The sequence below is a fragment of the Heterodontus francisci genome, chromosome 17, assembly GCF_036365525.1.
Source record: "Heterodontus francisci isolate sHetFra1 chromosome 17, sHetFra1.hap1, whole genome shotgun sequence".
NCBI classification, from domain to species: Eukaryota; Metazoa; Chordata; class Chondrichthyes; order Heterodontiformes; family Heterodontidae; genus Heterodontus; species Heterodontus francisci.
This window is the reverse complement of record NC_090387.1, coordinates 77,527,058-77,671,236: the sequence shown is the minus strand read 5'-3', so window position 1 is coordinate 77,671,236 and position 144,179 is coordinate 77,527,058. Positions and strand designations below refer to the sequence as shown.

General features: G+C 42.0%; 1 protein-coding gene and 1 long non-coding RNA gene across 14 annotated transcripts; one reads left to right on the top strand and one right to left on the bottom strand.

Annotated features, from left to right (window-relative positions):
- The first annotated feature begins 15,013 nt into the window (after positions 1-15,013).
- LOC137379087 (uncharacterized) lies at positions 15,014-31,811 on the top strand. 4 transcript variants are annotated; one of them, XR_010976732.1, is made up of 6 exons: positions 15,014-15,223; positions 15,792-15,986; positions 22,139-22,289; positions 23,889-24,039; positions 29,563-29,720; positions 31,392-31,811. It is a non-coding gene; the product is annotated as an uncharacterized lncRNA (long non-coding RNA). The 4 variants fall into 4 exon arrangements; XR_010976734.1 differs by having other exon boundaries at positions 15,015-15,223; positions 15,811-15,986; XR_010976733.1 differs by lacking the exon at positions 15,792-15,986 and having other exon boundaries at positions 15,019-15,223.
- Positions 31,812-43,188: 11,377 nt separating this feature from the next.
- LOC137379085 (anillin-like) lies at positions 43,189-137,257 on the bottom strand. Of its 10 annotated transcripts, none has more exons than XM_068049733.1 (25): positions 137,084-137,257; positions 127,511-127,661; positions 125,191-125,394; positions 124,367-124,476; positions 122,287-122,356; positions 102,670-102,848; positions 98,956-99,063; positions 93,639-93,750; positions 92,877-93,017; positions 91,504-91,778; positions 88,408-88,541; positions 82,478-82,619; positions 77,171-77,306; positions 76,148-76,330; positions 71,581-71,707; positions 71,059-71,107; positions 70,920-70,973; positions 65,280-65,315; positions 64,966-64,987; positions 63,670-63,779; positions 53,567-53,620; positions 52,667-52,753; positions 52,384-52,491; positions 46,328-46,500; positions 43,189-43,928 (listed from the first exon to the last, which is right to left on the bottom strand). In XM_068049733.1, the coding sequence occupies exons 2-25, from the start codon at positions 127,596-127,598 to the stop codon at positions 43,802-43,804; spliced, it is 2,829 nt and encodes a 942-aa protein (XP_067905834.1). In that variant the 5' UTR covers positions 127,599-127,661; positions 137,084-137,257; the 3' UTR covers positions 43,189-43,801. The 10 variants fall into 10 exon arrangements, with proteins under 10 accessions (XP_067905834.1, XP_067905831.1, XP_067905835.1 ...); XM_068049730.1 differs by having other exon boundaries at positions 127,511-127,643; XM_068049734.1 differs by having other exon boundaries at positions 137,088-137,257.
- Between the last annotated feature and the right edge of the window lie 6,922 nt (positions 137,258-144,179).

The following is a 144,179-nucleotide window of genomic DNA, read 5'->3' as shown; positions in this document are numbered from 1 at the left end:
TTCTGGTCAATATTTATCCCTCACCCAAAATCACTAAAACAGATTATCTAGTTATTTATCTCATCTGTTTGTGAGATCTTGTTGTGAACAAATTGGCTATTGTGTTTGTCTACATTACAGTAGTGAATACACTGTGAAAGTACTTCACTGGCTGTGCAGTGCTTTGGGACAGCTTAAAGCCATGAAAGGCGTGAAATAAATGCAAGTTTTTTCTTCTCCTCAGCAGCAGTCAGTGTAGCATTCTGGATCGTCTTTCCCTCTCCCTAGCCAGGGTGCTAAAGCCAATTGGCAGCACTACTACTGCTCAAGTAACTCAGCACAGACTAAGGATCAAGATAGGGAGCTTCCTAGCCTATATGGCTCTGTAACATTCAATCCTTTTATGCTCACGGTCAGTTCATTTACAGTAGCATGGAGGTTATCTTCATGGAGCAACCATCAAATTAATTTAGATTAAAAGGAAGCCCTGGGTTCCAGCATACTCAAGACATGTACAGAGTGTAACAGATCACCACAAAACAAGAAAATAGCCAATTAAAAAAAAACAGAAAACAAAGAACAGAAAGAACTCGGATAAAAGGTCATCAACTTGAAACGTTAACTCAGTTTCGCTCTCCACAGATGCTGCCTGAACTGCTGAGTATTTCCAGCATCTTCTGTTTTTATTTCAGATTTCCAGCATCCGTAGTATTTCACTTTAGGAAAAAAATCAGCCCCTTCCTCTTGTCTGCAACAGTTACAGCTCCTTTTATAAACCAAACTGCTTTCTCTCTTTAAAAAAAAAAAGAAAATGTCAGAAATACAAAACAGGTCAGTCTAATAAGAGAAAAATCAGGTTAATGTTTCTAAGAGAGACCCTTTGTTAGAAATCTGATGAATTGCAAACACTAATCTATCTTCTTTTTTCAGATGCTGATGGATCTGCTGTATGTTTTCAGCATTCCAGGTTTTTAATACTTCTCTATATAGAAATTACAGGAGGAGATTCAGTTCACCCAACCTCTGCTCTACAACTGTAGCTATCTACTCTAACTGTATTTTACTTCCCTTTCCCCATGTCCTTTTACATTCTTCCTTTTCAAATAATTAACAAATTCCGTTGATGTTACAGACACTCATCCCCATAGCCAGTTATTCCATCTTTTAATAACCCTTTAATGTGAAAATAAAATCATATAGCTTGCCCCTTTTGTCCATCCAGTGACAATCCAGGGTTGTTTCCAACCAGCAGAGTCAATCCTTCACTGATTACTTACCTTGCAAAAATTATTTTTAATCTTGAAATAAAGATTCGTCCCTTAACCTTCGCTGTTCCAGGGAGAAAAAAAAAGTCCTGATTTTTTTTTCTTTATAAACTATAATCTCTCCTTTTCCTGGTATCATTCCAGTGAATTTCTGCCATACCCTTTGCCTAGTTCCAAAATCCTGCCCATTCTCAGGTGCCAATAACTGTACATTGTACTCCAACTGCAAATTAAACAATATTGTAGCTCTATGTACCCCACCACCCCTTGACAGATAAAGGTTTAGTGTAAACTGAGCTGGCAGTATATCAAGTATTTATTAAAAGGTTTAGGAACAGTGCCAGAACAGGTTTTAATGTCCTGACACTATGCATGAAATGGAAGACCTCAGGAAAGGGTAGTTTCTTTCAAGGAGCTAATCAGACACTCGATCAGGGCTCTTTAGCATTTACTACCCTGTTCTAGAAGTGGAGACTCACATGCCAACAAGTCATATGCTAGCTGAAATATAGCTCAGAAAATGCTGGCCAAAATCTCATCAATAGCTTGCATCAGGACTTTGCCTGTACCAAAATTTGATTTGATAATTTCCCTTTGGGAGAAATCCCCATCCACTTTTACAAATATCCACTTGGGCAGGCAGGAGAAAGAGTGTTACCTACTCTCAGGGCTTTGTTAACTTCTGTTCTGGAACAGCTCAGGGACCCAAGTACCCTGATCAGTAAGAACCATGTGGACGATGCAGATCCTACCACTCTTTTCCTTGCAGGCTACTATCTAGCATGACCACAATCAATATACTTACCAATCCTACCTGCCAACTGCAGTATGGAGATGTGCATCAAACCCTCGGTACCAATCAGTACAGTGGGTATAGAGTCTTCTACATGATTCAAAAGCAAGATTGGGATCAAGCAGCAGAAAGCATGTCGATCATAACTTCCCCACTAACAGTCTGATGAAGGGAGGTCTATCAGAGCTGCACTTGAGTAGGTAGCTTCCAGTTGGGTGAGGAGCTGCTCTCTGAACTGCATCGATGTGGATACCTCCTCATTTGGAGGACATGATTCAAACGCAGCTTTTCTAGAAGGGTTTATCAGAAAGCAATTGACTTTTAAATTACTTTCCTCCTGTTACCCTCAGAGGTGATATTTTCTGTTAAAACATCAAGCTATTTTTAAACCAACCTGCAGCATACAAGTAAATGACCAAGCACTAGGTGTGCACAATACGCAACCAGCTTCTTCACCACATGCTGTGGTTTGTTCTAAAAAGCTAATATTTTTTAGCCCAGAGGTATTCTTTGAGTTACAGTACAATATTCTTCATTTATTGCTTTTGTAACATCCTCCCCCTTTTAAACCACCCTGGCTTTCACAGCATGCCAATTCCCACTAGGAAGATTACACACAACTAAAAGTTGCTACTAATACAAAGATACAGCAGCATGGTACCAATGAGAATGGCTTGCTAATAAAGACAAAGGTGAATTACAGCATAGCTCAGTGTGGATAACATGTTTACATCAACAGTGCAGCTAATGCCAAGACCTGCCAAGAGAAGACGAATAAAACTAACACATGTCTACCTCAAGGCGAGTCACTGCATTGTGCGAGATCTGAGGGTGAAAAAAGCATTCCGGCATGGTAGAAACTAACCCATTTGAATTCTCATGGTCTACAACATGGTCGGTGTTGAAACAGAAACAAATAAAGCCACCCATCAGGACATGATTCTACTAAAAAGCACAGAGAGCAACAGCAATGGTCTTACCCTCGAACAACCTCTTAGCTCTTATGTAGGCGACGCTCAGCAAGAGCACAGACAGCTTGTCCAGTTTGCCAATCACATCCTCAGGGAACGGTAACATTCTAGCCAACTGTTCCAGCTCATCATTAAGTCGGGCCCTGTGTCTCTTGGATGGATTGGACTTCACCCCTTCTGGGGTCACTGGTTTACTGGAGTAAAAGAAAGACTTGTATTTATATAGCATGTTCATGAAATCAAAACGTCCCAAAGCACTTTTCAGCCAATTAAATATTTCTGAAACGTAGTTAGTGTTATAAGCTAGGTTTACCATTTCATCTGAAAGCCGCACCTCTGACAGTGCAGCGCTCCCTCTGTACAGCACTGAGTGTCAACCTGAATTACGTTGTCAAGGCTCTGGAGTGGGACTTGTCTCGGAATCCGAAGGTTGTGGATTCAAGACTGGCACCACTGATCCAAAGCTGACACTTGAGAGCAATGCATAAAAGATGCCCTCTTGGGAGAATAACTAATTTTGTCAAACTCTTCATCTTAGGAAAATGATGAATTAAAATAGTTAGATTTGGCATAGTTAAGCACGTAACCAGATGGCCAGCCAAACCTTTCAATTATCTGTATCGCACTTTTGGCAGTTTCACTTCACCCAAACTGACCAAGCACTTGCCCTAGGTTCAGCCATGCTCCAAAAAGCTCCAGCCAGAGAGGTTGTTAAGAGTGTAGTATTTAAAAATTAATATTTATTTCATAACTATATACATGCCACACTAGCCCGTGTGGCTCCTTCAAAAGCCACACTGTATCTGTTCTCGAATCTCTCTCACATGATCTCTTACATCATCATGGTGGGCAGTATTCTTCACACTCTTGCAAGATGAACCCTTTCAGACCCCTATACTATGGAGAAGACAGTCTGTGGTCAGAAAGGATATCTCTCCTCATATTCAGCTTTCTAGTAACAGTACAGGAATGAACCCTTAAAGAGCACAACGGGACTTCTAATTCCTGCAGATCCAGGTGTGCCCACTGGAGAACAAAAGTCTCTGCACGATACAAGGTTAGATGCATTCGGTCCCCAAACCCGCAATGAAGTGCAACCTATTCAATAGCAAATGCATATAAAACAAGACAAGTGTCAGCCAGAAATGACAATGCCCAGATTCTGTCTGAAGATCTGGAAGTAGCAAGTAGTCTGCTGCCCTTTTATTTTCTGAAAGCCCACACAGGCTAGACTCTCCCCAACTTGGAAGATGGTCACAAGCTAACAAGGATTCACTTCCAGCTTGGAAGGACCTTAAAAACTTTCCAGGGCTCAGTCGTACATCATGTGGTGTAGAGGACTTACTGATCCACTCAGGAGGTTAACAACAGAAGAACTAGAAGTTTACAGCGCAAAATGAAGCAATTCAACCCACTATGAATGTGCTGGAACTGTCAAGTGGGGTCCCTCCTCCCTCTCTCTTTCTCCAGTCCACCTTACAAGCTTCAAACTTTGCCTTCTGGCCACAACCACCCAGACCTTTTCCTGCGGCAGAGACAGAGACCCAGTGAAGGAAATCATCTGCATCGTTGTTCTCCAGGAGAACCACTGAATTCGCTGTCCACATCTGCAATGCCAGAAGCCTCAGGATCATCAAGTTCAGCCGGAGGTCAGCCGAGTCACCAAACTCCACAGACTGTATACCCATTTTTATTGCTCTGGACTCTAATCCTACCAATCCATCCTTCCCCACTCTGTAACCTATTTGTGTGTGTGTGTGTTTATATAAGTTGGAGCGTAGTTTATTAATAATTGTACTTAGATCAGTTTAAGTACAATAAAGCTAACCTCTTTCTTTGGTAAACTCAAGAAAACCTGTCCGATTGGTTCTCGTCAGATTATAGCACATAAATAGTTAAACGCTCACTGAATTGGCAAGCATATTCACTTTAAAAAAAGAAAGAAACCTGTTGCAGTCAAACAAGGAGATGGACAAGAGGGGAGCTCTTCGACCCCCTCCTCACATGATCATAACAACATGCATTGGTTTATGCCTGTGGCAAAGCATTCCATGCTGCAACTGAGTAAAGAAGTTTCTCCTAACCTCTCCACTCACTGTGATAATTACAAATTGATGCACCCCCCCCCCCCCCCACCCCGTCACTGATTTCTCAATGAGATAAAATAGATTTTCCCTATTCACCTTTGTAATTTTTAAAAACTCACTTAGTTATCCTCTTAACCTTCATTGCCTCAGTGGAAATAGTCTTGGCCTCTCCTCATGGCTGCAGTTTCCCCATCCTTGCCATCATCCCAGTGAATCTACACTGTATGCTGTCTATGGCTTTCATGTCATCTCTACAATGATGTGTAAAAATCTGCACTTAGTACTTTAACTGTAGGCTAACCAATGCTTTGAATAAAATCATCAATACTATTTTGCTCTCTGCCCCAATTTATAATACCCCAAATGCTGCTGGCCTGTTTTATGGCTTTATCTATCTGCAATTACACCTTCAAGGAATTATGCATTAAACCGCTGGGTGTCTCTGTTCACACAATTCCTTCAGCATCTTTCCTTTGAGTAGATTCCTTATTTTGACTCCCAAACTGCATTTCCTCAGTCTGCTCCACATTAACTTGCTTCTGTCACCTGTCTATATCACCCTGAAATATTTTATAGTCCTCATGACTTTAAAATAGTCATTGGATTTAATTTTACTTTTTGCAATAACAAATGTTCCTTGAAAAGATGTGTATATTCACACATTTGGATTTCCATAAGAGAGCAGACTGAGGCAAGGATCATTCTCTGAAATTATAAAAATTTCACATTTCTGGCAGACAGTACCAAGGTAAAGATCAAATATGGTCTGTTGGTAAGATGTCAGCAAGTAAACACTGGTCTCCATTAACTATACCACTGCCCTTACATTTTCTGCATGGGTCTCTTCCTCTTCTGCATTGCGTAAAGACCCGAATTTAACATGATTCCAACCCAGATCACCGTGTTTACAGTTGGAAAGGAAGGTACGAGAATGTTAGTCAAGTTAGAATCTCCGACCATGGAGAGAATTAATTACCAACAGAATTTCAGCAAAGGCAGAATTTTTTCTCTGTCTTTCCTGGTGCTCCCCAATGAATTGCGTCAAGGTACATGCCCCAAGGGCGGACCTAACTGGCCAGTTGTACAACATACATGGTGTTGGACAGCTGGCTGCTCAATTGCAGGATGTGGGGGGGTGGGGGGTGGTAGTGCATCACAGCAGAGACCAATGCTGCCCTCAGTTGTCAGCCATGTGAATGCATGTTACAGAATGATGGCAACCAAGAGCAGAGATCCTGCCTCCTATGTTCCTCTGTAATGAAGCATCACTGAGGCCAGCTCAGCAGTACATCTGTTAAGGTCAGTTGACCACGGACCAAGGATTGAACTTGGAGTCCTATTGCTTTGTGTATTTATGGTTTATCCCAGGTTAAATTATCAAATTCCCCCACTAGAACATCGGAGTGGGAGGCAGAGCTGACTACAATAATTCCCTACTTAGACAGTAACGTCTAATTTGATGTACTACATTGAGCTCATCAGTTCCAGTAAGACACCAAGTCATTTGTCAAGGGATGCAAAGTCAACTCATTAGCAAATATCAGCTGGTGCTGCTCACAGTACACCAAAGGATGCTCTCTTTTACAAAGTCAAGAACATTAACGTATGTAGAACACAATGAATTATTTTGATGTAGTTCTACATTCCTTAAAGGTTTAAAACATCTAACTGATGTTAAGTAAAGGTATACACAAGACAATTAAGAGCCTGTAGATATTATGACTCTGACATTTCCTGTTGCTATAGAGTTTGTATATTCCAAATGACTGCCTTTCTTTTTAATTCCTTTTTCTTACTCATTCCTGCCAAAATGTTACACAGAAATCTGCAATAGGCACTGTGCTACATCTGAGATGTGATGGACTTAAGGTGCCTGCATGCCTAACTTTATAGAATGTTACAAATGACCCTCCTGTAGCGCTGCTTCTGACTATGTCAGAAGATGCATTGCTGCATAAAAAGGATAAAAACCTTATAGGATCACGGGATCATAAAATAATACAGCACAGGAGGCCCACCACCAGGCCTGATTTATGGAAAAGTCAATTAAGAGGTTATAAAATATTATATTCCTAGAGATTTTCTGTACATTACAAGTTACTGCTTCTGTTTCTTTATACTTAAAAAAATTAAAGTGTGAAGCAAAAATTTACATTAGGGACCAAAGTCTGCCATGTGATATGTACATATTACATGCTTATGTATGATTTTATGTTGGAAAGAAAGAACATGTCTTGTATTTATGTACTGCCTTTCATGATCTTGGGACATCCCAAAATGCTTCAGAGCTAATGATGTAATTTTGAAATGTAATCACTGTTGTAATTTGGAGAAACATGGCAGTTAATTTGCACACAGCAAGATTCCACAAACAACAATGAGATAAATGAGCAGGTAATCTATTTTATTGATGGTTGAGAGAAAGAAAAATGTTGGCCATGACACCAGCAGAACTCCCCTGCTCTTCTTTGAATACTGCTGCAGGGTCTTTTATGTCCACCTAGGAGGACAGATGGGACCTCAGTTTGAAGTCGCATCCAAAAGAAGGCACCTCCAACAATGCCACACTCTCAGAACGGTACTGGCGTGTCAGCCTAGATTACGTGCCCAAGTCTCTGAAGTAGGGGACTTGAACCAATGACTTTCTGACTCAGAGGAAAGACAGCTACCACTGAGCCACAGCTAATACCTTTAATAAGTAAAAGCAAAATACTGCAGATGCTGGAAATCTGAAATAAAAACAAGAAATGCTGGAAATATTCAGCAGGTCTGGCAGCATCTGTGGAGGGAGAAGCAGAGTTAATGTTTCAGGTTAGTGACCCTTCATCAGAACTGGCAAATATTAGAAATATAAAAGGTTTTAAGCAAGTAAAGCGGGGGTGGGGCAAGAGATAACAAAAGAGGTGGTGATAGGACAAGGTCACAGAGAATAACTGACCAGAAGGTCATGGAGCAAAGGCAAATGGTATGTTAATGGTGTGCTGAAAGACAAAGCGTTAGTACAGAAAGGGTGTTAATGGACAGAAAACTGAACAGCCTGGCCCCAAGCACAAACATGAAAAAAACAGTGGGTAGGCACAGTAGAAACAAACTAAACAAACTAAAATAAAAAAAACACAAAAAATAATAAAGAAAAAAATAACTAAAAATGAAAAGGGGGGTCCGTCATGCTTTGAAATTATTGAACTCAATGTTCAGTCCCGCAGGCTGTAGCGTGCCTAATCGGTAAACGAGATGCTGTTCCTCGAGCTTGCATTGATGTTCACTGGAACACTGCAGCAAACCCAGGGCAGAGATCTGGGCATGACAGCAGCAGGGGGTGGGGGGAATGGTGGGGGGTGGTGGTGGTGGTGGTGGTGGGGGAAAGAGTGTTGAAATGGCAAGCAACCGGAAGCTCGGGTCATGCTTTCGGACTGAGTGGAGGTGTTCAGCTAAGGGTTACCCAGTTTGCATTTGGTCTCCCCAATGTAGAGGAGACCACATTGTGAGCAGCGAATACAGTATACTAAATTGTAAGAAGTACAAGTAAATTGCTCCTTCACCTGAAAGGAATGTTTGGGGCGTTGGATAGCGAGGAGAGAGGAAGTAAATGGGCAGGTATTACACCTCCTGCGATTGCAGGGGAAGGTGCCATGGGAAGGGGACGAGGTGGTGGGGGTAATGGAGGAGTGGACCAGGGTGTCGCGGAGGGAATGATCCCTTAGGAATGCTGACAGGGGAAGGGAGGGGAAAATGCTTTTGGTAGTGGCATCACGCTGGAGGTGGCAGAAATGGCAGAGGATGATCCTTTGGATATGGAGGCTGGTGGGGTAGAAAGTGAGGACAAGGGGAACCCTATCACGGTTCTGAGAGGGAGGGGAAGGGGTGAGGGTAGAGGTACGGGAAATGGGCAGGACACGGTTGAGGGCCCTGTCAACAACAGTGGTGGGGTGGGGGGGGAATCCTCGGTTGAGGAAGACATATAAGCGCGGTCATGAAAGGTAGCATCATCAGCCCGGATAATAAAGAGATGAAGTAATGACCTTTAATAAATAGATGAAGTATAACATATTGAAAAAAACAGACCATTTAAAAATACATTGGTACCTTAAACATATAGATTGGTGCTCTGCATACCCAATACTCACTTATCTATTAACTCTGCAAAAATATTTCAGCATGCTCATCATGCCCAGTTTTGTTGGTGCATAAACATGCAATCAGAAATTAAATAACTCATTTATAGTCGCTGGAGACAAATTGAGTGAGTGGGGGTTTTGAGAAGAGAAAAACGATTTGACTCTGCAACCTGTCAGGAAAACCCTATATGCCAAATGGGCCATATTAATTTAATCGGTTGGAAACTTACCTTCGACTTTTAATGGGACAATCCAACAAGTTAGCAGCCAAGATGGCCCCTGCAATTGACATTTGAAACACCAGGAAATTGGACTGGAGACAAAGAGTCTAACAAGAAGCCCAACCAGAACACTGCTTTGGCTAACTGTGCAGATTGGCCAGATGATCCTGATTAGCAAGCTATTCAAAGTCATCCTGAGGCATTCATAAGCGGAGACATCTCTCCAGGTCGTATACACTGGCAACCCCATTTAAGAGGAGTTTTGCGTTTTAGACTTTGGACCTCATTAAAAACAAAGAGGATTGATAGAACCATGTGACTGCTTGTTCATCTCTGAAGAAACTGGAAGTTTTGTCACAGACAGCAGACAGGCAGTAACTGAGTATACAGCAATGAAGCATACAGCTCCCCTGTGTCACTCTCTCGCTCCAGAAAATATCCAAGAAAGAACTGGCCGTCTGCCTTCAGGCAAACTCTGAGTGAAGCAATCCAGCAAAGTGAACTTTGGCCAGCGAGTACCTCAAGACTACAGCTTCAGCCGAGGACTACTGGAATTACAGACTGTATTTAAGGTCCATTTATTCTGGACTTTAATCCAAACACCAAATCTGTTCCCTCTGTAACCTATTTGTGTGTGTGTGCGTGTGATTCTCGTGTGAATGTGTAGTGTATTTTTAGAATTTTTAAAATCAGGTTAGATTGTTAGGTAAAATAAATTTACCTCTTTCTTGTTTAAACTCAAGAAAACTACTCTGATTGCAAAAAAAACAATTACATTAGAGGAAAAAGGGTAACACACTCACTGGAGGTGGTAGGCACAACCATTGTTTGAAAAAGGAATAAATGCTGTTGTGGTCAAACAAGAGGAAGGTCGAAAGGGGAGCCTGAGACCCCCTCCCCACCTGGCCATAACAAACCACAAAAAACAATTACAATGGTTCTCACAGACAAGAGCAATATAAATGCAAGTGGGGTGTTCTCTTGTGACAGCGTTCCAAAACTTTGGTACAGCATTTGGAAGGCATGAATCTTCAGGATCTTATATTGGTGCCATTTGGCACTGCAAAGGCTATTTTTTTTTAAAAGCAAGATCAAGATCAATTTTATGCACTTAGGCAATAACTGATTTAAGCAACTGACAGCTGAGGCCAACACTTTTGGCATCCAATATGCACATGCACTGTTCAGAAGCAATCACCAGACAGCAATCACCAGACAGCAATCAGGAGCAGGGTTCCTGGCCAGTTTTTTTCTTGTTAAGCAAGAGGCATAGAGACCAATCCTTTATCTCCTGCCCAAATAGCAAACTCAACACAGATGTAGAACCAAACCACTCAGAGCTAGGAGAGGTGGGAAGTTTCCCTGAAACTTTTTATTTTTAAAGTGCACAACTGAAATTGAGCCAACACTTCCCATTTGTAATTGAAAAAATTCAGAGGGAGGTTTTACATCATTGCTAAGCTCCTCAATAGTGCTTCAGATTCCCAGGTTAATACAACTTCTCAGGACATTTAAAATCAATGCACTTACTCCTACCTCTATTTTGCATAGATAACCGTAAAACAAAACAAAGCTAAGTAGGAAAGCACATCACAACTACTCTCCAACTTTGCAGAATTTGGAGGTGGGGGGGGGGGGATATATAGCTAAGGCTATGCATATTTGTTTTAGTTCATAATCCTGTATTTTAATCCATTACCTCTCAAAAAGAAAGTTGTCATAAATATAAATAATTTAAGATAATTTCTGACACTTACACACCCTTCAAAGATTTTTGCAAATGAGCTCAAAGAGAATTATAATAATATTCTTTTTAAACATTACTATCTAATCTCCTGAGGCAATGCCCACAAATAGCCTGGAGCATGGCCATGATGTTTAGTTGCTAAAATAGATGGCTTTGTTAACCTATCCTGTTCCTTTAAGTAAATTAGACAATACTTGCTGAGGGAGGTTTCTGTAGATTTCTAGGGGCTTGTAAATCTCCAGTAAAGGCTAAGTTATCAAGGTCAGAAAAATCAGCAGGAAATGGTTGACTCTTGACGCCCTATATCTATTTTTAAACATAATTCAGTTAAAGCATGACATCCAAAGTGTGATGGATATGTGTTAGATGAGCATGGGGTGGGGGGAAAAGAAGAGAAGAGAAAGATAGACAATCACTGAGCAGCGCAATTATTGTCTTTCCAAATTTGGGTAAAGTCTGGAAAGAATATTCTGAGCAATACAATACTAAGTGAAATAATGGTGGTTACAGGTTCATCATAGATGGTAATTATAGGTTCCTCTCTAGATGGTGATGCAAGTGGATTTCCTCTATCCTTTTTACAGGAAGCCCAGGCAAACAGCTCAACTGTTGCCCTCAAGGGCATCATAAGCAAGCATGATCCTGCCATTCATACAGACATACTTCCACCAAAGATCAGCAATGGGAATTTCCAATTTCCACTCCATAGCCCAGGGCATTGTTACCATCTGCAAAACCTTTGCAAGATCAACTGACTGTAGAGAAAGACTGTGGTGGGGGTAGAATGGTACCTGCGAGACCAGGAAGGAGAGGGAGGGGACATGGGGCACTGAGGGGGAAAGACAGAGAGAAAGAAAAATGTCCTGCATTTATACTGTGCACTCCATGACTACAGGCCATCCCAAGGTGCTTTACAGCCAATGAAGTACTTTTGAAGCGTTTTCACTGTTGCAATGTAGAAATATGACAACAAATTTGCAGACAGCAAGCTCCCACAAACAGCAATGAGATAATGACCAGATAATCAGTTTTGGTGATGTTGATTGTGAGATAAATATTGACCAGGACATCGGGGATAACTCTACTGGTCTTCTTTGAAATAGTGCCATGGGATCTTTTATGTCCACCTGAGAGGGCAGACATGGCCTTGGTTTAATGTCTCATCTGAAAGACAGCACCTCCGGCAGCGCAGCATTCCGTCAGAACTGCACTAGAATGTCATGCTTGATTTTTGTGCTCAAGTCTTGGAATGGGATATGAACCCCCAACCTTCTACCTCAGGGGTGAAAGTGCTACCAACAGAGCCACAGCTGAAAGCAAGAGAGCAAGAGGAGGAGGAAAAAACAGACAGAGAGTGAGAGTGAACACAAATGACTATAAAGCAGGCATCTAAGTTACAATCTGTGGGGCATATTTGGTTCACAAGCCTTTACAAAACACCAGTGACTCATTGTTCTGCAGCACCACTGTCCACTCAGTTTCTAGAACTATTGTCTTACACTGCAGGGTTCAGTTTATCTGCTTCGATTTGACAGGACTGGCGATTTGGAAAGGTCTGTTCTCAGCACTGCTCCCTCATTGGTTCAGGATTTAGGACTTATCTGCCAATGGAGGTGTAACGCAAAGAGCAGCACTGCTCAAACTGCCAGTTCTGCCAAAGATGAACCCTATGGCATTAAAAGATAAATAAAATCACAGCAGCAAATTCAAGCTTTGCAACTTACTTTTGGCTGTCAGCTTTTATACATTCTTAGTTACAATGTTAATTTAAGTTTAATGTCAAGAAGTTGGGGAGAGGGAGGATATTTATGTTGACAATATTACACAAATAAAGTTTTAATTTAGCAAACGATGGTTAGCAGATTTAGATCGCAATCACAAGAACATGACAAATGAGGAAGATTATTCAGCCTGTCTTAGTTCATCCATGCAGAATAACCCTATTGCAGCCTCTATTTGTTTGCACAAATACTGTAGGCAGCTAAAACAAAACTAAACTCTAGACCACCTTGCAACAACAATCTACATTCATATTTTTTTAAAAAAGCATCATGTTAAATGGGGGAATAAAGGCACATAAAATGTTTACCCTACACAAAATAGTATGGCAAAACACAAGTATAATAACAATGATACATTTCCTAAGATATCCTCAAAAAGGTTACTTTTTCATGAAGCCAGACCTTTTTCAATACATCACTCCAGCTCTTCATTTTGTTTTGTAAATGCTAGGAAACACAAAAAAAACCATTAACCAGGGCAGGTGAATGTAATTCAGCAATGTTGAGTGTGCAGTCCCCAACCAGTGTATAAATTAGTATTAAAAACAGAAGCAAATGTGTTTCCCTACAAATACGCACATCAACTCCTCAGAAACAAATGAGATTTGTTTTTATTATAAAAGCATTTAACTTACCTGTTAAGAATTCAGTGCTAAAATTTTATTCTCAAGATAAGTACTGAATGAGAAAATTTGAACAATTTCACCTTTCAAGGCCATTTCAACACATAGTTGTAATTTTTGAGAGGTGAATACCACAAATACTTCAAACGAAGACCAAAGTTTAGTTTTATTCGCCAGAAAATTCTCAGACCGGTCCAACATACAACAACCCCCAGGCTCTGAGAGAAAATGCAACTTCAATACCATCTCATGCGGGCTGTCCACACCTGCTCAACACACCACAGTGGTTAGCACCGCAGCCTCACAGCTCCAGCGACCCGGGTTCAATTCCGGGTACTGCCTGTGTGGAGTTTGCAAGTTCTCCCTGTGTCTGCGTGGGTTTCCTCCGGGTGCTCCGGTTTCCTCCCATATGCCAAAGACTTGCAGGTTGATAGGTTAATTGGCCTTTATAAGTTGCCCCTAGTATAGGTAGGTGGTAGGGAAATATAGGGACAGGTGGGGATGTGGTAGGAATATGGGATTAGTATAAATGGGTGGTTGATGATCGGCACAGACTCGGTGGGCCGAAGAGCCTGTTTCAGTGCTGTATCTCTAAACCTTCTTCTTTGGCTTTCTTGTCTCAAGAGACAATGGGTAAGCGCCTGGAGGTGGTCAGTGGTTTGTGAAGCAGCACCTGGAGTGGCTATAAAGGCCAATATTACAGTGACAGACTCTTCCACAGGTGCTGCAGAAAAAATTGTTTGTTGGGGCTGTTACACAGTTGGCTCTCCCCTTGCACTTCTGTCTTTTTTCCTGCCAACTGCTAAGTCTCTTCGACTCACCACACTTTAGCAACACACCTGAACCAGATAAATTGTCAGATTCTCCCCAGACTAAAACATTAACTGTGATAAAGTTAAATCCGAAATATCTTCTCTGTATCTTTTTTCTTTTTCTTTCTTTTGGGCCTCCTTATCTCGAGAGACAATGGATACGCGCCTGGAGGTGGTCAGTGGTTTGTGAAGCAGCGCCTGGAGTGGCTATAAAGGCCAATTCTGGAGTGACAGGCTCTTCCACAGGTGCTGCAGAGAAATTTGTTTGTTGGGGCTGTTGCACAGTTGGCTCTCCCCTTGCGCCTCTGCCTCTGTATCACTGCATGCTTTTCTATCCTTTTCGCTTAAAGGAAGTCAACTTCCAAATCACCTCCCACCTGCCAAACATTGCAACGTGCACCTTTCCTGTCAGTCACGCAGCTCCGCGGATTCCGATTGGCTGCCCCGAGGGGAGGCTACGCCCCTCCCCCGCCCACCTGTACCGAGCCGCTCAGTCTCACAGACGCCGCGCTGCGGCCGTTCGGCGAATAGCAAGAGCGGCACGCAGAGCTTGCCGGGTCTTGTAGTTCCTAGCCCTCCATTTCTGGAAAGGCGGTGCCTCCCGCGGGACGACAACTCCCAGAGCGTATTGCGTCTTTTCGCGCCGTAAGGGATCCATGAGGGCGGAGGTTGGCGTCTCTTCAAGAGAATGGCCTGGAGACTGGGTAGGGAGAGAATGGTGGATGGATAGATGGCCGCAGTTGCGCTCAGCGGATTGTTTGGAGGGTGTAGCCGAGCTGGCTTCGTCTCTGGTGAATGGGAGCAGCTGTCGGGCTGGTGATATCAGGTAGGCCGCTCTCCTGCTCACTGTCCAGGGGTTGCTGTTAGAGGGCTGTCTGTGTGGACAGAGTGGGTGTTTGGGGAACCCAACTATAATGAGTCCGTGTCTTTACTGGAGGAGGAAATTATTTCAGAAAGAAAACCCACTGGCTCACTTTTCTGAAAGACTCTTCAAAGAGTTTTAAAGCTTCTCTTTGAGGGACGGAGAAACGTGATAACCAAACACATATAACATTCTCGGGCAAAATACTTTTTTAAAAACGTTTCATTTTATACCTAACGGAAGCATTTCTTAAATCTGAGGGTAAAATTATCTATTTCATTGAAGGCTGCTTCATCTCTTAGAAGTTTTTTTTCTTCGCTACTTCTGAGTAATTTTTTGGCGTGTAGCCAGTGAAGAGCATTAAAATGATTATTCTGAGAGTTTGGGACCTTCCCTTTCAGATTTTGTTGAATCTGTTCATAGGTGGTCCATCTGAACCTTAAGTCTTTAAGTGCTACCAATATATTCGTCTTACAGATGTTTTTGATAACCGAAAATTTCATAACACAAAACTTGCCTTTTATGACCTCAGCCAATGAAGTGCATTTCAGGTACACTCTCTGTGGAAAATATGGCAGCCAAGGTGCCTCAAACAGCAGTGTGAAAAATGACAAGAAAAAGCAAAATACTGCAGATGCTGGAAATCTGAAAACAAAACAAAAAATGCTGGGAATACTCGGCAGGTCTGGCAGCATCTGTGGAGAGAGAAGCAAAGTAAACGTTTTAGGTCAGTAACCTTTCATCGGGACTAACAAAGGTTAGAAAAGAATTGGGTTTTAAGCAAAGGGTGGGGGATAGAACAAAGGGGATGGTATTTGATAGGGCAGAGAGCAGGAGAGATTAAATAACAAAGCTGTCCTGGGATAAAGGCAAAGTGTGTGTTAATGCTTGTGAAAGACAAAGCATTAGTCCAGAGAGCCTGTTAATAGTGGAATAATGAGCAGCTCTGACTTCATGAAAAGCAGGCACATCATTAAAAAAGTAAAATATTTTTAAAAAGGCCAGTCATGCTCTGAAGTTATTGAATGTAATGTTCAGTCCGCAAGACAGTAGAGTGCCTAATCGAAAGATCAGGTGCTGCTCCTCGAGCTTGCGTTGATCACTGGAGCAGGCCAAAGACAGAAATGTTGGCATGAGAGCAGGGGTTGTGTTGAAATGCCAAGCAACCGGAAGCTCGGGTCATGGTTTCGGACTGAGCAGAGGTGTTCAGGAAAGTGGTCACCCAGTTTGCGTTTGGTATTCCCAATGTAGAGGAGACTGCTTTGTGAGTAGCGAGTACAGTATACTAAATTGAAAGATGTACAAGTAAATCGCTGCTTTACCTGGGGCCTTAGATAGTGAGAGAGGAGGTAAAAAGGCAGGTATTACACCTCCTGCGATTGCAAGGGAAGGTGCCATGGGAAGGGGATGAAGTGTCGGGGGTGATGGAGGAGTGGACCGGGGTGATGGAGGAGTGGACCAGGGTGATGCGTTTGGTAGTGGCATCATGCTGGATATGGTGGAAATGGTAGAGGATGATCCTTTGGATGTGGAGGCTGGTGGTGTGGAAAGTGAGGACAAGGGGAGCCCTGTTGCGGTTCTTGGAGGTGACGATAGAGGTGTGGGAAATGGGCGAGACACGGTTGAGGGGCCTTTCAACCACAGTGGGGAGAATTCTTGGTTAAGAAAAAAGGAAGACATATCAAGCGCTGTTGTGGAAGGTTGCAACATGAGAGCAGATGCATCAGAGACGGAGAAACTGGGAGAGTGGAGTCCTTACAGGAAACGGTTTGAAGAAGTGTAGTCTAGGTAGCCGTGGGAGTCAGTGGGCTTATAATGAATATTAGTGGACAGTCTACCCCCAGAGATGGAGGCAGAAGCCGAGGAAGGGAAGTGTGAGAGATGGATCATGTAAAGGTGATAGAAGGGTGGAAATTGGAAGCAAAGTTGATGACGTTTTCCAGTTCGGGGTGGGAGCAGGAAACAGCACCGATACAGTCATCAATGTACCAGAAAAAGAGTTGGAGGAGGGGGCCTGAGTAGGACTGGAACAAGGAATGTTCGACATATCCCACAAAAAGACAGGCATAACTAGGACCCATACGGGTACCCATTGCAACACTTTTTACTTGAAGGAAGCGAGTGGAGTTGAAGGAGAAGTTGTTCAATGTGAGAACAAGTTCAGCAAGGCGGAGGAGCGTGGTGGTGGATGGGGACTGGTTGGACCTCTGTTCAAGGAAAAAGCGGAGAGCCCTCAAACAGTCCTAGTGGGGCATGGAGATGTAGAGAGGTTTGACTTCCATAGTGAAGAGGAGGCAGTTAGGGCCAGGAAACTGGAAATTGTCAATGACATAGGGTGTCAGAAGAGTCATGGATGTAGGTGGGCAGAGACTGGACCGGGGAGAAAAGATAGTCAAGATAGGAAAAAATAAGTTCAGTGGGGCAGGAACAGGCTGAAAAGATGCGTCTGCCAGGACAGTCCTGTTTGTGGATTTTAGGAAGGAGGTAGAAGTGGGCTGTCCAGGATTGCGGGACTAAGGTTGGAAGCTGTAGAGGGAGGAGCACCGGAGGAGATGAGGTCAGTGACAGTCCTGTGGACAGTAGCTTGTTGTTTGGTGGTGGGGTCATGGTCCAGGGGGAGGTAGGAAGAAGTGTGTGAGAGTTGGCGCTCAGCCTCTGCAAGATCGAGATTGGTACGCCAGACAACAGCAGCACCACCCTTGTCAACAAGTTTGATCACAATGTCGGGGTTAGACCTGAGAGAACGAGTGCAGCAAGTTCAGAGGGAGACACGTTAGAGTGAGTGAGGGGAGTGGAGAAATTGAGATGGTCGGTGTCACACCGACAGTTCTCGATGAAAAGATCAAGAGTGGGTAACCAGCTAGAGGGAGGGATTCAGGTGGATGGCGAATGCTGGAGGCGGGTGAATGGGTCCGTGGGGGGGGGGAATCTCCTGCTCAAAGAAGTGAGCATGGAGGCAAATCCGATGGAAGAAGAGCTCAACGTCATGCCAAGCACGAAATTCATTGAGGTGGGGGCATAAGGGGATAAAACTGAATCCTTTGCTGAGAACAGAATGTTCAGCGTCCGAGAGGAGTAGGTCAGGGGGTATGGTGAATACACAGCAAGGGATCAGATCAGAAAGGAAGGGGTCAAGGGGAAGTGAAGGGGCATTAGTCCCCATCAGCTGCTGGAGCTTGCGTTCCTTAACACCTGAAAGGAGGAAGAAAAGTTTTTTGTTAATGCGCAGATAAGATGAAGGATGAAATGAAACTGCGGAGTAGAACAGCTTTGTGATCAGGTGAGGCGGTGCTTCTGGAGAGAGAGAGGTCCAGTGTGTGCATGCTTCGTACTTCACACCATTAACACACTTTGTCTTTGCTTTGCCCCATGACCTCTTTATCAGTTATTCTGTGACCCTCTGTCCTATCAATACCTTCCCATTTGTTCTTTTTTGCCCCAGCCCCACTTTATTTGCTTAAAACCTATTACATTTTTAACTTTTGCCAGTTCTGATGAAAGGTCACAGACCTGAAACCTTAACTTTGCATCTCCACAGATGCTGCCAGAGCTGCTGAGTATTTCCAGCACTTTGTTTTTGCATCAATTTTAAGTGTTGTTTGAGCGATAATTATTGGCCAGGACACTGAAGAGATCTGCCCTGCGCTTCAGAATAATATGGGGTATGGGTCCTTTTACATCCATCAGAGAGGGCCAATGAGACCTTGGTTTAACATTTCATCTGAAGGACAGTACCTCTGAGTACTGTACTGGAGTGTCAGTCTAGATTTGTGTGTTCATAGCTCTCTCGGAGCCTGAGCCTACTCTTTCTTTTCTTTTGGGCCTCCTTATCTCGAGAGACAATGGATACGCGCCTGGAGGTGGTCAGTGGTTTGTGAAGCAGCGCCTGGAGTGGCTATAAAGGCCAATTCTGGAGTGACAGGCTCTTCCACAGGTGCTGCAGAGAAATTTGTTTGTCGGGGCTGTTGCACAGTTGGCTCTCCCCTTGCGCCTCTGTCTTTTTTCCTGCCAACTACTAAGTCTCTTCGACTCGCCACAATTTAGCCCTGTCTTTATGGCTGCCCGCCAGCTCTGGCGAATGCTGGCAACTGACTCCCACGACTTGTGATCAATGTCACACGATTTCATGTCGCGTTTGCAGATGTCTTTATAGCGGAGACATGGATGGCCGGTGGGTCTGATACCAGTGGCGAGCTCGCTGTACAATGTGTCTTTGGGGATCCTGCCATCTTCCATGCGGCTCACATGGCCAAGCCATCTCAAGCGCCGCTGACTCAGTAGTGTGTATAAGCTGGGGGTGTTGGCCGCTTCAAGGACTTCTGTGTTGGAGATATAGTCCTGCCACCTGATGCCAAGTATTCTCCGAAGGCAGCGAAGATGGAATGAATTGAGACGTCGCTCTTGGCTGGCATACGTTGTCCAGGCCTCGCTGCCATGGAGCAAGGTACTGAGGACACAGGCCTGATACACTCGGACTTTTGTGTTCCGTGTCAGTGCGCCATTTTCCCACACTCTCTTGGCCAGTCTGGACATAGCAGTGGAAGCCTTACCCATGCGCTTGTTGATTTCTGCATCTGGAGACAGGTTACTGGTGATAGTTGAGCCTAGGTAGGTGAACTCTTGAACCACTTCCAGAGCATGGTCGCCAATATTGATGGATGGAGCATTTCTGACGTCCTGCCCCATGATGTTCGTTTTCTTGAGGCTGATGGTTAGGCCAAATTCATTGCAGGCAGCCGCAAACATGTCGATGAGACTCTGCAGGCACTCTTCAGTGTGAGATGTTAAAGCAGCATCGTCAGCAAAGAGGAGTTCTCTGATGAGGACTTTCCGTACTTTGGACTTCGCTCTTAGACGGGCAAGGTTGAACAACCTGCCCCCTGATCTTGTGTGGAGGAAAATTCCTTCTTCAGAGGATTTGAACGCATGTGAAAGCAGCAGGGAGAAGAAAATCCCAAAAAGTGTGGGTGCGAGAACACAGCCCTGTTTCACACCACTCAGGATAGGAAAGGGCTCTGATGAGGAGCCACCATGTTGAATTGTGCCTTTCATATTGTCATGGAATGAGGTGATGATACTTAGTAGCTTTGGTGGACATCCAATCTTTTCTAGTAGTCTGAAGAGACCACGTCTGCTGACGAGGTCAAAGGCTTTGGTGAGATCAATGAAAGCAATGTAGAGGAGCATCTGTTGTTCACGGCATTTCTCCTGTTCACGGCATTTCTCCTGTATCTGACGAAGGGAGAAGAGCATGTCAATGGTCGATCTCTCTGCACGAAAGCCACACTGTGCCTCAGGGTAGACGCGCTCGGCCAGCTTCTGGAGCCTGTTCAGAGCGACTCGAGCAAAGACTTTCCCCACTATGCTGAGCAGGGAGATTCCACGGTAGTTGTTGCAGTCACCGCGGTCACCTTTGTTTTTGTAGAGGGTGATGATATTGGCATCGCGCATGTCCTGGGGTACTGCTCCCTCGTCCCAGCACAGGCATAGCAGTTCATGTAGTGCTGAGAGTATAGCAGGCTTGGCACTCTTGATTATTTCAGGGGTAATGCTGTCCTTCCCAGGGGCTTTTCCGCTGGCTAGAGAATCAATGGCATCACTGAGTTCCGATTTGGTTGGCTGTATGTCCAGCTCATCCATGACTGGTAGAGGCTGGGCTGCATTGAGGGCAGTCTCAGTGACCGCATTCTCCCTGGAGTACAGTTCTAGGTAGTGCTCAACCCAGCAGTCCATCTGTTTGCGTTGGTCAGTGATTATGTCCCCCGATTTAGATTTGAGGGGGGCGATCTTCTTGATGGTTGGCCCAAGAGCTCTCTTCATGCCATCATACATTCCTCTGATGTTTCCGGTGTCTGAGGCCAGCTGAATATGACTGCATAGGTGTTGCCAGTAGTCGTTTGCGCAACGCCTAGCTGTTCTTTGTGCAGTACTTTTGGCTGCTTTAAGTGCTGCGGATGTTAAATTGCTGGGGGCTTTCTTGTAGTTCAAACTACTACCTTCAAACTAAAGCAACAGTGCTGCCAACTGAAACACGGCTGGTACTGCAGAAAGAGGCCATTCCTTCCACTGTTGGCTTTTCCCCCATACCCTTTTAAATTTTCCTTTTCCATATATTTATCCAGTTGCTATTTAAAAGTGATTATGGATTCGATACCACTCTTTCTGGTAGAGCATGTCTAATGTTCTGCCTGAAGAAATTGTACTCATCTCTCCCTTTTGATGGCGATCTTGAATTTATGCTGTCTAGTTACTGACTCACCAGTGGAAACTTTATCAAAACTCCTCATAATTATATGTTGTCTATTTTATTAACTTAAGAAGGAAATAAAAGCGTACAAAATGTAGTTATGGTTTTTCTTAATTGTTACCCAGTTGAATATACGGGGCTTTGTCGGATTGAGTGCATTAAATACAATGATCCATTTAAAGGGGGATTGCCAATCAGTCACTCAGATCCCATGACAGTACTGAAAAGAGCAGGGTGTTGCCAATCATTGTCAACAGGTACCATCAAAACATTTCAACTAGCCATTCACCTCACTGAGGTAAGATATTTCTGTCTAAAAATGGCAGCCTTATTCGCCTTCATAACAAGTCATTGCTCTTCAAAGCATTTGATTGTATGTCGAGTGCTTGGAGGCATCTGAGATATGTGGTGTGTGAATGTGAGTCATGCAGCAAGTCAACATCCTACTATTTATGACATGAAGACTGTCATTGTGTTGATACATAGATGGATCAAAACCTTTCCCAGTAAATTTCCTTGGGTGTTTGATGTAGAAAAAAAGTTTCACTTTCAATACCCTTCTAGCCCAAACATTGGCATGATCCATAGATGTCTCACAAACCTTTAATATCCTTTTCTTTGTCTCTGAACAGTGCATCATGTTGACCTCGTGAGACTGGTTGGGAGGAATAGTCCCACCATGTGAATGTGGTAAAGATGCTTGTTTGAAATGAAGAATTCATGGACAATCATTTGACCTGTTGATGTCTCGGGAGTGGAGAGAGGCACACACAGTGACTTAAGGTACGATACTGTCTGTATCCTTGGAGCTTATGTTGAGGAACAGTTTGCAGTCCTAAAGCAGTACCTTATCAGAATAAATAATCATAGTTATCTTGTACACAACATAACAAAACCTAATGGCTGTGATACATTGGTTAACTGCTTCAAAATACCTGTTAAAATGCTCTTGACAGGTAAATTACTGCATTAAAATACTGCAGTATTAAGGATATTAATTTTTTGAATTTTGATTTTTGTTTTCTACTATGAAACTCAGTTTTGAAATCTGATCCCTGGAATCGGTCTTTCTACCCCCCTGCTTCAGTGGTGTGATATTTGGCATGTATTAACTAAACAGCAGTAATGACCATTCAACTGATTTATTGAGTTTAGAATATTTCCTTCCAGTTTGTTGAATTTGTTCATAGGTCTTATAAATATTTTTACTGTCCAGGATAATAAGGTTGCAAGCACAAATGTCTTATAATCCAGTAAGGGGGCAGTTTTAAATATGTCTACTGTCCATTTTGTTAATTTACTAAAAACTGGCACTCATTAGTATGGGTTTCTGTTCCCCTTAACCTTCTCTCCTGATATTTGTGGCTTCGTTGAAATTAGGAACAGTAAATATTGTGTCCTTTAAAGAGGATATTCAATTTAGAGCAGGATAGGGCCCAATGTCATGAGTCCAAAGGATTTTTGGGTTTCAGCTCCTCTCCAGGAATGAAGCTCATAATGTAGACTAACACTTTCGTGCAGCACTCAGGACTGATCTGTGTTTGACCAACACTGGTCTCTTAAATGGATGCTGTTTGGATGCAATCTTCCTGTGTCAAAATGGCTGCTCTATTTGCCCACATACAATTATGCTGAAAAGCAGTGATTGTTATGTCTAGTGCCTGGAGATATCCAACATAAGGTGTTATGTGAAGGTGCTTCATGCACCATATAAGCATATTATTTGACAGGCAGCTGGGTGGCACAGTGCATTTAAGCACTGTTCTTGCCATTCTGGGGCCTGCATTCAATCCAGTTCAGACAGATGGGTACAAAGGGCCTGTAAGAATAGCGAGTTTGGGCAGTCCCCATTCAGTGGCTAATGGGCTTGGACCTAAAAAAAAAATTGGCTCTCATTTGATACCTTTTGGGAGTGCCACTTGGTCAAGCCACACTCGTGCAAAAGTGAGTGCTTTATGTTATTGAAGGGAATTAACAAATGAAGCACAGGTGACATGATGGGGGAAAATTGTATGCAGCAAGTTGTTACAATCTGGAATGTAATGCCTATGATAATGTTGGAAGCAGATTCAATAATATGGGAATTGGATCACTATTTGGGGAAAATTTGCAGGGCTGTGGTGAAAGATTGGGGGATGAGTCTAATTGGATAGCTTTCAAAGACAATACAGATGTGATGGGCTGAATGGGTTTACTCTGTGCTGCAACATTCTATAATTCTGTGATGTGAAGGCTGTTATTGTATTGATGCACAAATGGATCAAAACCTTTCCCAATAGCGTTCCATGCGAGTTTGATGTTGAAAGAAGGGATTTCACGAACAGTACTCTTCCAGCTCAGACATTCCACTAATCCTTAATGTCCTTTTCTTCCACTGAACAGTGCACCATATCAACCTCATTGAGACTGGTCGGGAGGAGTTACTTAGTCCCGCCGTGTGAGGATGCTTGTTTGAAGTAAAGAATTGATGGACGATGATGGAACCTGTTCATATCTAAGGAGCGAATGTGAGACGCAGACACAGTGACTTGAGGTACAGTATTGTCTGCTTTCCTATAGCCTGAATTATTTAATATAGACAACTTCATAGCATTTCATTTCTTCTGTTTAGCATACTGGTTAATGCATTCAGAAGTTATCTAGTTAACAGGTTAACCACCCTAAACAACAAGTTAATGACTATTGAAATACTATACAGAGGATTTAATGTGATTGCTCCTTTTAGAATATGACTATATCTATTTATATATAACATGCTCTTTGTGTAAAACTAGATTTCTAAATCTACCCTGGGAAGTGCCCTCTTGTCTCTTCCTCTTCCCCTGTGCCCAGGTTCAGTGATGAGTAATTTTTGCATGTATTATCTGAACAGCCAGTGATGAGCATTAAAAGTATTACTCTGAGAGCTTGGGTTCTTCCTCTGTTTTGCCGATTCTATATACATGTCGTTTTGTCGTGGCATTGATGGTGTTTATAATGCTCTTTTAGCAGTTCTTGCATATCTGCACCACACCATTTTCTCAGTTTACTTGACCATGTAATCATAAAGTCCTATAGGTCTCAGCTTTCAACTTACAGTCTACTGAATATATATAAAACTCTCCTAGGGTTGAGCAGTATTGGTGGCTCTTTTGTGGAGCTGATTGGTGCAGTGGGTGAACAGGCTATATATTCATCAGACCTCAGTATGAAAGACAGAAACATAGAAAATAGGAGCAGGAGTTGGCCCTTTGGCCCTTCGAGCCTGCTCTGCCATTCATTATGATCATGGCTGATCATCCAACTCAGTAACCTGTTCCCGCTTTCGCTCCATACCCTTTGATCCCTTTAGACCCAAGACCTATATCTAACTCCTTCTTGAAAACATTGTGTTTTGGCCTTAACTGTTGTTTTGTGGTAGCGAATTCCACAGGCTCACCGCTCTCTGGGTGAAGAAATTTCTCCTCATCTCAGTGCTGAAAGGTTTACCCCGTATCCTTAGACTATGACCTCTGGTTCTGGACTTCCCCACCATCGGGAACATCCTTCCTGCATCTACCCTGTCAAGTCCTGTTAGAATTTTATAGGTTTCTATGAGATCCCCCCTCACTCTTCTGAACTTCAGTGAATATAATCCTAACCGACTCAATCTCTCCTCATATGTCAGTCCCGCCATCCCAGGAATCAGTCTAGTAAACCTTCACTGCACTCCCTGTATAGCAAGAACATCCTTCCTCAGATAAGGAGACCAAAACTGCACACAATATTCCAGGTGTGGCCTCACCAAGGCCCTGTATAATTGCAGCAAGACATCCCTGCTTCTATACTCGAATCCTCTCGCTATGAAGACCAACATTCCATTTGCTTTTTTTTTTTACCGCCTGTTGCACCTGCATGCTTATCTTCAGCGACTGGTGTACGAGAACACCCAGGTCTCGCTGCATATTCCCCTCTCTGTTTATAGCCATTCAGATAATCTGCCTTCCTGTTTTTGCTACCAAAGTGGATAACCTCACATTTATCCACATTATACTGCATCTGCCATGCATTAGCCCACTCGTTTAACTTGTCCAAATCACCCTGAAGCTTCTCTGCATCATCCTCACAACTCACCCTCTCACCCAGTTTTGTGTCCTCTGCAAATTTGGAGATATTACATTTAGTTCACTCATCCTAAATCATTAATGTATATTGTGAATAGATGGGGTCCTAGCACCGATCCCTGCGGTACCCCTCTAGTCACTGCCTGCCATTCGGAAAAAGACCCATTTATCCCGACTCTTTGTTTCCTGTCCACCAACCAATTTTCTATCCATCGCAGTACACTATCCCCAATCCCATGCGCTTTAGTTTTACATGCTAGTCTCTTAAGTGGGACTTTGTCAAAAGTCTTCTGAAAGTCCAAATAAACCACATCCACTAGCTCCCCCTCATCAACTCTGCTAGTTACATCCTCGAAGAATTCTGGTAGATTTGTCAAGCATGATTTCCCTTTCGTAATTCTATACTGACTCTTCCCGATTCTACCACTGTTCTCTAAGTGCTCTGCTATAAAATCTTTGATAATGGACTCTAGAATTTTCCCCACTACCGACGTCAGGCTGACTGGTCTATAATTCCCTGCTTTCTCTCTACCTCCCTTTATAAATAGTGGGGTTACATTAGCTACCCTCCAACCTGTAGGAACTGTTCCAGAGTCTATAGAATCTTGGAAGATGACCACCAATGCATCTCGGGCCACTTCCTTAAGCACTCTGGGATGCATACCATCAGGCCCTGGGGATTTATCGGCCTTCAATCCCATCAATTTCCCCAACACCATTTCTCTACTCCATACTGATTTCTTTCAGTTGCTCTCTCACTAAGTCCTGTGTTCTCCAACATTTCTGGTATGATATTTGTGTCCTCCTTTGTGAAGACAGAACCAAAATATGGATTTAGTTGGTCAGCCATTTCTTTGTTCCCCATAATAAATTCCCCTGTTTCTGACTGTAAGGGATCTACATTTATCTTCACCAATCTTTTTCTGTTCACATACCTATAGAAACTTTTACAGTCAGTTTTTATGTTCCCTGTAAGCTTGCTCTCGTACTCTATTTTCCCCTTCTTACTCAATCCCTTGGTCCTCCTTTACTGAATTCTAAACTGCTCCCAATCCTCAGGTCTGTTGTTTTTCCTGGCAAATTTATATGCCTCTTCCTTGGATGTAATGCTATCTCTAATTTCCCTTGTAATCCATGGTTTGGCTACCTTTCCAGTTTTACTTTTGCACCAGACAGGGATAAACAATTGTTGCAGTTCATCCATGCGCTCTTTAAATGTTTGCCATTGCCTATCCACTGTCATCCCTTTAAGTAACGTTTCCCAATCCGTCATGGCCAACTCGCGCCTCATACCTTCGTAGTTTCCTTTACTAAGAGTCCAGACCCTTGTCTCAGAATCAACTATGTCACTCTCCATCTTGATGAAGAATTCTATCATGTGGTCGCTCGTCCCCAAGGGGTCTCGCATCAGTAGTTTGTCAATTATTCCTCTCTCATTACACATTACCTTGGCCTGTTCTCTAGTTGGTTCCTCAACGTATTGGTCCAGAAAACCATCCCGTATACACTCCAAGAATTCCTCTACTGTATTGTGACTAATTTGATTTGCCCAATCTATATGCAGATTAAGGTCATCCATAATTACAGATTTTTTTTTTTTTAGATTAGAGATACAGCACTGAAACAGGCCCTTCGGCCCACCGAGTCTGTGCCGAACATCAACCACCCATTTATACTAATCCTGCACTAATCCCATATTCCCACCAAACATCCCCACCTGTCCCTATATTTCCCTACCACCTACCTATACTAGTGACAATTTATAATGGCCAATTTACCTATCAATCTGCAAGTCTTTTGGCTTGTGGGAGGAAACCGGAGCACCCGGAGAAAACCCACGCAGACACAGGGACAACTTGCAAACTCCACACAGGCAGTACCCGGAATCGAACCCGGGTCCCTGGAGCTGTGAGGCTGCGGTGCTAACCACTGCGCCACTGTGCCGCCCTTTATCGATGTTCCTTTATCGCATGCATCTCTACTTTCCTGTTTAATGCCACTCCCAACATCACCACTACAGTTTGGGGGCCTATATACAACTCCCACTAACGTTTTTTGCCCCTTAGTATTTCTCAGCTCTACCCATACAGATTCCACATAGTCAGAGCTAATATCTTTCCTCACTATTGCGTTAATTTCCTCTTTAACCAGCAATGCAACTCCACCGCCTTTTGCTTTTTGTCTGTCCTTCCTAAATACTGAATATCTCTGGATGTTCGTTTCCCATCCCTGGTCACATTGCAGCCATGTCTCCGTAATTCCGACTATATCGTACCCGTTTACGTCTATTTGTGTGATTAATTCATCCACTTTATTGCGAATGCTCCACGCGTTAAGGCCTGTCTTTTGAACATTACTTGTCCTCTTCCCAATATTTTTCACTATGTCCCTGTTTGATTCTGGCCCTTGATTTCTCTGCCTACCACTTTTCTTATTCCCCTTACTGTCTTTTGTTCTTGTCTTTGATCCCTCCTCCTCTGACTCCTTGCAAAGGTTCCCATCCCCCTGCCATTTTAGTTTAAACCCTCCCCAACCACTCTAGCAAATACTCCCCTTAGGACATCATTCCCGGTCCTGCCCAGTTGTAACCCGTCCAGTTTGAACTGGTCCCAATGCCCCAAGAATCTAAAACCCTCCCCCTCACACCATCTTTTCAGCCACATATTCATGTGATATATTCTGCTATTTCTACTCTGACTAGCACGTGGCACTGGTAGTAAGCCTGAGATCACTACCTTTCAGGTCCTACTATTCAAGTTACTTCCTAGCTCCCTATATTCTGCTTTTAGGACCTCATCCTTTTTTTTAACCTATGCCGTTTGTACCAATGTGTACCACGACCACTGGCTGTTCACCCTCCCTCTTCAGAATGTCCTGTAACCACTCTGAGACATCCTTGACCCTAGCACCAGGGAGGCATCCTGGAGTCTCTCTTGCGGCCACAGAAGTGCCTATCTATTCCCCTTACAATTGAATCCCCTATAACTATTGCCTTCCCACATTTTTTACTCCTCCCCTGTGCAGCAGAGCCAACCGTGGTGCAACGAATTGGGCTGTTGCTGCTTTCCCTTGAGAGGCCATTCACCCCAACAGTATCCAAAGCAGTATATCTGTTTTGCAGGGGAATAGCCACAGGAGATTCCTGCACTGCCTGCCTAGACCTCTTATTCTGCCTGGTGGTCACCCATTCCCCTCCTACCTGTGGGGTGTGAGCCTACGGTGTGACCACCTCTCCTATACATGCTATCCACGATACTCTTAGCGTTAACTGCATTTATATTCCAACAGTAGTGTCAGCACAATGTGACTTGGCTTTGCACTGCTCAGATGTTGTAATGTAAACCAGGAGTCTGTAGGATGGAAGCTCACTGCACTTCTCTGCGATGAGATGAGATTGGGCCCTAAATCCTCTTAGTGCGAGTGTGAAGTAAAGCCATTTGGCACTCGTGCTACAGTTGCTGTAAACAATGCCACTAATAGAGGAAAGTTTTCCTCCTGGTTCTCTGATTTTAGGGGCCCAAGTGAAATAAGTTTGGGAAATCTTAAATCAAGTCTTATACACACAATGTAAACCCACAATAAAACCCCTCTCTTGCCACTTTCCCCTTCTCCATCTTTGACCAGCTTTGATTTTACAAGATGGTGCCACAAGGCATAACTTTTGTTTGCATTAGTTCATCTTTTCTTGGTGCATAAATAACAACAATGTTTTATAATTATAAAAGCAAAATACTGCGGATGCTGGAAATACTCCACAGCATCTTCCGAAGAAGTGTCACTGACCCAAAATGTTAACTTTGCGCCTCTCTCCACAGATGCTGCCAGACCTGCTGAATATTTTATAATTGTTTGGGTGTGTCTGTGGTTGCAGGGGGGGTGGGTGGGGGGGGGGGGGGGGTTTGAGTGCCCTTCCAGTACAAGCATCTAATCCATTGATGTCTTACTAACCTTTTAATGTGTTCATTTTTGAACAGTGTATCATGCTGACTACATTAAGAGGCTGGTGAGAGGAGTTGCTTAGTCCTGCCGTCAGAAGTTGGTGAAGGTGCTTATTTGAAATGAATTAATGTATGATGATGGAATCCCTTGAAACCTAAGGAGTCAATGCGAGATGCAGGCACAGTGACTTGAGGTACATTACTGTTTGTATTCTTGGAACTTTGAGCAACAGTTGGTAGTCTTGTCACAGCAGTAACCTGGCAGAATAAATATCAGGAATTATTTTGTCTGGATAACAACCTGCAGTTACATGTACCTTTTAGTGTAGCAAAATGTCCCAAGGTGCTTAACAGGAGCATTATCAATAAAACATTCTTTTGACACCGAGCCACAGAAAGAGATATCAGACAGATGACCAAATATTTGGTCAGAGAGGTAGGTTATGAGGTATGTTTAAAGAGGAGGAGAAAGAGGCAGAGAAGTTTAGGGAGGGAATTAGAGTTTTGGACCTTGGTTGCTAAAGTCACAGCCACGAACAGAGGAATGATTTAAAATCGGGACTGCTCAAGAGGCCAGAATTAGAGGAGCACAGATATCTGAGAGTTGTGGGACTGGAGGAGGTTCTACAGATAGGAAGAAACAAGGCCATAGAGGGGTTTGCAAACAAGGATGATCAAATTCAAGCCATGTTGACCAGGAGTCGGTGTAGGTCAGTGTGCACAGGGGTGATGCGTGAACGAGATTTGGCGCGAGTTAAGTTACGAGCAGCAGAATTTTGGATGAGCACAAGTTTGTGTAGGGAAATTTGGTCGAAATAAGATTGTAGGACCAGAAGGTGGGTCTCATGGAAAAGGTGAGCTTGGAGAGAGCAAGGCAGGAGAAGGGATAAAAGCTAGAGAAAGATTTGAGTTTGGGGTTTAATTCACAACATTATAGGGTTTCATTTCTTCTGTTAGTGCACTGATTTATGCATTTAAGGAGTTAACGCCTATATTAAAATATTGTATAAAGGATTTAATATGGCTGCTGCTTTCAGAAAATAATTATATTTACTTGGATATAATTGCTGTTTGTGTGACTAAAACTAGATTTCTAGAGTCTACCCTGGGAAGTGTACCCTTGGCCATGTAACAATGTCCTCGAGGTCTCAGTTTTCAACCTACAGGCTGCTGAATATATAAAACACTCCTGGGGTCAAACAGTGTTGCTGTTGCTCTTTTGTGAAGCTGATTGGTGCAGTGGGTGAGCAGTGTATATTTTCATCTTTGGACCAAAGACAGTTAGCATTAACTGCATTTACATTCCAGCAGTAGCGTCAGCACAATGTGGCTTGGCTTTGCACTGCTCGGATATTGTAATGTAAACCAGTAATTTGCAAGAGGGAAGCTCGTTGCACTTCCCTGCAGTGAGATGAGTTTGTGTGTAAGACAAATTTGCTGTCTCAATTATCCGCCATTTTACGTTGCCCACTTGTGGGGATGGTGCTTGGTATAGCAGATAATGGATGTTCAGTCATCTTCCAACACTATACAATCTCATCTTCACTGAATGATGGTTTCACCATCAGAAGGTATCCAGCTTGTCTCTAGTACATTTGGCAGGATATGTACAAACAAACTTCAGACAAATCTGGTGCTATTTCATTGGATAACTGCTGTGTGATTTGGTACCAAGCGATTGGGATTGAGTCTTGGATGATCAGAATCTGGTTGGACAAATAACTTGTTCCCCTGGCAGCTTGATAAAGAACAATACAGCCGTTTCACAATTTGGTACATAAATGTTACTGCCTGTTTTCTGGGAGGAGAGAAAGATGATTTGAAAAAAATTTTGACTGGTGTATTCATTGTGAAATTTGTTTTAGATGGTCAGAATCGTGGAACCTACCATTCGCAAGCGAGACTGTCACTCACTGACTTCAGGTGCAACATTCTATCCTAAATCCATCGTCTTCTAGTCCTATTCTGGAGCAGGAGCCTGTTAAGTTATCTATGTGCTGATTCACTTGAAGATAATGCTTCTGACTTTGATGCTTAGTCGGCTGCCGACAGGAATGATCTGAAAAAGAAGCCCTGTGTTGGTTCTGAGGGATTTGTCTGACCTGAAACCCTTGAAGTAAAAATGTATTTTGGATGCTAACATCCACCCATCTTCTGGCCTTCCCAATTCTTTCAGTGTCCCACTCTAGACTCTTACATTACATTTGGGCAATATGAGAATGTAATTATGTAAGTAAATAAATAAATTTAAATATGTTAAACCCACTTTGAGTTGAAGATGTAGTATTGGAGTCTGACTGACTTTTGCCATCTCTTCCTTTGAAAGGAATCATGCCACAAGATTGCAACTTCAGAAAACAGCTTCTGGTTTACTGTGGATTAAAGATTACAAACCATGCAATTTGAATTGTTGGCAGACCAGCTTTTTGTGTCAGTCCCAGAAGAGTTTTTGAATCTCTAGTACACTTAATTACACTAATTTTGAAGCGGCAGAACAGAGAGTTAGCTGTTAAATTTGAAATGTAATGCTACACGGAGTGGTCACTGTGTCAAAACGCCTTTAGTATTTGAATTTGACTAATTAGCATGAATTCAGCTCAGGAGTAGCACACTGGCCTCTGAGTGAGATGGTCCTAGATTCAAGCCCCATCCCAGAAGCTTGAGTACATTATCTAAGCTGACACTCCCATGTAGTTCTGAAGGAGTGCTGCACTGTCAGATATCCTCTTTCAGATGAGACATTAGAATAAGGCCCTGTCTGCGCTCTTTGGTGGCCATAAAAGATCCCATGGCACTATTTTGAAAAGCCAAGGATTTCTCAGTCCTGTAGCCAATGTTTATTTCTCAATCTATTACAAAAAGAGATCATCTGAGCATTCTCACTGCTGTTTGTGGGACCTTGCTTTGTGGAAATTGACATGCATTTCCCTACATTACAACAATGACTGCATTTCAAAAGTACTACTTTATCAAGAGTTTTGGGACATCCTATGGTAGTGGAAGGTGCAAGATCAACACAAGTCTTTTTCTTTCTTTCCTCTCCATCCCACCCCTTTCCCCAACAGTCTGTTAATTGTCAGTGAGTGGAATTCAACTTTTCTTTTAAACTTGCATGCAGGAGAGTCCAGAATAAGCTGCTTTGTTACCAACAGTTCCATGGGATAATTCAGTGAATACTGCGATTATCTTACTTACATCGGTTGTAGTTAAACAAAGATAGTCTCTGACTCAATCCGTTATTCAAAAAGAAACAATGAATAGTTGGAAGAAAATTGTAGGGATTGGGGTGGGGGGGTGGGGGGGGGGAAAACTAGATTTCTCTTCAAAGGAGTTGGCATAGACTGGCTGTACTATGACTATAATACCAATCCTCCAGTTGGTAATTAAATATAACCAGTCTACGCAATGCATGATAGATTTTGTGGAGGATTTTCAATTAATTTAACAGCATATGTTAAATGCATTTGGCCAAGTTTGCAGACTCACTAATTACTAAGTTTCCCATCTTGTATGCTAGTTGTGAAGCTTTGGAAAATGCTCCTTAATTATCTGAGGGCTCGATACATCCAACCAATGTAGGACAGGCATTAGCAAAGCTGATAAACTTGGAAGTATTGTGAGCTGGATGCAGGATAGAAATAGACTTCAAGAGGACATATGACAGATAAAATTTAATGCTGAGAAATGTGAAGTAATATATTTTGGTATGGAGATGAGGCAATATCAACTAAGTTACAATTCTAAAGGGGGTGCAGGGAGAGGGATACCTGGGGGTATATGTGCACAAATGTTGAAGGTGACAGAGCCAGTTGAGAAAGTGGTTTAAAAAAAAAAGCATAGAGGATCCTGGGCTTTATAAATTGGGGCAGAGAGTACAAAACCGACAAAGTTATGATAAAGATTTATGAAACACTGGTTTGGCCTCAGCTGGAGTGTTGTGTCCAATTCTGGGCACTGCACTTTTAGAAAGGATGTGAAAGCTTTAGCGACGGTGCAGAAAGGATTTACAAGAATGGTTCCAGGGATGAAGATCAGACATGAAAACAGATTGGGGAAGCCGGGGTTGTTATCCTTACAGAAGAGGAGGTTAAGATGAAATTTGATAAAGGTGTTCAAAACCATGAGTAGTCTAGACAAGCGTAGATAGAAATTTTCCATTGGCAGAGGGTTGAGAACCTGGGGACACCGATTTGTGATTGGCAAAATAACCAAAGGTGACATGAGAAAACATTTTTATGCATTGAGTGTTAGGATCTGGAATGCACTGCCTGAGAGGATGGTGGAGGCACTCAAAAGGAAATTGGATTTGCACCCGAAGAGAAAAAAATGTGCAGGGTTATGGGGAATGGGAGTGGGACTAGCTGAATTACCCTTGCAGAAGGCTGGCGTAGACTCAACAGGCCAAATGGCCACCTCCAGTGTTGTAACCATTCTATGATTCTATAATATTGAGCTACATAACTCAAAAGTGTTCTGAAACAGACTGCAGTTTTAACACTGTCCCCAGTTCTGGGCATCTATGAAGAATTTGTATTTATGTAGCACCTTACACAACCTCAGGATGCCCAAAGCACATCACAGCTAATTAGTTACTTTCCAAGTGTCATATACAAATATCGAGTAGACTAGGCTCAAATTCCCTGAAGTTTAGAAGAATGAGAGATTATCTAATTGAAACATTTTTTTTTAAGGGGTTTGATGGTAGCTGCTGAGAAAAAGCTTTCCCTGGCTGGGGAATCTAGAACACTGTCACAATTTCAGAATAAGGAGTAAGCCATTTAGGACTAAGTTGGGAGAAATTTCTTCAATGAAAGGGTTGCAAATCTTTGGAATTCTCTACTTCAGGGAGCTGTGGATGCCCAGCTGTTGACAAGAGGTGAATAGATTGTTATATTAAGCTATATGTGGATAGTGTGGTAAGGTGGAGTTGAGGTAGAAAATCAGCCATGATCTTGCTAAATGGTGGTGCAGGGTCCAATGGCCTACTCCAGCTCTTATGGTGGTCTTCTAGTCTTTGGCAAATGCAACAACTTGCATTTAAATAGCTCCTTTAATGTAGAAAAGTGGCCCAAGGCACAATCAATGTCATGCCAAAGGAGGTGATATTAAGACAGGTGACCAAACGCTTGGTCAGAGAATTAAGTAGGAGTGGAGAAATGTAAGCTAGGAATTCCAGAAAGTGGGGTTTAGATGGTTGCTAATGGTGGTGATGGGAAGGGGAATGTACAAGAGGCCGGACTTGGAAGATTGTAGAGCTGGAGGCAGCTATAGAGACAGGGAGAGACTAGACCATGAAGGGATTTGTGGAGGACCAGGTTTGGGGGGTGGGGGGTGTTCCGGAACAAGATACAGGCTGTAGAATTTTGGATGAGCTGATGAACCAGGCCAGCAGCTAGAAGAGCATTGGAATAGTTGAATTTGTAGATGAAGTAAAAGCAAAATACTGCAGATGCTGGAAATCTGAAATAAAAACAGGAAATGCTGGAAATACTCAGCAGGTCTGGCAGCATCTGTGGAGAGAGAAGCAGAGTTAACGTTTCAGGTCAGTGACCCTTCATCTGAACTGTCAAAGGTTAGAAATGTAATAGGTGTTAAGCTAATAAAGTGGGGGTGGGGCAAGAGATAACAAAAGGAGTGTTGATAGGACAGGGTCACAGAATAACTGACGAGGTCATGGAACAAAGGCATGTTAATTGTGTGCTGAAAGACGAAGTGTTAGTGCAGAGAGGGTGTTAATGGACAGAAACATGGTTAAAAACAAAAATGAATGATGAAACAAACGAAAATAAAAATTTTAAAAATAACTACAAATAAAAAAGGGGTGGGTGCCTATCATGCTCTGAAATTATTGAACTCAATGTTCAGACTGTAGTGTACCTAATTGGTAAATGAGATGCTGTTCCTTGGGCTTGCATTGATGTTCACTGGAACACTGCAGCAATCCCAGGACAGAGATGTGGGCATGAGAGCAGAGGGTTTGTGTTGAAATGGCAAGCAACAGGAAGCTCGGGGTTATGCTTTCGGACTGAGCGGAAGTGTTCCGCAAAGCAGTCACCCAATCTGCGTTTGATCTCCCCAGTGTAGAGGAGATCACATTGTGAGCAGCGAATACAGTATACTAAATTGAAAGAAGTACAAGTGAATCACTGCTTCACCTGAAAGGAGTGTTTGGAGCCTTGGATAGTGAGGAGAGAGGAGGTAAAAGGGCAGGCATTACACCTCCTGGGATTGCGTGGGAAGGTGACGAGGTGTTGGGGGTAATGGAGGAGTGGACCAGGGTGTCGTGGAGGGAATGATCCCTTCGGAATGCTGACAGGGGAAGGGACGGGAAGATGCGTTTGGTAGTGGCATCAGACTGCAGGTGGCAGAAATGGCGGAGGATGATCCTTTAGATGTGGAGGCTGGTGGTGTGGAAAGTGAAGACAAGGGGAACCCTGTCATGATTCTGGGAGAGAGGGGAAGGGGGTGAGGGTAGAGGTGCGGGAAATGGGCCGGACACGGTTGAGGGCCCTGTCAACCACAGTGGGGGAGGGGGGGGAAAGAGTGCGGGGTGGGGGAGTCCACGGTTAAGGAAAAAGGAAGACATTTCAGAAGTGCTGTCGTGGAAGGTTGCATCATCAGAGCAGATGAGTCAGAGATGGAGAAACTGGGAGAATGGAATGGAGTCCTTACAGGAGGCAGGGTGTGAAGAAGTGTAGTCGAGGTAGCTGTGGGAATCAGTGGGCTTGTAATAAATGTTAGTAGACAACCTATCTCCAGAGATGGGGACAGAGAAGTCGAGGAACGGAAAGGAAGTGTCGGAGATGGACCATGTAAAAGTGAGAGAAGGGTGGAAATTGGAAGCAAAGTTGATAAAGCTTTCCATTTTAGGGTGGGAGCAGGAAGCGGCACCGATACAGTCATCAATATGCTGGAAAAAGAGTTGGGGGGAGGGGGCCTGAGTAGGACTGGAACAAGGAATGTTTGACATATCCCACCAAAAAACAGGCATAACTAGGACCCATGCGGGTACCCATAGCAACACCTTTTACTTGAAGGAAGTGAGTGGAGTTGAAGGAGAAGTTGTTCAATTTAAGCTAGGAATTCCAGGAAGTAAGGTTTAGATGGTTGCTAATGGTGTGGTAACAGGAGGGGGAAAGCATAAGAGGCCAGACATGGAAGATTGTAAAGCTGGAGGCAGCTATAGAGACAGGGAGGGACTAGACCATGAAGGAATGTAAACACAAGGATAAGAATTTTAATGTTAATGTTAAGTGTTCAATAAATAATAAAGATTCAGAATTTCAGCAGCAGAAAGGCTGGGTTGGCTCTTTCTTGAAAATGATTTGGCCTCAACTGCTTCCTGTGGTAGAGAATTCCACAGGTTCACCACTCTCTGGGTGAAGAAATCCCTCCTCATCTCAGTCTTAAATGGCTTACCCCTTACCTTTAGACTGTGACCCCTGGTCCTGGACACCCCGCCATACGGAACATCCTTCCTGCATCTAGTCTGTCCAGTCCTGTTAGAATTTTGTAGGTTTCTAAGAGATCCCCTCTCATTCTTCTAAACTCTAGCAAATACAAGCCTAATCGACCCAATCTCTCTTCGTACGTCAGTCCTGCCATCTCAGGAATCAGTCTGGTGAAGCTTTGCTGCACTCCCTCATAGCAAGAACATCCTTCCTCAGATAAGGAGACCAAAACTGCACACAATACTCCAGATATGGTCTCACCAAGGCCTTGTGTAATTGCAGCAAGACATCTTGCTCCTGTACTCAAATCCTCTCACTATGAAGGCCAACATACCATTTGCCTTCTTAACTGCCTGCTGCACCTGCATGCTTACTTTCAGCTACTAGTGCACAAGGACACTCAGGTCTCGCTGCACCTCCCCCTTTCCCAATCTATTGCCGTTCAGATAATAATCTGCCTCTGTTTTTGCCACCAAATTGGATTACCTCACATTTAGCCACATTATACTGCATCTGCCATGTATTTGCCCATTCACTCAACCTGTCCAAATCACACTGGAGCTTCTCTGCATCCTCCTCACAGCTCCCACTCCCACCCAGCTTTGTGTCATCTGCAAACTTGGATATATTACATTTAATACCCTCATCTATATTATTAATATACATCGTGAATAGCTGGAGTCCTAGCACTGATCCCTGCAGTACCCCAATAGTCACTGCCTGCCTCTCGGAAAAAGACCCATTTATTCCTACTCTGTTTCCTGTCTGCCAACCAGTTCTCTATCCATGTCAGTATCTTACCCCCAATCCCATGTGCTTTAATTTTGCATGCTAATCTCTTATGTGGGACCTTATCAAATGCCTTCTCAAAGTCCAAATACACCACATCCACTGGTTCTCCCTTATCTATTCTACCAGTTACATCCTCAAAAAATTCCAGTAATTTGTCAAGCATGGTTTCATAAATCCATGTTGACTTTGTCCGATCCAGTCATTGTTTTCCAAGTGCTCTGCTATTACATCTTTTATAATGGACTCGGTAGCATTTTCCCCACTACTGATCTGTAATTCCGTTTTCTCTCTATCTCCTTTTTTAAATAGTGGGGTTACATTAGCTACCCTCCAATCCATTGGAACAGTTCCAGAGTCTATAGAATTTTGAAAAATGTGACCAGCAATGCATTTACTATTTCAAGGGCCACTTCCTTAAGTACGCTGGGACGTAGATTATCAGGCCCTGGGGATTTATTGGCCTTCAATCCCATCAATTTCCCCAACACCATTTCCCTACTAATACTGATTTCATACAGTTCCTCCTTCTCACTAGACCCTATGTTTCCCAACATTTCTGGGAGGTAATTTGTGTCCTCCATTGTGAAGACAGAACCAAATTATGTATTTAATTGGTCTGCCATTTTTGTTTCCCATTATAAATTCCCCCATTTCTGACTGTAAGGGACCCACATTTGTCTTCACTAATCTTTTTCTCTTCACATGTCTATAGAAACTTTTACAGTCAGTTTTTATATTCTCTGCAAGCTTACTCTCATACTCTATTTTCCCCTTCTTAATCAATCCCTTTGTCCTCCTTTGCTGAATTCTAAACTGCTCCCAATCCTCAGGTTTGCTGCTTGTTCTGGCCATTTTATATTTCTCCTCCTTGAATCGAATACTATCCCTAATTTCTTTTGTAAGTCACGGTTGAGCCACCCTTTCTGTTTTATTTTTGTGCCAGACAGGAATGAACAATTGTTATAATTCATCCATGTGCTCTTTAAATGCTAGCTATTGCCTATCCACTGTCAACCCTATAAGTAACGTTTCCCAAACTATCATAGCCAACTCGCGCCTCATACCTTCATAGTTTCCTTTATTTAGATTCAGGTCCAGAGTCTTGGAATCAACTCTCTGACTCTCCATCTTAATGAAGAATTTTATCATGTTATGGTCACTCTTCCACAAGGGATCCCACCCAACAAGACTTTTAACTAATCCTTTCTGATTACACAATACACAGTCTAGGATGGCCTGTTCTTTAGTTGGTTCCTCAACGTATTGGTCCAAAAAACCATCACGTACACACTCCAGGAATTCCTCCTCTACAGTATTATTGCTAATTTGGTTTGCCCAATCTATATGTAGATGAAAGTCACCCATAATTACAGTTGCATCCTTTAATGCCATCCTTACATCACCACTGGTGTTTGAGGGTCTATGTACAACCCCCAATGTTTTCGACCCCTTGGTGTTTCTTAGCTCCACACATACAGATGCCACATGAGGATTCTTTGAGCTAATATCCTTCCTCACTATTGTATTGATTTCCTCTTTTATGAACAATGCTACTCCACCTCCTTTCCTTTTTTTGCCAGTCCTTCCTAAATATCGAATATCCCTGAATGTTCAGTTCCCATCCTTGGTCACCCTGCAGCCATGTCTCCGTAATCACAACTATATTGTATCCATTTACATCTATTTGTGTGGTTAACTTGCCTATCTTATTGCAAATACTCTGCGCATTGAGACACAATGGCTTTAGGCTTGTCTTAACATTCTTAGTCATCTTAGCATTATTTCGCACTATGGCCCTATTTGTTTCATGCCCTTGATTTCTATGCCTTCCACTTTTGCCTTTTTGTTTCCTGTCTTTCATTTCTATCCTTGTTTCCTCCTCCTCAGTCTCCCCGCTGAGGTTCCCATCCCCCTAGTTTAAATCCTCCCAACAGCACTAGCAAACGCAAGGACATTGGTCCCGGTCCTGCCTGGGTGTAACCCATCCCGCCTGTACAGGTCCCACCTTCCCCAGAACCGGTCCCGATATCCCACGAATCTAAATCCCTCCCTCCTGCACCATTTCTCCAGCCACGCATTCATCTGGTCTATTCTCCTGTTCCTATACTCGCTAACATGTGGCACAAGAAGTAATCCTGAGATTACTACCTTTGAGGTCCTGCTTTTTAAATTTAGCTCCTAACTCCTTAAATTCATCTTGCAGTAACTCATCCCTTTTTCTACCTATGTTGTCGGTACCGACACTACCACAACCACTGGCTGTTCACCCTCCCCCTTCAGAATGTCCTGAAGCTGCTCTGAGACATCCATGACCCTAGCACCAGGGAGGCAACATATCAGCCTGAAGTCTCATTTGCAGCCACAGAAACGCCTGCCTGTTCCCCTTACAATTGAATCTCCTATCACTATGGCTCTTCCAGTTTTTTTCCTCTCCTGTTGTGCAGTAGAGCCATCCATGGTGCCGCAAACTTGGCTGTTGCTGCTTTCCACTGGGAGGTCATTCCCCCCCCCACCCCTAACAGTATTCAAAGTGATATAACTGTTTGAGATGGGGATGGCCACAGGAGACTCCTGCACAACCTGCCTGCACCTACTACTCCGCCTGGTGGTCACCCATCCCTTTTCTGCCTATGCAGCCAATACCTTCGGTGTGACGACCTCGCGAAGCATACTATCCACAACGTCCTCAGCATCACAGATGCTCCACAGTGAATCCACCCACAGCTCCAGCTCTGTAATGCGGGTAGCCAGTAGCTGCAGATGGATACACATGGCAGTCAGGGACACTGGAAGCGTCCCTGATTTTCCACATGGCGCAGGAGGAGCACATCACGGGTGCGAACTCTCCTGCCATGACTTACCTTTAGATTACTTTGTTATCCCCTATAAAAAAAATACTAATTACAGTAGGGCCCTTGTTCTACTCCAAAACTACCCAATACAATCTAAAGTCCTTTAATAAATTTACACTAATTAAAAAAAAACGCACTTTAATCAAGAGAGGTAGAGCTGAGCATCACCAGTGTACTTCACCTCATGTCTTTGAATGATGTTTCCAAGACTGCACGCAGATGAGGAAATAGGGAGGACCGTGGAAGCTCTATACAAGCTGCAAGAACCTCAAACTTGTTGCTCAATTGCAAGGACTGAGGCTCCTCCACTCCCACCTTCTCCCTTTTTCCTCTCCTAAATGGAGATCAGTGAGCCAGGGTTTTAAAATGACAATCCAGTAGTTTCACAGTCACCAATACTGATACTAGCTTTTCATTAATAGGATAGGCTGTTCAGGTTTGTTCCAATTTTTGATTAGCCATTACATAGTCAGACAGTTCACTTTGCGAACTTGAGAAGCTTACATCAGTTTGTTCAGCTATTTGTGTTTATTTGCATGTGAGTACCACGATGGTGGAGCAATATGCATTTGTACTAAAAGCTCAAAAAGGACTTATTTTGTTGTCAGTTTTCAAAGAACTTGCAGATAATTCAATATTTCATTACTATTTTTTATCTGATTTGCTTCCTTTAAGTTTAATTGATGCTTTTAGTCTGAATATGATCGCCAGGCAGTGGAACATTTTCCACCAGTATGAGGTTATGTTATTTCCAGCAAAGTCATATGGTAGAAGAATTCACTGCTTGGCCTACAGCTATGATAATCCAGAAATTTTGCACTCAAAGCAGTTCTGGCTCACAGAAAATGCCAGCTGATCTATGCAGTCTGGGTTTTAGACTCTTTCTCCCCCACCCCCGAAATGCAACAGCAGAGTTCCCCAGCAACCTGGCCACAACCCACCTTGCTTTAAACATCACCAAAAATTGTTCAACTGATCAGCTACGTTATTTCTGTTTGAGATATTGCTGGATACAAAGTGACTAACTACCCTCTTCTAAAGGGCTGCTACCTGACAGGATCCGATGACACGAGTTGGGTTCGGGTCGCACGGCAGGGTCCAGCATTCGGGTCGGGTATCAGAAGACATGCTCTATCACAACCTCAGGTAAGTGACTTGTGTTAATTTACATTTTGGACTTTAAACAGTGGTTTTGCTAGTTATTTTAAGCTGGTGCAGGTAATGAACAAAGTGAAAAACGGAAGGCAAGTCAACTGATGGTCGGGCCGGGTTGGGCTCGGGTCTCGACCAGTCCTTTACCCTCTTCATCTACAGAAAGGTAACCGTACTTCAAAAAGCAATGCCCTGAATGTGAAGTGGTTGGGAGATTGACAAGTGATAGCACAATTGCAAAAGAATGAATATGGATTTATATGTATTGTGAAACCTCCAGCAATATCAGCCTCATCTTAAAGTTGTTGTGTAGTTTGTATTGCGATCAGAGCCAGGGGATTGACTCCAAATACCCACTGCTCTGGAGCTCAGCCACATTACCTTTTTCTGTCCTGTCAACTTCTGGGGTTCAAAATATGGGGCCATATTTTCTTTGAGTTAAGATATTCAAAGAATCTGTCACAAGTTGGAGGCTTCTGCCTGACTAACCAAACTACATTAAGTCACATGTGGAGCACTCCTGCCCTTGTTATAGTGGCTAGCCTTCACCTCAGTGCACAGCAGCAGGGTCAATCATATCAGCTTGGTTCAGGACACAGCACTCCTAGCCCTTGATGAGGTAAGAGTTTTAAGGCCTACCACCCAATCAGGGTAATACTCAAGGGAGTGCTGCAGTGTCTCTGACTGTTTAGGTGAACACTAAAGATCACATAGCATTATATGAAGAGTAGGGATCTGTTCAAGATCCCTCACTCACCCAGTATCAAGAACATTCACCTCATTGCTGGCTGACAGAAGTTACTACAGTAGATTACTTAGGCAAACAATGCAGTCAACCACTACACACAAACAATATTTGATTGTGAAGTGCCTTGGAAAGCAACGATTTACACTATAAATGCAAGTATGATTCTTGTTTTGGCATCAAGTAAAATTTTTTCCACTGAAGATTGCCTAAATGGCAGAATTGGATTGTGTCTGAACATCTGAATTTCAGCCAGTGTTGAGGTTTTTGAAATCTGGATTCATCAGTCTCAAAAAAAGTCATCAGCATCACCAATTATCACATGCTCCCAGAATGGATTTTCATGACCAAAAGCTCTTGACCCTGTGCTAGGCCAGCAGTAAATGCAAGAGTTTCTGAAAAATGCAAAGTGGAAGTTAAAACTAGGCTTTAAAAAGGGAAAACACACAAACAGAATTATCTAAATATTTATTCTTTACTTGAAGTAAAACTGTGAGTAGAAAAGGACAGTTAAAATGATGCAAGTTATAGTGACAGGGTAGAAATAGATCACAGGAGTTCATTACACAAAGACCATCAATATTTATAGTACTCTAGATAATGTGCAAGACTAGTCCTTTGTAATCTTACACTGAGAAAGGTGCAAAAAAATCTGCCTTAGTAAAGGGTGATTATATTGACATTGAACTCTTTTCTCCTTTCCCTTCTCCGACTCACGAAACCATGGCAGCAGTGGAGCAAGACCACTTTTTGGGCACTTGCAGCAAAATGCCAACACAAGTTCCAACTCCAATTGCAAGCCGTATCCTCAAAGAAGTCGTTCAGAGTTAATCAAAACAGTGACTAGATCAGTCCAGACTAGAGTGAACTTACCACCATAGAAACAAATGAGTTTCCCATTGTGGATACCAGGAATATCCTAGGATGGGACCCCAATTTGTATTAGCAGATTTTGGCTAGGACAGTGGGAGACAAAGACAGCCAGCTTCCCATTAAAAAGTAGAATATCATGGGCTGTGCAGTGGATACTGTAAACACAAGTCAACACTTTCAGGGAGGAGAGAAAATAGTGGGGTGAGGGAGAAGGAGAAAGGGAAGAATTAAGTTCACAAAATGCATTTGATCCCTCTTTACTTTATTCTTTGGATCAATCTTGGTTAGCAAGGGTTTTCTTAGCAGCAATTAAATAATTCAAAGTGGTTTATAATGTAGGCAAATTACTAGTGAGGCACTTAATGTGGTGAGAAGCTGCTCTGACAAGATGGACCACCACAAAGCCAGTTTCAGATTCCATCCTTGGACACAGAGGAGTGTTGTGTCAGTTGCCATGTTCCTAGATTGATCAGAACCTGGTTAAGTTTCTCCATCCACAGGTTTCTCTCTTCTTTTGTGTCAGCTGACAGCCAGTTCCTATAAAAGAATTCACAAGTATCAGATTAACAGTTGCGTTATTGCTACCTACTTCATCTATACTGAAATCTTAATTTTTCATTTGCAATTCTAGCCATGATAGAACTATTTAATTGTTCATACAAGTACCTGAGGCTCATGCTTCAATATAGATTTTACTGTCCATCAATGACACCCCACAACTTTGTGTTGTTTATTGCTATGTATCTTCAAATGGTACAGCAACAGCTGTCAACACTTGGCCACTGGAATTTTATTCAAGGATAAACAGGTTTTGTTTTTTACAATATGCATGCATTCACTTGGTAGGTGCTCAATTTGGATTAACTTGAGTGATACTTGGAATTTTGTGGCAACTTACCTGATCTACATTGGATTTTTAAAAAAGTATCAGGATATATCAAATGAATGTTAGAGAGACTAGAAGCTAGAATTGTTCTCCTCCGACCAGAAAAGGACAAGGAGAAATTTAGTGTTCAAAGTTAAGGTTTTGAGATGAAGTTGTTTCTGGTCACAAAAAAAGGTACTGAAGGTCAGTGAAACAAGTGGGGAAAATGGTGGTTTCACAAACTTTTGCTGTGGCTGCAATGTTAAAGTTATGAAGGGAAAGGTATGACTCCTGTCTGAACTATTTCTGCTCCTGGACAAAAGCATGCTTGGATATGAAAGGAAAATAAACTATTACTGTAAGCCTGCATAATACCCACAAACATTTATTTCATAGAATCATAACACAAAGAGGCCATTCAGTACATCATGCCTGTGCTGCCTCTTTGAATCTCTAAATAGTCCCACTCAATTTCTGCTTGCCCATAGTTTTGCAAATTTTTTCAAGTATTTATCCAATTCTCCATTGAAAATTACTGTTGAATCTGCTTCTGCTCCTCTCAGGTATTACATGCTAGCTCACCATAACGCACTGTACAAAAACATCTCATCTCTCCCCTAGTTCTTTTGCCAATTATTTAAATTTGAGTCCTCTGGTTACTGACTCACCCCCAGAAACAATTTCACCTCATTACTCTATCAAAACCTTAACTTTGAACACTAAATTTATCTTTGTTCCTTTCTAGGTCGGAGAACAATTCCAGCTTCTCTAGTCTCCCCAACATTCATTTGATGAAATATCCTGATGCATTAAAAAAATCCACAATAAATAAATGCACACGATGTACAAGATTAAGAAAAAGCAATAGTAAAGGGAGTCATCTGCAATTTTTGCTCCGTTTTGATTAAAGTTATCATTTCAGGTCAATGACCAATGTTGCTCCATCTACAACTGCTGCCGAGCCTGCTGAGTGTCAATGTTTTCTGTCTTATTTCTGATTTCCAGCATCTGCGCCATCTTGCTTTAGTAGAAGGGTCAGATTGGCTCAATTTGGCTTTGAAGGTTATGTATTGAAACCCTACTCCAGGACCAGAGCATAAAAGCTTGCGCAAAGTGCAAACGATCCTTCTGTCTCAGTCAAATGGACCGTCCCATAACCACCAAAAAAAACTAAGATCCAATAAGCTGAATGACCAGCACATAGAATGACTACAGCATTCGGCTACACAACAGCATTTCCAAGTAAATATAAGGAAGTTGGATTAATAATCACACTTTTCAGTCAAAATGTCTCGAATGTCCCAAAGCACTTCAGCGCCAATGGATTACTTTTTGAAATGTGTCACTTGTTTTGCAGATAAATGTAGCAGTCAATTTCACGCACAAAAGTTCCCAAAAGAATTTTTTTGTGGTGTAGGTTGAGAAACAAAAGTTTTCCTGGGACACACAGGGAACTCCAAGTAATACCATGGGTCTTTTACATCCACCTGAGCAAGCAGATGAAGCCTTGGTTTAACATCTTATCTGACAGGTAGAACTTTGACAATGCAGCCCCCTGCTGTACTGCACAGTCAGCCTACATTAGGTACTCAAGTCCTGTAGTGGCGTCTAAACCCACATCCTCTGACTCAGAGGCGAGAGTGCTACCAATTGTGCCAAGCAGACCAACGCCAACAAAAGTAATTCACAGATATTTTAGACACAAGGTATTAGAAATACAACTCTTCTTTCTTCCATTAAGTGAAAACACTATGGAGTTGAAGTTCAGAATCAGATACCAATGGAAGAGGTCTAATGAAGCACTGCACCGTTTACAGAGCCTCCAGGGAATCAGTGCTTGAAGAGTTCAGAAAATTGGAAGGGATGCCAACTTGGTCAACAGCGTAACTTCTCCACAAAATTACCAGATCAATTTAGAAGGACAGGGGCTTGAAAGCAGCAGGAGTTTCTTCTGGTGAAGGAGAGGAAGGGAGAAACATACAAGAAACACATAGGTTCACTTTAAAATAATTAAGCATAATCTACATGTTCACATCAATTAAAAATAGGACCAGAGGTCAACAGGACTTACTTGGTAAAGCACAGTTTTTCTCTACACTGAACAATGAGTGAGTCACGATCATCTTCGCACTGTGGCCGTACGGTAATCAGCTCAAATGTTTTGGGCCGGGAACAGAACTCACGGTTGGCAGGTTCAATCTTCTCCTTGGTGCAGCTGGCCAAGTCAATACAACCAATAGGTTTCTGGACAAAAACGAAGTGAGCTAATGCCTTAGTACAAGTTTCTAAAAAAGTCACAACCCAGATACACAACTGGTTTTTCAAAAACAAAAACTGAATTATACCATGCATACTACACAATTTATACTTTATATATTTGAGCTGGGACCCCAGTCAAAGATTAAACAGTCTGCACTGCATTACGAAGCAATAACCCATTAGGACTTTAAGAAGAAGCCTTAACGCAAAGGCAAACCTTGAACCAATTATAATTTCTCAAGGTACATCAATAACTTGATCAACACTAGCATTTTTTGTGTAATGTACAGGAGATTTCCTCAACTTCTAAATATATTGCATGCTGTTCCACTAACCCATACAACTGTGGTAAATCCCTAATTGAATCATTAGGGATGTGTAGCATTAATTAATATCAGCTAGGACAGAGAATCTACAATTAGATTCAGGGTCCCTGGACGCAAAAGCCAAATCACCTGCTAGGGTTCCTGTTGTTACGACCAGGTAAGGACGGGGTCTCAAGTTCCCCTCTGGCCGCTTTCCTGGTTCGGCCATAACACGGTTTGACTTTTAAAACTGTTTTTAGCTTCACCACTGCTCTCTGCTTCATTTACAATTATAATCAGACAGGTTTTCTTAAGTTTAAACAAGAAAGAGGAAAGTTTGTTAACCGTAACCCTCTAACTCAGTTAAAATTACTAAAAATACGCGACAACCACGCTAGCATGCATATGCGATAAACACATACAAATAGATACAGAAGAGGAGATAGAATTAAAGGGGGAGGGTTTGGGGTAGTAGATGGAATTCAGTTATTGTTTTTAGTTTGGATGTAAAGACATTGATTGTAGTTAAGTCTTGCAGTTCTCACCAGGGCCCAGTACACAATTTCAACTTGTTTTGCTGGTACCAGAAGGCTGCAGGGGGTCCTCTGTCTCGAGATGCTTCCATGGGTCCCTGAAACTTTGCCAGAGAGATAGAGACAGGGAGAGCGCGGTGCTTTCTTCTTGAAGTTTAATTGCAGTCTCCCTAAACCTCCGAGGCACAATTCAACAGTTCCCAGTCTGGCCAACAGGTAAGTCATGCTCTTGGTTTGAAACAGCCTCTTCAGAGGAAGATTGTTGATTCTTCAAAGCTTACTAGACACACTCTGTGGGGGTTGGGGGAGGGAGGGAGGTAGGGATGGAGTGCTGGCTCTTAGACAATGGCTCTCAATCTCTTCTGATCATCACTACTGACAAAAGCCATCTCGTTAATTGAATCAGGGAGCACTCCCATTGTATCTCTATGCAACTGTCTCAGAATGCAAATGTGCAGCCATGTTTTAGTTGTCCTACTTTTTTTAAACAAGTTCTGTGCAATGTCCAGTTAAAAAGTTCAAGTAGTGTTCCATATGACAAAATTAATGTTTCTATTTGGCAGGTGCGGTTTCCATCACACCGCCACCTCTCGTCGAATGAAATGCGACATTAGGGGGATCATTTCATTATAAATTAGAAGAAAAAGTAAAACGCAGATGCATTTCTCTCATTCAGAATTTAAAATTGTTTCAGCCTGTCTTTCTTTGTAGCAGTGCTGCTTTGAACTGCCCCTTTGTTCTAAGGCGGGTCTGATATAATTATGTGTTGCCCAAAGGGTTTAAAGTTTCCTCACTATCAGCCTGCAATACATTGGGAATGGGCATCCTAATAAACATGTGATTTTTGGGGAGGTTTGCACATTTCCATGATGTCTAGGGTGCCTTTGTTCCTGTTGGAGTCTGCAGGGGGATTAGCTCTGGGCTCGAGCTCTGATTATGTGAGTCGGCAGTGGGTAGATCCACTCTGAACTCACTTTCAGTGCTCTGGTGAGCCATTCAAGTGCTTTTCACTTTAGGGTAAAGTTGGTTCCCTTTTCTCTTGACTACTGGGGAGGATGCTTTGGTAATTTTCCCTCTGTTCTCTGGAACACTCCTGCTTACAGGTATTTATACAAATTCCACTGCACTCCCCTGCGGCACTTCAACTAGGTGAGGCATCATCCTCATGGTATCTCTGCCCTCAAGGAATTTTATCCCTGCATGTTTCTGTAAATGCTGTTAGCAATCCTGGAGGGGTGCTTCTGATGTCTGCATTTACACAGGAGGATGTTTGGGGGGGGGGGGGGGGGGGGGCGGTTCTAATGTTTCCAAACATTTCGGGGTTGGCTGACCAGAGGGAGGAGTTTTCATTTGGGAATCCTCCCGGACCTCCTTTAACTTGTCCTCTTTGTCCCTTTTTCCCCTCTAACTCTTTGCCAGACCTGTGCCCGTCTGTCCCCTTTGGTTTTCGGCAGGGGTTCTTTACAATTCACCAGCCCTTGGCTACAGGATTTCCCAAAAGCAGACACAGAAAGTCGGGGTGCAGATTTCACTGCAGGTTGGGGCTTCTCCTCCACCTGGCACATGTAGCAACTCCTACAATACTCCACTGCATCCTTATGGAGTTTGGGCCAGTCAAACTGCTGTCGTACGCGGGCTTTGGTTTCTCGTATACCGACATGTACAGCCATTCTTAATATTTCTCTGCGGCAACACTAACTGGTGAACCACTGTCCACTCCGTCCTCAGGTCTGAGGAGAAGAACTCCACTTCCTCATCAGTACCTCATTCTTTAGATAGTAGTAATCAGGGACTCCCTCTGCTTCAATTTCAGTCAGGGCAGTCTGTGCTAACTCTCTCAATACTGGGTCGGCTTGCTAAGCCTCAGCTAGGAACGATCCATTTAATCTATTCCCTGGGTCCTCACTTTCCAAAGAAAGTTTCAGACAGACAGACCACATGGTCATCTGTCTGCAGTTCCAATTCAGTCTCCTCTGGGGGAGCTGGTTTGGTCATGGCCCGAGTCACTACACATCATGGGGAACTACAGGGGACTGTCTCACTGCCTTGCGTCTGATCTCCTTCGATCTCTTTCACTACTGGGGAGCTACCACCTTCACCCCCACCAGATCCAAGAGATCAATCCGTACACAGGCAAACTAGGGACAATCCCTATGGTGACCAGTCCCGAAACCCTTGCACTCCAAGTGCACCCGATGTAAAAAAAGGTATACTGCCCTCCAATATCATTTACCAACATTCTGGTATTTACTGCACTTGCTGGGGGAAAGGTCAGGCCTTTCCCCAGCAAAAGGAATCTGGTGGCCTTGTATTTCTGAGGATTACTATGGGCTTGGGGTTACTCTCTCTTCAGATACAAAATCCTGATAAATTTCAGGGATCCTATTACATTTTCTTGCACCTGCAGCAGTATGTTTTCTGGGCCTTACTACTGCTGCAGTTAAAGCCACAGCCTGTTCTGCTGTGCTTTCCATCAGGGTCCCTTCTTCACTGAGCGGATGTGCCCTGATTAACCCTACAGGCTTTCCCCGTAGTTTCCAGCAGTCAGTGCTCAGATAACCTGCCTTATTACAATGGAAGCACACAGGTCTCTGGGTCTCACTCCTACTTACAGCACTATCCTTTTTGACTGGAGGAGGGCCCCCAGTGTCCTGCTTTTCCCTCTCTCCCAGGACTGGTTGGGCTCCTATCATCTTCCCACCCTTTGTCCTTTTCAGATTTTTGGGGTGACTAGGAAAGATTTTCCTTTGGGGAAGCGACTTGTATATTAGAGCAAACTCATCAGCCAGAACTGTGGCGTGCCTCGCTCTATGTACTTTGTGTACCTCCACATAAGTCTTTATGGAGAGGGGCAGAATGTTTTTAAATTCCTCGAGGAGAATTACCTCAGATTTTCACAGCTGGGCTGCACTTTAAGAGCCCTCAACCACTGGTCAAAAGCCAGTTGCTTACTTCTCTCAAACTCCAAGCTAGTTTGATCAGCTCGTTTCCTGAGGGTTCGAAGTTTCTGGCAGTAGGCTTCCAGTACTAGCTCATATGCCCCGCGGATAGCATTTTTGCCAGTTTATAATTTGATAAACTCTCATCTGGCAACAGGAATAAACCTCATGGGCTTTTCCGGTGAGCTTACTTTGCAACAGTTGTGTCCACTTTTCAGCCGGCAATTTTAACTGCCTTGCAAATTTCTCAAACGATACAAAAAATGCTTCCACATCTCCCTCATTGAATCTTGGAATCAATTGGAAAAATTTTTTAATCTCAGTATACAGCCCTGAATTGCTATCCTCCATATTGGCCATGCTTTTACTGGAGTTACTCTATTGCGCCCCCCGCCATCCCCAACTAGTTAACTCAAGCTGCCTTAGCTCTCTTTCCTGCTGTTCCATCTGGAAATTTCTTTCTTTCTCTCTCGCTCTCTTTCCCAGTCTTCTAATTCAAGTTTCCTCTGTTCCAATTGTGTCTTTGCTAGCAATACCCTGTCAGAGTCTATTTCTAACCCTCTGATTCAAGGGAAAAATGGTTGGCCACTAGTCTTAGGAGTTCGGACTTCCTAGCCTTAGTGTGGAAAGTGATCCCACATTGCTCAGCCACATTTCTCAACACTTCCATAGATAGTGCCTTTAACTTATCCCAAGTTACTTCACCCTGGCTTGGAAGCGTACTGGCTTGGGTCAGGGACATGTGTGCTAGAATACTAACACCACCGCAAGAAAAACCTGTATTGAAATCTTTTCTCTTTTCGATTGGAATCAATTTGATTTCCCAGTTCCAATTTTTTGCTTGTCTGTGGGCCCAATCCAGATGCTAGCCCCCAAATTTGTTCCGACCAGGTGAGGAAGGGGTCTCAGGCTCCCCTCTGGCCCCTTTCCGGGTTCGGCCGTAACAGGGTTTAACTTTTAAAACAGTGTTTTTAGCTTCACCCAAGTCCTTGCTCACTGCTCTCTAATTAAAATTTTAAACTAACCAGACAGGCTTTCCTATGTTTAAACAATAGGCAAGTTTATTAACCTTAACACTAACGCAGTTAAAATTACTAAAAATATGCGACGACAACCACACTAGCATGCATAAGAGATACACACACAAATAGATAGAGGAAGAGAAAGAATTGGCGGTGGGGGTGGGGAAGGATTTGGAGTAGCAGTTGGAATTCAGTTACTGTTTTTAGTTTGGATGTAAAAATCTTGATTTAAGTTAAGTCATGTGACCAGCTCTTGTTTAAAACAGCCTCTTCAGAGGAGGATTGTTGGTTCTTCAAAGCTTACTAGACACAGTTGGTGGGGGGTTGGGGAGATGGACTGCTGGCTCTTACACAGACAATGGCTCTCAATCTCTTTTGATCATCACTATTGACAAAGCCCATCTCGCTAATTGGATCAGGGAGCACTTCCATTGTCTCTCTATGCAACTGTCTCTCGGAATGCAAAGGCACAGCCATGTTTCAGCTGTCCAACCCTTTTGTAAAAAAAAGTTCTGTGCAATGTCCAGTAAAAAGTTCAAATAGTATTCCATATGACAAAATTAATATGTTTCCATTTGTCAGGTGTAACTTCCGTCACACTGTCTAGATCACTGCCCACCTGATTGATCTTGGGATACAGAGATGTAGGGACAGGATCATGCTCTAATGCAATGACCTCTATGCAGCATTTCAATTTAGACAAGTTATTAGTGTGGTGCTGGCACCTTTGAACCACACTTCAGCACAAGTTAACTACAGAACAGACAAGGCTAAAAGTCAAGTTAGAAACTTAGCTATGCTTAGTTTAATTTTGCATGCAGATGTTAATGGCAACACACAGACTGTCAAATTAGCTTGATAAACAGCAGCAGTTGTGAATAAATCAGGAACCTGCATTCTAAAAGTTGGCTTTCAGCAAAACAGATTTTCTTTCAGCCTATAAACTTGCAAGTGGTCCCAAAGTTTTACAATGCAAGCTCTTAGTTTTGACATTTGGCAAAATGTCCAAGTAGTTTAGATAAATACTATAACAAATCAGTAGTGTAGAAGTTACGTATTGTTACTTCACCTTGTGTTTTTCTTCATTGGGATAAGTCCAATAGGAAAAAGTGTTGCCAGACAGCAAGAACCAGCGACGATGCCATGCACCAAACCCACTCACATCCTCAAACATAGTCTGTAAAAACAAAATCAGAATTCTTCTCAAACACTTTTTACTTTTCTCTGCATTAGTACAAGTGCTTAGTCAACAATGTAACTGAATAATGCAAGTTGAGTGCACCAACTACCACTGCATTGCTTCTGCACCCTACATTACATAGCATCAAAAGAAAAAAAAGCAGCACAGTTACCAGGAATCCTGAATGTTCAACAGTGGAGTGAAAATGGCACTGGAGTTTCAAATAGATGGCACCCTCAAGAGGAGACAGGAAAGGAACCTGCAGTTGGTCAAAAGAAAATGGAATTAGTAACACATCAAGGAAATAATTTCTCAGGACAGGTTTCACATGGCATATACCCCAAATACTAAAATCAAGATCAAGAATATAAAATTGTTACAATAAACAGAGAAGCAATAGGCACAAACACTGAGCAGGGATTTGTATGGATAATGCTTAAAATAAAATTTATAAAGCTTATCCTCATCACAAAGGCCAAGAATCAGAATGCCAATGGACAATTTCAGATGAGCAGGTATTGTAATAGGGAAGCAAACTATAGTTCAACTGGTAAGCAACGACAAGTTAAGCACTAATTGACGACAGAACCATGCAAAGAGCAAGTTAGAAATGAAGGAAAAACTAGCTATATGCATCAGCTACTACTATGTTGCATGAAGCTGTAGTTTGGACTAGAGAACACATATTTCCACATACCACTAATCAAACTTCCATATATAATCACATTAATTTACTGTATTGTGCAACTTGTAGCACAACACAATGTTCCGCAAACATTCAGTTGGTTTAACAGCCACTATAGTATTGGACTCAATCAGACCCTGGAGCAAAGAATTTCCAAGCTCTTCAACATTCATTAGTGTAGATCACATTGTATGGAAGTGCACTGGGGGGGGGGGGGGGCGTGGAGGCAGGGGTGTTAAAGTGACTTGATGTCACATGGATATTAGTTTCATCTGTAGTATCTATAATGGGCAATGCAAAAAAATCATTTTCTAGTCCCAAACTAAAGCTGATACATACATGTGAATCTAATGATTAGGTGTATATATATTAGGTAACTATAGCAACCTTGTCCTGAAACTCATCTCCAAGTAGCTGCCTGACTTTTCCATCAAACTTCATCTACAGTAAAAACAAGTAAAAAGTTAATTGATATTTACAACTTAAGTATTTATTGAAAAAGAGTAGTTGCTGGATGGCAGTTAGGAGACATCTGAGCCTGGGAACTTCTGTCCAGCCTGCAACACTGACACCTTGTGAATGATCAGGCTGAGCAGTGGGCATTTGTTATGAAGCTACGTGCCTATGGTCCCAGAGATGAGCAGTAACCTGTGGAAAGGGGTCGCTCAAAATAGTCATTTCCAAGAGCGTCAAAAACCACTTGTATGAAATAATAAAAAAAGGTGCAGAATTTTATTTCCGGTTTGTGCCCAACACATATTGCTTCAAGATTAGTTTCAAATCCTACATTTGTTAGTTACATTCCGTAAAAGGGCCACATTCTGTATACTGTTTGTATAGGAATCCTAGGCAATTTTTAAAATTAGTTTTATTCTGTTTAATTAATGCTTTCCAAGTCCAATTTCACACCATGAATGAAACTACCTATTCTGTTCAGCAGGATTTCCTATATATGCTGTATATAAAACAAACCTCCTTGAAATGTTCACATTTTATGTAAAGACATCTCCCACTCATTAAGAAAAAAAGGTCTACAGTGAGGCCTCTTCTAGACTTAAATCAGCCTAACTACAATTCAAGAACATACTCAAGGTAATGTTAATAAACCATGGCTGCAGTTGATTATTGCAGTCCAAATATCTACCAAAGTTTGAAGCAAACAGTTAAGCAATTCACATTAGGAAGCCCAGTTCAGTTTTTAAATCGCGTTTATTGGTGATGAGTTGTCACTGCATCGATTTTGTAAAAATTGGAGTAAGATGCTATACTGTTAAACAAGTGCCTCTGTGCTTTGTTAAATACACTTTTTGAGGAATCATTTTTGAAAGATTAAAGAAATGTTAAACTTTGGTGTTTTCAAAGGGGTCATGTAAAGGCCACTTGACTTTGAAAAACAGTCCCTGGAAATAAAAGCAAAGTACTGCAGATTCTGGAAATCTGAAATAAAAACAAAGTGCTGGAAATACACAGCAGGCCTGCCAGCATCTGTGGAGAGAGAAACCGAGTTAATGTTTCAAGTCTGTGACCCTTCATCAGAACTGGTAAAAGTTAGAAAAGAATTAGGTTTTAAGCAAGTGAAGGGGGTTCTTGGGGAGGGTGGTGGTGGTGGGGAAGAGAACAAAAGGGGAGGTGTGTAATAGAGCCGAGGGCAGGAGAGATTAAATAACAAAGCTGTCCTGGGACAAAGGCAAAAAGGAGTGCGTTAATGCTTGTGGTGAAAGACAAAAGCATTAGTCCAGAGAGAGTGGTAATGGCAGAATAATGAGCAGCTCTGTCTACATGAAAAACAGGCACATGGTTAAAAAATTAAATATAAAAATATAGGGGGAAAAAAGGCGAGTCATACTCTGAAGTTATTGAACTCCACATTCAGTCCGCAAGGCTGTAGAGTGCCTAATTGAAAGATCAGGTGCTGCTCGTCAAGCTTGCGTTGATGTTCACCAGAGTACTGGAGCAGGCAAAGGACAGAAATGTTGGCATGAGCGCGGGCCGGGGTGGTACTGAAATGGCAAACGACTGGAAGCTCGGGGTCATGCTTTCGAACCGAGCGGAGGTGTTCCGCAAAGCCGTCATCCAATATGTGTTTGGCACATGCCCATGAAATCGCAGGTGGTGTAATACCTGCCCTTTTACCTCCTCTCTCCTCACCATCCAAGGCCCCAAACAGTCCTTCCAGGCGAAGCAGCGATATACATGTACTTTCAATTTGGTATACTGTATTCACTGCTCAAAATGCGGTTGCTTCTATATTGGGAAGACCAAACGCAGATTGGGTGACCGCTTTGCAGAACATCTCCGCTTAGTCCGAAAGCATGACCCTGAGCTTCCGGCTGCTTGCCATTTCAACACCCCACCCTGCTCTCATGCCAACATTTCTGTCTGGCCTGCTCCAGCATTCCAGTGAATATCAACGCAAGCTTGAGGAGCAGCACCTGATCTTTCGATTAGGCACTCTGCAGCCTTGCGGACTGAACGTGGAGTTCAATAACTTCAGACTATGACTCGCCTTTCTCCCCCCTATATTTTTATATTTAATTTTTTAACCATGTGCCTGTTTTTCATGTAGACAGAGCTGCTCATTATTCCACTATTAACACTCACTCTGGACTAATACTTTGCGCTTCACCACAAGCAACACTCTTTGCCTTTGTCCCAGAAGTTTTGTTATTTAATCTCTCCTGCCCTCTGCCCTATCACCCACTTCCCCTTTTGTTCTCTTCCCCACTACCCCTCCACCAACCCCCTTCACTTGCTTAAAACTGAATTCTCTTCTAACCTTTGCCAGTTCTGATTAAAGGTCACAGACCTGAAATTTTAACTCTGCTTCTCTCTCCACAGTCCCTGGAAATGTTTTTTTTTTAAAAAGGGGCACCGAGAAGTCTTGAGGAAAACAAGCCTTTCCGGGAAGCTGCCTGACTTCCAGCTTCGTAAACAGAACTTTTAAACAACTTCTTCAGGTGTCCAAAGAAGTGACAGGTTAAGATTGATGGAGGTCAAAAGGATAACCTCCTGTTGTCAGTTTCTCTTTTGAGTTAGGGTTGAACTGTATATTAAAAAAGAGATCTTCCAAGGACAGAGAAGACAAAACCCAGCTCAGCTTTCCAGCGCCTCTCTAAAAGACCCCGAGAGGTCCACTGTGTCAACTCATCTCGTCGTTGAAGAAAAGCCTGCTAAATTCATTCTCGACTCCGCCTGAAAAGAACTGTTCTAAAAGATCCCAGTGACCCATCTACGAGTACTCGGAGGCCAAACTGCATGCCAGTTTAGGAACACGACATATCTCATCTGCTGCTTCAAGAATGAGCAAGTATTCAGCCCAAGTGTTTTTTTTTGTCTGTAATAGAGCTTTAAATACAAAAATCCCTTTATTTTTCATGTGAGGCTAAGGTAAGAAGGGAACTTTAATATTTTATTCTGTGTATTTATGCTTTACCTCATTACTAGTTAAGACTTGTTTTATAATAAAATAATTTTATTAAAAATATCTGGTCGGTGTTTTATTCTGGAATAAAAACAGTATATGATTGACCATTTCGGGTAGTGGGAAAAAATTTAAGTATATGTTGTGACCCATGGAGAACTGGAAATAGAACAGTTCAATCCTCTCGCCTCGGTCATAACAACTGCAAAACTATAGTACTATCAAAGCCAATTGGGTACACATTTATTAAAGCCTTTGAGAAAACATCCACGTAAACCAGAACCCCCACTATCTGTTCAATCCTATATTCTGTCCACTAAAGAGTCAAGCTGCAGTTGACAGTTGTGCACAGGGTGGCACTAGCACCAAGTATGCCACGCACACTGGAACAAAACTAAGATTCTCTTTTCCTTCCCACCACCCCAATAAGAAGCACTGTGCATCTTCAAGGATCTTATTTCCTTTCTCTCCCTCAAAAGTCCATACATTAAGCAACTTCACTGCTCAAAGTTCACCAAGTTACAAAACCAATAAAGTTACACCATAAAAATCTTAGTAAAAAAGATAAATTTGCTCAAGTCCATTTCAAAGGTGGACGTCAAGAATTGTTGTAGCTGATATTTTTAAGGGATCAATTAAAATAATTGCGAAGATCATTGTCTCATGGTTAACTTCCCTACTTCATCCAGATCAATTAGAGTCCAGTCCAATCAGAAAACCAGAATGCTCGACAGCACAAGTTTCAACAAACATGTGTCTGGACCAGATCATTCCTTTTCTTCAATTGAAAGTACCATGTACAAATTAAACAATTCTACTAGATCAATGTATAAAACTGATTAAATATGCTACATGTATAGCTTTCTTGTGAATAGACAACCATGAAAACAAAGAATCAATTGTAGATGTCAGTCAGTGCTTATATAAAATTCTCTGTGATGGCATCGATTCCTTACAGGTTTAGTTTCACAGAAGCCAGTTACCCTCCAAACATTTCCCAAGTGGACATTATTCATGTGAACCTGGTTGCCAGGTTATTTAACTGCTGCAAGAGAACAAGGGAAGGAAAATGGAGCGGGGGCGCAGGTGGATGGTGATGCAGGGAACGAACCACAGGCAACCCTGATGTCCTCAGCATTGGAGTCACTGGATACTGATCTACCAATTACAGTGCTTCTACTGTCTCCATGACTGAGATCAGTGACATCAGAACCCATTAGAAAAACCCAGATAAAAATGATGCAAGGTATGACCCGCTACTTTTAGTACTCAGCAGGAAGTTGATTCATAATTTTTCTTGGAGATAGATGAAGCTCCAAGTTGTCACAGCTGCAGTTCAAGCTCAGCTAGTCTATATGCCATTCTCTTTGTCTGCAGTTCAACTACACATTAGATAAACTCCCATCCTTCAGCGAAGTTTAAATAGCCTGACTTTGAATGAAACTTCAGACAAGCTCATGAGGAGCGAGAATTTGCAATAACTGCAACTAGGTTCAGCTGCATAATATTGAAACTTGTTGGGTATGAAATACTGAAGCAATACTGATCTATGATCACAGTTTCAACGTTTATTGCAACTTGTACACAGTAAAAGCAGGATCCTGACACTTTGCCCACGCAGTTTATACAGCACAGAAACAGGCCATTCGGTTCAACTAGTTCATGCTGGTATTTATGTTCCACTTGAGTCTCCTTCCGTCCCTCCTCATCTAACCGTCAGCTTAACACTTAAGAGAATTTTTTTTGTATTAAAATTCACCCACTCCAGTAGTGAAGACTCATGTAGAGGAGAACTAAAAGGGTTCAAGAGCCAAACAAGCAGCAGAAATCACTTATTGGTTTGTGGGGGTGATGGACAAAGTGTTTGGGCTTATTCACAAGCTCAGAGAAGGATAGAAGGTGGGAGAGTGAAAGAAAGGCAAGTAGTTGGGGACAAGAAGGGACAGCTGGGAAAGCCCCAGGATCCCCCTGCTCAGGCCAGAAAGGAAGGTGCTGAGGGTGGAAGCGAGATCCGCAAGCTGAAGTGTTATCATTGTCACAAGATGAGACATCTTTGGTCAGAATGCTGGAAATTGCAAAGTAAACCCATGGGACCTGTTGGAGTACACAAAGCTAACGCAGAAAGGGGCTCTGACAGAGTACAGCAGATCAAGCTGTAGCTTTGATGGCAGCTGTAAAGCCAAATACAAAAACCAATGTGAATGCAGAGGTTGAGAATAAGATGCCTGAAAGTTATAGTTATAGAGAATTCTTGTCAAAAGGAAAAGTAACTCCTTATCCTTCAAGTGAGGCAGACAAACCTATATAGTTATACTTAGGGATACAGGAGCAACCCAGTGTTTTGCTGGGGAAAGGTAGAACATTTCCAGAAAGCACAATGAATGCTAAAGTTTTAGTTAGTGGTGTTGGTGGGGAGTATATACCTGTACCTTTGTATCGAGCGCACCTAGAGTGTGACCTAATGTCTGGACAGTCACTGTAGTTGTCCATAGTTTGCCGGTAGATGGAATTGACCTACTCCTAGACAATGATTTGGCCAGAACAAAAGGATTAGTTTCTCCTGTAATCAATGAGAAACCAAGTGAAGAAATAGAAAAATGTTCCAAGAATATTTCCTTCATGTGTAGTAGCCCAAGCAATGGTAAAACAAGTTCCATTGTTGGAGGTAAAATTGGCACCACATACAGATAGCCGAATATTTGAAACTTGCCTTGGGGATTTAGATAATCCAAATGAGACGTTTAACTAATCTTCTCTAATCACAGCACAACAAGCTGATCCAGAATTAAATAAAGTGGTACAATCAGCTCTGACAGAAGCTGAGGCAAAAGGAGTCCCAGAAGGCCATTATGTTGAAGATGGGGTGCTGATGAGGAAATGGAGACCGCCTCACAGACCTGTAGACGAATAATGGAAGGTTGTTCAATAGGTAGCAATACCACCTAAGTATCACCGAGAGTTATTAAGGATAGTGCATGAAATTCCAATAGCAGGATATGTGGGGATCCGGAAGACCAAATCACGTTCAAGTCAACATTATTACTGGCCAGGTATCACAAAGGAAGTGGTGTAATTTTGTAAAACATGCCATACGTGTCAGGTTGTTGGAAAACCGCAACCTGCCATAAAACCAGCACCTCTAATTCCCATACCAGTTATTGGGAAACCATTTAGTCGGGTGTTGGTAGACTGCAGAGGACCCTTGCTGAAAACAAAAGCAGGACACCAATATATACTCACTATCATGGATACGGCTACTCGATTTCCAGAGGCCATTCCCTTGAGGACAATTACTGCTAAGGTAAGAGAAGTTAACCCAATTCTTTACGAGATATGGATTACCAATCGAAGTTCAATTGGATCAAGGTTCTAATTTTATGTCTAACATATTTATGGATAATTTGGACATAACACAGTTAAAGTCTTCAGCATATCACCCATAGACATGGGGAGCTTTAGAAAGCTACCATCAAACTCTCAAAACAATGATTAGGGCATACTGTCAAGAATATCCCCATGATTGGGACCAAGGGCTAGACTTTCTTTTATTTGCCATTAGAGATTCACCAAATGAGTCTACAGGTTTTAGTCCTTTTGAATTAGTTTATGGACAAGAGATAAGAGGTCCTCTAAAACTAATCAAAGGTTTTTTAGAACAGAGGGATGAATCTTCTGTACTAGACTATGTATCTGTGTTCCAGGAAAGGCTCACAAAAGCTTGCAATGGGCACAGGAACACCTTAAAGCATCCCAAATCACTATGAAAAAATGGGCAGACAAACATGCAAAGACCCGAACATTTCAACTAGGGGATGAAGTGTCAGTATTAATATCTTTACAGGAGAACCACTAAAAAAAACAGTACTGTGGTCCGTATAAAGTAGTCAAAAAGAATTGGTACGGTAAGTTATTTGATTGATACCCCAGATCGCCAGAAAGTGTTGACTGTGTCATATCAATATGTTAAAGTAATATTATCACAGGGAGGATAAGCAAGCACAGGTATGTCAGGTAATGGGACAGTAAAGAATGAAAGGGATAGTGACGATGAAGCCGAAGGAGGCCTAGACAATTCTCAAATTGAACTCCGACTATCCTGTTAGCTAATACTGAATTGCTAGGAAGATTGGACACCATGCTTTTATATTTAGATGCAGAATGAGAAGACCTAACAAGGCTACTCACAGCATTTAAGAGGGGCTATAGGGATAAACCAGGACGTACAACCTTAGCCACATGTGGATGTAGGGGAATCCGTTCCTATAAAATGGCATCCTTACCACTTAAGTCCAGACAAACAGGCCAAAATAAAAGCATAAATCCAATACATGTTGGAAAGCAACTTAATTGAATCTAGTCAAAGCAGCTGGAGTTCGCCAATAGTATTAGTGTCTAAACCTGATGGGTCAACCAGACTTTGTATAGACTACAGAAAAGTTAATGCAGTAACAAAGGCAGATGTCTACCCAATTCCTCACTTGGAAGACACTATTGACAGAGTGGCCAGTGCCATGTTTCTTACAAAGACAGATTTGTTAAAGGGATACTGGCAAGTTCCTTCAACACCCTAAGCTAAAGAAATACCTTTTGTCACACTGGATGGGTTTTTCCCCGTGTCAAGTGATAGCACACAGGTTAATGGGTACTCAAAAAAACTTCTCAGACTAGTGAGCCCAGTAGTGGCTAGTGTTCTTAACTGTGCAGTTTACCATGTTGAGGTGCTGGCCTATAGGGACACTTTGAAGGAACACATGAAACAACTGGAAGGTTATGCTTGGAAGGTTACATTGGCTCATTGGAATAACCTTTGTGGAAAAATGTAAAACCTAGAATACCAGAACATTCCGATGGAGTTTACTATTACAGCCTTAGTACCTAAAGATTGCCCATATTTCAGGAAATCGCAGATGCTTTGTTGAAAATTTTACTTTGTTGAGTTATACGAGTAAAGATGGCACAAAGCAAAATTGTGTTAACCACAAGTAGAGTGAATGGGCGGCATGAGTGTGAAAATTTGTTTAAAATGTTTTCAACTTTTTTTGTGTTGTAATGAAACTCATTCAAAAATGCAGTTTCATTTCGCCAAGGGCAGAAATGTTACGAGGAGTTTTTTGTATTAAAATTTAGGATTGTGTTTTTAAAAACTGAAAAAGGATTTCAGTGGACATTGAGACACCTGAAAATAGTTGAACTTTATGGATGTTTTGAAAGTAAGTTTTAAAAAAAAACTGAACTGGAAACAAGGACTGGAATGCAGGTAATTTCAAGGAAACCAGCAGGGAGTTGACCTCAGAACTACCCTGTTATGACGAGACAATGTATGAGTGGGCATGTGACCTGTTTCAGGAAGGTTTTGGTTTCAGATTGGAACTTTATAAAGCCAGTGAGTTTGGACAAAAAAAAAAACAGGCATTTGAAATATGATTTTGACCTGCCTAGAGATCAGAAAGCCCAGGGAAAGGATTACCTCTCTGTAAAGGAATCTTGCATTTCAAGAAGAATCTCTACATCAAGCTGTACTGTTCCCTCCTGGGTTTAAGGAACATTTTACTGCTATACTGCTGCTGTAAGACCCAAGATGATGTGTTGCTACACACCTGATGGAAGACCTTATGTGAAGCCTTCTACTGTTGAAGCTCTTTGAATGCCTGCCCATCACAGACTGTACATCAGGCCTATTAGATCACTCCTTAGCCCTCACTTTTCAAGAAACTGAGATCCAGCCTGTTCGTCCTCTCCTGATAGGTGTACCCAGCATTTCTGTTATCATCCTTGCAACTCTTTTTTTTTGACACTCTTCAGTGCCTCTATCTCTTTTATAATATGGCAACTAGAATTGTACTCAGTACTCTCGGTGTGGACTGGTCTATCCAAGGTTTGATACAAGTTTCGCACAGCTTTTTCACTTCTCAAACCCACCCCCTAGAAATAAACCAGCGTTTGGTTTGCATTTTTTTAAAATATAAAATGGCCTTGTTAACCTGTACCACTACTTTGTGATGTGTATTTGTACTCCCAGATCCCTTTACTTCTCTACCATATTTAGATTTTTTACTTAATATGCAACCTTACTTTCCTTGCCAAAATGTAATACCTCATACTTATCCATGTTGAAATTGATTTACCAATTTTATGTCCATTCTGCAAGTTTAATATTTTTTTGTAATTTGGTGCAGTTTTCAGTATTGACTATCCCCTCTGCACAACCCACTGACCCCTCCCCACCCCCAATAATTTGGGGTCATCAGAAAACTTCAAAATTTGATTCTAAAGTCTAAATCATTAATACAAATTGTGAACAGTGGTCCCAGCACTGATCCTTGTGGACCACCACTTCACACCTTCTGCCACTCTGAATAACTACCCTTTATCCATACTCTTTGCTTTCTGACTTGAAGCCAGTTAGCAATAAATTCTACCACTTATTCTGACTCTGCATTCTGACTTTATTAGTCTGTTACGTGGTACCTTATCAAAGGCGCTTTGAAAATCTAGATAAATTTCACCTCCTGCATTACCCTTGTTACCCTGCATTACTCAGTTACTTCTTCAAAAAAAAAAGTACATAAGATTGATCAAGCAAGACTTTCCCCTTTTGAAATTCATGCAGATTATATTTTTGGTTTCTATTCTCTCCTTTAGTAGGGATTCTATTGTTTTTCTTACCACCAATGTTAAACTGACAACGGTAGACCAATCTCTAAATTATACAAAAAAAATCAGTACAAAATATTGCTGTGTACAGAAAACTGATATATAATCCGACTGAAATTTTAAATGGATTTTATTTTCATTTTACTGCATAGTCACTTCCCCCCGCACCCAAGAAGCAAAAATCAATCCAGCCTAGAGAGACACCAAGTGAAGTTGCTGGAATTCGCAAAACAGCAAGTAGATTGGACTGATCTGCATCCCATCTCCTACATAATAAATCAACAAAGTTAACCTGACAAACTCACCAAGGAAGTCAGACCAATTAAGGAATTAGAATAAAGTCCAGTAGAGGCTGAAGACCATGGCTAGCCAGCCTCCATATAAGTCACAAACTTATTAAAAACCCAAGACTTACTTTGTCTAGTGGAAACTTGTCCTTGCCCAGAGATGCCAGAGTGATTTTGTGTGAACCAACCAGCACAAACTTACTGGTGCGTACAGAATTACTAACGGCAGGACTAGCAGCTGCAAAACAAAGTATAAAAGCGTAAAGGAAGTTAAATGGAGATTCAGCTAATCAATCAAATGCAGTTGAGAGTGTTCAGTGTAAGGGCACATGACCATAAATTAGAGTCAGACCATTCAAGGGTGACATAAGGAAGCACTCACACAAAAGGCCAGTGGAAATCTGGGGCTCTCTTTCCTCCCCCCCGCGCCCAGCCCCCCCAAAAAAGCTGCAAGATTAAATCAATTGACAATTTCAAAACTGAAACTAGATTGTTAAGGAAGTGATATGGAACCAAGGTGGGTGAAAGATACAGATCAGCCTAATTGAAATGTGGAACAGGGTCAAGGGACTGAATGACCTACTCCTGTTCTTTGATCCACCTGATGATTCAGTAGATTAATTCACCTCATGTGGTACTCAGGGAAGTCACACTCCATACCAAATTTGCAGATCTGGTTGTTGGTCGGCACAGACTCGGTGGGCTGAAGGGCCTGTTTCAGTGCTGTATCTCTCTATGACTATGACTCTATCTCAGAGAGAAAAATGGGTTTGCTATAACTGCTTCAGTATCCCTAGATTACCACTGGAAAGAAAAAGATCCTGTGGTCTGTGCAGAGACCTCTGCTGCAAGCTGACATCCGCAGGGGAGGGGAAGGGGGAAACGGGACACCCCATCTACGAGTATATACAAACAAGTTACCAGGGAGCCACAATGCCCAAGACAAACAATCCCCACTCCCAAGCTAGAAGACCAATAAGTTTTAATGTATTATTTTCCACTAGTGCTGAGGATACACATCTATTATCGTTTGCAGTTTTAAAACAAGTGAACTCTAACCTGGCTACATTACTTTTTTTCAAAATTTAAGTACTCTAGTTTGAAATTGCCACACTAAATGGAGCTACAGTGGTATACCTAGTTAGTGCAGCAAACCAAAAAAAAGCCAAATTCAGAGTCTCTGTTCATAACCAAAGTAAGTCTAATGCAAAACACAAAAGGTATTCTGGAGAAAGCTATGGGTGGGAATGTTTTCTTACTTGTGAACCTTTCTGAACAATTAGATTGCTGTAGGGATGGCCACTTATCCACAACTGCTGTGCGAGAAATTGCAGGAAAGTCACATTCAGCAGCTGGTGGTACAATACAAGTTAAATTTAAAAGGGCCTTGACGAAAATCAAAAAGAATGTTTATATAAACTCACCAGGTGACTGCAAGCTTGATTTCTGAAAAGGAAAAAAAGGCAATGTGAACTGCTTTTTTCTGGTAACTTATAATCGAGAGCCACAATCCTTAAAACAAACCTCACAAGCAGATTTACTAGATTACACAGAAATCATTTACAAAGCTTCATCAAGATATACCTTGCAATAATGACATCTCAGCCCCATTTAAATACTCTCAAATTATTTAGAGGATTATAGTAAGCCTGGACTTGCTTGGCAATGAACAGTGTTAATGGATGAGGCCAGTCCTAATATTGGCAGCATTTCAGACCACAAAAAAAAGTATACTTACAGTAATAGAAGTCAGCAACTTCTTAGGCGTTATAACCTGTGTAATAGTACACAAGAAAAATTATATTTCATTTGCTTTTAAATCCTTGTTTATGATTTGCATACAAGAAAGTAGGACATAGATCACAGAGCAGAAGAAAGTCATTCTGCATTAGCCATTACCACAGCTACATAGTTTCATTCAAATGCAGCTTTTTAGTTCATTTTAATCGGGACGATGTTCCACCATTCAATGGAGCTGAAGTGTCCAAAACACACACATGCTTTAGATTCCTGGGACATTGGGACCGGTTCTGGGGGAGGTGGGACCAGTACAAACTGGACGGGTTACACCTGGGCAGGACCGGAACTGATGTCCCAGGGAGAGTATTTGCTAGAGTGATTGAGGAGGGTTTAAACTAAAATGGCAGGGAGATGGGAACCTTTGCAAAGAGTCAGAAGGAGAGGGGGGGGGGGGGGGGGTGGGGGAGGTGGTGGAATCAAAGACAAGAACAAAAGACAGTAAGGGGAATAAGAAAAGTGATAGGCAGAGAAAATCAAGGGCCAGAATAAAACAGGGCCACAGTGAAAAATAGTGGGAAGGGGACAAGTAATGTTAAAAAGACAGGCCTTAAGGCTTTATGCCTTAACGAGCGGAACATTCGCAATAAAGTGGATGAATTAATCGCGCAAATAGATGTAAACGGGCATGATCTAGTCGGGATTATGGAGACATGGCTGCAAGGTGACCAGGGATGGGAAATGAACATCCAGGGATATTCAGTATTTAGGAAGGACAGACAAAAAGCAAAAGGCGGTGGAGTTGCATTGCTGGTTAAAGAGGAAATTAACGCAATAGTGAGGAAAGATATTATGCGGAATCTGTATGGGTAGAGCTGAGAAACAATAAGGGGCAAAAAACGTTAGTGGGGGTTGTATATAGACCCCCAAACTGTAGTGGTGATGTTGGGAATGGCATTAAACAGGAAAGTAGAGATGCATGCGATAAAGACACATCTGTAATTATGGGTGCCTTTAATCTGCATATAGATTGGACAAATCAAATTAGTCCCAATACCGTAGAGGAGGAATTCTTGGAGTGTATACGGGATGGATTTCTGGACCAATATGTTGAGGAACCAACTAGAGAACAGGCCATCCTAGACTGGGTATTGTGTAATGAGAGGGGAATAATGGACAATCTAGTGGTGCGAGAACCGTTTGGGACGAGCAACTATAACATGATAGAATTCTTAATCAAGATGGGGAGTGACGTAATTGATTCTGAGACTAGAGTCCTGAATCTTAGTAAAGGAAACGTTACTTAAAGGGATAACGGTGGATCGGCAATGGCAAACATTTAAAAGAGCCCACAGATGAACTGCAACAATTGTTTATCCCTGTCTGGCGCAAAAGAAAAATGGGAAAAGGTAGCCAAACCTGGGTTACAAGGGAAATTAGAGATAGCATTACATTCAAGGAAGAGGCATACAAATTTGCCAGGAAAAACAGACCTGAGGATTGGGAGCAGTTTAGAATTCAGTATAGGAGGACCAAGGGATGTGCAAGAAGGGGAAAATCGAGTACGAGAGAAAGCTTGCTTGGAACATAAAAACTGACTGTAAAAGTTTCTATAGGTATGTGAAGAGAAAAAAAATTAGTGAAGACAAATGTAGGTTCCTTACAGTCAGAAACAGGGGAATTTATTATGGGGAACAAAGAAATGGCTGACCAACTAAATGCATAATTTGGTTCTGTCTTCACAAAGGAGGAAACAAATATCATACCAGAAATGTTGGGGAATTTTTAGTGAGAGAGAGGAACTGAAGGAAATCAGTATGGAGTAGAGAAATGGTGTTGGGGAAATTGATGGGATTAAAGGCCGATAAATCCCCAGCACCTGTTGGTATGCATCCCAGAGTACTTAAGGAAGTGGCCCTTGAAATAGTGGAAGCATTGGTGGTCATCTTCCAAGTTTCTATAAACTCTGGAACAGTTCCTACAGATTGGAGGGTAGCTAATGTAACCCCACTATTTATAAAGGGAGGTAAAGAGAAAGCAGGGAATTATAGACCAGTCAGCCTGACGTCGGTAGTGGGGAAAATTCTACAGTCCATTATCAAAGATTTTATAGCAGAGCACTTAGAGAACAGTGGTAGAATTGGGAAGAGTCAGTATGGATTTACGAAAGGGAAATCATGCTGGACAAATCTACTAGAATTCTTCGAGGATGTAACTTGTAGAATTGATGAGGGAGAGCCAGTGGATGTGGTTTATTTGACTTTCGACAAAGTTCCACATAAGAGACCAGCATGTAAAATTAAAGCGCATGGGATTGGGGGTAGTGTATTGCGATGGATAGAAAATTGGTTGGCGGACAGGAAACAAATAGTAGGGATAAATGGGTCTTTTTCCGAATGGCAGGCAGTGACTAGAGGGGTACCGCAGGGATCGGTGCTAGGACCCCACCTATTCACAATATACATGAATAATTTATATGTGGGAACTAAATGTAATATTTCCAAATTTGCAGATGACACAAAACTGGGTGGGAAGATGAGTTGTGAGGAGGATGCAGAGAGGCTTCAGGGTGATTTGGACAAGTTGAGCGAGTGGGCTAATGCATAGCAGATGCAGTATAATATGGATAAGTGTGAGATAACCTGTCTTCCTGTTTTTGGGTAATCTGAACAGCTATAAACAGAGAGGGGAATATGCAGCAAGACCTGGGTGTTCTTGTATACTAGTTGCTGAAAGTAAGCATGCAGGTGCAACAGGCGGCAAAAAAGGCAAATGGTATGTTGGCCTTCATAGCGAGAGGATTCGAGTACAGGAGCAGGGATGTCTTACTGCAATTATACGGGGCCTTGGTGAGGCCACACCTGGAATATTGTGTGCGGTTTTGGTCTCCCTATCTGAGGAAGGATGTTCTTGCTATAGAGGGAGCGCAGTGAAGGTTTACCAGACTGATTCCTGGGATGGCAGGACTGACATATGAGGAGAGATTGAGTCGGTTAGGATTATATTCACTGGAGTTCAGAAGAGCGATGGGGGAGATCTCAGAAAGTTATAAAATTCTAACAGTACTTGACAGGGTAGATGCAGGAAGGATGTTCCCGATGGTTTGGGGGGGGGGGGGGGGGGAAAAGAGTCCAGAACCAGGCGTCATAGTCTAAGGATACAGGGTAAACCTTTCAGGACTGAGATGAGGAGAAATTTCTTCACCCAGAGAGCGGTGAGCCTGTGGAATTCACTACCACAGAAAGCAGTTGAGGCCAAAACATTGTATGTTTTCAAGAAGGAGTTAGATCTAGCTCTTGGGTCTAAAGGGATCAAAGGGTATGGGGCGAAAGCGGGAACAGGCTACTGAGTTGGATGATCAGCCATGATCATAATGAATGGTGGAGCAGGCTTGAAGGGCCGAATGGCCTACTCCTGCTCCTATTTTTATCTTTTGAAAACATAGAAAAATAGAAATCAGCAACAGAATATCAGAGCAGTATCTGCTCAGTCATTGGGAGTACCATTTTGAAAGGGCAACTGCAGGTATTAATTCAGTTCAAAAGATTCTTGCAATTACAATTGCAGTCTACATGTGGTGTATCCAGTACAGCTGTTCCATTTGCAGGCAAGTGACATAGTACGGACATCTTATGTAACCAATATGAACAGCTAACAGTCTAAGCATTGCATTTTAGTTTGTGGCATACTTTGCTTCAAGTGTTATGCCTGGAATACTCAACTTCAGCATTTTCCAGCAGCTTTCTGAATCAAGACTATACTAATCTGTAGTTTTTTGATAAATTCTACACTAGTTGTTATTTGGAACACAGATTTAAAGAGGGGGAACCTGGTAATATTAGAGGTGTCAATAAAATCAAGAATTTCACAGTACCAAATTATTGCATTTTTGATTTTACCAGCGATCTTGTGGTTGAGCTTTACTGAACTTTTTAAAATGAGCTCTAATTGCAAATTGGTTATATTTTTCTTTAAAAAATGAATTCAGCTTCAAGTTGAAAATGTTGTCATACACTGGTTTATAACATGCAGCTCAAGTCATTTGTGAATTGTATATGTAGATAAATTGATCAGGGATGGATTTTAATTTACACATGACACTTTAGCCTCATGATACGCGAGAAATTTAAAGACAGAGGTAATTAAACGTATCATAAGCCTGCTATTACCACAATAGTGGTAATCAAAATAGCAAACATTTTAATAGGCTGCCTTACTAGTGGAAAAGAATAGGATATGAACAAGAGATTACCTGGGATAAAAGCAGTATCACCCTACACGGATACCTAGAGCCATGAACAGTTGAGACTCAGGTACTGTCTTTATACTCAGACCCAGACAGCTCAGTGTTGTGAAGAGCTTTGCCATTAGATGTTGTGATGGTATTTTACCTTCTCCGTTAAAGAAATTAATTTAAGATAGAATTACATAAGTACAGAAGACAGGCTGGAGAGGGAGTAACTTAATTTAGAAGTGACAGTATACACAGTACATACAGAGGAAGCTATAGTCATTGCTGATGAGCATAAGAATAAAGTCAGTAAGTAGTACCCCTTCACTGCATCAATTTTAGTGCATTAAGAGCTTCTGGTATACTCCTATTCAGGCTTTATAAACAGCTTCATTAAGTTTGCAAGACTTCATGTGACACCACAGAACTGAAAATTGCATGTTGATTATACAATTTACTGCAATTTGTGTTAAGCCTCAATCAGTACATCCCCTCCTTCAATATCCAGTCTCAGACTCTTCACCAAAAGTAGACTTCATTCAAACAAGTTTAAAAATACCCATTAAAAAAGTAGTATTTTTTAAAAATAAAGGGAATATAAATATCAGGGCCCAGAGTAACGATAGCTGCCTTTAAGCTTCTGGTCAGGTGGGGTGGCACAATGATTAGCACCGCAGCCTGACAGCTCCAGGGACCCGGGTTCAATTCTGGGTACTGCCTGTGCGGAGTTTGCAAGTTCTCCGTGACAGCGTGGGTTTTCGCCGGGTGCTCCGGTTTCCTCCCACCGCCAAAGACTTGCAGGTTGATAGGTAAATTGGCCATTATAAATTGCCCCAAGTGTAGGTAGGTGGTAGGGAACATGGAATTACTGTAGGGTTAGTATAAATGGGTCGTTCTTGGTTGGCACAGACTTGGTGGGCTGAAGGGCCTGTTTCAGTGCTGTATCTCTAAATAAAAATAAATAAACATTCTACAAAATGCAAGCAGGACAATCTTGTGCAGCATGCACCATCCATCAACTTAAAAGTGGCCAAAAGATGCTTCAGGTTGTACAATGCTCCATATTAGAGAAAGGCTATAAAAGGTGCTTAAATTGAAAAATTATTCCAAATTTAGATTATGCATTTTAAACAAAAAAAAAATCACAATATATCTTCAGTTAAATATTGAGTATAACCATACAAAATGGCAGCGATATGATTTCTTCAATGCTTAGGAGCAACACCCGAGTGCTAGAGTGTAGTTCGTGATTATAATGTGCACCTTTCAGCCTCACATTGGAGCTGGCAATTTAACAATAATGCAAGAGAGAATCAAGCATACAACATTAAAGAAAACCAAATCAAATGCATACTTTCCAGGTTAGATCAGATTACATGCTTTAAAAGCACATTTTTTTTTAAAAATCACCTTCGATCTTGACACTCTCCGCTTCTCAGAGGTGGCTATATTTGTAGTCTGAGCCTACATGGAGAAAGGAAGAGTGAATTTGCTGCAGACATGAAATAAAAAAAAAACACAAGAGGAAAGTTGAACATAGTTTGCTTACCAGGCTGTACACCTCCACATCAATTTCAAACTTGTAATGAATATCACACCTAGAAGGTACAACATTAGGATCAACTACATAGTCATGATTCTGGTTATATTTTGCTTACTGTATTAATCACCTGTGGTTTAGAGGCAAACTGATCAGATGCACCAGGCATCCAGTGCCACAGAATCCCTTCATCACTGGCGACATGAAATGAATTTTCAACCTGGGAAGGATCCAATTAAACTGATACAGGCATGATGGGTTGAACAGCCTCTTGCTGTGCTGAAATTGCTGGGATTGTACAAAATCATTCCTGGTATCTTGATTGTAAAGAGACTTTGTTCAAGTGGCTGCATCATTCCTTAAATAGTAACAGCTGTCACTAATTTTGATTTTTAAAGTTTACCTGGAATCTCAACAGTTCTTTGAAACTGAAAAAACATGAAGCTAATTTTAAAAATGTTGGTTTTCTATATTTTAATATTTTTAAATTTTACTTCCAAATACAACAGCTTATAAGAGATGGAGACTCACAGCGTGATGACGGTTGGGAAAGTAATGGTATCACCATGCTGAGCATCTTCTGCTGTTGCTAGAGGAGTCGCCAAAATGTTATGTGGACCGTATCGGATCATCAGTAAGAAATAGTGGCTGGGTTTTCCTAAAAGAAAAAGTGAAAATAAGCCCATTTGGCCCGCCAAAATTTTTTCTAATACTTTCCAAGTATGTTGAATGTTCCAGTGCCTGCACCTCTCAGATATTGTTTACATGAACAGACTCTTTCCAGATTTTTATTTTGGTACTCAACAAGGTGAGGAATGTCAGCGTCATGCAATGGAATTCTTCAGAGTTCAATTACAGAGTGTCAGTATCCTTAGCACAGAGTATGACTCTGTACTCTGCTCCAACCTGAAGCCAACACCCTGTGGTCTTGAATGGGATTGCCAATTAGTACATAATTATAGAAAGTTTATTTTGGGGTCTACTTGATTGAACCCAAGACTCAAAGATGAAAATGCAACCCATTGCTCTCCAGTTTAAAGCTTATTTTACCTGCTGATACTCAAGTTATGGGCTATCATGTATCCTATCTTATTTCCAGTGCTATATTCAGGATTTGATATAGTATTTTGTATACCTTACAGAAAAGAAACACTTAAAAATTGATCTTGTAAAAAAGGAAAACTGCTGGCATCTGATAAACACTCAAAACACTAACATTTGGAAAATGTCAACCACTGTGGCATTTATTGCAGCTATGTATAGCTCAAAGAACAAACAACAGTACAGCACAGGAACAGGCCATTCGGCCCTCAAGCCTGCGGTGACCGTGATGCCTGTCTAAACTAAAACCTTCTGCACTTCTGGGGACTGTATCTCTCTATTCCCATCCTATTCATGTATTTGTCAAGATGTCTCTTAAACGTCGCTATTGTACCTGCTTTCACCACCTCCCCCGGCAGCAAGTTCCAGGCACTCACCACCCTCTGTGTAAAGAACTTGCCTCGCACATCCCCTCTAAACTTTGCCCCTCGCGCCTTAAACCGATGTCCCCTAGTAACTGACTCTTCCACCCTGGGAAAAAGCTTCTGACTATCCACTCTGTCCATGCCACTCATAACTTTGTAAACCTCTATCATGTCGTCCCTCCACCTCCGTCGTTCCAGTGAAAACAATCAGAGTTCATCCAACCTTTCCTCATAGCTAATGCCCTCCAGACCAGGCAACATCCTGGTAAACCTCTTCTGTACCCTCTCCAAAGCCTCCACGTCCCTCTGGTAGTGTGGCGACCAGAATTGCACGCAATATTCTAAGTGTGGCCTAACTAAGGTTCTGTACAGCTGCAGCATGACTTGCCAATTTTTATACTCTATGCCCCGACTGATGAAGGCAAGCATGCCGTATGCCTTCTTGACTACCTTAGCCACCTGCACTGCCACTTTGTGGCCTGTGGACCTGTACGCCCAGATCTCTCTGCCTGTCAATACTCCTAAGGGTTCTGCCATTTACTGTATACTTCCCACCCGTATTAGATCTTCCAAAATGCATTACCTCACATTTGTCCGGATTAAACTCCATCTGTTATTTCTCCGCCCAAGTCTCCAACCGATCTATATCCTGCTGTATCCTCCGACAATCCTCATCACTATCCGCAACTCCACCGACCTTTGTGTCGTCCGCAAACTTACTAATCAGACCAGCTACATTTTCCTCCAAATCATTTATATATACTACAAACAGCAAAAGTCCCAGCACTGATCCCTGCGGAACACCACTAGTCACAGCCCTCCATTCAGAAAAGCACCCTTCCACTGCTACCCTCTGTCTTCTATGACAGAGCCAGTTCTGTATCCATCTTGCCAACTCACCTCTGATCCGTGACTTCACCTTTTGTCCCAGTCTGCCATGAGGGACCTTGTCAAAGGCTTTACTGAAGTCCATATAGACAACATCCACTGCCTTCCTTCATCAATCATCTTTGTCACTTCCTCAAAAAACTCAATCAAGTTAGTGAGACACGACCTCCCCTTCACAAAACCATGCTGCTTCTCGCTAATAAGTTCATTTGTTTCCAAATGGGAGTAAATCTTGTCCTGAAGAATCCTCTCTAATAATTTCCCTACCACTGATGTAAGGCTCACCGGCCTATAATTTCCTGGATTATCCTTGCTACCCTTCTTAAACAAAGGAAGAATCACCTTGGAGCTTTGTTACATTACGGGCAGTGTTAGTAGTTGTAGCAGGATTCCAGCTAAACAAAGTTGAGTTCACTTCTTGCCAGGGATTTTTAAAAGTTAAAGTTCACTTTGGAGGAGAGATCAACATTTTAGAGGCGAGATCAATGAATCAGCTAAAGGTGGTGTTGATAAAAACTGCCAACTCACTAAAAGTTCCACTTCCAGCCAGGGTGAGTTAACAAATCATGTGGACATTCTCACACTACAGTCACCCTCCTCCTCCACCAAGACAACAAACTTTTCTTTTAGCACAATAATTCCACATTTTACTTGACTTACCCACAATTACTGAGTGAAGCTCATAGGATTCCCTTCCATTCCTGGACTAAGCACCAGTTTAGTTAATAGACACTGGTATAACACTAATGAAAAATGACTATAAACATCAGGAAAAAAATCATCAGAATCTGTAGCAAGGAGTGCAGCCTTACTGCCTGGCCTGTGACAAATGGAAGCATCAACTATCATTTCCATTAATAAATCACTGAAATGCACTTGTTTTAATAGTGTGGATATAGGCCAGAGCACTGGGGAGTGGTCAATGTAACAACCATTTTTAAAGACAGTTAATTCAGGTAATTACAGGTTAGTTTAGTATCTATGGTAACATTTAAAAAAAAAAGAGTCTGAGGGTGAAATTACACATCACTCGATAGATAAAAGTTAGAAATAGCTACCACGACTTTCAAAAGGGATGATTGTGTTTGACCAATCTCAGATTTCTTTAAGGTAACAAACGTGGTAATGGGGAAATGCAGTGGATGTAGTGTACATAACTTTAGGACATTGAGGCTTTAAAGATGGTACAAAAGATTCACTGGGATGCTGTCTGGTATGAGGCAACACAAATACAAACAGACTTACAAAAAATTGGGTCACCCCTCACTCCACCATTAGAACATAGATTATGGGAGGATATACTGGCGTTTAAATTATGAAGGAAATGTGACAGCGTAAGTGGAAACAAATAGTTTCCACTAGCTGAGGGGTCTAGATACAAAATTGAAATGAGAGGTTTGGAATAGAAAACAAAAAAGAAACTTCTTCAGAGGGTTGGAGGCTGAAACTGTCATTCAAGATAGGCTGAATAGGTGGAGGTAGTAAAGGTATGAAGGAAATATAGGATTAAAAAAGGAGAGAGAGAGAGAGAGGGAGGGGGGGGGGGGTGTAGTGTTCACACGGAGGGTAAACAATTTTAGCAAATGGCCTATTTCAATGATGTAACTTCTATGCTGTCAAATTTACTTCAATAGGCAGAGCTTGACGTTTAATGGCTTTTGATGTATGGCGTGTGCAATTTGCAGTACCTTAAATTTATTCTTGTATTAAGAGACTGCTGTCTGCATATTTTAGAGATACACTGCAACTTGCTTCTATAGAGTTTTGCATCCCTAGTAATGCAATATTTTTTTTTCCTGAACTCAGGTTTAAAAATTCTAATGAAATCATGTGATTAAAGGTATACCTTTTCAGATCAAAAATAAAGATATGTTCAGAAAACCTCAGGTACAATTGGAAATACCACAGTAAATAAAGAACAGCACTCAACGAGACAGCTGATTAAGTGAATCAGCAAGTGGGAAATTGCTTTGCAAAAAAGGGAGAGGCATTCCACAAGTTAAGCCATTTATTCATGCTAAGGGAGAGGCAAATATCTTATGATTTTGTTATACTCGGGAGACAGCATTTGCCTTCTTAAAATCAAATTTCCCCCAAAATAGTTAGATTCTTTGGGCAGTGGCAACTCATTTTCTGGAGCTGTGGTCAAGAGTTTAAAACTGGATAAAAATATTGAAGATTCAAAAATTATGCCCCCATCAGTATGTATTTTTCAGCACGACGTTTAAAAAAAATGGTCACAGGTGTTTGTGCACCCTACATTTTGATGGGTGTCCAGTCAGATGCACAACCTGCTTCAGTTTGTTTTTAAGCTTTTAAGAGTTAAGACTAAGGGTCACTGCAGTGGCAAAAGAGCAGTAGTCTTCGATTATTCAGGACAGCAGGTGTTGGTGCAGGCTAGAATGCTCCTCTACACACATCTTTTTCCAGTTATTATGCAAAAGCAAATGGTCTACCTCTAGAGTCAACAAAACTGGATATAAATGGAAGCTTAATATTACAGCATTTGACCTGCAGAGTGAATATTACTCAGTCATTGAGACTAGTAAACAGGGGAAAAAAACTGGTTCAAAGATTTCATTATACAATAACAATGTATTTTAAGGCCAGGTGAAACCCTTGTCTCAACCACTCTGGCTAAGCAATAAAACTCCAGGGCTTTACACAGAACCAGCCACTAGCACACTAATGAAAGGCCTCAAATGTGTTCATGTAGATCCTATGTCCACTTTGTGTTTCCCTACCTTGTTTACGTAGTGCTGAACATACAAATTCAGCTTTCAAAGGAAGGCGAAGATCAGAGATGGAGATGGTTCCTCGACAAGGCTCAAGCCCATTTATCAGCTGAGTTGTTCCCCCCAGAGATATAGCATTGCCATCTCCTTTCACCCTGTTCAATTCAGTCAGCAAAGCGATACGCTTTTCAGCTTTAAAAATTAAAAAAGGACAAAATATTCAGTGTTGATAACTGCCAGTACAGTATGAATTTCTGCTCAACTATAGCATTCTATGAATTTCACTTTGCACATTACAAGTTTAATCACATTATATTTTGTCATTGATGGTAATAACACCTTTAACGTAGTAAAAAAAAAAAATCACCCAAGGCGCTTCACAGGAGCGTTTTCAAACAATTTTACATGCCAAGGTGATTCGGGCAGAAATTTGGACAAAAGAAGGTTTTTAAAAAGGAGCACCTTAAAAAGGAGGGGGGAGAAAAAAATAAAGGTGGAGAGCCATAGAGGTTTAAGGAGAGAATTTCAGAGCTTAGGACCTAGGCAGCTGAAGGCACATTTGCCAATTGTAGAGAGATTTTAAAAAAAATGCACACGCAGCCCGAATTGGAGGAGCACAGATATCAGAGGTTTGTAGGGCTGAGGGAGGTGATGGAGATAGAGAGGCAAGGCCATACAGGGATTTGTAAACCTGGAATTTTGAAAGAAGCATGTTTACTTAGTGCACTAATTTTCAAATGTATTTTCTAATTGCAGAGCTTAGTCATCTGCTTGATTTTCTGCAATGATGTTGGTAAAGGTGACATTGAGGCAATTAATTCCAAAACATTTCTAACACTAACAATTAAAGGTGTGCGATATAAAGGGAGTGATTGAGCTGGTTTCAGCCATGACCAGGTAGAAATTCACTATTGCAGGTTATTATACACAAGTGTTTCCACTATTGCTTAGTCCCACACTATGGAGCAGTTCCAACTTCCTACATCATCATGCCTCAAAGTTTTGGTTCCCCATTACTCCCATATTACTCACAAGCAATAAGGAGGTGACGCTCTGCTTCTGCTTCCTCTCGCGAGCCTTTGCCATGCTCTTCATCTGTACAGCAATTTAGTGCCTGGCTGGCCTGATGCATAATGCTGTTCAATCTGATAATTTCTTCATTAAGTACCTGGGAGGAAGAAAGAAATTGCATCTGTTCCTTCACACAAATGAACTGTTAGATGTGCACATTAGATGCTTTGGAGAGGGTGCAGAGGAGGTTCACCAGGATGTTGCCTGGTATGGAGGGCGCTAGCTATGAAGAGAGGTTGAGTAGTTTAGGATTATTTTCATTAGAAAGACGGAGATTGAGGGGGGACCTGATTGAGGTGTACAAAATCATGAGAGATATAGACAGGGTGGATAGCAAGAAGCTTTTTCCCCCCCAGAGTGGGGGATTCAATTACTAGGGGTCACGAGTTCAAAGCGAGAGGGGAAAAGTTTAGGGGGGGATATGCGTGGAAAGTTCTTTAGGCAGAGGGTGGTGGGTGCCTGGAACGCGTTGCCAGCGGAGGTGGTAGACGCGGGCACGATAGCGTCTTTTAAGATGTATCTAGACAGATACATGAATGGGCAGGAAGCAAAGAGATACAGACCCTTAGAAAATAGGCGACAGGTTTAGGTAGAGGATCTGGATTGGCGCAGGCTTGGAGGGCCGAAGGGCCTGTTCCTGTGCTGTAATTTTCTTTGTTCTTTGTATTAATTGCCAATTAAACTCAAAGTCCTATAATTAATAGCCCAGTACCCTTCTAAAGGACATAATTGTTAATACAACACTAATCAGCCTAACAATGTAGTCTCATTTCTTTAGATAGTGAACTGTTCTTAGAGATCCAATACATCTGAAAAAATTTAATGCTCTTACTTTTCCTTTTGGTCCTTTTTCCACAGTCCAACTTTTCTCTCCCTTTCAGTACCCAATTTTACTCTAATTCACTTTATTCCTTTCTCTGTTTTGTTTCTTTTTCAATCTCAATACACTAACTCCTCATTCAAGGTTCTAGATGCCCCGTTGCCCTTGCACTTTCAGCAAATTACAGCAAAAAGTGAGCTGAAGGTGAAGGAAAGTCTAACTATTGGGCGCACCAAGGGATGCCCTGCTCCAGCAAGATCCAGCCCAGTGGATTATCATTTTAAATGCCTTACTTAGGGCATTGGGTTGAATTTAGCGATGTTCAAAATAAAAAAAACTGTCCAATATTTTACCTTCAATTTCATCTTATTTTTGAAGTAAAAACTGAAAATAACTAAAAATGTCAGCAATAAAAACATTAAATTGTCACATTTCAGCGCAGGTGGTGGCCATTCGGTCCATCAAGTACATGCCAGCTCCCTATACAGTAATCCAGTCAGTCCCATTCCCCTGCTCCATCCCCATAGCGGAGGTGTTTATTTCCCTCAAATGCCTGCCCAATTTCCTTTTGAAATCATTGATAGTCTCCAATTCTACCACCCTTGTAGCCAGTGTGTTCCCGGTCATTACCGCTCGCTGTGTAAAAGTTCTACCTCACACCCCCCTCCATCCCTTGCCCAGAACCTTAAAATCTGTATCCCCTAGTCCTTGTACCAGCAGCTCGGAACAGCTTTTCTCTGTCTACCTTATCTAAATCTTGTACACCTCTATCAAATCTCCCCTTAATATCCTTTGCTCCAAGCCCAGCTTCTCCAACCTAATCTTGTAGTTAAAATCTCTCATCCCTGCAACCATTCAGGTATGCCAAAATACATCACCTCACATTTCTCTATATTAAATTCCATTTGCCAGTTTTCTGCCCTTCTGCTGGCCTATGCCCTGCCACAAGACGATTGGTATCATCCTCACTTTTTGCCACACCTCCAATTTTGGAATCACTGGCAAATTTTGAAATTTAACTGTATTCCAATGTCCAAGTCACATTTAAAAAAAAAGTGCTTCTAGTACTGACCCTTGGGAAACACTGTCTACCATCCGCCAGTCTATAACCATTTACCATGACTTGCAGTTTTGTCCTTCAACCATTTTTTTTTAATCCAAGCTGACACTAGCCCTCCTATCTCACGAGCCTCAATTTTGCGAATCAGCCTTTCATGTGGTACTTTGTCAAAATCCATAGATCACATCCATTGCGTTCCCTTCATCAACCTTCTGTTACATCAGTCAAGCATGATCTCTATTTTTACAAATTTGTGCTGGCTCTCCTTAATTAACTCAAACCTCTCCAAGTGCCTGTTGATTTTTCCCTGATTATTGTTTCTGAAACCTTATCCACTAATGTTAACCTGACTGGCCTATAGTTACAAGGAATGTCCTTGTAGTCTTTGAATAAGGGTGTCACATTGCCACTGTCCAATCGTCTGGCACCTTCCCCATATCTAGGGAAAACTGGGAGATTATGGCAAGCCCTTCATCGATCTCAACCCCCAATTCCTTTAGCAACCTTGGATGCAAACCATCCAGAACTAGGTGACATCCACTATAAGTATAGCTAGCCTTTCCAGTAGATCCTGCCCATCAATTTTCATCCTATCCATTACCTTTACCATCTCCCCTCCTACCAATATTTTGTCATCAACTTCCTCGTCCTTAGTAAACACTGATACAAAAGTACTCAAGTATTTTAGAGGCACAGGGCAAGGCTAAGTGTACATTACCCTTATAGGACCCACTCCGCCTCTTATGACCCACTTATTATTGTCAGGCAAACCCCCCACATCTGCCAAGACTGAGGAACACATGATTTCGCCACATGAACATTAAAACTTAAAATGGCAAGACCCTGACTGGAAGGACATTTGCAAAGAACTAGCAATGTTGGAACAAAAAAGGGACCCAGTAGTTACTTCCCTAATACACAGAAGTGGTCAGACCAGTTTTAGTCACATGACTAACTGGCTGTTGCAGAGCATTCGAACTTCCAGAGGATTTTGAAGAGACTTCCATACAAGGAGCTAGTCACATGACTAACCTGCTGGGCAACCTGGGAGACTTTCTGAATTTGAACTCCCAAACGAATTGGAACAGAGAACGCCATGTGCTCATGGACGAAGAGCATCTCCTCTCCTGACTGCCTGCCTCCATTTCTTTCCCACCGGACATGAATCTCGTGAAAACGCGTGAAACTCAAAAGTTTCCTACGTGAACAAGGTTTTAAGACGACTACTGGGCCCCAACGAAACAAGACCATATCTTCAATCAAGGACTACAGCGAGCTCGAGAAACTGTAACAAGATATTGCGTCAAACTGTTTTATCTTTTCTGTCCCTATCTGCACGTTTATATTGCATGTGCATGCTAGCGTGGGTGTGTCGTATATCCGAGGCATGAACTGTATTAGAGTCTAAGCTTAAGGTAAAATTTCATATTTCTTCTTTAAACCAAAGAAAGCCTATTTGTGTTCATTTCTTTGCCTTATAATTGGAAAGTTGTGAACAAGGATTCACAAAGGGGGAAGCTCAAAACACTGTTTAAAATTAAACCCGGTTACAGTAAGGCCAGGTGAAGATAGTAACAGATCCCTAGATACCTTTCTCACCTGGTCGCAACACTATTTACATACTGGTAAAAGATTTTTGGATTTCTTTTATAGTAACTGCCATTCTATTGTCATATTCTCTCTGCCAGTCTTATTTTCCTCTTTACTTCCCTTCTCAAATTAGTATTATTTGGCATGGTTCTCACTTGAAGAATTCACCCGACCTGCATCATGCTCTTTTTTTTCTTCATCATATTCTCCATCTCCCCAGTCACCCAAGGAGCCCTGCCTTTGGTTCTCCTACCTTTTGCCCTTGTTGGAATGTACCTACTAGCCTGTACCTGAAGCATCTCTTCCTTAAAGATCACCTATTGTTCCATCACAGTTTTTCCTGTCAGTCTTTACTTCCATTTTACCCTGGCTAGATCCCTGATCCCATTGAAGTTAGCCCTCTTCCAATTTAGAAGTTCTACTTTGGATTGTTCCTTGCTCCTCACCATTACTAACCTAAACCTAATGATACAATGGTTGCTCTTACCAAGTGTTACCCCACAGACACTTAGTGCACCTCATTCCCCAGCACCAGATCCAGCAATGCCTCCTTCCTGGCTGGACCAAGATACTGGTCAAGGAGATTCTCCTGAATGCAAGAAATACCTCCCGCTTCTTACCCTTTAACATTACCCCAATCGATATTTGGGTAATTAAAGTCTTCCAATATCACCACTCTAGTTCTTGCACATTTGCTCCTCTCTCTCACTATTTGGAGGCCTATAGAATACCCCCAGTAGCATGAAGCATGATTTTTATTGATTCTCAACTCTAACCAAATGGATTCTGTCTTTACCCCTCAAAGGCATCCTTTCTTTCCAACACTACCATGTCTTCCATAATCAGTACTGCCAACCCACCTCCCTTTTTCTTCCCCATCTTTTCTGAACACCTTATATCCTTGAATATTAAGCAGTAATCTTCATTTTTAAGCCACATTTGTTATTGCCACTACATCATAGTCCCACATGGCTATTTGTGCTTGTAGCTCACCAACCTTATTCACAACACTTTGTGCATTTACATACATGCACTGTAAACTCTTCTTTGTATTCCGTGTAGTCCTTAGTCTGCTTCTAATATGGCACTACTTCCTTCTCTAGTACTAGCCAACTCTCACTTTATGCACCTTATCCTCCTTACTATTTCTATATGCCAGTGTCCATCCCCCTGCCAATTTAGTTTAAATCCACCCGCCTCCCCCCAACCACATTAGTGAATCTCCCTGCGAGGACCTTGGACCCCATCCTGTTATAATGCAACCCATCCTTTTGAATAGGCATCCCCTGCTCCAGAACTGGTCTCATTGTCCCAAGAATCTGAAGTTCCTACACCATGCCTCAAGTCACACATTGAACCTCCCCATCTTCCCATTTCTACCCTTGCTAGCATGTGGCACGGGGAGTTATCCAGAGATTACTACCTTCGACGTCCTACTTTTTAAGCTTCTCTAGTTCCTGAAAATAGGACGTAGGATCTCAATACCTGCCCTATCTAGGTCAATGGTACAAACGTGCTCACTCCCTTCCTCCTGCAGAATATTCTGCATCTTCTCTGATGTCCTTTACCCTGGCACCAACGAGACAACACATCACGCGGGACTCATAACGACTGTTACAGATCCACCTGCCTGTCCGCCTAACTATGGAATCTCGAACAACTGCATTTCTACTTTTTGCTGTTTCCTCCTGTGCAGTCTCTTGCTCATTGGTGCAATGGTCCAGACTGCACTTCAAAGTTTGTGGTAATTTTTCCTACACCCTTCACAACCACAGGAGAAAGAGATTTTATTTTATACCTTTATTTTCTCTTTTGTGGTCATTTGCTGCGTTGCCAACCAAGAACTTTCTGCTGCTCTTTGGGCGATAGCTTTGTTGGTTTCTTCTTTTTTCTTTGCTTGCAGCCGAACACTGCGGCGCTGAGTTCTATACAAATCAATGCTGAAAGGAGAAAACTCACTCAGTTTGGAATGTTTTAGTGCTTTAATATATGCACTGAAGGCACAAATATGTTCATGTATCATCCAAAATGCAGATTAATTTTTCAAGAATAAATATATCAATAGATTTGACTCAAAGTGGGAAAGGCAATGGGTACCAATGGCATTTACCCTAGGATGCTGCAGGAAATCAGAGGAAGTAGAACCTCTGACCAGAATCTTTCAAGCAGACTGATACATGAAGTTGTGCCAGAGGATTGGAGGGTTACCAATGCAATACTTCTGTTCAAAAGGGGATAAAGCCAGGTATCTATAGACACTATCAAGTACATCCAGCATAGATTTTAAAAAAAATATTACATTGAGATAAATTTGAGCACGCAAGAACAATGCATTGACAGAGTAAATGCAGCAAAAATGTAGAGTCAGGGATTTTCACAAGGCATATGATAAAGTGCTGCAAGAAGACTTGCTGATAAAATTAAAGGTAAAGTGTACTAAAAAGATTACATTAAAATAGAATGGGTGGTTAACTGTGAAGGCGACTGTAGGCAACGTCAGTAGACGGCAAATGTTGATACTGGACAGATAGATAACAGAAAGTTTAATGCAAGTCTATTCTCTCTCCCCACACCAAAAAGATGGGACAATTCGATCTTATTTGAAACTGCAATGTTAGTTTTTAAAAAGAGGAACTTAGCACAGCTAAAAAGGTTCTAGATTGTGAGCGAGAGCGAAAGCAACCATACCTCTAAACCTCCCCCTGCAGATCTCAATGTGAACAAAGGCACCCTTGGCAGTCGTGGAAATGTGCAAACCTCCCCGAAACTCATATGTTTATTGGGATGCCCATTCCTAACGTATTGCAGGCTGACAATGAAGAAACTTCAAACCTCTTTGGGCAACACGTAGCTATCTCAGACCCAATCAAGGGAAAAGGGGCAGTTCAAAGTAGCACTGCTACAATGGAAAGCAGGGGGAGGGTTAGATTTAATTAGCCCTGGTTTGGAGTTCTGCTCATGAGAGTCAGCAGTAGGTGGATTCACTGATCTCTTTCAGTGCCCTGATGCGTCATACAAGGGATTTTCACTTTAGGGTACAGTGGATTCCCTTTTCTCCTGACTGTGGGGTGGGGGGGAGGATTCTTTGCTATTCGTCCCTTTGTCCTCTGGAAGACTCCTTGCTTGAATGAATGAGAATTAGAGAAATGTGTATGTGTTTTCCTGTAGTTATTCTTTCTATTTTTATAATGAAATGCACCCCTAATATCAGATTTCATTCCGCTGGTGTGACGGAAACCACACTTGCTAAAATGAGATATTAATTTTGTCGTATGGAACATTAATTTTGGACTGTTACTGGACATTGAAATAACTTGTTTAAAAAGACCACAACAGTGGCTGAAAACATGGCTGCACCTTTGCATTCTAAAAGACAGTTGCATGAAGACAAATGGAGCATTCCCTGATTCAATTAGCCAGATGGGTTTTGTCAATCGCGATGATCAAGGGACATTGAGCCAGCAGTCCAGGAAAAGGATGAGGGGAAAGTCTTAGATCCCTGCCTCACCTGGTCGTAACAATAGTAAGGGTTGCAAAAAGGAATGCTAAAATAAAACCTGGTCCAACGAGATTTTACAATTATAATCAAAGAGAAAGGGTAATCAAGGGTGAGGTGTTCCCTTTAAAAACAGATGTGGGTCATATTACAAATGAAAATAAGGAAATAGACTTTGTGTCAGTCTTCAGAGGTGGAAGATAATGCATCCAATATTCCAGTGAAATTAATAAATGAATCAAGGATTACCACTCGTGAGCGTTAAACGTAGAAAACAATAAAAATGACACTAAAGATGGACAAATCCCCAGAAATGGTCTCCACCCCAGGATTTTAAAGGAAGTAGGTGAGGAAATTGCAGATGCTTTAGCCGTATCCTTCAAAGCTCTCGCAATTCAAAAATGTCTCCTTTAGAGAAGAAACTTGCAAAATGTAACTCCATTAAAACATGAGGGAGAACATACGAAACAGGAAGAGCAGGCCTGCTCCGCCATTCAACAAGATCATGGCTGATCTGATTGTAACCTCGACTCCACATTCCTGCCTATCCCCCGATAACCTGTCACCTCTTGCTTATCAGGAATCTGTCTACTTCTGCCTTAAAATATTCAAAGGCTCTGCTTCCACCACCTTTTGAGGAAGAGAATTCCAAAGACTCATGACCCTCAGAAAAATTTCTCATCAGTCTTAAATGGGTGACCTCTTTGATGTGGAACCTTATCAAATGCATCTGGAAATCTAAGTACAGTTCACCTTTACCCACAGCACGTTACTGCTTCAAAGAACTCCAATAAATTAGTTAACATGATTTCCCTTTCACAAAACCTTATTGACTCTGCCAGATTACCATGATTTTTTTAAATATATAAAGTGCCCTGCTATAACATTTTTAATAATAGCTTCTAACATTTTCTCTAAGACAGATGTTAAGCTAACTGACCTGTAGTTTCCTGCTTTCTGTCTCCCTCACTTTTTGAATAAAGGAGTTACACTGGCTATTTTCTAATCTAAATGGAACCTTTCCCAAATCTAGGGAATTTTGGAAAATTAAAACCAATGCATCAACTCTCTCACGAGCCACTTCTTAAGACCTTAGGATGAAGTCCATCAGGACCTGGGGACTTGTCAGCCCACTGCTCCAAAAATCTGCCCAGTAACAATCCCTGGTGATTGTAGTTTTCTGGAGTTCCTCCCTCCCTTCCATTTCCTGATTTACAGCTATTTCGGAGATGTTACTTGTATCCTCTATAGTGACCACAATGCAAAATACCTGTTGAATTCATCTGCCATCACCTTATTTTCCATTGTTAATTCCCCAGACTCACTTTCTGTAGAACCAACGCTCGCTTGAACTTTAAAAAAAAAAAATAGCTATAGAAACTCTTACTATCTGTTTTTATGTTTCTAGCCAGCTTTCTCTCGTAAGCTAATTTTGCCTCAATCTTTTAGTCATTCTTTGTTTATATTCTGTCTAATCTTCTGATCTGCCACCCATCTTTGTCCAATTATATGCTTTTTCTTTAGGTTTGATACTACATTTAACTTTTAGTTAACCATGGATGGTGGGTCCTCCCCTTGGAATTTTTCTCTCGTTGGAATGCATCTATTGTATATTCTGAAATATCCCCTTTAATGCCAACCACTGCATCTCTATTGACCCATCCCTTAATCTAATTTGCTCTGCTTTCATGCTCTCTCAATTGCCCTTATAAGTTTAAAATACTAGTCTTAGACCCACTCTTCTCTCCCTCAAACTGAATGTAAAATTCAATCATATTATGATTGCTGCTGCTGCTGCCGCCTAGGGGCACCTTCACTACGAGGTCATTAATCTTTTCTCATTGCACAATACCAGGTCCAGTATAGCCTGCTCTCTGGTTGGCTCCAGAATGTGCTAATCTAAGAAACTATCCCAAAAACATTCTATGAACTCTTCATCTAGGCTACCTTACCTATCTGATTTTTCCAGTCTGCATGTAGATTAATATCCTCCATGATTATCACTGGAGTTTTCTGACAAGTTTCCATTGTTTCTTCCTTTATACTCTGTCCTACCATGTGGTTACTGTTAGGGAGCCTGCACACTACTCCCACAAGCGACTTATTGCCTTTATCATTTCTCATCTCTACCCACACCACTTCTGCATCCTGGTTTCCTGAACTTGGGTCATCCTTCTCTATTGTGCTAATACCATTAATTAACGGAGCCACCCCTCCCCTTTTTCCTCGCTTCCTGTCCCTCCTAAATGTCATGCATCCTTCAATATTCAGGTCCCAATCTAGATCATCCTGCAGCTATGCCTTTGTAATGGCTATCAGATTGTACTTTATTTCTATTTGCGCTTTCAGTTCATCGGTTTTGTTTTGAATGCTATGTCCATTCAGATGAAGCCTTGAGATTTGTCTTTGTATTATTTTTGTAACCTCTAGCCTTATCTGATTTACTCTTAGATTTGTACACTCTGCCCCTTCCTGTCAGTCTGTTTATCATTTTCCATATTAATACCTTTCTCTCTTGCCTTGTCTCTACTTTGATTTACCACATCATCCCAAATTTGATCCCTTTCCCTCACTATTCAGTTTAAAACCCTCTCTACTTCCCTAGTTATGCAGCTCGTTAGAACATTGATCTCAGCATGGTTCAGGTGTAGACCTCATTTTGGGTGGGGGGGGCGGGGGGGGGGGTGCGAGAAACAGAAAATTATAGACCTCTTAGTCTAACATCTGTCATGGATAAGTTATCGGCATTTACAATTGTCAGTGAATGAGCATTGAGAAATTTGAGCTGATTAGAGTGCACCACATATTTGTAAAGGGTTGGTCATGTCTAACAAACCTAATTGAACTTTTTGTGGAAGTAACTAAACATGGGGAGCGTCTATGGATGTAACTTAAGAAGGATTTCCAGAAAGTATTTGATAAGTCTCTTGCGTGAAACCTTCCAACTAAAAATTAAAGCTCATGGAATTGAAGGCAAATTATTGACTTGGTTAGATGGTAGAGACAGTAGCGATATGGGTCTATGCTCATATTGAATAGAAGTAACTAGTGTGCCACACAAGGATCTGTGCTGTGACCTCAACTATTCACTACATTTATTAATGACATAGCACAGAGAGCCATATGACCCAAGTTTTCCCATGACAAAAGACTGGTAGCATAATAAGTAATGTAGGCAAGGCCACAAAATTACTAGGAAACATTTCTAAATTAAGAGAGCAGGCAAAAATTGTGGCAAGTGGATTTCAACACAGGTAAATGAGAAGTCATCCATTTTTGACCCAAAAAAGGATCAATCCGATAATTCAAAATGGTGGGAAAAAAAGTTAAGAACAGTGGCGATCCAGAAGGGTTTAGAGGTCCTTGTACAGATCACTAAAATGTAGCAGTCAGGTTCAGAAAAAAAAAGTTAAAAAAGCTAAATGCAATGTTAGCCTTCATATCTAGAGGGTTAGATTATTAAAAAAGGGGAGCACATTTTGCTACAGCTATCCAAATTCCTGGATAGACTAAATTGGGAGTACAGTGTACAGGGCTGGGCGCCACACATTAGAAAGGGTACATTGGCCTTGAAAGGAAGGTTACCAGGGCTCCTAAAGTTAGATGAGTGATTACATAAACCAGAGTTCTATTCCTTGGAATGTTAAGAGGTGGTTTTATTGAAAAGAACTGATGGGATGGAAAAAGAAGCTATTTCCACGGGTGGTTGAGCCTAGGAGGTGAAGATATAACCTTAAAAAAAAAATCAAAGCCAGGCCATTCAGAAATTAGGAAACACTTCACAAAAGGGCAATAGAAGTGAAACTGTCCAACAAAAAAAAACAGATGCTAGCTCAATTAATGTTAAATGAGACACAGAATTTTTATTAGTCAAGTGTATTAAGGGATATGGAACCAAGGTGGGTGAATAGAATTGAGACACAGATCAGCCATGATTGCATTGAATGGTGAACAGGCTGGAGGGGGGCTGAATGGCCTACTCCTGTTCTTATGAGATCAATGGCTCTGTAAAGACTTAACCAAGGCCCAGAGTTCGGTTTTAAAGAGGCTGTACTGATCAGTCCATTAAAGCTCTGCCAAACAGGTACAAACCAGGGTCAAGACATTTTTGCAGCAACCCTCAAAAAAAAAAATTACACAACTCAATTAAACTGGTTTTATATGGGTTCAAATTTTTGAAATTGCTGTACATCAAATTACATCATTTTGCAATGTATGTGAGGGTAAATTACCTGTAGAATGGTGCACTTTCCACAGCCTGTGAAAAATTTCCAGCTGGATCTTGATTCTGCCCAGGAGTGAGTGAGGAGTAGACTGAGCAGCAGGATTCAGTCAGGCTACTGTTTAGTGATGACAGTATCACAGTCTACCAAATATATAAAAAAACAAAACCTTTGTTACAAATCAAGTATCCCAAGCTACTTGCAGTTACTAGCACCCATCCCCTGTAAAATGCTTAAAAGCTAGTTTAAATTCACTGACTCTGGAATTTAGGGACCAACAGGATCTAATATTTACATCAGTTATGAACACATTTGCTATAGCAGCTTGAAAGCTCATCAGCACGTCTAAGTTCCACAAAATGGTTGCCAAGAAATATTAGCTACCTCTATCCTAGTGAATTGATTTATTTATACAATGGTCATCCTCATGTTTTTTCTTCTTAAAAGAATGACATTATCTACCCCACTTCAACAATCTGATTCAGCAGGTGATTAATTCCTGGCTTTCCTCAACCTTCATGCCATCACTGATACACAGTGATCCACTATGTCTTCACCCACTTTCCCCTTGCTTGTAAAAGCTTAAAAAGACCCTCCCCTATTTCTAGTCTGCTTGGTGTTGACTTTTTTTCCCTGTGAAGTTGTTTTCTTTTAATGAGAAATGCAAGAAATTAAGCTATAGTTGAACTTTAGAAGCTCATCTAAAATGTGATCGATTAAGATGTTTGGACAAATTCAGACACTGCAGGCCAAGTGAATATTAAATTTCCAGGAACTTATTTGGATTTTTTTTTCAAATCAAGACAGATGTGGATTATTGTAATACATACCTTCTCACAAATTAAATGTTTTGAGGACTTGTGTTAAAGATTATGGACATTGGCTCATTTGGGAAACTGAAAAGATTCCATAGATTTTTTTTTTCTTTTACAAGGGTCACTGGGAAAACACGCGAGGTCTTGTTTGAAAACAAACCTTTACTAGATGTCACATGCCTTAAGACGAATAAAAAGAAGCCTCGGTGACTCGGGAGAGTGGTTTCCAGAGAAGTGATGTCAAGATTTATGATGGTCAAGAGTTGGTTTGCCTTTGGGATATTGTTTTGATTCAGTTGGGGTATGGACTGCTTTGAAGGCAGTTGGAGGTCAGCCTGCCAAGAGAGAAGCACCCAGCTCACCTCTCTCCTCCTGTCTCAGAAATCCTGCGTATCCAGTGTGATAATTAAAACCCCTGATGCCACATTTCTCCTGAAAAGCCTACCAGACTAATTCTTGACATCTTGAACAAAATGCTTCTGAAAAGAACCCCGAGACCTGACTCAGTGTACCTGGACGCCAGACCAGAGACAACGGATATCCTTCCATAATTTTCTTTTTTCCCCTTCAAGAATTAACAAGTATTTGGCCAAAGTATTTTTTGTCTTTTTGTAGATATAATAAAATATATATTTTCATATTTCAAACTATGTTAATGCTTTGTAGCTTTACTGGATAAACCTTTTTGAAATAATAAACTGACCATTTTGTTGTTTAAAGAAACCTGTTTATTTTTTATTTCAGAATAAAATACACCAGAGTATTTGATTGGTCATATCGGTAACTGGGTAAACATTTAAATATATGTTGTGACCTGTGGAGAAGTGGAACTAGAGAAAGACAGTGCACTCCTCTAGCCTCTGTCATGACAGTACAAATAAAGCCATGTGATGCCACAGGGGGAAAAAAGGGATGCTCTAGCACAAATTAAAAATCAAGTTTGATGCTATCAGCTGAGCTTTTCCCATTGTGCAGCATCAGTCTCAAATGCCTTCAATTTTTCCTTTCGGTTCTCCCCCTTAAAAATTATTGATGCACATTGTGGTATGGATCAATGGGAGCCAGCTGCCCACAGTAACTCACAAAAGTTGTTAGACTGCAACTGAAATATATGGTGTACAATTCTGGACACTGCACCTTAGAAAGATATATTCGCTTTGGTAGGGGTGCAACACAGGTTCATCAAAATGTTACCAGAGCTCCAAGGGCTAAATTAGGAGAGGAGAGATTAGATAAACTGGACTTCGATTCCCTGCATGATCAAAGGTAAAATTCTCAATTAAACTACCACTTTTAAGAATTTTGAAAAGGAATTGATAAAAGGTAGATCGAGAAAAATTTTTCCTTCTGCTTGGGGAGCCTAGGACAAGGTCATCTAACCTTAAAATGAGAGCCAGGCCATTCAGGAGAGAAAAGTTAGGAAACACCATGCAAAAAAGGTGGAATGTAGAAATCTCTAGACAAAAAAATAGTAGCTGCCAGCTCAATTAATAATTTAAATTGGGGATCCATAAAATTTTGTACACCAAAGGCATTACTGGACATGGAGCCAAGACAGGTGGATGGAGTTAGAATACTACAGTTCACTGCAATCAGTCTGCAGTAGGGCACACATGGATTAAGTGCTTGCATAACTGCACAACAGGGTCACTGACATGATCAAGTTTAATAATTTCAGATCACACACACAATGACATGGTTCACGGTCAGAATATGGAGACTGAGGCGGGAGATGTCACGAGTTTATGGAAAACCTCCACCCAAGATAGGCACTACCTTATTAGGGAGATGGTGGGAACAAAAATCTGCATGGTTTTCAAGCAATAAAAGCCAAATGTCAATATTTGAGTAACAATGATTTATAGTGACACAACAGGCCATGAGCTAATGTCTGAGATCCTTCATTTGTGGTGGCATTTGAATGGACAGTTTTTTTTTTAAAAGCATGATTACTTCAGCCCCCATCTTTTCAGTTGTGATTTTATCGAGTCAGGTACAACCCTACTCTCGTCAGTGTGATGCACGTGCTAGGTAAAGAGGCATATTGGCTGGATGAGGTGGGGAAGAGCAGCATCAGAAATCCAAGTCATTATTGTAGACTGTGTCAGTATGTTATTGGAGCTCTGCACACCCAATACTTATGCAATCCAATTACCAATACAAACTGTGAAACTGTACAGTATATAGAACTACTCAACATGGTAATAGACTTCAGTTTTACACATAGGTAAAGGCACGCGATACAATCAAGTTGGCAGTTGTTTGAACAGATTAACCATCGTACACTCACCAGAGGAGCTGCAACATCCAACTTGATAGACTTAGCAAGTGGCGACAACACTGATATATTGGGTAAAGTCAGCTCATCCTCTTTTTGATCTTTTGCCTCTGCTTTGGACTTCACTTCACTCTGCTCTTCAGTTTTGGATTTTTCCAACTCTGCCACCACTTGGTCTTCAGCTTCTTCAGGCTCCATTTCTTCATCTGCACTGTCCGATTTAAGCACTCCTTCAAACAATTTATCAATTATTTCAGAATTGTTCAGCTCTTCCTGCGAGCTTGGCTCTAGTTCAGAGATAGAAAATAATAATGAAACAAGATCCCCCCACCTTTTATGCAAGTACTACAGAGTAGACGTCAAAAATGTCAGTAGTGATGAGAGACTGGCTGTTTCTTTCCACTACTGCAAAATTGGAAAGCTTTTCTCTTTTTAAAAAAAAAAATTAGTTCACTTTACTTTTACAACAGGAAAGTGAGTTAAAACAAGACGTGGTACAATGATAGCAGCTTTTTGCCAGTTTCCTCCCCCCCACCCCGGCCAAATCAACAGAGTTAGCAGCAATCTATTTGACTATAGGAGACTGATCACAGCCAAGACAGACTTATGCAAAGCATACATACATGAGCCCTCTGGATAGCATTCAGCAGGAGAAAATTGCCTTCTGATCATTTGAAGGGTAGAAAGGCCAATTGCTGTGCCTGTCAGCACAGGATCAATGTGGGCTCCTCCTGTTCCAATTATGGATCAGTGCCACACTACCAGATGGTTTAATGGGTGAAAGCTCACCTTTATAAAATACTCAACACATTTAAAGTTACAAACCAGTGCTTAAATATTCTCCCCATTTAAAAAATAAACAAACATTCTCTTTAGGAATATCAATAAATAAGGCAGGAAAGATCTGGAAAGGATCAATTGCAGCAATTTGTTAGTACAAGTTACGGGTCATTTGTTTCCTGAAGCTTCAATTAACACCCTTTACTGGATTCAAACAAACACAGTCAGCTACTGTATAAATGTATTTCTGGAGTAGAATTGTACTCAAATGAATATGTTGCACTATAGGTTTAAAATGTTTTACTTCATGAAATCAAAAATTTGTCTACCACTTTCACCCTCTCCCTTGCACTGAACACAGTCAATACTACTCCATGGAGACAAGAAAGGAGCCAACCTGCTTTCCCTCCCCACTATTAGGCAGCATTTGATGGACTGTCCATGAGAATTCATTACAGCTCCCAATTGCAAAATACACCAAAAGAGGGACAATCTTTCTTCCTCTGAAGTGTCTTTTTCATTCTGCCAATTACAAATCAGCATTTCAAGTTATAGAAATAAACTTGTATCTTGATAATCAAGGGGCCATGACAAAATTCTCATACCCATCTCAGAGATGCACTTCTCATGCTCATCGTTTTCAGTTTCTACATACTCTGGCGATGGAATGGTTTGTGGTTTTATTGCAAAGGTAACCTTCCTGAGAGGAGCAGACCAATCCACAGACTCTTCTCCCTTGCAATCACCTAATTTAGGATGAACATATATTTCACAAGGGTTACACATCATTGAATGTGAACTTGTCAGCATCTTCCATCATAATATAGTGCAGGAACTGCAAGTTTTAAGACGGTTTACTAAATTATGGAAACTAACAAGTCAACTATCACATGCCTCTACTTAGCTATCATTTGCAGCTGCATATCAGTCTAAGAGCTACAACCATTTTGATACTGGGAATTGAAGATTTGAAAGCCCAGCTTCATTCCTATTATATATTTAATTCAAAAGTGATGGAAAAAAACTGAATTAGGCTTATCTGTGGCAACACCACGACCTGAAAACTCATATCCGTTACCTTTAACCACCACCTCAATGTCAACACAAATTGCAGGATTTTTAAAAAAGTATCACGTTAGAGGCTCGAAAAAAGTGTGTATGAAGCTTAAGAGCGATTTCAATTTGTAGCAGTACAAGGTAGTAGGGTTTTGAGGCCCCCTGGTGGTAGAATATAGTCTAATGTAATTGGTTAGAAGCAGAAGGAATTAGCTAATCAGAATGCAACAAGCAAGGAGTGGACTGAACAATTGGTGGTGGAACCTTTCAGTTCAGAGTTGACGATGAAGGCAAAACGTTCATACTATCACCTTCAGTAATCTGGAGGACCTCTTCATACTTTTCACTGTCATCAAAACTTGAAGTTGCATCATTGCTGTGAATAGTGTTCTCTTGATATTCTGTATTCCCCTTTAACTCTTCCTGCCGGGTTGGGGGAGAGGGGGAAGAGGTGGAGAGGGAAAATTAAACATTTTGGGAATTTTATGCAGGCACTGAATAATTCATTGCAGGCAATACCTAAAACATGTCTAAGAGGGAGTCAATAAGGAAAAGAACTTGCATTTATGTAGTGCATTTTATGTCCTCAGGACAGAGCTTTACAGCCAAAGTAATACTATTTATCTGTAGCGACTTTTAATGTAGGGGAATGCTGCAGCTAATTTGTGCATAGCAAGGTCTCACACAAAAAAAAAGTAACCAGATATTCTACTTTAGTGACTAGTTGAGATAAAAATATAGTCTGGGATACCAGGGTAACTCCACTGCTTTTACACCCACATGAAGGAGCAGAGGGTTTTTTTAGTTTAATGCCTCACCCAAAAGAAACATCTAGCAACTTTTTATTGGCACAGATGTTGGTAATAGAATAAACACATCATCAGTGACAAGTAATGCCCTGTTTACAGATGCAGATTGCTAAATAATTTTACAACCACCACTCAATATAGGTCTACCTGCAGCAAAGCTAGACCAGACTTTAAACTGACCAAACAAGGTCAAACAGCAATTGCTGAAAACAGATCCAACAACGATCTTCTCCCCCAGGTGTGCTATATGTTTTGCAAATGTTGTTCATTGCCTCCTCCCATCATTTTATGCTTTCAAGATCGATTGCCTGGGAAGTACATTTGTAGTGTGACATTAAGCTTTGTTCCAGGACACGAGTGAGGAACAGATGGCCATGGGAACACTACATCCAGTGCTAAAATTGAATAGTACATTTAAAAAGTGAGCAAAATGTCTTTAAAATAGTAAAAATGGTACATGATCTACAAGAATTTATTACAAAAGCATTGCACACACACCCTATATTAAAAAAAACAATTGCAAAACAAAGATGCATCGACATAGCAACTTTCATATCCTCAAAGCACTTTGCATTTCAGAAGTAATTGGCTGTAGTCATTTATTATATAGGAAGTCACTGGAAATACAAAAGTTGAATCAATTACTTCAGAGCATAGCAGCATATAATAGGGAGAAGCACAAATTCAGCAGAGGAGAGAAAGCAAGCAAGCTTGCGTCTCAAGTATTGAAATCAAGACCTGACAGCTGGAAAGAAAGCGAGAGAAGGAACAGGTAGGAGCCGTGTGGGAGGCCAAAGAGAAAGATTGGCACGGGAAAGAAGTTTGCATTGGGAATCCGCATGGCAGCATCTTCCTTAAAGCTGAAACAACTGTTCAGCAGTTGCAAAATTCTCATTTACATAAACTGTTAGACCAAGATTCTTTGGTTAAAATCAGTGATCTATCAAAAAGATCCTTAATGTGAGAGTTAAAGAAATTAAAGGCCAAATAAAAAGTTAGGACAAATAACCTTCCAGATCCAATTGTTTGCACTTAAATAGATTCACATCACCAGATTAAACAGAAGGTACTGTTGAGTTTTCAAGTGGGTCCTACAGTTTCAACTTATGTCCAGAAAGTTGAGGTTCAAATGTGGGAAAGCCCGAGGTTCAAGAATGTGTTTTTGTCTAATAGTCGATAGGGGCTATCCATCTGGCAAGGATGGCATTGTGCTAAGAGGCCGAACTGACAATACTGCTATAAAATTACTCAAACTGGGACATTTGGGGGAAAAGATTGTTGCTTCATCATACAGCTGTTTCACAACTGCAAACAGGTTAACAAAAAGTCTAAAGTTTATTTGTAAATCTACTACAGCAATGACTTTTCCTGTACCTCTTTAGCTTTGTATAGCTATAGGGAGGTTATTTAAATTGTTCAGTACTTTTATATTTCTTCCTACATATTAGTCAAGAAAATTGCCCCTCTAATGGTAGAGCAAACCTTCACAGATACATAATTAGTTGAATCATCTCCATAAAAAAGTCCAACAAGAAAAATAAGATTTAAAGTGTCAGTACGATTACCCAATTTAGACCAGAGAGAAACAGATCATCTCCAACCCCTGCCCTAATAATTCAGCCCAATTTAGGTTTAAAGCTACTGTCTTGAATCACAAGACAATCAATTATTGGGGTTTAAGGCAGACAAGTTTCCAGGGCCTGATGGCCTACATCCTAGGGTCTTAAAGGAAGTGGCAGTGGAGATAGTGGATCCATTGGTTAAAATATTCCAAAATTCTCTGGATGCGGGAAAAGTTCCAGTGGATTGGAAAAAAGCTAATGCAACGCCCTTATTCAAAAAGGGAGGGAGGTAGAAAGTAGGAAACCATAAACCAGTTAGTTTAACATCTGTTGTTGGGAAATTGTTAGAATCCATTATTAAGGAATAACAGGACATTTAGAAAGTCAAAATGCAATCCATCAGAGTCAGCATGGTTTTATGAAGTGTAAATTGTGTTTGACTAATTTGCTAGAGTTCTTTGAAGATGTAAAAGGCAAGGTGGATAATGGGGATCCTGTAGATGCAGATTATCTGGACCTCCAGAAGGCATTTGATAAGGTGCCACACAAAAGGTTAATACACAAAGTAAGATCACATGGGGTTAGAGGCAATTTATTAGCTTGAATAGAGAATTGGCTAACCAATAGAAAACAGAGTCAGGACAAATGGGTCTTTTTCTGGTTGGCAAGATGTAACTAGTGGGGTGCCACAGGGTTCGGTCCTCGGACCCCAACTATTTACAATCTATATTAATGACTTGGATGCAGGGATAGAAGGTACTATAGCCAAATTTGTAGATGACACTAAAATAGGTGGGACAGTAAGCTGCAATAAAGAAATAAGAAATCTGCAAATGGATATGGATAGATTAGATAAATGGGCCAAAATTTGGCAGATGGATTTTAACATGACTAAATGTGAGGTTATCCATTTTGGTCAGAAGAATAGAAAGACAAATTATTTAAATGGAAAGAAACTTCAGAGTGCTTTGGTGCAGAGGGATCTGGCTGTCCTCGTGCATGAATCGCCAAAAACTAGTATGCAGGTGATAAAAGGAAGCTAAATGGAATTTTGGCATTTATTGCTAAAGGAATAGAGTATAAACGTAGGGAAGTGTTGCTGCAACTGTACAAGGCATTGGTGAGACCTCACCTGGAGTATTGCGTACAGTTTTGGTCCCCTTACTTGAGGGGGGATGTAGTTGCATTGGAAGCAGTTCAGAGGTGGTTCACTAGATTGATTCCAGAGATGGGCGGGGGAGGGGCTTGTCTTATGAAGAGAGATTGAGCAGTTTAGGCCTTTACTCTCTGGAGTTTAGAAGAATGAGAGGAGATCTAATTGAGGAAAATATGACGATTAAGGAGATGGATGTTTCCTCTTGTGGGCAATCTAGAACGAGAGGTCATAGTTTTAGGATAAGGGGTAGCAGATTTAAAACAGAGATGAGGAGAAATTAATTCTCTCAAAAGGATCATGAATCTGTGGAATTCACTACCCCAGAGTGCGGTGGATGGCGGGACACTGGGTAAATTTGAGGAGATAGACAGATTTTTAATTAGAAATGGGTTGAAGGATTGGAGAACGGGCAGGAAAGCAAAGTTGAGGCTGAGATGAGATCAGCCATGATCATATTAAATGGCGGAGCAGGCTCGAGGGGCTGAATTGCCTACTCCTGCTCCTTGTTCTTAGGTTAATTCACTAAATTAGAAAATTACTAAATTAGAAAATTGCTATTTTAAAAAATACTTCCAACCACAAACATGTAGATGTACTCAGCAAATTAAAATTACAGTTCCAAAAGACGTCAAAAAGCAGCTTAGTCACAATATTTGTCCCTCAGTAACAGACTATAAAGTTACAATTACAAAGCCATGGGATCAATTTACTGTGGCCATTCCATTGGCATCTGGAGGTTGCTCAGTTAATTTCTCCCACTGGCATGCTCATATGGCCCCAACCCTTCCTGATCCTTCTTCCTATGCATGTTACCCTAGATGCTTCCTGTAACAGGCCATACTCAGCCTCAATATCACATCCATTGCAGAGTGCAAGTGCTAAACTACTTTCTAAGGTGGACACTCACCAAGCAACATGCAGATGGCCCTCAAATTAAAGCCAGTTGCACATCATTAAAGCTATAAAAAAGCTTCCTGCATATCTAGAAGCTTCCTTTGTAGGTCAGCTTATTCGAATGGTCCAATTACAGCAAGCACCAAGAAAAGGTTGCTTCAAAGTTCAAAAAAAGGGTTTAATTTTTGTTGAGAGTTTAAAGACCCAAAAGCCAAGTGAATCAACTGAATCAACCAAAAGCTCCAAAAGAAAATAGGAAATCCACCAATCCCCTTGAAGATATTCAAGGCAAAAGGAGTAGTGCAATTGTCAGTACCCTTTTTTGCTGATCTATTCAAGTCAGCAATGAGACCCAGAAGTACCAACAAAAGATGTTGATACTTTAACTTAACCATTCAAGAATGAACAGCAAAATGAATCTCAAACATTTCCAAACAATCAGACACGAAGGGGTCATTTCTGGAGGATAAAAAACTGCAAATGATTAAGTTAGTCCATTACATAAAGCTCCTAACATGCAAATAAGAGTTTTTTTGCAAATGTTTACATGTACTTGCACTACAAGTACATGTTTATGGGACCATAATCATATCCAACTGTGGGTTTCACCGATAACACCTAGCAAATTGAGATTTATCCAACGCTTTAATTTGTAGATCCTAATTAACATTTCAGAAAAAGTACTTGGTGAAAAATCTCAAAACATGGCAAGATTGGAGAAAATACTACTTTCTGCAATGATAGCCACTTTTGCAATAAGCAAGCAATTTGAATAGTTTCAAACTTTCCCATTTTCAATTAGCTGCTTTTCTACCTTGAAGCACCTGTGTCCTGGGCACCTATATCTAGCACTGGCAATGGGGACGTTAGAAGGTTGAATTCCTAAAATATGGTACAAGGCAGTTGTTGACAGTTAAGAGGTATTGAACTTGGGCTAACATTAAAAAAAGGGACAAAATTTACAAATCTCTTTTGGATTATCTTTGGAAAACATTTATCCTATATCAATATCTAGTAAAGAGCCAAGATTGTTGTTCATTAAAAATGTTCACAACTCAAAAAGGCTATGCCAGAAACTGATAGACTGTTGAAAATGAACAGACACCAATTATATTTAAGTGGAAAACCAGTGACATTTTCCACAAAATGGTTGCACCCAAGTGATTTTCAAAGGAGGAGAGAAAAAAAAAAAAGTGCCCTTTTTTACCCCAATGGTTTGTTCAGGTCCTGTGCTGGATCTGGATGTCTTCTTTCCCACCCAGGGATTGTTCCCTTCAGTCATACCCCGAAGCATTGCAAGTTCCTGCTCCCGCTCCTAGAGGTACAAAGAGCACAAGAGCCAGTCAATTTCTAGAAACAGCAGCCCACCCATCATACACGAAGCTGACCATTGAGCAGAAACACTTTCGCTGCTGATGGCTCGCAAGCTAATACTTCAGCAAGATAGAAATTAAGGCAAGTTGGAAAGAAAATTTACAGTAAAGCAAATACCTCCAGTTTCTTCAGGTTTGCTCCAGGAGTGAAGTCAAAAAAATCCTTTATATCACAGAAACTTGCAGAATTTATTGGGCTTCAGGACCCAAAAATGAATGATCTGGCATAAAGGCAATTTTATATTGCAATACTGTACAAATCATCTCATCCTAGGAGGGATAACCAGATTAACAGTGAAGGCCATTGCCAGCTCCTAAAAAGGACCATTTCCATCATCTTGCCCATATTCAGAAAAGGGAATATGTAAAATTGATCAAACTAAAAATAAATACATCTGAGAGCTCTGTCACAATTATAAACTCAAATTAGAAACTTAAACTAGTTGCCTCCATGGGAGAACTAGATTGGCAGAAACTTACTTTCTATGAGCACTGTAGTTTTCATATAACCTAAAACATTACTGGAAATGCTCTGAAAATGTTCCTATAGCAACACATCCTGCTACATAGTTTAGCGATACTTTGCCAAGTTGAACTTCACAAACCTGATCAGCACCAGGTGCATTTAAGTAACACTGCATGCCCAAAAGAATTTGACCCTAGTTTTGCACATCCATTGTCATAGGATCAGCCAGCCTGTTGCACTGAAAACTTTGGTTCACTTTAGAGTCATCCAATAGGTTATCAGGACTAAACTTTCAATCTAGTACATATTACATAAAGCAGATGTCATTGGAACATGCAGAATTAGCTAACTGGGCTTTTGTGCCAAAGTTTCTTGGTCTAAACATGAATTGCAGCATATGAATATCCAGCCTACCCTTCAGCAGCTGTTACTGTTTAAGTTGCCTCAAACCAAGAACACAAACCTAATTTTATTAAAAATTATATAACAATTAACTAGCTATGCTTATGATCCAAATGACAACATATCCTGCATATGGTCACAGCATATCTAGTATATTGTTCTAATTTAGCAAAGATATGCATTGGTATATTCTACATTAGGTTAAGTAGAATCCAAATGCTACATTAAGAATTTCATACCAATTCCCATTTCTTAATAAAGTCTATTCATGCGAGTCACCCACACTGATTTCGGAATCTGACTGCTTGATGAAAGAAGGAAAAGCATATGGATGTACTGTAGAGTGCAAAAGAAATACTACAAGCAAAAAAAAAAAGGGACGGATTGCCAGAGTAGAAAATGTGACCTTGGGGTATACAGCTAAGGACGGAGAGAGAGCATAAAGTAGCTTTTACTTAACATAGAACAGTACCTGGTTATTTCAACACTGGATGTTTGTTTTGCTCTGTTTCTGGCAGATGTCAGGAAGCTGGGAGAGGAAGTTTCAGCCTCTGTCCCTTCCACACGTCAGCAGCTGCATTTTGAAGCCTCTACAGTTTCTTGACATCACCATCGGAGAACTCAACTTGTTTTCTTTAAACTTGCGAACAGATCACATGTCTGCTGGCAAAAACCAACTCACTTAACCTTTTCAGGACTGCAGGGTTTCCTCAACTTGGGAGTGTTTATAGAGAGATCACCACAATTGTACACATCTCCACTTGTATCATTCACCTTCACAAAAGTAAAGGACCCGGTAGCACAACAGTCCTTTCAACCAACATCCAAGTCTGAATGCAACAGGAAAAAATAGCATAAATGCTTCAAAGCAATGCTTGGACTCTCAAAATAATTTAATGCATCAGGCTTTTCATAATGGTGGAAAAAAAAGTTGTGGGGAGGGCTCAACTGCCAGGAGGTGCAAAGAGTGTCTCATACAGTACCCAAAAAGCGTCTAACAGATAAAGACAATGCTCAATATTGATGCACTTTAAATCCATCATATGCACCCATTAATATGTATAAATACAACCTTACTAGTCCTGTGACATTGATCACAAGTCATGGGAGTCAGTTGCCAGCAATCGCCAGAGCTGGCGGGCAACCACAAAGGCGGGGCTAAAGCGTGGCAAGTCGAAGAGACTTAGCAGTTGGCAGGAAAAAAGACAGAAGCGCAAGGAGAGAGCCAACTGTGTAACAGCCCCGACAACCAATTTTATCTGCAGCACCCGTGGAAGAGTCTGCCACTCTAGAATTGGCCTTTTATAGCCACTCCAGGCGCTGCTTCACAAACCACTGACCACCTCCAGGCGCTTACCCATTGTTTCTCGAGACAAGGAGGCCAAAGAAGAAGCCTTACTAGAACTTGGAAGCATCACTAAGAATACACATTCACCGTTGAAGCTTTACACTATGGTCCAATTGATGTATTTGATGCTTTGCACAATTAGCAATCTTGGATTGTAAATCAATATTAAATAGTAATGTTTATAATTGCAGCATTGATTACTCAATTCCTTTTCTTGACTAACGTTCCCTCTTCAGGCATTGCTTACTCATTTCTAAGCAATCATCCAGTTCCTTAAAAAGCCTACTTTTGGCTGCTTTGTCCTTTCCAAATACCCCAATCCTATCAAATTCCAGAATGCATCACCACCACCCAACTCAGTGCTCACCAATCCTTGCAGTCAGGTTTCCATTTTGCCCACAGCATTAGGACCATTCTGGTCCAAGTCACTGACATTCTGCACAATTCCTCTTGGCAACATTACCCAACTTTGCCTTTATCACCACACTTAAATTTGATTGCTACTAAGGTGTCACACAACATGCGAATGGGGCTGAACTTTGTGGCTCATGTGACTTCATGCCAAAAATTCCACAGTAAAGCCCTTAATTCCATCCAAGCTTAACCTGATTTGTCTGACCTTGAACTTACCTTTAAAGTCATATCTAGAGCACCAAGGGTGCCAAGTCCATATCCCCTACCTCAACTCCATTATGAAATAAAACTTCACCCCTTACTGAACAAAACCTCGTTATTTCTCTCTTCCAGACCAGACTTTTCCAATGCCCTCTTCATTAGTCTCATTTAACAGCTCATCCTGAAACATTTCCTACTTCAATAAAAAAAAACTTCCCATGCAAACTGCCATCCAACTCTGCAAAATCAAAAGGCTTGGTCATGGTGCAGTATCACCCCTATCCTTGCTGACCTGCACTGGATCCCAATTCCTCAATATATTTACAAAACTCTCCTCCCTAATTCTGTAACACTTACTGCTGATACCCATTGCCCCAACTCTGGTTTAACATGCATTTATTTTTCCTAAATTTAACTATTGGTGGTACAGCCTTCAGCCATCCCACCGTACTCTAACTCAGAGCAATCTGCTTTCTTTTATTCATCACCTTGAAAAATCTTGCTTAAAAAAAAAATCGTTGACCATGTCTTCATTCATCTCCACTAACACCAGCCTTATTCCTGTGTGGATCTGACCCCAAACTCAAACTCCACAGAACTAGGTTATAAAAAAACTTGACCATAATACACACATGTAATAATCACGTTATCAGAATCAGTTTCAAGTTTCTGCTTCAGGAAGTCTGTTCATATCAATGCGCGCAGACTGCAGTTTACCTTTTTCATCTGGATAACGTGAAAGGCACTGGGAGTAGACTCATGAAACAACATTGCCTGAATGGCCTTTGTGCTTGGAGTTATTGCACTGATCTTGCAGCAGTTTCCTATTCCTTCCTCATTCTGTTTCTCGTGATTCATCTCTTCAAATCTCTCTCGGACCGATTGCACAGCAACACCTAGGTTTTTTTTTAAAAAGTCAACCATAGTATTAATAACCATGCTGAACTAGACAAAAAAAAAGACACTTTATACAATTAAATAGATCATGGACTCAAATCAGCAGCTAGACACTGACTGTGGAATACTTCTCTGCAAAATCAAAAGGCTTAGTCATTGTGCAGTTACAAGACAGTTAGCAGCTTCTGTTAAGAGACATTCCAAAACCTTACTGCACAAGTAAACTCAAGTTTACAATAGCTTTTCTAGGATGCCTTAGCACACAAACTCAAAGCGCTTCATATATAGAAAAAACCTTTCTGAAGTGTAGTCACTAATATGTCTGCACTTGCAAATTGAGATAAATAACCAGTTTGTTTAATCTCTTAACATTGACTGAAGGAGAAATTTTGGTCCGACAAACTCCTTGTTCTTTTGCAGATAGCGAGATCCTTTGAGGAACCATCCAAAGCAGCAAACAGGAATCTCCTATCCGACCACTACTGTGATCAATGGTGTAATAATAATCCACTCAAAAAAAAAAAAAAGAATCCACCTAGATTATTTGCTCAAACCATTATCTTGACCCATAAGTCAGAACATTACCAACTAAGTCAAATTTAGATATCTTGTTAAGCTCAGGAGCTGTGATTTGAGAAGTTGCCATTTTCTAGTTTGTGGAAATGCTTTACAATGCAAATGTACTGTTTGTGGTCAAATTTCATTTTTGTGAATTTGTTCACATGAACAAAATGTATGCACATTTATTTAGTAGCAACAACAGACATTGCAGAAGAATGACGACTCAAGGCTTCCAAAGTCTAATAGGAATCCTTCTCCTCTGACAGATCTTACTGAAATCAAGCACAGCTGTATCCATAAACAAATGGTTTACAGTAGTGAAAAAACAAAAGAGGCTTTAGAATTAAACAACTGGCTCTTATTCCTTTAAACTGAGCAAAATGACACGCTGGACAAGTAAATTTAAAGAACGCAAGCTGACCAAGCTATAAGTGGTGTTTCTCTAGCAGAGGCAGCCATAAATAAAAGTCCAAATTGCAAATGGTTAAAAAGTCTTGAATTATGCACACAATTGCAGGGGCTCAACTTTGGCAGGGGAGAATAAGAAAATGTACATTTACTATTTCTGATCGGAATTACCAGGCAGTTACAATAGAGTATTCCAGCTACAGGAGGAAGACACATAACCTGATGTTCCTTTTACAGGTGCAGCAGATGGAGATTTTTTTTTTAAATGTACAGGTCAGACATCCAAAATCCAGCTGTCTGAAAATCGGACATTTTTGAAAATAGTCCAAAAGAATGAGCAATGACAGTTATAAGACTAAAATGCAGCTTTTTTTTTATAAATGATTAGCTAAAGGGGCGGCACAGTGGTTAGCACCGCAGCCTCACAGCTCCAGCGACATGGGTTCGGTTCTGCGCACTGTCTATGCGGAATTTGCAAGTTCTCCCTGAGACCGCATGGGTTTACGCCAGGTGCTCCGGTTTCCTCCCACGGCCAAAGACTTGCAGGTTGATAGAGGCAAATTGGCCATTGTAAATTGCCCCTAATGTAGGCAGGTGGTAGGAGAATGGTGGGGATGTGATGGGGAATATGGGAATATCTTCTTCTTTGGCCTCCTTGTCTCGAGAGACAATGGATAAGCGCCTCGAGGTGGTCAGTGGTTTGTGAAGCAGCGCCTGGAGTGGCTATAAAGGCCAATTCTAGAATGACAGACTTTTCCATAGGTGCTGCAGATAAAATCGGTTGTCGGGGCTGTTACACAGTTGGCTTTCCCCCTGTGCTTTTTTTTCCCTGCCAACTGATAAGTCTCTTCGACTCGCCACACTTCAGCCCCGCCTTTATGGCGGTCCGCCAGCTCTGGCGATCACTGGCAACTGACTCCCACAACTTGTGATTAATGTCACAGGATTTCATGTTGCGTTTGCAGACGTCTTTAAAAGCCGAGACATGATTGGCCGGTGGGTCTGATACCAGTGACGAGCTCACTGTACAATGTGTCCTTGGGGATCCTGCCATCTTCTATACAGCTCACATGGCCAAGCCATCTCAAACGCCGCTGGCTCAGTAGGGTGTATATGCTGGGGATGTTGGCCACCTTGAGGACTTCGGTGTTGGAGATACAGTCTTGCCACCTGATGCCAAGGATTCTCCGGAGGTAGCAAAGATGGAATGAATTGAGACGTCACTCTTGGCTGACATACGTTGTCCAGGCCTCGCTGCCAGAGCAAGGTACTGAGGACACAGGCTTGATACACTCAGACTTTTGTGTTCTGTGTCAGTGCGCCACACTCTCTTGGCCAGTCTAGACATAGCAGTGGAAGCCTTTCCCATGCGCTTATTAACTTCTGCATCGAGAGACAGGTTACTGGTGATAGTTGAGCCTAGGCAGGTGAACTCTTGAACCACTTCCAGAGCGTGGTCACCAATATTGATGGATGGAGCATTTCTGACATCCTGTCCCATGATGTTTGTTTTCTTGAGGCTGATGGTTAGGGCAAATTCGTTGTAGGCAGCTGCAATCCTGTCGATGACACTGCAGACACTCTTCAGTGAGAGATGTTAATGCAGCATCGTCAAAGAGGAGTTCCCTGATGAGGACTTTCTGTACTTTGGTTTGGCTCTTAGATGGGCAAGGTTGAACAACCTGCCACCCGATCTTGGAGGAAAATTCCTTCTTCTGAAGACTTAAACGCATGCGAGGGCAGCAGGGAGAAGATCCCAAAACAGTGTAGGTGAGAGAACACAGCCATGTTTCATGCCACTCAGAATAGGAAAGGGGTTTGATGAGGCGCCGCTATGCTGAATTGTGCCTTTCATATAGTCATGGAATGAGGTGATGATGCTTAGTAGCTTTGGTGGACATCAGATCTTTGCCAGTCGTCTGAAGAGACCACGTCTGCTGACGAGGTCAAAGGCTTTGGCGAGATCAATGAAAGCAACGTAGAGGGACATCTGTTGTTCACGACATTTCTCCTCTAGCTGGCGAAGGGAGAACAGCAGGTCAATGGTGGATCTCTACTCGAAGGCTACACTGTGCCTCAGGGTAGACACGTGCAGCCAGCTTCTGAAGCCTGTTTAAAGCGACTCAAACGAAGACTTTCCCCACTATGCTGAGCAGGGAGATATCCGCGGTAATTGTTGTAGTCACCGCGGTCACCCTTGTCTTTATAGAGGGTGATGATATTGGTATCGCGCATGTGCTGTGGTACTGCTCCCTTGTCCCAGCACAGGCAAAGCAGTTTGTAGAGTGCTGCAAGTATAGCAGGCTTGGCACTCTTGATTATTTCAGGGGTAATGCCGTGCTTCCCAGGGGCTTTTCTGCTGGCTAGAGAATCAATGGCATCACTGAGTTCTGATTTTGCTGGCTGTATGCCCAGCTCATCCATGACTGGCAGAGACTGGGCTGCACTGAGGGCGGTCTCAGTGACGACATTTTCCCTGGAGTACAGTTCCAGGTGGTGCTCCACCCAGTGGTCCATTTGCTTGCATTGGTCAGTGATTGCGTCCCCTGATTTAGATTTGAGGGGGGCAATCTTCTTGATGGTTGGCCCAAAAGCTCTCTTAATGCCATCCTACATTCCTCTGATGTTTCCGGTGTCAGAGGCCAGCTGAATATGACTGCATTGGTGTTGCCGGTAGTCATTTGTGCAGCGCCTGGCTGTTCTTAAAGCAGCCAGAAGCGCTGCACAAAGTGCTACGGATGTTAACTCGCTGGGGGCTTTCTTGGAGTTCAATAGTGCAATGCGCTTAGCAGCTATGACAGGTTCCAGCTCTTCAAAGGGAGATTGAAACCAGTCTGCATTCCGCTTCACACGTTTGCCATAGGTGGTCATTGCTGAGTCATAGATGGCGTCTCTGATGCGGGCCCACTTGGTCTCTGCATTCCCTGTAGGAGTGTTTTGAAGGGCTTTGTCAAGTGAATTTAGAAACTTATGTAACAGCTGTGGATGAGAAATTCTGCTCGTGCTGCTGCGCGGGTGGCCCTTCTGCTTGGAATGATGCAACTTTTTTGGTTTGACACTAACCTTCCTGCACACCAGGGAGTGGTCGGTGTCGCAGTCCGCACTGTGGAAGCTGCGTGTGATTTGGACACTGTTTATAGAGGCTCACCTTGTGACGACGAGGTCCAGCTGGTGCCAACGATGTGATCTTGGGTGCCTCCAAGAAACCTGGTGACAGGGTTTAGTATGAAAGAACGAGTCGGTGATAGAGATTATGATAGGTACACAACTCCAGCAGTCTCTGTCCATTCTCATTCATCTTTCCAATGCCATCGCGCCCAAGGCAGGAGAGCTATGAGTCATGGTTGGCCCCAAACCTGGCATTAAAGTCCCCCAGCAGGAACAAATGATATTATGGAGTTCCTCGTAGAACTGGTCTTTAGCTTCAGGTGGGGAGCAGAGTGTTGGAGCATAGATGTGTACTGGACCAGAGGCAGTGAACAGTTGGATGGACAGTATGTGTTCCGACCCATTTGAGGGTGGCTCTAACATGCGGAGCAAAGGAGTTTCTGATGGCGAAGCCCACTCCATGCCATCTTGGTTCTTCAGGATCCCTACCCTGCCAGAAGGAGGTGTAGTCTTGCTCTCTTGGGAATATGGGATTAGTATAAAATGGGTGGTTGTTGGTCGGCACAGACTCGGTGGGCCAAAGGGCCTGTTTCAGTGCTGTATCTCTATGACTATGACTCTATAAAGCAAGACTGAAGCTAAAATGATCACATAGCCAGCACACTACAATACAAGTCTCGAGATTATGCTGAGACTGTATAATGTACTGGTTAGACTTCCACTGGAGCACTGCGTGCTGTTCTTGTTAACATTTCAAAAAAGGAATGTTCATGCATTGGAGGAGCTAGCAGCAACAAGGGTGATCCCAAGTACAAAAGGGGATAAACTCAGGCAAGATTACAGGAGCTTAAGGAAATCTGCCGCCCTCATCTGGGTCTGGCCTACATCTGACTCCAGATCCATGGCAATGTGGTTGACTCTCAAGTGCTCTGTGAAATGGCCACTCAGTTCAAGAACAATTAGGGATGGGCAATAAATGTTGCCTTAGCCAGCAACTCCCACTGCCCATGAATAAAAAAGTCCAGTGTTCAAAATCCAGAATCTGACAAAGCCAGCAATTATTGCCCATTTCCAAATGTCACAGAAGGTGGTCATCAGCCACCTTCTAGAACCACTGCAGTCCTTGGGGGTGTGGGTACAACAGTGCTGTTAGGTAGGGAGTGTTATCTCAAGTCTGGTTCAATGAAGAGTGCAGGAGGGCATGTCAGGAGCAGCACCAGGCATACCTCAAAATGAGGTGCCAACCTGGTGCAGCTACAACACAGGACTACCGGTGTGCCAAACAGCAGAAGCAGCACGCAAAAGACAGAGCTAAGCGATCCTATAACCAACGGATCAGATAGAAGCTGTAGTCCTGCCACATCCAGTCGTGAATGGTGATGGACAATTACAACTAACAGGAGCAGGTGGCTCCACAAATATCCCCATCCTCAATGATAGGGGAGCCCAGCACATCATTGCTGCAGATTCTTCAGCCTTATCTTTTGCAATCTTCAGCCAGAAGTGTCAAGTTGATCATTCATGGGCGGCACAGTGGTTAGCACCGCAGCCTCACAGCTCCAGTGACCCAGGTTCAATTCTGGGTACTGCCTGTGTGGAGTTTGCAAGTTCTTCCTGTGTCTGCGTGGGTTTCCTCCGAGTGCTCCGGTTTTCTCCCACATGCCAAAGACTTGCAGGTTGGTAGGTAAATTGGCCATTACAAATTGCCCCTAGTATAGGTAGGTGGTAGGGAAATATAGGGACAGGTGGGGATGTGATAGGAATATGGGATTGGTGTAGGATTGGTATAAATGGGTGGTTGACGGTCGGCACAGACTCGGTGGGCCGAAGGGCCTGTTTCAGTGCTGTATCTCTAAACTAATCTCTACCTCCTGAAGTCCCCAGCATCACAGATGTCAGCTTTCAGCCAATTCATTCCGCGCAATATCAAGAAACGACTGAAGGCACCAGATACTGCCAAGGCTATGGGCCCTGATAACATTCTGGCAATAGTACTGAAGACCTATGCTCCAGAACTTGCCACGCCCCGAGCCAAGCTGTTCTACTACAGCTACAACACTAGCATCTATCTGGCAATGTGGAAAATTGCCCAAGTATGTTCTGTATATGAAAAGCAAGACAAATCCAACCCAGCCAATTACCATCAGTCTACTCTTCATCAGTAAAAGGTGATGGAAGTGCTATCAAATGACACTTGCTTAGCAATAACCTGCTCAGCGACGTTCAGTTTGGGGTTGCCAGGGCCACTCAGCTCTTGACCTCATTACAGCCTTGGTTCAAACATGGACCAAAAAAGCTGAATTCCAGAGGTGAGGCAACAGCGACCGCCCTAGTCATCAAGGCATGTGACAGAGTATGGCATCAAGGCGCCCCAGCAAAACGGGAGTTAATGGGAATCAAGGGAAAACTCTCCTTTGGTAGGAGTCGTATCTAATGCAAAGGAAGATGGTTGTGGTTGTTGGAGGTCAATCATCCCAGCTCCAGGACATCACTGCAGGAGTTCCTCAGGGTAGTGTCCTAGGCCCAACCATCTTCAGCTGCTTCATCAATGACCTTCCTTCAATCATAAGGTCAGAAGTGGGGATGTTCACTGCACAATGTTTAGCACCATTCACGACTTCTCAGATACTGAAGCAGTCAGTGCAGAAATGCAGCAAGACCTGGACAATATCCAGGCTTGGGCTGATAAGTGGCAAGTATTGTTCGTGTCACACAAGTGCCAGGCAATGACCATCTCCGACAAGAAAGAATCTAACCACCTCCCCTTGACATTAAATGACATTACGATGACTGAATCCCCCACAAACATCCTGGAGGTTACCATTGACCAGAAACTGAATTGGAGTAGCCACATAAATGCCAATACTACAACAGCAGGTCAGAGGCTAGGAATCCTGCAGCGAGTAACTCAACTCCTGACTCCCCAAAGCCTGTCCACCATCTGCAAGGCACAAGTCAGGAGTGTGATGAAATACTCTCCACTTGCCTGGATGAGCGCAGCTCCACCACAACTCAGGAAGCTCGACACCATCCAGGACAAAGTAGCTCGCGCGATTGGCACCCCATCCACAAACATTCACTCCCCTCCACCACTGATGCACAGTGGCAGCAGTATGTACCATCTACAAGATGCACTGCAGCAACGTGTCAAGGCTCGTTAGACAGCATCTTTCAAGCCTGCGACCTGTATTACCTAGGAGGATAGGGCAGCAGATGCTTGGCAACGCCACCACCTGCAAGTTCCCCAAGCTGCACACCATCCTGACTTGGAACTATATCGCCGTTCCTTCACCGTCGCTGGGTCAAAATCCTGGAGCTCCCTTCCTAACAGCACTGTGGGTGTACCTACCCCACATGGACTGCAGCGTTCAAGAAGGCATTGCACCACCACCTTCTCATGGGCAATTAGGGGTAGACAATAAAGGCGGGCCCAGGCAGCGACACCCGCATAAAATGAATTTTTAAAAATTCCAGAAAGTCAGTTGAAGGATAGAGCGAGAGAGAGACAATACAAGCATACACCTAACTCAACCACACCAGCTTCAGAAGTGTGCTCAAGTGAAATGTAATTAATGTCCTCTACCTGTACATAAACACAAGTGATATACAATTGAGAGAGAAAGAAGGGAACCTGTTAAAGAAAACTTGTTAATATGCATAAACAAAATGCCAGAAAAAAATCAAAACCTCTATTCTGTACATTACGTTGAGAGGCCCTCCTCCAGGCCACCCAACTATTTCTATGTACAAGCATTTCTTTCTGTAAAGAAAAAAAGTTGACAATTTGAATACACCAATTTAAATTTTTTGCTATATATAAAAGATTTCCTTGCTCTCTGGCGTTGGCTTTGAAATCAAGGTCAATCCGTAACCTTTTCTCACATTTTTGTAGTGTACAACATTCCATAAGGAACTATTATTGACATTTAATGGGTATAGATTCAGTATGTTCCTTGTATAGAATTTCACTGAATATTTATTGAATAGCATCCCATATCTACTGCCTCCAAAAGCCAGTGTTTCAGCAGCTAAATTACTTTAAACAATCCTTAATTTCTTAGCTCCCAAGCTAAAGGGCAACACTTCCCATGTTCACCCATTAGAAATACTATGAAACCAGCTGCACTCAAATACCCATCAGGAAGATTAGCATGTGAAGCATCACTAAAAATGACTAGTTTATGTTCTTTGGAGCATCCAGGGATAGGAACTTAAGTACACATTCCTCCAGATTTAATATTTTCAATGTTTGTTTTAAGGGCAAACATTTGACTTTAGTATGATGAAACTCCCACACATCAAAACATTTGGTGCACAACCAGTTCAACTGACCAAACTGCACAATTGCTCTGTCCCTTTAGATACATCTTTCTAGGATAACCTAATATGATTAACCATGATGGAGTGATACTATATAGGATTGTTGATGTAAAGTTATTACAGACCTACTCTACTTAACGGCTAAACCAATATATTTTAAAAGCCCCAACGTCCAATCTTAAATTCTACAGTAATCTCACATTTCTCAAATTCCGCAGTACCACTCCAAAGAAATCAACACGCATCTTGAAGATGCCTGAACGTTTTCCTTTATATCTATTGAACACCGCACTTTCTGCTTTTAGTTGAATACAACCTATTTCCAGCAAACAAATCCCACTGACAGAACACATACTGGAAACATCATTCAGGCCATCAACATATTTATTTAGCTTCCATAGTTTCCCTTCTGCATCTGCTGCCTCTTCGGGTGGTTGCAGGAACACTTCTCTCTGAAAAGTATCACCTTGCAGAAATGCAACTTTTATGTTGATCTACATGCCCATGAATATGTGGCCAAAAAGATTTCCCATGTTACTTTTCCAGCTATGGGAGAGTCCAGTCTTAACATCTGTATCACCCAGTTCTCTTCAAAACCCTCAGCAACTAGCCTAGTGTTGGGACTGAAGTCCCATCTGCAAGAACTTTCCCACTACAGATCCATCTATGTGACAAGGCTAACTGCCCTTTATCTGGTACTTCAGAATAAACTCCAAACTCAACTATCTAATTTCTTTTGTTTTGCCCCTTTCATTAGTTTATCCTCAAATTTATAGGCAGCCACCAAAACTTCAGTCATGAGGACTACTGCTTCTACTTATGAGACCGTTCTGTGACCCATGTGTAATCATTGTGTAAACTAATCAAGCTATGGCCTCCATTTGCACTTTGTCAAGACTGCTACTGTGAGCTCCCTCTTGCACGAATCGGAGACTTTCTCCAGTACATGATCGTTTTAATACAAGAATCACTTCTGGACCCACTATCAATACTTGCACTGCATTTTTACTCTCCGTTCTTTCACCCCATTCTGCCAATCCATGGACCTTGCTTCTTGATCTTCATCCTGAACATTCATTCAACTAATATTTAAACTTGCCAGTACCTTTTCCTGCACGTCCCACAATTGTCACATCCCTCCACTCTTTAGACCCCTCTGGAACATAATGGCAAAGTACCCACCGTGGGCAACTGGCCATTGGATGGGATAGCCCTGTCTTGTGCACTATGGTCACTCACATTACCACTATGCAGCTCTTGATCTGCTGTATTTTGTTCCTCTGGACCTTCTTCACAAAACATGAGCATGTGAGGTACAGGATGCCTCATTTACTTCTATCAGATGCCCAGAGTCTGACATTTTGTAATTAATCCCGATCAATCATGAAGAATGAACCTTAACTGTTTGATTGCCATATTGGATAGGCTGTGATGGGAAGATAGTTATTAACTTACCAGGGCCTTTCCATTCCCTATAACCCTGTTTTAATATAGATCAAGCCTTCTGAATTAAATTGGCTCAGATGGTCATATACACTACTTCAGAATTTTCTCAGGCCTTGGCCTTGATGAAAGTCAGTTTCCCTATGTGTAAAGCATTCAAAAGTGCAGGGGGGGGAAAAAAAAGGAAATTTGTCACACTTTCTAGAGCTGAAGGACACAACACAGATTTAGGATTTCAGCCATAGACCAGCTCATGGAGGAGTATACCCTCCAGCCCTGTGAAGGTGAATTCTTAGCATGAGCCGCCCATACCAGGGTGGTTGTCAACTTGCAGTCTGGTTGATCGGCATTTCATCAATCACTATGACTCCTTTCAGAGTGCATTGCTGGAAAAAGGACTTTCAGCTGGGGTATTCATGACCATAATTTTCACACGTCTCTGGCAAAATCCCCCCCATTATCAACCAGAAACTTTAAAGCCCAGTTCCTACGTATTTCTCCATGATGGTCTATAAACCACCTTTTTGCCCTTATGAAGTATTATTGCAGAAAGACTAAATCTGTTTGTCAGGTCTATTAAAAGATGAAAAATTTGTCTTTGTTCCATACCCCTTCAGATCCATGGAAACGACCATGTTTGGCACGTGCCAATGGAAAGTTTACATTAGGACGTGGCAGCATCCGATACTTTTTACAGATTTCACACTTCTCACTAATCTCCATTAGCATAGCATATTCAACCACATCACATTGAACAGTTGAATCACTATTAACTGTTCCTTGTGCATTTCTGAGATTCATTCACCTATTTTTGCTGTTCCAATTCAGTCTTCTGCTGTAATAACTAGATCTGCAAAAAAGCTGCTTTTGTCCTCTTTCCACTTGTCCTCAACTCTTCCACTGTACCAACGCCTGCGTCCATTATCTGGACCATTTTGAAATCTGGCATTTAGTCTATTCTTTACATCACTGCGGAATGCCCATCTGTTCCACCAAGGCTGCATAACGTGACTGCTTCCCCAGGAATTTTTTTTTTTTTTTTTTGCAAGGCAGCAGACATCTAATGCAACAGGGAGCGAGAACCACACCCTAGTTAGAACCAGGAGCCTGTCCATACGTGCGACAAAAATCGAGCAATTTAAATGCTAGCACTGAATTTGTATAAAAAGATAGAAGAAATTCACTCTGTTGAAGTCCATGATATATGCCTCCAATGAATAATCGTCTGTTCTGAAATCTATCAAAGTCTGACCATGCCTCAAACATTTAATAGATGAGATTCACAACAAAAATCTAAGAACACTAATGGAAAAGCCAAACCATCACTACCCAACTGATGGGCATCCAACTTTCAAAATACTTCACCACTGAATTTACTTCTGGTAAGCGATTATGCCAATGGTTTCCTCTTTGGCAGGGATGTAACCCAGGTCCACATATCCACTTCATTCTTCCATTGGTCATATGCTTTAGACTTGAGAACATAGGAGGGTAGGGTAATCTTACCCTGACAATTAAGACCTTTTCTCACAATGGCTACTAGGATTTCCGTCTTCTGAAGAATTTTCTTAGTTTCCAACCTTCACCTTTAGATAACCATTTTCGGCTACCATGCTACATTCCAGAAAACTAGTTGAAAATTCAGTTTGAGGGCGAGAGATTGACCTAGCGGACTGGACAGTAACACTAAAAGATAGGACAGTTGATGAGCTGTGGCAGATGATTGAGATATTCAATTCCTCCCAACTATAATAGAATCTTTCTTCCTCTCTGGAATATAAGAGGGGGAAAAAACATCCATGGCCAAGCAAGGAAGTTAAGGATAACAAAGACAAAAACTAAGGCATATCATATTGCAAAGGCCAGTAGCAAGCTGGAAGATTGTTCTTTAAAAGTTTCCCCACAGGGGTACTAAAAAAAGTAATAAAAAGAGCAAAGGTAAATTAGGAAAATTAGCGCAAAATATAAAAACAGATAGCAAAAGCTTCTATAAAAGTATATAAAAAAGGAAGAGTGTAGCTAAAGCGAATGTTGGTCCCTTGAAGGATGTGACTGGGGGCGGGGGGTTAATAGTGGGGAACACAAATGGCAGAGATGCGAAATCAGTACTTTGCCTCAGTTTTCACGGTGGAGGACACTAGTACCATCCCAATAATACCAGGTAATACAGAGGTTATAGAAAGGGAGGAACTTAGAACAATCACCACTAGGGAAAAAGTACTGAGCAAACTATTGGGATTGAAGGCACACAAGTCCCCAAGGCCTGATGGCCTACATCCTAGGGTCTTAAAGGAAGTGGCAGCAGAGGAGATAGTGGATCCATTGGTTATAATATTCCAAAATTCCCTGGATGCAGAAAAGGTTGCAGTGGATTGGAAAAATGCTAACATAATGCCCTTATTCAAAAAAGGAGGGAGGCAGAAAGTAGGAAACTACAGACCAGTTAGTTTAACATCTGTGGTTGGGAAATTGTTAGAATTCATTATTAAGGAATAACAGGACATTTAGAAAGTCAAAACGCAATCCACCAGAGTCAGCATAGTTTTAAGAAGGGTAAATAGTGTTTGACTAATTTGCTAGAGTTCTTCAAAGATGTAATAAGTAAAGTGGATAATGGGGATCCTGCAGCTGTAGTATATCTCGACTTCCAAAAAGCATTTGATAAGGTGCCACAAAAGGTTAATACACAAGGTAAGATCACATGGGGTTAGGGGCAATTTATTAGCTTGGATAGAGGATTGGCTAGCCAATAGAAAACAGAGTTGGGATAAATGGGTCCTTTTCTGGTTGGCAAGATGTAACTAGTGGGGTGCCACAGGGTTCAGTCCTTGGGCCCCAACTATTTACAACCTATATTAGTGACTTGGATGCAGGGATAGAAGGTACTATAGCCAAATTTGCTGAGGACACTAAAATAGGTGGGACAGTAAGTTGCAATAAAGAAATAGGAAATTTACAAATGGATATGGATAGGTTAGGTGAATGGGCCAAAATTTGGCAGATGGCATTTAACGCGGATAAGTGTGAAGTTATCCATTTTGGTCAGAAGAATAGAAAGGCAAATTATCTAAATGGAGAGAAACTTCAAAGTGCTTTGGTGCAGAGGGATCTGGGGGTCCTCGTGCACTAGTTGCAGAAAATTAGTGTGTGCAGGTAATAAAGGAAGCCAAATGGAATTTTGACATTTATTGCTAAAGGAGGGAAGTGTTGCTGCAACTGTACAAGGCATTAGTGAGACCGCACCTGGAGTATTGCGTACAGTTTTGGTCCCCTTACTTGGTGGGGGGGGGGGGGGGGGGGGAAATGTAGATAAGGGGTAGCAGATTTAAAACAGAGATGAGGAGAAGTTACTTCTCTCAAAGGGTTGAGAGTCTGTGGAATTCACTATCCCAGAGTGCGGTGGATGCCGGGACATTGAGTAAATTGGAGGAGATAAACAGATTTTTAATTAGTAATGGGTTGAAGGGTTATGGAGAATGGATAGGAAAGTGGAGTTGAGGCAGAGATGAGATCAGCCATGATCATATTGAATGGCAGAGCACGCTCGAGGAGCTGAATTGCCTCCTCCTGCTCCTAATTCTTATGTTCTCATCCAGGCCAATGGCAGTATTCCATTATGCTGCAGGTTCATGCCTTGTGGATATTGGAAAGGTTCAGGAGATGAATTACTTGCTGCAAAATTCTTAGCCTCAGATCTGCTCTTGTAGCCACAGTATTTATGCGGTTGGTCCCGTTACATTTCTGGTCAATGATAACCCCCAAGATGTTGATGGTGGCCCAAGGAGGAGGGGGAAGAGAAAAAGAAATTCGGTGACGGTAATGCCATTGAATGTTAATGGGGAGGTGATTAGATTTTTTCTTGGAAATGATCATTGCCTGGCACTGTGCGGCATGAATTTTACTGCAGCTTATCAGGCCAAACTTGAATCTGTTCAAACTCTGAGCACAGGCTGCGTCACTATGAGTTATGAATGCACAGCATTCCATACCAGTGAACATCCCCCACTTCTGACCTTATGATGGAGGGAAGGTCATTCATCTGCTCTGAGCAACTCCTGTAGTGACGTCCTGGGGCTATGATTGACCTCTAACAATCACAACAAGATTCCTTTGTGCTAGGATGACTCCAGCCAGTGGAGAGTTTTCCACCCAATCCTCACTGAATTAATGTTACTTGGTTGGCAAGGGCAGTCACTCTCACCTCACTTTTGGAATTCAGCTCCTCTTCCATGTTGTTTGGACCAAGGATGTAATGAAGTCTGGAGCCCAGTGGCCCTGGGGGAACCCAAATTATCAGCGATTGATAGCACAGTCAACTCCTTCCATCAGCCTGCTGATGATTGAGTGTAGGTTGAGGTGGTGGTAACTGGCTGGATTAGGTTTATCTTGTTTATTGTGGACAGGATATTCCTGGGGAATTTTCCACTTTGTTGAATGGATGCCAATGTTGTAGCTGTACTGGATCAGAGGTGTGTGGCTAGTTCTGGAGCACAAGTCTTCAGCACTTCAGCCAAGATGTCAGGGCCCATAGGCCTTTGCTGTATCCAGTGCGCTCAGCTGTTTCCCAATTACATGGATCAAATAAAATTGGCAGGAAACTAGCATCTGTGATGGTGGACCTCAGGAGGAGACAGATAATCATTCACTCAGCACTTCAGGCCAAAGATGGCTGAAAACACTTCAGCCTAGTCTTTTGCATTCATGTACTGGGTTCTGCCATCAGCGAATGGGCATGTCCTTGGAGCCTCCTCTTTCAGTTTTGTTTTAAATTGTCCACCATCATTCATGACTGGATGTGGCAGGACTGCAAAGCTTTAACCTGATTCATTAGTGTGGGATCACTAAGCTCTGTATATAGTCCTGTTGTAGCTTCACTAGGTTGGCACCTTTTTAGGTACACCTGGTGCCATTCCTGGCATGCTCTCTTACATTCCACATTGAATCAGGGTTGATTCCCTAGCTTAATGTCAGTGATAGTGAGGGATTATGCTAGCCATGGAGGTTACAGACTGTGGTTGAATACAATTCTGCTGCTGCTGATGGCACAGTGCCTCATGGATGCCCAGGTTTGAACTGTTAGATCTGTTGTGAATCTATCCCAATTAGCACAGTCATAGTCCTGCCCTCATCATGAATATAGGACTTCTCTCCACAAGGACTGTGCAGTTGTTACTCTATATTGTCATGGATAGATGCATCTCCAACAGGTAGATTGAAGAGGACGGGATCAAGTAGGTATTACCCCCGTGTTTGTTCTCTCACTACCTGCTACAGACCTACTTTGGCAGCCATGTCTTTCAGGTCTTGGCCAGTGGTGGTGCTACCCAGGCAAACTTTATGATGGACACTGAAGTCCCCCACCAACCAAACTGTCAAGCAGGCTCCCACCTGCAAGAATGAGGCATATATTCTTCACCACATGGCCATTAGATTTGAAAATTATTGCTGGGAAGAAAAGGAGGCCCATTACAAGGGGTTGTCAAGGCTCTGACTGGAAAGACATTTTTTGCATACTAGCAGACAGTGTTGGAACAAAGGAACTAGTCCCCACTTCCCCAATACACGGAAGATATGATCGGACCAGTTTAGTCACAGGACTAACTGGCTGTTGGGAGTTTTTGTTTTGATTTTGAACTTGCCACACAGAGTTTTAAAACTCAAAGCTATTTTCTCCTGGACTGAGAACATCTCTCATCTCGTTCTGACCAGCTTCAGAATCCATTGAACACAGGAACCCCGAGAAAGTCTCCTACAGTGAACAAGGTTTAAGAATACTGGCCCAACGAAAAGCAAGATCTACCTACAAGCGAGGATGACAACGAGCTTGAAGCACAGTAACAAAAACCCCTCTTCTGAGATTGCCTCAAACTTCACCATTTTTCTCTGCTCTTTTCTGTCTCTATCTGCATGTGCATATCGCATATGCATGCTAGCGTGGGGCGCAGCGTGTCCATGGGTGTTAACCAAATTAGAGTTTAAGTTTTAATAAATGTCACTTTTCTTCTTTAAGCCTAAGACGGCCTGTTTGTGCTCATTTCTTTGCCTTGAAAGCGGTGAACAAGGATTCCCTGGGGGGCGGGGGCTTCAAAACACTGTTTAAAAACATAAACCTTGTTGCAAAAAGACCAGGTGAAAAAGTTAAAAGGGACCCCTAGACACCTTTCTCATCTGGTCATAACAGTACATGCTACACCCTTTTTCTGTGCTGTTCAATATGGAGGAGCACTGATAAATCAGCTGCGGGAGGGCAGTAAGTGGTAATCAGCAGGTTTCCTTGCCCATGTTTGACTTGATGCCATGAGTCTTCATGGGGTCGAGAGTCAATGTTTTGGAATGCCCTCTCAACTGTACTGTCATCTTTGTTGGGATATCACCAAAAATGGCCATGGAGAAATCTAGAACATTGGCCACAAGGCATGATTCTGCAAATAGTGCTAGGTCAGGCTGTTGCTTGACTTATCTGAACCAGCTGTTCCAATTTTGGGACAAGAAATGGCATGTAGTTGCTCTCTTCCCTGCATCTCAATTCACTCCAGTGTAGACGGAATGGAGTGGGAGGCAGAAGGGCAAAAAAGCAAATCGGAACAGCTTCATCAGGGCACGTGTGCAAAGGCAATTTCATAAATCCAACAATTTGCAGTCACTGTTCATTTTTACAAAATGGAACATCCAGGAAGCTTTCAAACTTCCTCACAAGCCACACGTAGCAACAAGTTGACCCAGACCTCATTCATACCAAGGCCACTGGTTTACACCAACTCAAGACATATAACATTTTTACTAATGAACTTTTTCGGATCACTGATAATTCTGTCCAATTTTCAGCAAAAAGCAAGTTGGCTTGGTTATCACATCAAAGCAAGCTGATCTACAGATACCTAGCCAAGACATTTTACACACAGCATTGGAATTACCCAAAAGAACAAATTTACACATTCTACGTAAATTTCAGATGGATATCTTAAAACCAGTGGTGATGCTAAACTGCAAGAAGGAAGCATGACATCTTCAACCAGAGCTCATTGCTTATCTGGGAATGACCGAGGTGTACAAAGTGGCGTAATCTACATTGAAAAGATGAGTTTTCCTCCTTGTTTTTATCTCATTACCTTTAATTGATGCATTTTGTCACTATCATGCTGGATCCCCACCTGCCAAGAATGAGGCATATAAATTTTGCCATATGGACATTAAAGTTCAAATGGTTGCTGGGAAGAAGGCCTGTTACAAGGGCTACCAGCCACTTGGCTGGAAGACATTGCATACCAATAGGGACAAGAGAGGTTAATTCCCTTATCCACTTAACCTAAAATGGACTTTGATCACCAGGTATTGTGTGCAAGAGACATTCCAGGAACTGCTAGGATAACAGAATCCACAAACAAAAGGTGGTTACATCAGTTGGTCACGTGACTAACCTGCTGGCCAACTTGGGAGGTTTTGAATTGTGCACAGACCGTTTTTGAACAGAGAGAGACTGTTCACTCCTGGACGGAGAGGACCTTTCCAGTCTGTGCCCATCTCTTTCTCACAAGCCTCTGGACCCACTGAAGACACATGAACCAAGAGAGCGAAGTCTCTTACATCGAACATGGTTTAAGAATAATACTGGACCCTAACAGATAGCAAGACCTATCTACAACCAAGGACTCTATGGCGAGCTCAAAGAACAGTAACTAAAACCATCTTCGGATATTGCCTCAAACTTTTCCACTTTATTTCTTCTCTTTTCCGTCTCTAGCTGCAAGTATCGCATATGCATGCTAGCATGGGCGCATTGTGTATCTGTAGGCATTAACCGAATTAGAGTTTAAGTTTAATAAAGTTGAACCTTTTTTCTTTAAGAAAAAGAAAACCCATTTGGCTGATTTATTTGCCTTACGATTGGAAAGCAGTGAACAAGGATTCACCAAGGGGAACTAAAAACAGTGTTTAAAATTAAACCCTGTTACTGTAAGAGCAGTGAAGACTGAAGGGGAACCCGGAGACCCCTTTCTCACCTGGTCACAACAGTCACTCTATTGATTATTGTTCCTTGTGAACAACAGAACAATTCTTGTGCTCATAACATAACCAGTCTCCTTGACCCCAGCCCACCTGAGGGACCAGACTGCAGTATCCACCCATACAGCCCACCAAACGTCCTGTTCACCTTTAGCAAGGGGTTCCTCCTCTTCCCCCCGCCCAAAAGAAACTGACAGGGCAGGCAGTGTTTCTATAAATTACTTAGCAAGTCAGTCATACATTCAAAATATGAAATGTATCCAAATGTCAACTACAATGTTTCAAATTCTGTTTTAGCAGCATTACTTAGTTGTTTGCAACTTTTTCCTGGTTCAGAAAAGTGTATTACACAGACAATGTTTCAGCAAATGTAACATTCGTTTCCATTGTTGGTTGGCAATATTAATGGCAAAAAAAAAAGCACAGTGCCAGTATGGCTCCTAGTGGAATTGCCTTCAATGTCATAATGATTTATGTAAATCAAAAAATAATCCAGCATACCCAGTTCAGATAGGACCTTCCCATCGATTAATTCCTATGGTCAGTTTTTTCAGATTTAAAAATCTGAATTTTTAATTAGATCTCCAATACAATTTATCCAACTGAAGGTGCAAAACCTAAATCATATATACACTAGGATGTTGCCTGGGCGGGAGTATTTCAGCTATGAATAGACACTCGATAGGCTAGGGTTGTTTTCTTTCAAGCAGAGAAGGCTGGTGGGTGGGGGGGAAACCTGATTGAGGGGCATAGATAGGAAGAAAAACTTTTCCCTTAGCAGGGGTGTCAATAACCAGGGGGCATAGATTTAAAAGGTATGGGGCAGGAGGTTTAGAGGGGAAAAAATGTTCACGCAGAGGGTGGTTGGAATCTGGAACACACTGCCTAAAAGGGGTGGTAGAGGCAGGAATCCTCACAACGTTTAAGTATTTAGATGAGCACTTGAAAATGCCAAAGCATACAAGGCTACGGGCCAAGTGCTGGAAAATGGGATTAGAATAGATCGGTGCTTGATGGACGGCACGGACACAATGGGCCGAAGGGCCTGTTTCTGTGCTGTATAACTCTGATTCGTTACAAAAATCATAAACGCTGTAAAGATCCAAGCCTATAGTGCAGAGCACATTTCCAAAATAAGGTTTTGAAGGCAACAAAAAGGAAAAGCACAACGGGGAAAAAAAACAGGAGAGCAGACAAAGCAAAAAAGGAGATACTGAGACGAAGGAATGGAGTTAGAGACTCAGATCTTAGAATCATTCTTTTTGTCCCTTGTGTACACAATGCAAGACAAGCAGAAACAAAAACAAAGTCACAAGAAGTGATGCTTCATCCACTCACGTGCAGTACCATAGGAAGGAAGTTAATTATAAAAGTTGGACCTTTGCCCCACTTTTGAAATCTTTTGTTCCAATTTTAATGTGTTGAAAACCTGCTGCACACTCCAGGATGCATGTTAGCATTCACATGCCAACAGCTAACTTGAAATAGTTTCAGGAAGTGACCTAATCACACCAGAGTACTTTTGATACATTTACTAATTATAAGCACACCACGACCACATTGGAATTGAAGACTAATACAGATTACACTTACTTGAGATCTTTGTAGTTTTCACTTTTGTACAACTTATGGTGGCCTTCTCTTCAGTCTCCTTTCGGATTTGCTTCAGCAGAAAAAAAAGTCAAAATTTAGTTAATAAATGTTGATCACTTGCCAATGATCCAACTTAGGTGATGCTAATGGGACATGCAAGTGGTACAAAAGTCAGTTGTTTTACAAAGATTAGAACAAGCTAAAGAAAAACAAATAAGTATCACAACTCTCCTCTAAGTCAACCCCAGCACACACCTGCCAAAAAAATGTGTTTCATATAAAATCTTCTTTACTTGGAAATAATTCAACTTATTGGGATCATCCCTCTTCCCTCAGGAATGAGGTACAGCTCTTCAGTATCCATCAAGTGGTTAGCAATTATATGGGAATCCTGTCTATTCAAATAAATGAGGATTCCCACCTGATCTTAATCCCTTGACATCAACATTTTCCAGTCGGGGCTACTGGACAATCAAGAATTGGAGCTTTAAGTTAAATTTCATCCATTTGCTCAGTCTCCCAAATGAAACGCGTGTCCCTATTTATAGACCAAGGATTGATGCTGGGATCTTGCTGGTATACATAGCTTCAGCCCATAATACAGTACTGTACTGATGTAGCTGGAGTTGGCAGTATAGGCTAGAAAGGGGGTGGAAAGTCCTCTCATTTGGCATTACAGCAATGACAGATTGTGGGACTTGGCGGAATTGGGGACGAATGAGGTTCGATTCACTGGAACGGTTGGTGAGCAACAACAAGCAGGGCAGAGTAGGAGAAATGCTCTCAAAAGTCGCAAATTACTGCTGCCAAAGTGATTTAAATATTGAACTTTTTCAATTGGTTCGTCGAGATACATCTGTCTCATACATGCAAGAAAATAAAGATTCTGATTACTACATGGATACAGCTGTATAGAGTTGTGTTACAGGATGACAAATCCAGATGCCTGGATTAATCTAGATTATACAAATTAAAAACTCACCATAGCAGTCTGAGAACTTTTATCAAAAAAAGGGAATAAAAAGCTCAGTAAGAGTGACCAAGAAGCTGTCTGATCGTCGAAAACCCATCTGGTTCATTAATGTTCTTTAGAGTATGAGGTCTGTCACCTTTGCGTGACTCCATTCTTGTACTAATGTTTGACTCAACCACCCTGGCAAGTCACTCAGCTGCACCAAAGTACCACAATATAAAAAGGAGTTCAATAAAATGTCCAACTATCAGGGTTGATAGAGATGGGCAATAATGGCAGTTTTGCAAGTGCTGGGAATGATTTAAAATAAGATACTGGTGATGGAACTTTTGAAAATTCATTTTGGGGGAGGAGGGTTGCATGATAGGGCTCAAATTAAGATTAGGAAAAAATGGTTAGCAATTAAAATGTTTACATTTTTTATCCAGGATGATTAGATTTAGTGTCTAGCGTTACATTATTGATACGTCCAGTTAATGTCACAACAGCCTTTAAAGCCAGACTTTGGATGATTTGAACACAGGCCCCAGATGATGAAAAGATGGTGTGCTAATCTCTCTCAGTACTAAGTGCTGATTTAGAACATTATACCAATTTTGGCAGAACAACTGGAACACCAAGTCTTAGGCAGTGTGTAACATCTGGCTGGGAGGAGCATAATATAAAGACATATAGATGCTTCACACTCAAAGTAGCAATAACATTCCCACACAGCTGTTACGTACAATCTAGCTTTGTAGCTTCATCATTGAATTTTCTTTACATTTGTTGATCACTGCAGTCAAGCCTCCTGCTCCCATTCATTTTTGGTGTATATAGGGTGTCAGTAGAAAATGGAGCAAATCAGGCATTGGTTAAAAAGTTAAACATACGATAGGTGCAGCAACCTGATTTGCACATGATCAGCCCATTATATATAGTTTTCTCTACATAGGACAAAAAGGACCAATTACAATAGGAAAGGTGCAGGAATCATTCAAGTCAACATCCAGCATTGTGATGCTATAAACAAGACAATTTAGACAATATCATCTTGTCATTTAGGATAGTGGCATTGAATATTTATATATCACGAGAAAACGCCAAATTGAGGACAGATTTAAGTACCTTCCTAATAGGAGGTCTGGTTAGTTCATCCTTCCAAAAGTTGGTTGCCTCTGCTGGAGAGACCGGTCTGTTTTTCAAGCCTGAAGATATCTGCACATCAGTAGAAAGTTCTAAAGAGACAGTCCATTAGTTATTAGTAAGTGTTCTCAGTTATTGGCCATCAGCTCCCCACTTAGCTCTTGTAAACAAGTCATCTCCAAATCAAAATAATTTCCTTTGCCAGATCATGCGCATTAATCTCAGGATTTTAACTTCTGCCTATAGTTTACATGCTATTTTATGCACAAACTACAAAAAGGCTATTTTGAATGGTTTTTAAACGGTAGACAGAGATTGAATGCCACAGTAACAGATTGCCATTAAAAGTTTGAGTTTACATTCCCATATTTGGCTCACTCAAAAAGTGTTTACAAATTCTTGAGAATGGGACAGTTGTGTACAATAAAACAGAAGCAAACTTTAGGAAGCACAAGTTAAGCAAGTGCACATCACACACGATTAAACAGTGACAAAAGGTGGTTCCCTTCAACAGATATATCAATGATCCAGCATGGATCCACAAAAACCACGAACTTCTAGTTTCTACGGCATCAGTGCATCTCAGCTGCGACAACTGCAAGGTGCAACAGGCCTCAGGGGGAAAAAATGGTTAGCCACTACCACAATTAGGCAAGGTACCAGAGGGTTACTGGTGCCTGCAAAGCTATACCTAGCAACTGGTCGCACCATGAAGAGGAAATTGGAAACAACTTGCATCATACTAAAAATATTGTACACCTTGTAAGAAAGCATGGCTTATTTTTGCAGCATGGCACAAGTCATACCATCAGAATTCCAAGCTTTCCTCTGTTCAGCCAGGCTCCGAAGCCTTGATTTCACTGATGGAACCACAGGAGTGTCTGGTTTGATCTCTTGTTCGTAGACTCGGAACTTCTTGGAAGTAAAAACAGATCCCCCAGGATTTACGTTTTCCATTTCTTCATCCAAGGAAGAACATTTCTGCCTCTTTAGAGTGTCTAGTGGCAGTTCTGGAAATTAAAATTCCATTAACAGAGCACTGGTATACTAACAACAGGTAATCTCTTTAGCAGCAATACCCCTTTTAAAATGGATACATATTTTGTCCACTCTAGTCAACTATCAAGAATACAATTTGTTAAAATAGCAAGAGGTCAAGCGCACTAGTTTGGAAGAGTTAATCTGACTGAATGAAGCAGCTTGTGAAAATGAGTAATGTCAAACGGTAGACTACAATGATACAACCACACAAATAATATGATAAACACAGCTGGTCTAGATCACATTGGGTAATCTGTACCACAAGTGTTACATCTTCTGTACTTCCATATCCTTCTGATTTATTCAAGTTGGATCATGAGATCTATAATAAATACTATGACATTTGATTTTTATTCATGGGGTGTGGGCATCACTGGCAAGGCCAGCATTTATTGCCCATCCTTAATTGCCCTCCAGAAGATAGTGGTGAACCACCCTCTTGAACTGCTGCAATCTATGTAGTGAAGGTGCTGCTAGGCCAGGAGTTCCAAGATTTGCTTGTTGGAAAAGGTCATTGCCTGACACTTGTTTGGCATGAATGTTACTTACCATTTATTAGTTAACGTCTGAATGCTGTCCAAGAGTTGCTGCACACACAGACACGGACTGCTTCATTAACCAAGGAGTTGTGAATGGAATTGAAGACTGCATTCAGTGAACATCCCTACTTCCAACCTTAGGGAAGGTCTACAATGAAGCAGCTCAAGATGTTTAAGCCTAGTACACTGTTCAAAGTGACATTGGCGAGTCAGTGCTGCTTGATAGCACTGTTGATGCTATCATCTTCACTTTGCTAATTGAGAGTAGACTGTTGGGGCAATAATTGGCCTGATTTCATTTGCCCTACTACTTCAGAACACCATGGACTTCTGAGCTATCTAATTTGAAATGATAACAAAAAGACTAAACTGTGTCCATGTGGATAGGTTATGGAGAATTAGGGGACATATTTAGAAGTTATGTAAGCATGGAATTAGTGTAGGTGTCAAGAGGTTTTCCTGCTTGGAGGGTTGCAGACCTTTGGAATAAAGATGCCAGCTTGTGCAGCGCAAGCATTCAAAAGAGAGGGGATGGATTCCTGGAAGAGGTTGATGTCTCTGTACAAAACGTACCTCGTCCCCGAAGCATCTTTTTGATCACTTCAGGACTGGAAAGAAAATTCCCAAAGTTCAATTTCCCTTCCAGTGGACTAGGCTTTTTTTTGTAAAAAAAATGTTCTTTTGTACTGTGCTGGAGATTACACAGGTGCTTAGGTGCAACATGACAAAGGTAATGGAAAAGCTTGTCAATTTGCATCTGTCTTTTTTTATATTCGTGTGCATTATGCGACTCGACAAATAGCAACAAAGGGCAAGTTTTGGATTTCAAGGCTATGGATTGCAGCTCTGGGCAAAGGCCAGCTATCCGACCCGAACCCGACAGGACCCGATATGTGTCAGGGTCGGTCACACTTCCAGGTCCGGCATTCGGGCTCAGGTCGGGCTGGATCGGACACACTCTATCAGCGCCTCAGGTAAGTGACTTTAATGTTAACTTACTTCTTGTACTTTAAAGGTGGCTTTGCTACAGTTATATTAAGCTTGTGCAGGTACGGAACAAAGTGAAAAACAGAAGGTAAGTTAATTGATGGTCGGGACGGGCACAGGAAAAAAAATTGGAAGGACCCAAGCAGGCCTTCAGCGCTGGGGCAAAGTGAGTTTCTACAGACAGGTAAATCTTAATGAACAGAGGAAGAATTAAGGATAAATATAGTGAGACGACTTTAAAAACCCCAGGTAACCGGGAAGAATTTCACAAACATGTTGGACATAGATGCCTGCAACATTTTTTTTTGAGCTAAGATGGGGCAAAATGCCAAACTACCACTTGTGTGCATGCCAGATGTTTCATAATTCAACCAATTTTGGATTCTGGACAACAATCTGACCCAGTATGTCAGAGGAAAGGAAAACAAATACTACCCTGTGCAAGTGGGGGATTAAAAAAGAAACCAGAAGATTCTCTCCATCCAATTTTTACAACTCAGAAGCAGTTAATGGGAGCACTCAGGGCAGAACTGCATGCAGTTTAAACATTCCAACTTACCGCTGCTATCTCCATCACTGTCTGCACGCTGCTGTCTCAGACGTTTCAAAGGGCTGCGCAGCATTGCTTCTACACTGTGAAGAGACATTTTTTCGTATCCTCTTTCTTTTGGACACAACGTGCTCTCTGTGACCTAAGACAGAAGGAAGGCCTGAAAAAGTGATCATGCACTGTATTATGTTCACATCCAAGTGATTCTAGGCGACTCTCAAGCAATTTGAACAGGATGCAAAAGTAAGTTGCAGGCTGCTTTCCAAATAGAGCTGGGAAAAAGGACACTGCTATGGTGATTTGGTGTCCAAAACAGCAAGCAAGGCAAATGTGGATTCTAGTTGGAACTAGCATAGCTCACACCTTCAAGATTAGTATCAAAATTCAAGAGCACAGGTTCTAAACAGATGTTTATTCACAAATGTGCACAACTGGAATCCCTTTAGATAAACTTAATGATAGTCAATAGGTTCATGATACAGGCAGGTAAGCAAAGGAACAATAATTACATAATAGTTATACCCAAAGATCATATTCCGAACTTTTAAGATATAAACTTTATCCAATCCAATGTGAACGCTTTGAAATTGGCTTTTCCTGTTAAAAAGAAAATGTGGACAATGTGCGGTAAAGATGGCTAAAGGTCAGATGACCTGACCTGCGCATTCAAAAACTGCCTGTCTTGAAATGACAAAAAAGGATACATTCCAGACTAAGAGGTGTCCGAATAAACCCATCCTGAAATCACCAAGACATTCCTGAATTGAATGGGTTTGTTCTGAGACAAAGGAGGTGATTGTCTTAACCACCATCTGGTTCCCCCACCCCACCCTCACCCCAGGATGAACGGCTTACAACAAAACCAGGATGGAGAGCTGTGAAGTAACCACATCATAACAGAATGGTACCCATCCAAACAGCAATAGATAGCTATGGATTCCACATCCTGGTTCATTCTGTGGTCACACCAGGGGAGAAGGGTGCATGTAAATGAACAAGCTTTAACGTGATGGATTTTGACCTTAAAAAGGTAATCCTCTGGAGAGAGAGGGAAGTTCAAGACAAGACATCACAGACAGCAGCCCAGCCAAAGGCTGAGAGATTGGACCAGCACAATGAAGCCCTGCTGTTAATTCTACACATCAACTTGCTGCAGAGAACTGGAAGCGACCACCAACTCCAGACTGAAATCTTAACCAGCAGAAATATAAAACACCCCAACAAGTTCAAGACTCTAAACAACCAGGCTTGCACCTTTAAAAGACTGTCCTTCTTAGAAGATTCAGCAAGTTTACAGTGAACTTTGAATAACTACCTCCCTCTAAATCACTTACCCTTTTCCACTCTATTCTCGTGTATGCGTGTGGGTGAGGTTGTGTCCATTTCGGGAATCGTCATTTACAGCATAGGAGGCAGCCATTCGGCCCATGCCAGTTCTGCACGGAGCTATGCTGTTAGACCCACTCCCCAGCTCGATCCCCGTAGCTCTGCAAGTCTCTCTCTCTCTGGTGGCCATCCAACTTCCTCCTGAAGTCATTAATCGTCACTGCCCACAAGGGTGGTAGAAGCTGGGAGTTCCAGGTCATTACCACCCGCTCCATAAAAAAAGTGCTTCCTCATATTCCCTCTTTTTCCCAAAACCTTCAATCTGTGTCCCCAAGTCCTTGTACCATTTGGTAATGGGAACAGCTTTTCCTTGTCTAACCCATCTCTAAGCTGGTCATAATCTTGTACACCTCTATTAAATCTCCCCTCAATCTCCTTTGTTCTAAGGAGAACAAACCCAGCTTTGCCAACTTAATCTTGTAACTAAAATCCTGATTCCCGGGAACTATTCTGGTAAATCTCCTCTGAATCCTCAAGGCCCCTCACATCCTTCCTGAAGTGTGGTGATCAGAACTGGACATAATACTCCAGTTGGGGCCGAACCAGAACTTTATAAAGGTTCAACATAACTTCTCGGTTTTTGTACTCTATGCCTCTATTCATGAAGTCCAAGAACCCATATGCTTTACTAACCATTCCCTCAATGTGTCTTGAAAGATTGCTGCACATGCACCTCCAGGTCCCTCTGTTCCTGCACACTCGAACTGTACCATTAAGTATATATTGCCTCTCCCCATTCCTTCTGCCAAAATGCATCACTATACATCGGTCAGTATTAAATTCCACCTGCCACACCTCTGCCCATTCTGCTAGCCTGTCCTGTTGCAGGCAGTTCACATCATCCTTACAGTTTGCTGCACTGCCAAGTTTGGTGTCATCAGCAAATTGAGATTGTACTCTGTATTCGAAGATCCAAGTCACTTATATATAGCAAAAATAAAAACAAAAATGGTCCCAGCGCTGACCGTTGGGGAACACCACTGTCTGCCGTCCTCCAGTCTGAAAAGCAACCATTTACCATGATTCGGTGTTTGCGATCCTCAAGCCAATTTTTTATCCAGATTGATGCTGACCCTCATTCCACGAGCCTCAATTTTGTTAACCAGCCTTTTATGTGGTTCCTTATCAAATGCTTTCTTAAAATCCATATAGACAACAACATCCACATTCCCTTCATCAAGAAATTAGATTAGTCAAATATAACCTGCCTTTTACAAATCTATGCTGACTATCCTTAATTAACTTGAACCTCTCCAACTGTCCATTGATATTTTCCCTGATTATAGTTTCTAAAACCTTACCCACCACTGATGTTAAACTAACTGGCCTGTAGTTGCTAGGACTGTCCCTACACCCTTTCTTGAATAAGGGCGTCACATTTGCCACTCTCCAATCCTCTGGCATTCCCCGTATCCAGGGAAGATTGGAAGATTATGGAAAGCCCTTCCACCATCTCCATCCCCACTTCCTTTAGCAACCTGGGATGCAAGCCGTCTGGACTAGTGACTTATCTACCCTAAGCATAGCCATCCCCCTTCTCAATTTTTATCCTATCCATTGCCTCTACTCTCTCTGCTTCTACTGATATTTTGTCAACCTCCATCTCCTTAGTACTCATACAATGTACTCATTAAGTACATTAGCCTTGCTCTGCACCTCTAAGTATATATACCTACAGCACACTCATCCTTACACTGCACAAACAGCATAGCTGGCCTGTGTCTTCATTCCTGGATCTCTCAACCCGTGTCTTGTGACCTAGAATGCATTTTTAAATGGAGTTCCAACTCTTAAAGGGGAACTAATTTATGTCAGAGTTGTATGTTTGAATTTCTTTTTGAAAATTCTTGTATACTTTGTACTTGTATAAAAATTCTTTGTATACTTATCACACACACACACACAGCAGCTTGGATGCTCCCTCAGGAGTTTCTTATTTTGGAGAAAAATCATTGAATTAAATTCAGAGGACAGTGAAGTGGATTCGGGCAGGAAACGCCCGTGGGGATGGGAGTAGAAAGATGTGAGTGAACGCCGCTGTTAAACAAAAAGTCTATTGCAGATTTTCCTCACTCAATATTGTCTGCTACAAATTATATGCGGTTTCGTTTATTTCCAGCAGCAGCCGCGGTGCATGGCTTTTGTTTTGCAGGAAATTGTTGCTAACTTTTGGAGTGAAGTTGCCAACCCTCCCAGATTGCCTGGAGTCACCAGCAATCTCACAGGCCCGACTGCCAGCAAGCCGTAGAAAGATAAGTTCAGGCATTTAAAAACTAGAATTTTAGATTTTTTAAGACTTTGGGGCGGCACAGTGGCGCAGTGGTTAGCACCGCAGCCTCACAGCTCCAGCGACCCGGGTTCAATTCTGGGTACTGCCTGTGTGGAGTTTGCAAGTTCTCCCTGTGTCTGCGTGGGTTTCCTCCGGGTGCTCCGGTTTCCTCCCACATGCCAAAGACTTGCAGGTTGATAGGTAAATTGGCCATTAGCAATTGCCCCTAGTATAGGTAGGTGGTAGGGAAATATAGGGACAGGTGGGAATGTGGTAGGAATATGGAATTAGTGTAGGATTAGTATAAATGGGTGGTTGATGGTCGGCACAGACTCGGTGGGTCGAAGGGCCTGTTTCAGTGCTGTATCTCTAAACTAAACTTTTGTTTACAGGTGTTAAAGATATGTGATGTGGGGCAAGGCTGTTGCAGGCAATGCATTATTCAACATTGCAAGAGTGTTGATTTTAAAACAAAATTGTGTTAGCCCTGTTTGAACACGAATTGTTCGTTTCTTGAGCATTTATGGCCTGCCATCTAATTTCCATAACCAGATGTGGCCCTCAGGCCAATAGATTTGCCCACCCCTGTGGTAGTTCTTAATTTTCCAATTGCTTACGACAGCATTGAGGCACTAACAAGCACATTTACACAAGTGGGACCTTTGGCAGCAAACACTGTAGTTATGAACACAACAGACCTCAATGAACCCATCATGTCTCAGAACCATTCCAAGCACGTCACAACAACTAATTAGTTCTGCAAACACAGCAAGATCCCAAAAAGAAAGGACAAATAACTAGTTAAATATTAAGTGCTGAGTAGAACAGAAGAACTGGAGCAGGCTCTAGTGGCCTAATTGTCATTCAATATCATGGCCAATCTTCAACCTCAGCTCCACTTTCCTGTCCTGTCCCTGGATTCCTTTAGTGTCCAAAAATCTGTCCATTTTAGTCTTGCATACACTCATCAACTAAGCATTCACAGCCCTCTGGGCTAGAGAATTCCAAAGATTCACAATCCTAAATGAAAACAATTTCTCATCCTGGTCCTAAACGTCAGCCCATTGTCCTGAGACCAGGACCCCTGGTTCTAGACTTTCCAGCATGAGGCAAACAACCTCTAGCATCTACCCTATGACTTTTTATACATTTCAATGAGATCACCTCTTGTTTAAATATGCACCCGAGAATATAGGTGCATTATATTAGTCAATCTCTCCTCATCCCAGAATCAATAGTGTATCTTTGTTGGACTCCATCCAAGGGAAGTACATCCTTCCTTCAGTAAGGTGATCAAAACTGCACATAGTACTATAGGTGTGGTCTCACCAAGGACCTATATAATTGCAGCAAGACTTACTTACTGATACTCCAAAACCCTTTAAATAAGGCCCAACATACCCTTTGCCTTCCTAATTGCTTGCTATACCTGCAAGTTAACAGAGATTCACGTACAAGGAGGCCCAAATCCCTCTGTATACCAATATTTACTAGTTTCTTTTTTAAAAAGTTCTGCTTTACCATTTTACCTACTTTAGATATCCTAGGCCATTGTCGATTACTGTAAAGAAAATACCCATCTTCAAGAGGCGAGATGTAACACATCTGCACCTTAAAAAGCAGTCAAGAGAGAGAAACCTACAAACACCTCAGGCCTGCAACCAACAACTTGACTTCGAAGACAATTCAACAGGTTTACTGTGACACCAACCCCCCGAAACCTAGCCCCACAGTCACTTGCCCCTCTTCCTCTGTCTCATTGTGTGCGCGCAAGTGAGTGAGTGGACAGATGCGGTTGCAATAATTTCAGGATAAGGCATATTGATCAATAAATAATTGATTTTCTGTTTGAAACCTACAAGAAAACTGGCGTTTATTTGACAAAACACAAAGGGGTTAAACCTTAATAACGAAAGATACTTGCTGGAGTTGAACAATGGGAACAACCCAATCTCACTACGTGGCTGTAATGCAGTCGATGTCCCTTTGCAGTTAGCGTCCTCCTCACAACTTAGATAGGAGGAAAAGTATTGTATCCATGATTGGTGGCATCACACTCAGTTACTTCATTTAAGTCACTGATAAACTGTAAATAGCTGAGGCCCCAGCACTGATCTTTGTAGTACTTTACTCGTTACAACCTATCATCCTGTTGCATAAGAACATAAGAAATAAGAGCAGGAGTAGGCCATTCAGCCCCTCAAGCCTGCCCTGCCATTCAAGAAGATCATGGTTGATCTATCCCAGTCCTCAACTTCCCTTTCGGGCCTGCTCTGCCTAACCCGCGACTCCGAGATTTCAAAAATCTATCTACCTCCTCCTTAAATACATTTAGTGACCTAGCCTCCACAACTGAGGCACAGAATTCCAGAGATTCACCACCCTCAGAAGAAATTCCTTCGCATCTCAGTTTTAAATGTGTGCCATCTTATCCTGTAATTATGTTCCCTAGTTCGAGAAACCCCCACTAGTGGAAACACCTTCTCAATATCTACCCTGTCGAGCCCCCTTAAAATCTTATATGTTTCAATAAGATCACCTCTCATTCTTCTAAACTCCAATGAATAAAGGCCCAACATGTTTAGCCGTTCTTGATAAGACAGCCCCTTCATCCCAGGAATCAGCTAGTGAACCTTTTCTGAACTGCCTCCAATGCTAGTATATCCTTTCTTAAATATGGGGACCAAAACTGTAAGCAATACTCCAGGTGTGGCCTCACCAACACCCTGTACAGCAGTAACAAGACTTCCCTATTTTTAAACTCCAACCCCCTAGCAATGAAGGCCAAAATTCCATTTGCCTTCCTAATTACTTGCTACACCTGCATGCTAACCTTTTGTGTTTCATGTACAAGAACACCCAGATCCCTCTGTACTGCAGTATTTTGTAGTCTTTCTCCATTAAAATAATAATCTGCCTTTTTATTCTTCCTACCAAAGTGGACGACCTCACACTTTCCCACATTGAACACCATCTGCCAAGTTTTTGCCCACTCACTTAACCTTTCTATATCCCTTTGCAGATTCTTTGTGTCCTCATCACAACATGCCTTCCCATCTATTTTTGTATCAGCAAATTTGGATACATTACACTCTGTCCCTTCCTCCAAGTCATTAATGTAGATAGTAGATAGCTGAGGCCCTAGAACCGATCCTTGTGGCACCCCACTAGTTACGGCTTTCCAACCTGAAAAAGACCCATTAATCCCAACTCGCTGCCTTCAGTGTGTTAGCCAATCCTCAATTCGTGCCAACACATACCCCCAATACCCTGAGCTCCTATTTTGTGCATTAACCTTTTATGTAGCACCTTATCAAATGCCTTCTGAAAATCCAAATACAACATCTACTGGTTCACCTTTATCCACTCTGCTTGTTATATCCTCAAAGAACTCTAACAAATTTGTCAAACATGATTTCCTTTTCATAAAACCATGTTGACGCTGTTTGATTGCATTATGTTTTTCTAAATGTCCTATTTCTTCCTTAATAATCGACTCAAGCATTTTCCCAATGACTGATGTTAAGCTAACTGGTCTATAGTTTCCTGCTTTCTGCCTCCCTCCTTTCTTGAATAGGGGTGTCACATTAGCGATTTTCCAATCCGCTGGTACCCTACCGGAATCCAGTGAGTTTTGGTGTATTATGACCAATGCATCCACTATCGCTGCAGCCACTTCTTTTAAAACCTTTGGGTACAGGCAGTCAGGTCCTGGCGACTTGTCTGCCTTTTGTCCCAGTTTGCCCAGCACCTTTTCCCTCGTGATAGAGATTGTTACAAGTTCCTCCCTCCCATTTACACCTTGTACATCTATTATTGTTGGGATGCTTATAGTGTCCTCCACCGTGAAGACTGATGCAAAATATTGGTTTAATTTATCTGCCATTTCCCTGTTATTAATTCCCCATTCTCATCCTCTTAAGGGCCTCACACTTACTTTAGCTACTCTCTTCCTTTTAATATACCCATAGAAGCTCTAGCTCTTACTGTTTGTTTTTATATTTCTTGCCAATCTACTCTCAATTTTCTCCCTCTATTAGTTTTTTAGTCATCCGCTACTGGTTTCTAAAAACTTCCCAATCCTCTGTCATACCACTCGTTTTCGCCACATTGTATGCCTTTGTTTTTGATTTGATACTCTCCTTAAACTTCCTTTGTTATCCACGGGTGGTTCATCATTCTCTTAGAGTCCTTCCTTCTGATTGGAATAAATGTTTGCTGAGTGTTATGAAATATCTGCTTAAAAGTCTGCCACTGCTCATCCACTGACTTCCCCTGTAGTCTATTTTCCCAGCCTGCTTTCGACAACTCTTTCTTCATACCTTGTCCTTGTTTAAGTTGAAGACACTGGTTTGAGACCCGAGTTGCTCACCCTCAAACTGAATTTGAAATTCTACCATGTTATGATCGCTTTCTCCTAAAGGATCCTTAACTATGAGATCTCTTATTAATCCTACCTCATCACACAATACCAAATCTAAAATAGCCTGTCCGCTGGTAGGTTCTGCAACATGTTGCTCTAAGTAACAATCCCTGAGACGTTCTACAAATTCATCTTCCATGCTACCCTTGCCAATTTGATTTGTCCAGTCTATATGCAAATTAAAATCACCCATGATAATTGTAGTGCCCATCTTACACGCCTCCATTATTTCCCAATTTATATTCCTGATTTTCTGTCCATTAAGTAATCCCATGATAATATATTACTCCCACTTCCAATCCCACATCTTGTGCAAGGGAGGAATTGTGGTCAGAGTCATTTCTACATAGCACAAGACCTTTAATGTCTTAGAGTGGAATTTCTCAACTTTCATCTCAGAAGCAGCATTGCCAACCACATCCAGCTGATATGTCCCAGACTCATTGATATTTGCTGAGTTAGCTGATTGCAGCAGGAAGAGACAAAGGTTTTCTATTGGACTGCTGTTGAGGAAAGAAAAATGGTGGAATGTCCAGGATCCCCATTCATTTAATCTATCTGCTCAAAATGCATATATAGAAGTTAGACTACAGGATCAAGCGCAGCTGCAATGGCTCAACAATTAACCAATTATGCAGGTTCAAAAAGAATGCTGTCAACCTAGAGTCCCTTTATTCATAAGAAAATTGGAGCAGGATGGGCAGAAATGAGTAGACTCATCTAGTCATAATCCACTTGGAATTGTACTGTTGGTCTGACTTAAAAGTGACACTCGACAGCATGAGCAAATTTTTTTTTAAACTAAAGACACTAATTTCTGGAGATGAGCTGCTACGCATAATAGGTGGTAATGACAGCGACCAAGCTTTTTATTTTAAACTGTCCCTGATACCATTCAGCAGCTAACACATTCCATGATCCTGTATGAATTTCTAAACTGGGTGTGACCTGGCAAATTTCCACTCAACAAATTCCATCCCAACTGTGAAATTCTTAAGCAGCGATCCGATTAGAGGCTGAAGTCTTTATTTTCCCTCTTTGACTAAGTTTTTGGCCGACTACCTTAATATCGTCCAACGTGGTTTATAACGCTCCTGTAGAAGTCTTAGGACGTTTTATTACGAGTTACGGGTTTCATTGGGGTGGGGAAATGATTCACTTAGAATCCTGTTACATTCTTCACTTAAACACAAAGTCTGTCTTTAAAGGTGACAAGACGTTCTTTCCCCCCAGAATGTAGCTCTGAAAAGGCAACACAATCCATCTTAAAAACTGACAATTTCGAACCAAATTATTGCAAATGAAGGAAATGAATAAACTGAGATTGCGAAGCTTACAGAGCAGGAGTTAAGAGGAAAGGAGATAAAGCTCAGGATGTGGGATTGTTACAGCCGGTGCAGCCTCCCTGTTCCTAGGCCAGCTCCATTGAACAGGAAGGTCTGGCCAGAGTGAAGCTGGACCGCCGATTACACAGAGACCAGGCCAGAGCCCAACAAACACTTACCTACCGGCCGTATCGCGCGTCCACCTACCTCGGATCCGGGTGAACGAACCACAGCCTCAGACCCAGTGACGTTTTCCACCTCAACCCTCACCCACTTACAAATCCAACCGCCACTCCTTCCGTTTAAATCCGGCGCTCTTTCCCACGCATGCGCTTCGAGCAACGGTCATTTCCCTGTCCCTCCGCAGCGCAATGCGCATGTCAGTCAAGGAGCGTGTCTGCGAGGGAAGATGGGCCAGCGCCTAATGTCTTCCTGATTGTCGCCCCCTCTCAATGGGAAAGTGCAATAAATCGACCTTTATCGCTCTTTGACTCGCCTCAAAGAGACCTCCAGTGGGATTCAGCTTATGGTTGATTGTGTTTCATCTTTGAAAGGAGTGAAGTTGATGGGTTGAATGGCCTTTTTCTTTTCCCCTGTGTTTTTTTTAATGTTCTTATTTGCTATAGCTGACCTGAGAGTGTTGGGGCTCTGGAGTTCTATTCCTCAAAAACCTCCACCTCACCATCTCTCTCCTCCTTTAAAACCCGTCTTAAAACCTATCTCTTTGACCAAGATTTTAGTCATCCATTCAAATGTCTCCTTCTTTGGCTCAGTATCAATTTTTGTTTGATTAAGCGCCTTTGGCCACAATACTATGGTAAAGGCACAACAGAAATGCAGGTTGTTGCTGCATTTACCCCATTTCATAACTGAACCAGCAGTACAATTGAGAACCAGGTTGAAGCCAGGGGAATGGCACTAAGTGAATTGCTTGTTTGGAGAGCGGGTGCAGACACAATGGGCCAAATGGCCTCCTTCTGCGCTGTAACAATTCTGTCATTTTGTGACTATAGAAGGTTTGGGGGGAAACAACAAGTAAAAGAAGCAAAGAGAGTATCAGAAGAGCCTCGTGGCTAACATAAAAGGGAATCTAAAAGTCTTCTATAGGCACATAAATAGTAAAAGGGTGATAAAAGGAGGTGTGGAACCAATTAGAGATCTAAAAGGGGATTTACGCATGGAGGCAGAGGGGATGGCTGAGGTATTAAATGAGTACTTTGTATTTGTTATTACCAAGGAGAAGATGCTGCCCAAGTCATGATGAAAAGGGAGGTAGTTGAGACACTGGATGGACTAAAAATTGATAGAGAGGAGGTATTAGATAGGCTGGCTGTACATAAGTGGATAAAGCACCAGGACCAGATGAGATGCATCCAAGGATACTTAGGGAAGTAAGGGTGGGAATTGCAGAGCACAGGCTAAAATCTGCTAATCCTCCTTAAATACAGGGGTGGCGCCAGAGGACTGGAGAATTACAAATGTTACATCCTTGTTCAAAAAAGGATGCAAGGACCGTCCAGCAATTGCAGGCCAGTCAGTTTAACCTCAATGGTGGGAAAGCTTTTCAAAACGATAATTCAGGACAAAATTAATAGTCACTTGGACAAATGCAGATTAATTAAGGAAAGCCAGCATGGATTTGTTAAAGGAAAATCGTGTTTAACTAACTTGCTTGAGTCTTTTGATGAGATAACAGAAAGTGTTGATAAGAGCAATGCGGCTGATGTGGTGCACATGGACTTCCAAAAGGCATTTGAGGAAGTGCCACATAACAGGTTTGTCAGCAAAATTAGAGCCCGTGGAATAAAAGGAATAGGAGCAGCATGGATATGAAAATGGCTGAGTGAGAGGAAACAGAGAGAAGTTGTGAATGTTTTTTTTTGGCCTGGAAGAAGGTATATAGTGGTGTTCCCCAGGTGTCAGTGTTGGGACCCCTGCTTTTCTTGATATATATTAATGACCTAGACTTGGATGTACAGGGCACAATTTCAAAACTTGAAGATGACACAAAACTTGGAAGTATTGTGAACTGTGAGAAGGGTAGTGATAAATTTCAAGAGGACATAGACAGGCTGGTGGAATGGGTGGACAAGTGGCAGATGAAATTTAATGCAGAAAAAAGTGGTTCATTTTGGTAGGAGGAACAAGGAGAGGCAACATAAGTTTAAGAGTACAACTCTAAAGTGGGTGCAGGAGCAGAGGGACCTGGGGGTATATGTGCACAAATCATAGAAGGTTGCTGGGCAGGTTGAGAAAGTGTTTAGTAAAGCATATGGGCTCCTGGGCTTTATAAATAAGGGCATCATATACAAAAACAAGGATGTTATAATAAACCTGTATAAAACACTGGTGCAGCCTCAATTGGAGCCTCAATGTCCAGTTCTGGGCACCACACTGTCAGAAGGATGCTAAGGCATTAGAGTGCAGAAAAGATTCATGAGAATGGTTCCAGAAATGAGGAACTTAAGTTACGTGGAGAAGCTGGTATTACGATTGTTGTGGGACGACCTTAAGGAGAGATGACCTTAAGAACGGACCACCTTAAGCATTGTATGTGAAGATCATCAGAGGAAGTGATGTCAGGTTACACATGATCAGGGAGTTATGGATGGAGCCCGGCAGAGTGAGAGGTGTTCAACTCTATCTCATGCAGTAACTATTTGTGCATATATATGTTCCAGTTCAGTCATAATAAAACCCACGTTTATTTTGGATATTACTTGTAGTCCTGTGAGTCTTACAAGAGATCACACACACCAAGGGACAAGGAATATTATATGGCAGCAGTGTCAGGATTTATTTTTTCTGAAGATCACCAAACATTATATCATGGCAACCTGTGATTTTTCCTAAACAGCACATTAAGTGAGAGAACAAGGAACAGCAAGCTCCTACCTGAGTGGCCGAAGATCCAGCAAGAGAGCAGTTAGCAAGAGACCCCACAGCACAGCAGAGTGCAAGGACACAGACAGGACCCAGGAGGTTGGATATCTGTGAGTACAGCAGGCAATTTGACAGGAGATCAGAGCTTTTACCTATCTGGCAGTGGATCAAAACATTTTAAAAGCAGTAGCTGAAGCCATTACTGGTTTAGCCTTCCCTTTTTATTTGATTTGTGGGCAGGGCCTAAGCCCAAAAGAGTGGGGAGGTCAAAAGTGCCACAGGAGGTTCAGTACCAAGTAAAAGTCTGGTTGTTGCAGCTGCTAGTACTGCAACCTTCAGCCCTCTTAAAAAGAACTCACTGTTTTTAAAAAAGGCAGTATGCACAGTTCTAAAAAAAAATGAACAGCTGTGTTAGCAGAGTGTGTCGATACAAACAACGAAAGCTATAGTCTATCACTCTTAAAAGGGTCAGGTACCAAATCTGTCTTAAAAGGGAAACAAAAGGAGTGTGCCTGTGAAAAATATGACCTGTAAAAGTCCTATATTTATAAAAATCAGAATCATTAAATTACTGTTTGTAGTGTACATTAATGATTTAGACATGAATATAGGAGGTATGATCAGTAAGTTCGCAGATGACACGAAAATTGGTGGTGTTGTAAATAATGAGGAGGAAATCCTTAGATTACAGGGAGATATAGATGGGCTGGTAAGATGGGCGGAGCTGTAGCAAATGGAATTTTATCCCGAAAAGTGTGAGGTAATGCATTTTTGGAGGACTAACAAGGCAAGGGAATACACAATGGATGGTAGGACCCTATGAAGTACAGAGGGACCTTGGTGTACTTGTCCATAGATCAATGAAGGCAGCAGCGCAGGTAGATAAGGTGGTTATGAAGGCATATGGATGCTTGCCTTTATTAGCCAAGGCATTGAATATAAGAGCAGGGAGGTTATGATGGAGCTGTATAAAACACTAGTTAGGCCACAGCTGGAGTACTGTGTACTTTTCTGGTCACCACACTATAGGAAGGATGTGATTGCACTGGAGAGGTTGCAGAGGAGATTCACCAGGATGTTGCCTGGGCTGAAGCATTTCAGCTATGAAGAGAGACTGAAAAGGCTAGGGCTGTTTTCCTTGGAGCAGAGAAGGCTGAGGGGGGACATGATTGAGGTGTAAAAAATTATGAGAGGCATTGGTAGGTTACATAGGAAGAAACCTTTTCCCTTGGTGAAGGGGTCAGGAACCATGGGCCATAGATTTAGGGTAAGGGGCTGGAGGTTTAGGGGAGATTTGAGGAAACATTTTTTCACCCAGAGGGTGGTTGGAATCTGGAATACACTGCCTGAAGAGGTGGTGGAAGCCGGAACCCTCACAACAGTTAAGAAGTATTTAGATGAGCACTTGAAACGCCATAGCATACAAGGCTACGGGCCAAGTGCAAGAATATGGGATTAGAATATTTGGTACTGTATGGCCGGCACAGACACGATGGGCCGAAGGGCCTGTTTCTGTGCTGTATAACTCTATGACTCTATGATTAAGACAATGGCTTTCAGATATCCTGTTATGGACTGGAAAGTGTAGGACATAGCTTCAGCATTTAAACTATTCTGACAGCAAATGGAATTGTTTTTCCTGGGCCAGGATGTGAATGAACCAGAGAAACAAGCTACTAAAACTAAGCTTGCACTGGGCAATGAGTGCCTGAGGTGGCTCAATACCTCAGGATGAGGATCCATAATACAATCAGGCAGAGTCAACATGGTTTTGTGAAAGGGAAGTCGTATTTGACTAATTTATTAGAATTCTTGAAGTAACAAGCAAGGTGGATAAAGGACAACCTGTAGATGTGGTCTACTTGGATTTCCAAAAGGCATTTGATAAGGTGCCACATCAAAGGTTACTACACAAAATAAGAGCTCATAGTGTCGGTAGGGTGTGGGGGGGTGGGGGTGGAGGTGGTGGTTAACATATTAACATGGATAGAGAATTAGTTAGCTAGCAGGAAGCAGAGAGTAGGGCTAAATGGGTCATTTTCAAGTTGGCAAGCCATTACTAGTGGATTGCCACAGGGATCGGTGCTGGGGCCTCATGATTTACAATCTATAGCAATGACTTGGATGAAGAGACTGAATGTATGGTAGGTAAATTTGCAGATGGCACAAAGTGAGGTATAAGATTAAGCTGTCAAGAGGACAAAGGGCTGGATTATGTTGTTCCGCTGCTGGGAACGGCGGCGGGTGCAGAAAATGGCGGCCGTCGCAATTACGCGGCGGGTGGCCACTTCACATATTGATGGCGGCCGCCCTCACCCCCCACCCACAAATCACGTGGCAGGGGTGGCATTGGTGATGTCATTCACGGCATCACCTGATGCAGGAGCAGGTGCCGGTGCCATATTTAAAAGGCTGTCAGCCCTTCCAGCAGTTCTAAATAATTCAGAGTTGACCCCTTCCCCACACACTAAATGATGCAGAGTTGACCCCTTCCCCCTACACTAAATAATGCAGAGTTGACCCCTTCCCCACACACTAAATAATGCAGAGTTGACCCCTCCCACATACACTAAATAATGCAGAGTTGACCTCTTTCCTCCCATAGACTAAATAATGCAGAGTTGACCCCTCCACATACACTAAATAATGCAGAGTTGACCCCCTTCCCCATACTGTAAATAATGTAGTGTTGACCTCTTCCCTCATATAGACTAAATAATGCAGAGTTGACCCCTTCCCCCACACTGTAAATAACGCACAGATGACCTCTTCCCTCCCATAGACTAAATAATGCAGAGTTGACCCCCTTCCCCATACTGTAAATAATGCAGTGTTGACCTCTTTCCTCCCATAGACTAAATAATGCAGAGTTGACCTCTTCCTTACCAAAGACTAAATAATGCAGAGTTGACCCCTTCCCCCATACTGTAAATAATGCAGATATGACCTCTTCCCCCCCCCCCATACACTAAATAATGCAGAGTTGACCCCTTCCCCCATACATTAAATAATGCAGAGTTGACCGTTTCCCTCATACACTAAATAATGCAGAGTTGACCTCTTCCTTCCCATAGACTAAATAATGCAGAGTTGACCTCTTTCCCCATGCACTAAATGATGCAGAGTTGACCCTTTCCCCCATAGACTAAATAATGCAGAGTTGACCTCTTCCTTCCCATAGACTAAATAATGCAGAGTTGACCTCTTTCCCCATATACTAAATGATGCAGAGTTGACCCCTTCCCCATACACTAAATAATGCAGAGTTGACCTCTTCCCCCAACCCCCCAGTCACGAAATAATGCAGAGTTGACCCCTTTCCCCCATACACTAAATAATGCAGCGTTGACCTCTTCCTTCCCATAGACTAAATAATGCAGAGTTGACCTCTTCCCCCATTGACTAAATAATGCAAAGTTGACCTCTTCCCTCCCATAGACTAAATAATGCAGAGTTGACCTCTTCCCCCCCACCCCCCCAGTCACGAAATAATGCAGAGTTGACCCCTTCCCCGCTACACTGGCGCCAGTTTCTCCTGGACAGGAAAGTGATGACGCATGAGTAACACACGATATGCTAAAGATTGGGAACTGAAAGTAAGATCATGGGGAATTAAATTTAAATTTATGCAGAGAGCTATTTTAAGTATGTAAAGTATGTTCCTGTCGTAGAGCAGTGGTGGTGCCACCACGGAGCCTCGCCTCTGCCGGGAAGATCGGGCCTGGGAATCCCAGCGTCAGGCTTCGCAGCAGCCGCTCAGATTCTCCAGCCCCCCTCCACCACGGAACCCGACATTGGGCTGGGAATAAAATCCAGCCCAAAGAGTCTACAAAGGGATTCAGATAGATTAAGTGTGTGTGCACAAATTTTGCAGATGGCGTATGATGTAGGGAAATGTGAACTTGTCCACTTTGGCAGGAAGAATGGAAAAGCAGTATATTATTTGAATGGAGAGAGACTGCAGAGCTCTATGGTACAGAGGGATCTCGGTGCCCTGTTACATGAGTCACAAAAAGTTAGTATGCAGGTACAGCAAGTGATTAGGAAGGCAAATGGAATGTTGGCCTTTATTGCAAAGGGAATCAAGTATAAAAATAGGAAAGTGTTGCTACAGCTGTACAGGGCCTTAGTTAGACTGCATCTGGAGTACTGTATACAATTTTGGTCTCCTTACTTCAGAAAGGAAAAAATTGCATCAGAAGCAGTTCAGAGAAGGTTCACAGAATCACAGAATTGTTACAGTGCAGAAGGAGGCCACTCAGCCCATCATGTCTGCACTGGCTCTCCGAATGAGCAATTCCCCATAACCCTGCACTCTTCCTTTTTAGATAACAGTCTAATTCCCTTCTGAATGCCTCAATTGAACTTGTCTCCACCACACTCTCACGCAGT

Coding starts and splice junctions, on each gene's coding strand:
- LOC137379085 (XM_068049733.1), bottom strand. CDS start 127,598: ATGTCTCTTCACAGTGTAGAAGCAATGCTGCGCAGCCCTTTGAAACGT. Junction 99,064..102,669: donor ACGTTATCCAGATGAAAAAG/GTAAACTGCAGT, acceptor TTGTACCTCTAG/GAGCGGGAGCAGGAACTTGC. Junction 70,974..71,058: donor ATGTGGAGGTGTACAGCCTG/GTAAGCAAACTA, acceptor TTCTCCATGTAG/GCTCAGACTACAAATATAGC.